Source organism: Tyto alba, unplaced genomic scaffold, assembly GCF_018691265.1.
Source record: "Tyto alba isolate M040663 unplaced genomic scaffold, T.alba_DEE_v4.0 Super-Scaffold_30, whole genome shotgun sequence".
NCBI classification, from domain to species: Eukaryota; Metazoa; Chordata; class Aves; order Strigiformes; family Tytonidae; genus Tyto; species Tyto alba.
In genome coordinates, this window is record NW_024881305.1 from 1,259,538 (window position 1) to 1,382,441 (window position 122,904).

A 122,904-nucleotide genomic window follows, 5' to 3' on the forward strand; every position below is an offset into this window, starting at 1 on the left:
TGCCTCCTTGCAGACTCAGGGCTTTCCAAGCATCTCTGGTGCTGGTTTACATCAGAGGGAAGCAAGGCAGATGTGCCCTGAAGAATACATCCCGTCTGCACGGGCACTGCTGTTGCACCACGGCCAGCCTGACCCAGCATGCCTGCCTGCTCACACACAACACACGCGTGAGTAAGGAGTCGGGCAGCGAGTGCTGGCCGAGCTGGGGTGATTCACACGCAAATTCACAGGAATTCACCAAATTGCGTGGGGGTCACGGGTGCAATAAAACACAGGGGCACTAACAGCGCAGGGTGATGTGTGTGTATATCGCCCTGTGCTCGAGACGGTGCCCCAGGTGTGTGCAGCACGTCACGGGGCGCCGGGGCTCGCAGCAATCGTGTCCACACGGGAGGGGATTTGTGCTATTTTTACTGACCACTTGCAGGCAGGCTGTGATTTAATACTCCCCCTCTGCTGCTGGGCCCCGGCAGTGTGCGGCTCTCCCGAGGCCAGGCATCACCTCCCTCCTGCACAGCCCCAAGGTAAGGTGCTGCCCTGGGTGTCCCCCCACCCGTGACTCCCCACGCAAGCGTGAGACCGCCGGTACTTGCATGTGGCAGCGTGGCAGAGAGGAGCCCCCGGCACATGAATTTGTCTGTGTTTCTCCCCCTGCCTGAGGTTGCTCAGACATTTTCTCTGCTCTTGGTGAAAGGATTGGTGAGACTGCAATGGGGAGAAATACTGCTAAAATACCCAGCTGGGCTTTGGAGCTGAGATTTGGGCGATTTTTCTGAAAGTTGGTAAACAGGACTGTTTTGGGGAAGCCTGTGTGTCCTAGCCTGCCTGCTCATGGTCACTTGCGTGACCAGGGAAGTGAGGTTCAAGGGTGTGAGCTGTGTGTGTGGCATCGTGGTAGCTGGGCAGGTGTTCCTGGTATGTCTCCAGCCCCCTGGTATGGGGGAGGGTGTCAAGGTTGACTGTGTTTGGATTTATGGGGTTATTTCTTTTAAGGATTTATGTGATCTAATGGTTTAATAAGATCTTTGAGATTTTCACGGATGGGGGGCATGAAAACAGTGCAGAACTAGCTTGTCCAGATCCTGTTGACCCCATCAGAGATCAAAGTTTCTTGTGGATGCCCCAGATCCAGCTGGAGCCCAAAAGTCCCTTCATGAGATTGCTGGGGATGTCTTACCAGCACAGCTGAGTCCTAGCTGTCCTCTAGAAGCCAATTTAGAACTATCTGGACCTAAAAACTGAGTGACCTTGGTAGAGGTCGTTAGCCTGAGGTGCCGTGTGGGTCCCACCTTCTAGGGACGCTGGGCTTCACTCCGACAGGGAATGCTGGAGGCGCTGAGAGGCTTTGCCCAGCCCTTGCTTACCTTCAGAGAGCCAAAGGATTTTCTGCCTCCCCTGAAACAATTTTGGGGGAGCAGCTGGGACCTGGCCTGCTCAATGCACCAGTGTTAGGCAAGAGGAGACACCTTCACTGCATGTCCTGCGGGATGTTTGTTTTATCACCAAAAACTTCCAAAAAAGGCATAAAAGTGGCGGCTCCGGCTGCATCTGACTGATGTGGCTTTTGGAAGAAAAAAGTTCCCGTTCTTGGGATTTTTCCTTGTAACTCCAGGGATCCAGCAGGCTCTGGAGGAGGTGATTCCTGCTGGGATTTAATGGCATTTCCCCCACAAACTCCATTCCTTCAGGCCACAGCTCTGGCCAGGCAGTGGAGAGCACAGGGAGGAGACAGGGATAAGTGGACGGAGCAGGGAGCTGCACTGAGATTTGTTTGGCACAGGCTCCATGCACGCCTGGAAGCAGCTGTTTGAGACCAGAATTGCTCCTTTTTCTTTCCCCCAACAGGAATCATTAGGGTTTAAAACAGTTTCCAAAATTAGGGAGAGGCAAAGAGATCAAGGCAAAAACCCCTAGCTTTGCCATTTCATTTCTAAGGAAGAGAACTAAACCCACCACTGTAAAACTCGGTTTCTTTCTGAAATATGGCATCAGTTTATTACTCCTTGTTGGAAAGAGAAAAAAAATTAATTGATTGTCATTTTCCCACACATTTTTCTATGACTCAGGTTTACATGGTGCCCCGGCTTCTTGGCAAAAGAGGGAAGTGTTAGAGGCAGTGCCAGGGAAGCTAGCAAGGCAATGCATTTTGAAACAGCTGCCAGGGCATAGGATTACCAAGTAAATTTAAAATATGAAACTGTGGGTATTTAACCAGGGACGCGGCTGCTGAAGGAATCTGCTTGGCTGCTTGGCCGTGACTTGTCCCTTGCTCTGTCACTCCCGAGATGGGTTTTGGCTTCACCATCCTTGTGGTTGCCTGCGGGGAGCTGCGGGATGGGGCTCCCTGAGCCGACACAGTGCGGGGGGCCCCGAGGCACCCCGCTCCTCCCGAGTTTTCCAGCCGTGCTCACCTCCGTCCCCCCACCCCTCATTGGGGCGGGGGGGGATGCAGCCGGCGGGGAAGCAGCTCGGTGCTTGGGAAAACCCTCAAGGAGCAGCAGACCGAGTCCTGCAGGGCCGTCTGGAGGCAGGTTGGAGCTTGCCTGAGAGAAGGTTTCCTCAGAGCTGGGTGGGTCGTCTTGGCGTTTCACGGCGGGACGGTGAGACTGCAGAGTCGCTTCCCTCGGCCGACAGCACGGGGCAGCACCCGACCTCAGGAGCATCCCTTCGCTGCTTTCTGGGTTTGGGTAGATTTGGGATTTGCTCCTTTGTTGCAGCTTCTTTCCCTATTGTTTTATTTTTGCAGGTGAACGGCGCACCGCCGCAATGCCAGAGCCGTAAGTAGCTCAGTAGCACGTTTCCCTTGGATTTCACTAAATCCTTGCGCGGCCTCGGAACTGCTTGTGCTGGCTGAGCTTGTCTGGTTTTGAAGGGGTTCAGCTGGAAGACCAGTCTGTGCTCAAGACCTCTGTGCCATTCCCCTTGCAAAACCTACCTTTAAGTAAAAGTTGTTAGAGATTGCAATGTCCCAATTCTGACCTTGGAGCTTTCCTAGATCCTGAAATAGGGATTCAAGGTGGGCAGCACCACTCACTTTCCCGTGAGGCTCTTCACAGCCCCTCGTACAAATCCAACATATTCCCTGGTGTGAACAGAAGGGAGAAACCACCCTGCAAGGCTTTCATCGAGCAATGACACAGAGATGCCCCAGCTCAGCAAACCTGAACAGGATCCAAGCCCCCTGCGTGCCAGCCCCAGGCTGCACGGGGGGTGCGTGAATGAGGGTGTCGTGGCCCAAGCCGCAGGGACTGAGCTGGGGCTGGCACAGTGTGCACCGTGACAACTCTTGTACCATGTTTGAGTGGCATTTTGGCTTTCTGAGCAGTGACCCTGAGCGCTCACTGCATTTTCAGAGATCGCCGTTATTTCAGAGTTGGCTCACTTGCAGGTGGCAACTGTTAGATACAGAAATAAGGAGACCAACTGCAATCACATGAGATGCTTTTCTTGACTGTCATCTCTTTTTGACTCTTATTCACTGATGCCCTGTTCTCTTCTTTTGTTCCTTATTGCTCCTTCCCGAACTCACACTTACCTGCAGGGAGGTAAGTGCCTTTCCTTTCGTGACCTATCTTGATTCTACTCTGCATTTGTTGTGAGTTTGTTTTCAAAGGTGTTTTGTTGTTTTGTTTTGTTTTGTTTTCCCTCCCCTTTCCCCTAGAGAAAATCCAAGATCACAGCCTCACGCAAGCTCTTATTGAAGGTAAGTCCTGAGGGTTGGAAACTCCCTGGGGTTTGTCTTGATGGGGAAAAGGAGCTGGAGTTGAAGTGCGTGGTCGGTGGGACAGCGATGAGGTATGGCAGAAGTATGGGCCTTGGGGAGCAGCTGCCGTTCCCACCTCTTGTCTTAAAAATCCTCACTCATGTGGGCTTTGTGGTCTATGCACCAAACAAACCTCCCCTCCCCTTCACTTTACTAAGGTGGGGAAAGTCTCTGATGCCTTCAGCTCTAAAGCCACAGACCTTGTGTTTGTGCACCAGCAGCTCTGCAGCACAAGCTTGGGAGCTCCCTGGGTTCTGGTTTGGGAAAATAACTTACTGCCACAGCAGAGCAAACCGATGCAAAGAAAATGCTGACATCAGCATCCGTCGGGACCACCGTCACTGCAGCCCCATGGTACCTCTGGCCATGCTGCTCCCCCTCCCTTGAGGGTCACCACAGAAAAGGTGTAGGGGTTATTTGATGTGTGTTGCAGCAGCACAGTGATTTTGGGAGGACAGTTACAGCAGGGAGGAGGTTTGGGAGGCAGACAGGGCTGTCCCATCCTAGAGCTGTTGTACAAGGAGGCTTAGGGGGAGCCGAGAAGCCTGTCTGTTCACACTTCTGCCATTTACTTGTGCTTGTAGAGTTTGATGCTGGCAAAAGCAAAGGAGGAGTGGGATCAGGAGATCGTGGACAAGCAGTCAGAGAAGGAAAGATACCTGTCTGAGCGGATCACACCACTGCGTACCAGTGGGCTTTCCTTGAGCCAGCTCCAGGTATTTCTCAGGTCTGAGGGTAGAGCGAGCTCCTTGAGAGCGTGGAGGGGCATCGCTCACTGCTCTCCCATTGTGCTTGGCCCCCAGGACCTGTGCCGGGAGCTGCATGAGAAGGTTGAAATTGTGGATGAAGAGAGATATGACATTGAGGCAAAATGCAACCATAACACTCGGGAGGTAGGAGGCAGGATGGACTGTTTGCTTCTACGTTAACTCCCGCCCAGATAGTACCTTGGGATTTGATGGGGGGCTGACATGAACTGGGCTGAGCTCAGATGTGGGACACGCACCAGGGTTGGTGCAAAGGATCACTGGGCACGAGGTTCGTCCCTGCCTCAGGGAACTCAGACTGTCCACTGGGTTCACAGGCAACCTCCTCACTCCCCCAGCCACCCCAGGTGGGTCTGAGAGCTCTTTGTCGTGGTACGGCTGCTGTCTGATCAGGCTGGGCCAAGGCACTGACAACAGCTCTGTGCTCGGGTGGGCAGGCCCTTGGGGAAGGTGGTCCTCATGGCTTCAGGAGAGGCACAGACCCCCCCCGGGGCTCAGTGTCAGCAGAAACTCCTGCTTCACACAGGAGCTTTTTGTGCAAGGCAGCCACGTGACGACGTCCCACTCCTCCTCCTTTCCTCAACCTACAGATTAAAGATCTGAAAATCAAAGTGCTTGATCTCCGAGGGAAGTTCAAGCGACCCCCCCTGCGGCGAGTCCGTGTCTCTGCTGATGCCATGCTGAGGGCTCTGCTGGGCTCCAAGCACAAAGTGTCCATGGATCTGAGAGCCAACCTGAAGTCTGTCAAGAAGGAGGACACGGAGAAGGTGGGTGACTCTTCTAGAGGTCAGAGATGGAGACACCTCCTATGAATGCCCTTGCCCTTCTCCAAGGTCCTCTGTGAAGCCTGCATGGGTTGTGCTCATCCCTTGTAAGCCTCAGAAATAATACGGGGCAGTCCTTGTGAGACACTGCCCACTGAGGGATGTTGTAGGAGCACAGGGGAGCAGTTTGACTGGGCCAGGTAACTGGTGGATGCTAACAAGTGAGATTTAGGGCTGTGGCCCCTTAGCATGTCTGTTGAGCTGCACGTGCAAAGAGTTTGGTCTTGGTCTTCTAGGGAATCAGAAGAGCTCCTATTCAGTGCAATCATACCCAGAAAACACCCAGGAAACTCTCAGACCCAGATTAGATAAAACAGAGCAAGCCCAGCAAGCACACTTGGCCTGAGATAAACCGCCCAGTTCACACCAGCTTTGCAGACATGAGAGAGGGGAAAGTCTCAGTACCAGAGTCAAAGAGTGATGCCCCAAACTGCCTGGGGTGTACAGACACCCCAAGGGCAAGAGTCTTGCTGCTTTCCTAGGGCATGACTCCACAGGAGTTTTATCCTTTGGTCCCAGGTCAGCAGATTGGATGAAAAATCTCAATTTTCAATTGCTTTTCCTATTTTATTTAGTTGCTAGTATAGCACATTTTCAGTCCTTTGCATAGAAAACTGTGTTTACAGTCCTCAACGCCAGGTGGTGAACAGATCTGAGTTTATTTTAGATGTCATGAGATGATACTGGGGCATGGCTCGTAATCTATGAATGCTTGTGGGTTAGCAGAGCAACCACCTGGCCATGCTCCCAGAGCTGCCGTCATCTCTCCTTTCTTCTCTGGAAGCGGCTGCCAGGCTCTCACTGTCACACCAGCAATCCCAGTGCCCTGAAAAAGCTCAGAGAAGGTGGAGATGGGGTTTATGTGGGCTGGGAGGTCTAGGCAGAAAGTGGTTTTGCTTGCATTTGCCCTGGTGTAGGGGTGTAAATCTGAAGTCCTATGTGCTGTTTTTTTCCTCCTAAAGAAAATTTTGTGGGATTTTTGTGCCTTCTAGTGCATTAATGTAACTTAGCCAGGCTTTAGGGGGTGTATCCACTGGAATCCAGACCTCCCTGTGGAGACCAGAGCGCTGTTTGCCACCTTCCCAGTCAGCTCCATGAGCAGGGACACCCGGCAGAGCTGGGTCCGAGGGAGAGGATGTTTGCAACAGGGCAGCTGCCTTCCCCGTGCTGCTGGCGTGCTGGGGCCGAGGGCTCTGTGCGGGGGGTGGGACAGCGTGGGGCTGCTGGCCACCCCATCATGGCCACTGCGACCTCCCTTCCCCCTCCCTCCCGGCAGGAACGCCCTGTGGAAGTGGGTGACTGGCGCAAGAACGTGGAGGCCATGTCAGGGATGGAGGGGAGAAAGAAGATGTTCGATGCTGCCAAGTCCCCCACGGGCCAGTGAGAGGTAGGGGACTGGTCCTCCTTCCCCTGCGATGGCCCGTGCTCCCTGCAGCATCCCTGACCTGCACTTGTGGCTGAGCAAATGCAGAAACCGCTCCCACTCATTACAGAAAAAGGCCTCGTATGCCCCATCTCCCCCCCCACACTTGGGGAGGGTGTCTGGCACACACGTCCCTGCCATGGAGCCCCTGCCAGCAGCATGTCCTCCTCTCCCAGCTTGTCCTCCCCAGCTCTCTGGGGTCTGCTGCCCATGCCACGTTCATCCTGCACAGCATGGGCATCGCTGACACCAACTTCAGCTTAAAACTCTTCTGCCCCACTGCTCTGCTCTGTTTCTTTCCCACAGGAGCATTGGGAAGAGGAGCCTCCCCACCTCTGCTGCCTGCCTCCCTTTCCCTTGCTGCCCCTCCATGCTCTTTACGCCCTTTACGCTGAATTCACCACTGAGCTGAAACACGTGGACAACTGTGTGAGAAGGACATCTGAGCTTCTTTCTTTCAGCACTGCCACCAGCCCTGCTTCCACACAGCCCCGGCATAGTGGCTCCCTGGTATCACCTGCATGGGCCATGTTGTCTTTAAGGGGCCACTGGCCACCCCTCCCCTCCCACCACTACAGAGAGGCCCTGGGGACAGCTGATGGTCCCCCCACTCCCCCATCCTCCGGTGGGTGCAGCCTGAGATGTACCTGTGTGGCTGCACGTGTATTAAAGGAGGGTCTCCCAGGCACAGCGCCGTGTGGGCTCGTCACTGTGGGCACACTGGCCAGGGGCAGGTGCTGGTCCACAGCCCAATGGGGAAGATGCCCTGCTCCTTTCCTGCCACCCTGCCCTGTCCCTGTGCCGGGGCTCAGCCCAGCAGCACGCCCTGGGATCAGATTTGGTTTGGATTCATCTCTTCCAGCCCCCCAGGCTGCTCCCTGGTGTTCCTGGTGCCCCACCAGCCCTGCTGAGATGCCCTGGCCCCGTGTATGGGCCACCCCTCTCCCCTGCCGTGCACCCCAGCCCTCGCCGGACTCCAACGATGCACCAGCTTCCCAAGCAGCAAGGCTTGGGTCTCAGTGCGGAGACAGCTGGCTGCCAGCTCCCCCCAACCCATCTTGTCCTACAGTTTTGGAAAAGCCTTTAGAGCTTGCTCACCCAGGCACCAGCTCTCCCACCGGCTGCCCCATCCCAGGCACCGCAGCTGTGGGAATTGGGGCAGCCCCATTTCAAGGCTTAATTCGAGCAGTGTTTCAGGCCAGCATGAGATGAATCCATCCTTCAGGCCAGACAGTTCATGCTTCCCCACTAGTCTTATCATTTTCTATATCACAACCCCCCAAACTGCAGCTGGTTGAGTGCAAGCAGCTGGGAATGTGCCAGCTCATGCCCAGAGCAGGGCTGGAGGTGAGAATCGGTGAGAATTTGCACCAAACTGGATCTTCTGCCTGACTGCACTGCAGGAGATGCTGAAGCTCAGCCCCATGGGGTGCTCTTGATGGTTGTAGCAGTGCCTTGTCCATATCCCCAAGGTATCCAGAGGAATCACAGCATCTGTGGTTTCAAACTTGTGCCACGCCGTGGGTGTTTCGCAGCACATCCTTGTCCCTGGGTAGTGAGCTTGTAAAGTACAGAAAATGCAATAAACTCTGAGTAAAGCGCAGGTTCTCAGACAGGCACCAGGGCTGGAAGGAAACAGCATCAGAAAGTATGAGGTCTCTAGCAGAGCTCAATCTTCCCAGAAAAAAATTGCTTTTCTTTAGGGATAGAAAAAGGTGGCCCCATGCAGTTGGCTCTTGCAGGACTCTGCAGCAGGCTCGGGTAGCTCAGTGGCCAGCAGTGGCCAGCAGTGGGGGAGAGCCATTGTAGGGATGTGGGTTTGGGTTTGGGCTCCAAACCAGTAGGACAGGTGGTTTGCTCTGGGAATTACCTCTCCTTTGGCTAATTCAGGGATACTGAGACCAACTGCTCACGTTTGTGCCTGGGCAAAGAGGGTTAGGGCAGATGGCGACTGGTAGGAACACTTATTTCTAACATGATCATTAGCACTTGGGCTGCCCCAACACCCAGCAGCTCCTTCACAGAGAATTTAAGACTCAATATGAAAACTCTTCCCCAAATTAGGCTTAGATTAGAGGTGGCTGTCAGCTGGAAAATAGACATTCTCTCCCTTAGCAAGAAGAGGTGCTCAGTCTTTGTCTTTCCACCCGACCCTCCATCCCCATCAGCTAGCCCCCTCATCCCCCTGCTAACTGGGGCCAGGACCACCCCCTGCATGACTGTAGCAGTTACACAGCACGCAGAGCCTTTTCCACCCATTTTTTTTTCCTTTCCAAGCTTAATCAGATGGAGCAGCTGCAGCCTAGCACAGCGCCAGGACTCCCTCACCACTTGGCCTCACCCCCCGCACCTCGGGCCGGACTCCCAGGCACAGCCCGAGCAAGGGGGGTCTCTGTCTTGGCCAGCCCAAGGAACCCTGCGCTCGGAGGTGATCAGAGATCGCGTGTGGTGAGATCCCAGGATGCTGCCATGGTCCAACCTGCCCCACCACTGGAGGCAGAAGGTTTTGGCTACAGTCTCGCCCCTCCGAGCCTGCTGCCTGAGTGGGATCTGTGCTGAGGCAGTGTCCTGGGATCTCGCCATGCACGCTATCCCCAGAGGGAACTCACACACTCGGCAGCGATCCTGGCAGAGGAAGAAAGATGTGCAGGGAGAGGTAATAACTGTTACCTGACCAACTGGTATAGCTGGAAAATGCAAGTGAGGTTTCACGGAAACAAAGCCTTCTTCAGACCTGGAATATAAGTAGAAAATTGCAAGACAAGTCCGGGTCAATGCAGTTCTGAGCTTAGTGTAATTATGCTAATTTGGTAATTAAAAAAAAAAAAAAAAAAAAAGAGGCAGACGTTTGTGGGATGGGGAGGGATGGTAGTTAGATGAAAGGCAATATGGGCGATAGGTGCGGTGGGACCAGGCCCTGGTCGATGTTCGGCAGCCAGCCCGTGCCTGTGCCCAGCTCATCATCAGACCCTGTACGCCAAGACACCCAAAACTGCTGCAGAGCAAAACCTCAGGGCTCACCACCACATCTCTGCAGCTACAGTAAGAGCCAGCCACAGTGCACTCAGCAAGGTCCCAGAGCCCACATGCACTCAGCGTAGGCTATACCTGACTTTGTATGGCTGCCTTGTGTCTTAGATTGAGGGAAGGAGAGAAAACCCAACCCTAAAAGTCTTTGCTCTACAGGCTCCCCTACTTTTTCAAAGTACAATGCTTCCCAGTCACCATGTCCCACTTTCATCCTTCTCTGGTGGAAAACCACATTGATAAGTCATGGGAAAAGAAGAGTTTTATGTATTCCAGTTTTATTAGAAACATGGAAACACCCCATCTCTCTACAGGGATTGAATCTCGAGGGGAAAATGCAGCTGCCCGCGCTGAGCATGAGGCTCTCCTGGTGGCATCGGGGAGACTGGGAGCCAAGTCTTCTCCTCCACCTCTGGAGCTGCCTCTGTGGCTCTGGGCCAGCTGGGAGCCCAGCTCTCCCCTTGGTAAAGGGGTCGGTTGAGCCTTTCATCGCAGGATGCGCCTGGCTTCCCTTGCACCAGGCCAGCCCCACAGTCCCACTGTTGCTTCACTCCTAGGTGACAATAATCTCAATTTCTTCTCTCTGAAGCGGAAGGGAACCTTATTACTGAATATTCAGCCCAAATGGGGGATTTGAAAGGCTCTTCTTGGGGAGAGAATCTGATGCTGGAGCAATCCCTAACAAAATTGTGTTTATTTCCAGAAGGATTGCATAAGTCAGTTCTGCCTCTGTGAACTGAGCAGAGCTCTGTCCCTGCTGTCCTCCAGGTTGCTCCATTGCAGCCAAGAGCCCCCAAAGCAAAGCAAAGCAAAAAACAAAGCAAAGCAAAGCAAAATGCTGGGAGCTTGAAATTGGTGAAATTACAAATTAAATTGAATAGTAGAAAAAAGTATTAATCAACCCAATGATTTTCTACTGGAAAGGCTTTGTTTTCAAAACTGCAATGAGGGAGATGCAAAGCGCTTGTCCTGATGTGGCCTTTCAAAAATATCCCTGTTACTTGGTTGTAAAATAGTCCCTTCCTTTCCTAGGATATTCTGTGACCTCCTTGCCAATCAGTCATGCCTAGAAACTTCTGAACTGTGCCCAGGTATTTCCCTGAGCATATTTGCAGCTCAGCTGGTGGCTGGACCTGCAAAGGCAAGAAGCACAAGAGGATTAGTGGTGATGAACAACCCCAGGGTGGGAAGGGGTAAAGTTTATTCCATGGCCTCTGAAAACCACTGCATCACCCTGCCCTGCACAGGGGTTAACTGCAGGCTGCAGTCCTGCTGGTAAAGGTTAAATATTACCCCCCATGGCTCCCCGTTGCCTCTGTGGTGCTGCTGGTGCAGGACCAAACCCCGCGGCTGCAGCTGCGCGGGAGGCAACCCCGGGAGTTGTCACTGTGGATCCTGTGTGTCCCCTGCAGGATAAAATGGGAAGAAATGCGTTTCTTCATCCCCGTTTTCCCCTGCAGCCCTGGGGAGGAACAGGGCTGCGTTGGGGTGTAGCCCTTGATGTGAGTGGGGTACGTCGTCGTGCCTACCTGCCTTTGCTGCGGCCTGAGCCCTCTCACTCACTGCTCCTATCAGAGGGGATTTCTCACTAACTGCAACTAATTTCATGTGCTATGAGGGTTGCAGTCTGCCATACAGCTGCTGGCAATGAGTCACACTTATTCTATCTGTGGTCTGAAAAGTTTCCATTGACATAATTTTTGGGGGGATGTCCATAGTTCTTCACTGTTAGACCTGTGGCATCACAGAAGATGGCATCTAATGAGGAGGCCAATCTGCAGAGGAGAATGGGAACCTGAAGGACACTATAGGAGTGCCACAGTGGCATTTCTGAACCAAGATTTGTCTAGAATTTTTTATTTATTTTTAAAATTAAATTATAAATGAAAAAAAGCCCTTTTGCTAGCTGGGTGCAAGGCAGTTTGGACAATGGTTATTCATTTCCTACAGAAAACAGAAGTCTGTGGTTGAGTTCTGTTCAGTTTCTAAGCAAACACACCAACCTCAGACACTTTTTAGCTTTCTTTGCACAGTGGAAGTTTCTCTGTACTACCCAGTTTCTGGTGCATCACACACATCTTTCTAAAATATGCAGGAATTGTGGCCCTGGGCCATCCCAGCACCTGCAGAGCAGCGGCGCAGGGATGCAGGGAGAGCTCCGTGTGCAGGGGGGCAGAGCTTGTTAAAACATTTGCTGGTGGGACCTTTGTGAGCTGTTGCACCACCGCAGTGATGGGATGGCAGCTGAGCAGGGGTGAAAAACCCCTTTTCCTGGCCATCAAGCCCCATGCCTCGACCTGCTGGGGAAGCCCGGACAGACCTGCTGACTCCATTCCACAATTTGGCAGGGATGAGCCTGGGCAACCAAGGGAGGAGCCGAGCCCTGGCCGATGCTGGGGGACAGGCACAGGCAAAATGGGTGGAGGTGGAGGGCTCACTGCTGGGCCCTGGGGCAAGGCTGAGGAATGCCCTAATTACAGCACAGTTATGGAAGCTGGAAGCTCTCCACTGCCCTGTAGCCAAAGAAACAGGCTCTGCATGGGGATGAGACACAGGACACTGTTCCCAAGGGAAAAAAAATGCTGCTAATACTGATCTAGCGCCTTAGTGGGTATAAATGGGTGTCTTCTGCTGATCTGCATCAGATGAAGATCCTGCCTCCCTGAGCTGTTGCAGGTCTGCCGGCAGAACCCTCCCGTGAAGCAGCTGGAAATCCACTCCTGGGCAAAGTGGGTACCCGGGGAGCGGTGCAGTTTTACACCAGAGCCTTGCCTGCACACTGCAGAGTCCTGTGGCACAACTCCCTTGGCCAAGAGCAGATGGCTTTCCTCTTCTGGCTGTAGATCCAGGACAGCAGATATGACAGCCTCGTGCATAGAGCAAATCTGGATAAATATCAAACTGTTTCCCCTGAGCATCCTTTCCCCGCATGGACTCGTGCCCCTGCCTAATTTCATCATTCATTTCATTCCTTTGAGCTCAGGGTGGCCAAAATAGCTTTTGCGAAGGGAAGTCTGGTCCCACAGCGTGATTGGTGTTTGCTCAAGGCATCAGTGAGCTTGTGGATAAGGGCAGCCTGGTAGATAAGAGTTTTCCTGGATTTCCAGAAGCAAAGATCTTTAGGTCAGCCGCAGCTAAGAGGGAAAGTCCAATCAGCAGATAGGAAATGATGGTGTGATAAAAAACTGCTGATAATTCTGGCATATTTGACATAACAAAGTTGAAGGCTGATGATGCAGACATTCAGAAGGATATTGCAGGGCTTGGGGTTTGGGGATAAAATGACATGGGATGTTTGGGGAGTATAAAGTGACATACAGGGGAAAATTCAGCATGACTTCATATATAAAGTAATGGGCTCTGGGTTGGCTGTTGCCTACTTGGGAGCGATAGCCTGTGGTTATGATGAACATCAGGGAAAACATGAGCTAAATGGTTGGTAGAAGAAAAATTCTCAAACCATGAGAGATCAATGCTTTGTAGTGCCAAACAGCTCAGCAGGACCTCATCCAAATTAAAGGAGTGGCAGAAGCTTTTACAGCAGCTGGGAATAGACCTGGGGAACTCCTTGCTGAATGTTTTTTATACTAACAGTTTTCCTGGGTTTAAGGGTAATCCAACAAATCCATGGAGGAGAAACCCACTGAGGGGTCTTAAGTAAAGAGGAAATCACGTTCAGCTCAAAAGGACTCTGAGATGAAAATAAAGACGGGGGGAATGTGAGGGGTGAGTGTCATCGTGTCTCATCCTCTGCATAATCCCTGGTTGATAAATGCCTGTTGAGATTTTGTTCATCTTAATAATAAGAGGAATCACAAACTGTGAGGTTTTATATTCCTTTGCCGTGTAGATCCTAGCTGAGGATGTTCTTTCACTACATTCGGTCTAATCCTTTTTAAAAACCTGTTAAGCCCTATGCTTCAGTGATATCCTTTGGCAATGAGTTTTGCAAGTAAAGTGCTCACTATGTCTTAATCAGAAAGGTTTATTGCTTTATAGTAGCTTGCTGATGCTGGACTGCTCTATATAGTTTGCCAGCAATTAAGGATGCTTGCAAGGTTATTAAGTAATTTTTTTAATTTATGCCATAATTTGCTAAATTTTCTGTATGTATGAAAGCACTCAAAAGACAGCTGGTGATTGCAGGAAGAAAGAAAACCGGAGAATGAGCCCTGCTTGGAGCAGACGGCTCATTTGACAGGACTATCTTTTAGAAATGGGATTTTAATCAGGAACCTTTGATTAAAATAGTTCCTTTGGTTGCTCATGTCCCAGGCACAGCCCTGTGGGCTGGAGGCATGCATGGCAAGTCCTGCCTTACAACCAGTTCCTCGGGCTGACAAAGAGAGGGATCTCACTAGGATCAGAGACTGTGTTTATACTCAAGGGGTCCCAGGTGACTTTTTCCACAGGCACCCGCTGTGATAGCTGCTCAGCTGCCCCCAGCAGTGGGAGCACTGGGGTCCTGGCCACGCTGCACACCAGCTTTGCTCCCAGGTAAAAACCAGGCTTGGACCCAGCTCTGCTGTGTCTGGGTGCCCCCATCACCCCAATATGACAGTCCCTCCCATTGCCTTCATACCTGTCCTTTGAAGGAGAGTGTTGCCCTGTGTAAGCATGGGGTTATGGGGTCTCAGGACCAACCCAGGGGACACAGTAGATTTGATGGACTGGGTCCAGGCGTGGGATGAGCTGAGCACACAGCTCCACTCTGGCACAGGGCTTTGACACCCAAAAATTGGACATCCCTCTGCTTCAGCCTCTTCCTCTGAGACTTCGTGAGTGCTCTCTACTTCAACAAAGCTCATAACAACAGGGAGGCCGTGACAGCTCAATCCAAGATGTCCAGAAAAGACTGAAAGGAGCAGGGCACCCTCCCATGCTCTTTGGAAAGGGCTGGACTGCACCCAGACGGAGGTGTTTTAATGACTGTTTTGGATCCCTGGGAGCCAGCCTCCTCCCACTCAGCCCAAGGTAATTCACCTCCTCCACCAGTGTTGGAGGAGTTGTTGACTGGTGGAGAGTGGCTGGTAAAACAGGTTCTCTGCAGGGAGTTGTCTCCGAAACCCTGGGAGACCTGGATGGATCGAGCCCCGAGCGCGGGTCTCTGCTCGAGCCCTGGCACAGCAGGCAGCACGGAGTGATTTGCTTTTGCGTGGCACTGCTGGGCAGGGCGTCTTTTGCACGGCGCTGCTAGTAGACAAATTACAGCCTTGCCTCTGTCAAGGTAGATAAGGAACCATGTGATATAGCATGGTGGTAAATGGGTTGCAGGCAGGGTAAAGGTGCACAGGGAAATAACCTTGCAGGGCGTTCCTCCCTCCTCGGGGAGCAGAGTCTCTGGGCAGCGCAGATCCCCGTGGGTCCGACAGCACCTCGGCCTTAATGCCTGCACAAGTTTTGGGGGCTCTCTGAAACCCACAGAAAGCAGGAATGTCTTTTAGCAGAAGGAACTGGTCTCATCTCTCCAGGTAGGTGCTGTGGTTTAATGCTTAACCCTTTCCACTGGCGGGAGGGAGGGGGGGAGGGTGGGCTGCTGGCACAGGGAGCCTTGGCCGAGGTGTGCTGGGGAGGGTGGGAGGAGGGGGCAGCTGCTGTGGGGGGTGTTTTTTGCTGAGGTGGTGTCAGCCCTGTTGAGAGCTTGGCGCTGCTGGAATTTCTTGTGGGTGGGCAAGATCAGAGGCATTTTTGTTTCTGCTGCCTGGGGAAGCTAGGCACTGCATAGGAAAATGGCTCTGGAAACGGATCCTTGCCCCACGTTAGGTATATTTTTGGTCTGGTTTGTCTTTCTTTGGGGTACCGTCTGGCTGGGCTGTGCCTCCAGCCTTGGTCCCGGGGCAGCTGTGGGGTTTTGCACTCGCCCTGTCTCCATACAGCCCCTGGGTGCAGGTCCTGGCTCTGCTGAGCAGAGGTTGCAGCCTTTGCCCATCCGGCGCTGAGCAAGCCCTGATTCATCGGCAGTCACTGAACGATCCTCACAGCCCCGCGGCATTCGCCGCTCCGCTCAGTCTTTCCTAAAAAGTGATTTTGGCTCTGATGTGAACCGGGGCAGGTGAGGCTCCTGGGCATTGCAAGGTGTCAGGGGCTCACACGAAGTCTGGGTGATGTGGGGATCGTTCCCGATCTCCTGCAGACCCAGGGGCAAGCACTGCCAACCTCAGCTGCACAGACGGCATGATGGGCACTCAACTACAGCCAGCCTCTGCCACAAGAAGTAGGAGAAGTCTTAGTTTAAGGTGTTGCAATGGCTCCAACACTTAATTGTAAATCTCAGTACTTTGGGTAAGACACCTACCATGGCCAGCCCAGAAAAGGGGATTGAGACCCCATTGCTCGGAGGCTGCCAGCTCACACCCTGCCTCCGTCACGGATGGGATGGATCCAGAGGGCATCCCAGTCCCATCCAGATCCACCGCCTCTGAGCCGAGGACCTGCCCAAACACAAACCCAGTGGGGTCCTGCACCCAGGTTGTTTCACAATCCAGGAAGGCAGTTTCTCCTCTCTCATTAGATGAGACAGCATTCACTGAAACAGCGTAAGTGTCAGATATCTCAGCACTAATGATTAACAGAGCAGGAGAAGACAAGGCGGGGGAAAACTTGCCAATCTTTTTTTATTCATCTCTTTGAGGTTAAAGAAAAGTAAGACAGTGAAAAATTAATCTCTGTTTGAAAAGAGGAGGGAAATATTGGCAAAGCAAATCTGTAGCCTAATGGGTGGATTACTTAATTACAAATAACGAGAAACTGCATGTTGATCATGCCGGGTTATGTGCTACCTCTGAAGGAGTCAAGCAAATTCAAGGCAGGAAAATCTCATTTTCATTTTGAAGGACCCTGTGCATGCAAAACCAAAGAAGTAACTGGCTCTCACATGGGTTTAAACCGGCGTTAGTGCTCCACAGTGTCACTGTTTGAGGGACAAGAGTGCTTAGCAGAGGCACCTGTGTGTGTACGTCCCCACACACGTGCTAACCTTGCCGGGTGGGAATGTGTGTGTGATCACACTGGGAGATCACACTGTGCGGTGCAAATAAAGCTGTGCTGCCTTCCCAGTGCAAGCTAAGCTGTGTACAAATATTTACAGGTCAGGCCCGTGGAGGCGAGTACAGCTGCAAGGAGCTGAACGGGGGAAGCGTCCTCCGGCTGGGGATGCTCACGGGCTCCCTGGGGCAGCTCCCAGCCTTCTCCATCCCCACCTCTCCCGATGCCAAGCGGGGTATTGGGGACCACGGGGAGCCCCCCAGCAGTGGGTGTGCCGTTGGGGGTGTTCAGGCTGCTTGGGGGTGCAAGGGGCGATGGGGATGGAGGCAGCGGGAGGGAAGGGCAGCACACCCCCTGGCATCGCCCTGAGCTCCCAGCCAGGACCATCCCCCCTTTGCTCTCCGTTCTGCTCTGCTGACCCTTCCGCGCTCCCCTGCCTCCCTTCACCAGGAAGAACAGAAGCTGCAAATAGTTGCGGGGGGTAATGTGGTTTAATTTATGACCCAGCTTTCATTACACAGTAACTTGTAAACCATGCTGCGAGTCACCGTGTCCGCAACGACGTTAGCGATACCGCAGGCCCGGACCTGCTCTGACTTTCATGTTCTTAAAAGTCAAATTCAAAGTAAACCCTGAATCTGGATGAAACTGGAGTGCCAGCTACAGAGCTGGGATGCTGCGATGGGACAGATCCTGTGCAGGGAGGTCTCTGCCCTGTCGGGCTGTTGGGGGTGCTAGGAGCTCTGCTGGGACCCCTGCATGTGTTTGCAGTTGATTGAGGACTGGTGCTGTAGGTAAATGAACACTGTTGTTAAAAGCTCAATCCAGCCAATAAAAATATTTTCCAACACAGTTCATGCACTGGCAGAGAGGGTGGACAGGTTTTGCACAGAGAAAGGAACAGAAAGCTCGTGTTTCCCAAACAACTTGTTATTCAGGGTGACATTTTATCAAAAAAAAAAATTACACATTTGGCTTGTGCAAAATAGAATCTTTAAAGATGACTCGTTAAAGATGGCTACATACCTTGTCATTTTGGTACAATCTGTGATTATAAACAATTCCCGGTCCCAGCCACATAGCAATCCCTGTCTAGGGAGTAAGAAGAGCTCTTGCTGTCCCTGTTTCCAGGCAGAGCTTGTTAGCAGTTGCCTCAGCCTCTGATGCTTTTACGTCTGTGGCTTTTTTGCTCAATAAAAATTAAAATGCCAATGCCACAACTTGCGTTGGGGATAAAATCTTCTGCCACTAGTGGTTACCCTTCTAGTTTATGTGGTTGAGATCTATGTGGTGACTCTAGGGTCCTGGTCTTGCTGAGTTACAGGCTAAATATCCTTGCCCAGGAAGGTTTGCTTAATGTAAGAATTCCTTTTAAATGAGTGTTCCCTCCAACAGGCGAAATTAGGAGTTGTAAAGTCAAGTGATTGTGTTGGGAAATGCCTGCATCAGGTGGGTGGAGCAACAGTGCTTTGCGACACCTGGCTCACCTTGGCATCCCTCCCCTCCAGCCCTGTGCAGCAGATGGGGAAGGCAACCTCCATCAGCCCCTTGGCCCTTGCCCAAGGGTGTTCCAGTCTCCTTTCTTGTTCGGCATCAGGGCTGCAAGATCCCCACGCAGGACGAAGCCTCACCATGCCCTTATGTTTTGTCCCAAACAGCCTGGCCAGGCAGAGGACCCTTGAGGATGAAGAAGAGCAGCAAAGAGAGCGCCGGCGAAGGCACCGGAGCCTGCTGTCCTCCACATCAACAGATGAAGGACCTCCTAGCCCTGTGAAAGACACCAGTCCAGCTTCCAGCAGGTGTGTGGGGTCCTGCTAGCACCCAGCTTACTCATGATGCTGGTGGCTGGACAGCTTGCTGCCTTGTTTTTCTCAACCCTGTGCCAAAGCTGCTGCAGTTGGTGGGATTCTCTTCTGGATAAGAGCGGGCTGAACTGTAGGAAGAGCAGGGGTCCAGCGGGCCTTTGGGCAGAGGGATGGGCTTCACAGGAGTACAAGAAGAGGGGTGTATCTAAGTGGGCTTAATCATGGGCTTCAGCATGTCCTGTGGCACAGGGCGCTGGTGTGCCAGGGTGGGGGCTGGTGCTGAGGTTGAGCTTGGACGGGTGCTGGGATCTTGAGCAGGTAAGAGCAGACAGGCACCCGTCTCTGCAAGGCGGGTGAGCTGAGCATGCAGAACCTGGCTGGCCCTCTTCCTCCTCCTCTGAACCTTGCAGTGATGTTGTGTTTCCTTTGCTGAAGTGGGGAGGTGACCCAAGGGCTTCCCAGGGCTCCCAAAGTCCTTTACTGCAGGGAGCTGGGATTTGGAGGTGCCCTGAGGTCAGGCTGCCCTTACACAACATAACCACTCTCTAAATTGATCCCAGAAATGTTCAATATTAAGACAGTTTTTGCCCACAGTGAGACTCATGTTCTAGAAGTGTTTCTGTTTCAGACAGGATAGAGTTAGGATTCTTGGGCTGGATATGGGTTGAATAGGGGCTGGACATGACTAATATGAACAAGCTCGGTAGGACAAGTCCCCCTTCTCTGATGCTAGTACAGGCTGGCCATGTGGTAATTGCAATTCAGGAGAACAAATACTATCCCATCTCCTTCCCAAGCCTTGGAGACTGTATAGATACAGTCTGCATGGCCCTGGACAAATGTCCTAATTGCCCCTTCCCAAACCTGGTGCCTCTTTGACTGTGGGAAGGAGGGGAAATGACTGCTTCACAGAATGTGTTGGGACTGTGGTTGAACCCTGCCATTGCAGATTGACTTACAAACAACACTTTAAATTTACAAAGAGTGATATTTTTTCTAGTCCAGTGAAAAGCCACAGACACATAACTCATCCAGCAGCAGATCCAGCATGCTGCTTCGAGCCCACAGCTCCTTGGCACAGGACTTGGTGGATGTTGATGTGCTGGGATGAGGCTGCAGAAATGCTTTATCTCTGGCACAGGAAAGAAAAAAGGACTTTTAATCCAAACTTGTCCTTGGACAGCCTAGCTGGGGTGGTGGGGATGAGTGTGGATGCAAGTCCTGGTCTGCAAGGATGACTCCAGGATGTTGGTGGGCTTTATATGCCACCCCCCACCCCCCCGAGCCTTTGACCTGGGTTAACCTCACCTGCAACATAAAAACCAGCCCTCTGGGGTGCTGAAGTTTGCTCCCCATTTTGTCTCTGTCTCTAGACCGCAATCCCTGGTGAAGCTGGTGCCTCCGGAGGACAGGGAAGACCATAAGCTCTCGGAGGTGCTGAAGACACAAGAAAGGAAATGGACAAGGTCCCCGATGGCCATCTCTGAAAAGTTGAGGCAGGAGAAGGAGCAGCAGGAGCCAGGGGTGGGAACAAGCCGGGTGGAGTCAGGGACACAGCTACGCAGGGGACAGGAGAACATCCAGTCTGGAGAGAGGGATCAGGATGTGACCAAGGGCAGAGGGGACCCACCAGGAGACCAGCACCCAGAGCCGACCTCAGAGAGGAAGGTGGTGGTGAGGGGACGGCTCCAGGACAAAGAGGGACAAGGTGTGGGGACGCCTCGGGGAGAGCAGAGGAAGGAGGTGGGGGAGCCGCAGCAACGGGCATCACCGGAGCTCGGGGGCTGCCGGCTCCGCGAAGTGAAGATCCTGACCAGACAGGGAAGCCGCAGCATGGAGGAGAAGACAGCCTTGGTGGTGACCTCGTCTCCGGACCAGCAGGTGAGCAGGAATGGACAAGACACCAACCCTTGGGGTGTGGGGTCCTGGGTGTTGGGAGGACAACAGAGAGAGGGAGAGCCCAAAAGTGCCAGGAGTGAAATGAGACCCGTAGGTTTTTGGGGAAGGTTTTGCTGAGAGCTGCAAACCATGAGGTGGTGGACGAGGTCCCACCAGCTCCTCTCCTTCCCTTGCATGTATTATTCTGATCATCTTCTCCAGCAAGCCCCTACTGATTGCCATCATGGTTTCACTGAAGAGGTGTCTGGGGCTTTGCACATCCAAGTGAGACAATCAAGGTTTGGAGGATTTTGATCTCAGACTTCTGCCTCCAAACCGCTTCCCACCCTGGCTGCTCTGCTCCCTGCATTTCAACCTTCTCTGAAAACTCTGCAGGGATGCATCAGATGTCTGTTTTTTCCTCAGCAACCATCCAGGAATCCCTCAAAGGAGGTAATACAGCTGCCTCCCACCCAAGATGAACCTGCAGAGAAGTCAGATACTTCTCCAACTCACATCACCTACAGCAGCTCCATCAGACGAACCAGCCCAAGAACTGTCTCCTTTCGGGTAAGAGATAAAGCAAGTGGGAGAAAGACCCCCATTTAGGCAGTGGAGGATGTGGGGAAGAAAGGGTTGCTTTGGTCTCCAGGTTTGCTGGTAGAGCCTGTTTTCAAAAGTGTGTTCAAAGTCCACCCTTGATCTGGGCATTGCAGTTCTGCTTCAGTCTTTCTTCTATTTTCCTTCTCCATGTCTGACCGAAGGCCTGTGATGATGAACATGCCCATGTTCATATGCTTTATGCCGGCACGGAATCTTGTGGCAAGTGATGAGAAAACAGGGAGCTCATTGTCCTAAGGTTTTCCAAAGATTCAGAAATGACCATCCACTCGCTGGCATTTCTAGTCTTCTCTGAGAGCACAGGATAAAAATAAAATCCATCCTCCTTTTTGTCCCTTGTTACATCGCTGAGAGTATCTTCAATTCTAGCCCCCACGAAAAGATCTCTGGAATAAGTGCTTGGAGAGGCTGGGAAAATCAAGAGCTATTGAGATCCTCCCTGCTGTGATTCAGGGTTGGCTGGCTAGGCTTCATTGACTTTCATGGTGCTTTATTGGGAATAAAACTGTTAGCACTACAAAGTGTCTTCAGTCTGGAGAACTTTGAGATATTGGATAAACTCTGGTGTGGGTGAAAATGGAGCTTGCTTGAAAACAGGGGAGATGAATCTGAGACAGTTTGATAGCCAAAGATGGCTCCAGTATCTCCTCTCTTTGTGTCTTCCAGGTGATCTCAAGAAAACAGAAAGAAGAAAGCCAAAGCCCTCTCACAAGGAGGTCAGCACATCTCTTCATGTTACTTTAGTCTTGATGAATTGTCACCCTTTGTTTTCCAAGGGAGGAGGAGGAGGTGATGGGACCTGGTACCAGCTAGTGAGTGCTCTGGCACAGGTCTGCTGAACGTTGGTTCGTGGGGTTCCTGTCTGCCCGGGCAGTGATGCTCAGCAGAGAACAGGACGATGTCCAACTCACCGCTTGCATCTGTACAAGATCTCCCCAGCTAGCCCCTGTTGTCTCTTGGTTGATGCAGTTTCTCATTGGTTCTTGTGTCTGCACAGGAGTGGTTAAGTGTTGAGTGGTGCAGCACCACAACAGGTTTCCATCCTTGGAGATACCAAAACCCATTATACAGGTCCATGAGCAACCTGATATGGCTTTGGTGGCCAGATCAAGTCATCCTCCACATCTCAATGGCAAGGTTTGGACAGGTAGCTTCAAAACTCTTGAGGAACCAGAGGCTCAGGTCTTGATGCAGGGAGTCAATAGGGTGCCCTCTCCCACCTCGGAATGCAGGGCAGGGTGTGGGACTTTGTGGGCACCTGGGATTGCACATATGCAATCATACGCAATCCACATAGGCAAACTCATACTGATATTGGTGAAGGTGCAATTCAGACCAGGCAGTGGTGAAGACAGGGTAAACTGAGGAGCTCAGAGCTATTTTTCAATGTACAGTGTGGCCCTAGTAAGATGGTGAGACCCAGAGATCTCAGTCACCAGCAGGGAATAAGCTGCCTCAGTTCACTTGGCAGATGGACACAGGAGTGCCTGGGGTCTTCTCCTGCCAAGTGGAATCCCCCAGGACTATGGGCTGAGTCCCAGGAGGTCCTGAGGGGGCTGTGTCCAACTGTCTCCCCTCTTCTTCACCAGTGCAAGTCTGAGGATCCCAGGTAGCAGCACCACCATTGGGGAGAAGCTGGAAAAGTACACCTCAGCCGTGCAGGTACTGAAAATCCTTGGCATAGCTGGACTGGCATGGGAGGGATGTGTGGGGTGAGGGAGGGGGGTGGCTTGGAGCTGAGTGGGAAAGGGAGAGAGGGACTGAGCTGCATCAAACAACCATGCTAATGGGGTTGAAGAAGGTGGTCTCAGTCAAAAAAAAGGGATTGGCCTCGGGGTTTTAGGAGCAGGGAAGGGTTATCCCTTGGAGAGAGTCATGGGGATGCTGCATGGCCCTGCTGTGGGGAAATCCCATGAACTGGTGATGAGCAGGGAGGGAGCAGACCCCAACGGGCTCAGGACATGAGCCAGAAGCAGGACTTTGCTTTTACTGGTTGGGGTGCAGCTCGGCCCTCACTGACGCCCCTCTCTCCTCCCAGCGCTCGGAGGTGGTGAAATCGTCCCTGGCGGTTCAGAAGAGCCTCTTGCTGTCCTCAGAGGGGGTGGCCAGCAAGCGCAACTTCTTTGAGGCGAGTGCTCCCAGCAAGTCTGAACCACTGGCTGTCAGAAAGGTAAGGGCAGGAGCTGGCCCGAGCAAAGACCTGCCAGCAGGGTCCTGCGCTGGGGACAGGCACCAGATTTTTAGATAAATCTCCCTCTGCTTGGATACCAATGCATAGGCCAGCAGGCTGCTGCCTGGGTGCAGTTTGGTGGGAGTTTGGTGCTGGCTGAGTGATGCTGGGCAGGGCTGGGCTCAGGCACCGGCTGCCACACAAACTGCGCTCTGGCAGTGTGTGGGTTTGTGCCGATGTGCTGGTATTTGAGGAGCTGGGATGGGGCCAAGGCGTAGGCTGGTCTCTGCCTGTTGCAGGTTTGCTCAGTCTCCCTGTGCCCTGAGGACTGTCCCGGGTTATATTTGTGAAGTGGGAGAGCTGGTGCTGTAACCCTGCTGTCCCTCTCTGTGCCACAGGACAATCTGAAGATCCCAGGATCGGTGACATCTCGCATTAATCTGTGGATCAGCCGAACTCAGGAACCTGCCAAGGAGGAAAAGAGCAAGGTACCAGCTTGTTCCAACACCTTGGGCTAGAGCCCTGAGACCAGGCAGCCTGGTGGGACACGTCCCTGCACCTGGGGTGGTGCGTCTTGAAGGGTTGCTGAACCCTTGGTTGAACCCATTAAAGGGTTTGAGAGGATCTTAGCCAGAGTTGGAGGTTCGGGTGCTTCAGGGCCATCATGGCAAGATGTTGGGGCTCGTTGCTGTGCTGTGATCCTGATCCCAAAGTACCCAAGGCAGCTGCTCCCAGCCCTTGGTGGGGTGAGGAGGGAGAAGGCACCAGCTGGGTGCGTGTCCCAGAGGTTATGCAGAGGGTTCTCACCCTGCCAACAGTGAGAGGGAACACCCCAGCATGAGCCCATCATTACCAGTGTCTGGAGGACTAGCTCTGACCTGGAGGTCACTGGGGGATGAGCCGTATGCTTGGTCTTTCAGCACTGGGCCCAGCGGGGCTTGGAGAACTGTGTGTGCACCAAGAGTTCCTGCTGCATGTGGGATCTGGAGCGGTCTGCATCCCTGAGCGTACCCCAGCCCCCAAAAGTAGGGTGCCTTGTAGCTGTGGGGTCAAAGTGCCCAGCTAAGGGGACTCAGAGGTCAGCACTCTGCCACTGCATCTGCTCGAGGGACATCGATGCGAGAGGGGACAGACAGGAGACCCTTTGGCCTATGGGTAGTTTACTGTACTTGAAAAGGAGAGGTTCAGCAAGTCCTGGGGTGGTATCACTGTTTACAGTAATAAGGTGTTTTGCCACTGCTCATAGCAGAGTCTCCTGCAGCCACCTGGGTACAGGACCAGGAGGGGCAGCTCCAGCCCAGCCCCGCAGCCCGGGCAGGCAAGCCTGGGCACCCCCAGTGCTGAGCTGCAGAGATTTGCACTGCCCAGACATGTCTGCACTGTGAGGCTGTGCTGGTTCTGTGTCTGCCAGGAAAAGGTTTGCTCCTGGGGTCGCTCTTGGGTAAAGCTTGCAGCTCCTTTATCAGATTTTCCTATAATAATGCCTGCTGCCATCTGTCTCTGTGGACTGGAGCTGCACTTGGTTTTGAGGGTTTACCAGGTGCAGGATCTTGAAGCTGGCTGGTTTTACCTGGAGCATGTATGCTGCAAGGTTTTGTTAGAGTCAGACCAAGGCAACACTGCACATGATGCATGGAGAAAAACTTCTCATGCCACTTATGACTCTCCTGTTTTCAGGACATCAGGAAAATAAACAGCCTGCCAAACCGTGATGTCTGGGTAAAGCAGCCTGGAGACACCCCTGGAGACACCAAGGTAGACATGCAGCTACTTTGGAAACTGGTGCATCCTCTGAACTAGGGGCAGAGCTGGGACCTACTCACCAGTGCATCACCCACAGGGCAGATGTGGGAGAACCAGGCTGTGGGGGGAGGAGGGGTCGTGCGGGACATCCAGGATCCCATGAGTTGGGGGAGCCAGCAGCAAGGGCCAGCTGGAGGCAGCTGTAAGGGTGAGAAGGGGTCTGCTCTGGGAGAGGAAGGAAACTAGCAAGTGGTGGGATTTAGGGGATATCTGCCTGCCCCATCCCCTGTTGGGGACAAGTATGGTCCTGGATAAAGTAGCTGCCTATGGGGGTTTGTAGCTTCAGGCCCAGTCTCACTGTTTCTCACTTTCTTTTCCAGTCGTAATAATATTGTAATAATATCAGATGATCTGGGAAAAACTGTTTTGCTCTGAAGATCAAAGCCAGCCCTACCCAACCGTCCAGCAGTCCACTGCCATGAGAGTCTCCTGTGCCATGTGTAGGTGCACCCCAGGTTGCTGGGGTCTTCTGCTTGTGGGACAGGAAGGAAGAAGACTGGAGGATTATCCCTGCACCCCCAGTCCTCATTCACTGCCTGCCTGAGAGTGCCCAGGCCTGGAGGCTCCTTGCAAATGCTGAAGGCAGACTCTTGCCTCATTTCCCCAAAATGTGTCTTTGTTTTGCTCCTAATCTCTGGCTGTGCCCCATAGCTGCTTGCAAAGAGGATCAGCCTATATGTCTCCTTTGCAGCTGGATCATGTTGGTGGGGCTAGAAGCTGCCTGGCCAAGGGAGTTTCAGCTGCACGTCCATGGACCATGTCCATCCCTGCTGCCTGGCCCGTGTGGGGTGAGGTAGGGTAGGCAGATGTCACCCCCTCTCCTAGGCTGTCACTGCTGGGGGGACCCAACCAAAAGCACATGGTGTTTGCAAAGTCACACGGGGGCTGGTGTAACGGAGATGCCTCACTGAAGAAGGGTGGACCTGACGGCCCTGGTGCTTCCCTCCAGCACGCAGCCGAGCCAGAGCCAAATACTTGGCCTTCTCCACCCTCCTTTACTCTCCCCTGCCCCCTACAAGCAGCAACCCCTTTCACTTAGTGATACAGGAAGGGTGGGCTAGCCATGGCCCTATTTTTGGGGTTGCATGGAGCTGAGTGCCCTGTGCTGGGCTCCTTCTGCAAACCCCATTTCCCTCTCGCTCTTCTTCCTGAGCCCTTTGCTTGTAGCTGTGAAAACCCTTGGTCTTGCACTTCCCAGGCTGCTGAGCCCACCCAGAAGGGAAGTGGGGTGCTGTCTCGAGGCCAGCTTTAGGGTGCCATGGGCAGCACATAAAAAAGTGCTCAAATCCTTGTGCTGGAGCCATTCAATGGGCTAGGGCTGTGCCTTAAGCAACCATTGTGGGTGTCCAAATTCAGTGTGGGACTCTACTGCTGCTACTGGATCTGATCTTGCTTGCTGGGCTGTGGAAAGGACTTTGTTTCTCTGTGCCTTTTTTTTCTAATAAAAGTTGCTCTTTCTAAGATGCTCACGGTTCACCTGCTTCTGGGCTGGGGCTGGAAACAGTTCGCTTCCCTTCTGTCAAGAGGAGAAAAGGCAAAAACCTGAGACAAATGTGTGCTGGGTGGGGAGAGGGGGTGGGTAAAAGCAGCGTGAGACTCTTCCCTTCTCATTACAGCATCTTGGACCCGGTGCAGCGGCTGAGAGAGTCCGGGTCGGGGGCTGTGATGGGGGGTCTTGTCCTCCGCTTGCGGCAGCGCTGCCTTATCAGCGTCCCTGGCCCTAGAAAGTGACAGCTGGCTGGCTTGTGTCAGCCCCTTGGGCACTCGCGTATCTCAGTTCAGAGGGTTTAAAATAGCAAATCTCTGAGGCCACACAATAGCTTGGGCTTATATGGGCTCCTGGGGGGAAAGGGGAGCGGTGGAGGGGGCCAGGGCCGTGGCTGCCAAAATAGCAGCTCACAAGTGGTGCATTCCTCGCTGGGCGCCGGGCGCATTCCTCCTGGCGCTGCCCGCCCCGGGGTGGGTGCTGGAGCCCCCTTAAAGCCTCCTGCCCCCAAAGAGCACTTCCCAGACGCCCGCCGGCTTCCCCTCGGCTCCCTGGGATCTCACCGGTGCCCGGCGGCAGAGGTAAGGTTGGGGTGGCAGGGTACCTGCTTATGGCGTAGGATGCTCAGTGGAAGGGCAGTTGTTAAAGACCCAGAAGAGCTTTGGCTCACGGTTAATGATCCTCCCCAGCCGCTTGCACTGGGATGTATTTTTGCTGTGGAGGCATTCCCACGGATAAAGCATCGGGATCCTCTCCAGGGGGTTGTGTTTGCAACTTGCCCAATGCCTTTTGAACCACTCCGATGTGTGCCAAGGCGGCTGGGAAGGATTTTGGCTGCCCTGGTTCCAGGGAAATCTCATAGATCCCTATTCCCTGTGTCTCTGGAGGGGACAGAAAGGATGCGATGCCTGTGGGAGAGCCGGGTCAGCCCGGGTGGGTTGGAGGCGGGATGCTCCTGCGCACGGTCTGACCCTGCCAAGCAGGAAGGGAGCAACGGCGTGACCCACACCAGAGCAAACGCTGGGAAATGAGAGCTCCATGTCTGGGTAGCCTGGAGGAAAGCAGAGATTGCGAGCTGTGAAGGATTAACTCAGCCCCAGAGGTGTGACCAGATAGGCCCGAGCTAATGGAGTGGGGGTTTATAAGGACTGGGAGAGATATCTGAAGTATTTAATTCACAGAAAATGATGGGAGTTTTTATTTTTCAGTCAACAATATGTGGAATGTTTCCTCTTTAACTCTGTAACATGTCTACTGAATTATCTTAATTCTTTCAAAACAAGATTTCAAAGCTTTAATTGAAAGGTTTATCTGTTTCTGTGCAGAGGATGGATAAGTATTTCCTAAAGCCATTTTCTGGTGCAACATTAGTTTTTCTTGTGCACCCCCTTAACAGTCCTGGTTTTGTTGTTGTTCCTCAGCAAATGGTCATAGAATCTAGTGATGTAAGAGAGAGGAGATGAAAGGAAATTTAGAAATAAGCTTTCACAAATGAGTGTTTCCACTGCCATGTCCAGGAGGGAGTCACCGCTCTCGTGTCAAGAGAGGACCTGATGAAGTCTTGGGTGCTCAGAGGCCACATAAATGATTTGGCCAAACTCTGAGGGTAGCAGGACCGTGTTGAGCCTGGGGGAAAAGTAGGGCCAGAAATTAATGTTCAACAGGGAACAAAGATCAGACGGATGGTGCTGGAGGCACCGGTGTGCTTGCGGCCAAGCCCCAGATGCATCAGAGGGAAGTGAACAATGATGGCAGAAGCAGGCGGTGAACCCGAGGCAGATGGGGCTGAGTTCTGACTTCATTTGTCTCCAAAAAGCACCTTCTGAGTCACTGCTCAGAATTGAGATTTGACAACCCCCTCAGGAGCCACGGGTATGCAGAGGCACCCCTCCTGTAATGCATCTGTCCCGTGCTTGAGGATTCTAGTCCTGGATTCAGCATCTTGAATAAGTGATCGTGAAGCCTGTCCTACCCTTCCTGGGTAATAAATGCTCAACAGATGTAGCCAGGACCAGTTGTTCCCAGCCACCCGGCAGAAGTGAAGCTGCGCTGCTCTGGGAACAGGTGGTTTAGCACATGGAAGCTATTTCTAGAGCTGCCTTTTGCTGTCCTGCTGCATCTCAGCTTTGCTGAGGTCTGGCACGAACGCAAAGCGGTGGACAGGCTGTGCAGGGGCTTGGGGCGATGCTCAGACCTGCTCTGGGATGCCCAGGGCTGGGCTGGATCACGGGGCCGATCTGTGCAGACCTCACAGAGGAGCACTGGGTGGGCACGAAATGAGATGAGATGAATAAAGTCCTCCTGGCCATGGCTGTGAGGGAGACGAGTGTGCTGGGAAGATGGTGGTGGCCGTCTCTGCAGAGTTATTAGCCATATTGCTAAACCAGGCTGTGAACTGTTCCTTTCAGCCAACCTCAGCCTCAGAGCCAGGACCAGGGGGATAAATGCTCCTGTTGAGTCCAGATTGCACCTTTCCAGAGCGCGCTCTGCACTCGGAGGGCTGTGCTGGGAGGCCTCACCAAGGGCTCGTGCTGTGGCTTGTGCAGGACTGTAAATCCGCGATAACAGGACATCCCTGCAAGTTCCTATATCCCAACCGAGCTAAGAATAGTCAAGAAGCAAAACAAGATGAACATTATAATTGGGTTATTTTCCCATGCCCTGAGCAAACACAGCACCCTGAGAGGGCTGCGGCGAGGGGAGCTGCGTGTCCTGGACACAGCTTCTGACAGCAGTTATCAGTGCTGCATGAGGCAGTGCCTAATCTCCTGCCTCCTATTTGGGGCAAGCTGTGATCCTGGGACGGGGGGTGGGAGGGGGAGCCTTATCTCTGCTGAGATAACACTGTCACAGCCTGGCTGGGGACAGCTCAAAGCTCCAAGTGCTTTAGAGAGACACAGTATCTCTGTGCCCATGTCTCGGGTGCTGGAGGACAGGCTGTGCTTGTCCTTATCTCAGCTCCTAATCCTTGCTTTTTCCAATCTGACTTCAATTCTGCTAGATAACCAGGCATGTCGGACTCTGAAGAGGTTGTTGAAGAATATGAGCAGTAAGTGGTGTGCTTTTAAACACCCTTTCTTTCTCCTTATTCCTGCCTTCCTGCAGGGTCACAGCACTGCTTAGGGGTGTTGTTTTTTTTTTTTTTTTTGGGTGGGGGGCAGGCACCAGCTCTCATCATCACCCCAGCACCCAGCGTGAAAGGGCCTTGGGATTCCCCCACCCTGTGCCCACCTGCACCGCTGCTGTGGTAGTGCCAAGACCCTCAGCAATGGGGAGTTTTGCATCAGGAGCTGTATCAGCACATACATGGCAGGGGACAGTCCCTGCATTAAAACTGCTGCAGTCCAAATTAGTGAGATAGAGCTGGGAAAAGCTGACATCAGCAGTCTGCTGCTGCTGGAGTCCTGCTGCCACATCCAGAGCATTGCTCCCCAAGGCCCAAACTTGAGGTCAAATTTTGCTGGTGAGGGCTGCTGGACCATGAGGCGTGCACTGGAGAGAAGGGGTTCAATATCCAAGCTATGTGGTTCTAGGGATCATTCCAAACACAGCTCCTACTTCTCATCCACCAGCAGAAAATGTAGATCTGAATCCTTCTCTTACATTTAAACGCCACAACAGACTCGCACTGTCTCAGCAATCAGTCTGACCCCCGTGCCCAGCGTCCCCTGGATACACCTGAGGACAGATTGCATCTCTCCCAAGGTCAGGAAAGGATTTAGGGGTAGAGATGGGATGTGAGATGCCCATTTCTAGGATTACAGGCCATGGTCACTCAATCTTCTCAAGCTGCAAAACTATGTTGTGTTCTGACCACTGTTGAAGTGTCAGTTGAGCATTTCAGCTCCTGTGATCTGCAGAATGCAGGGTGACCAAGGTCTTGTCCCATCCCCACTGTCACCTTACAGCATGCCACACAGCAGCCGGGCCCAGCAGTCACTGCCCCTTTCTAGGAAGAACGTGAGCCAGCCTTGAGGAAATTTCAAATTCCCCTTTGGTCTCACTGATGGACATGATGCCCTGTTGCAGCAGATCACTGTAACTCTGCAAATTTGTGTTGTGCTTTGTAGGGAGCAGGAAGGTAAGAGGACATGGAGCATCTGCACCTGCCCCAAGGCTGAAGCTAAGAAATGATCAGAGCAGCTTCAATAACCTGCATCTTTTTCCCTTCCCTCTCTCCCATCTGTATGTGTGCTCTGTGAAGAGGAGTACGTGGAAGAAGGTAGGTGTTTCACTGGTGATTGCAAGGACCCAGAGACAAGTGCTGTTCAGTATTTTGCTTGGGTGGGTTGTGGTGGTAAGCTCCTTGGCTGCAGTGAGCAAATCATGACCAGGAAAGGGAGGTGAGACCATGTTCTAGATTTCTCCATCTGAAACATCAGTGGGATCAAACCCAGCCTGAGTTTTCTTAGGATCTCTTTTGTCAGAGTGATCCTTGACTCAAAACAGGGGTGGAAATGCTGGACTTAGATGTTGGCAGGGATGTGAGCTCAATAACTCAATGGGAGCTGGAGCCTCAGCTGAATGTATTTTAATGATGCTCAAGCACAAACCTCCAGCCGCCTCAGTCTGATGAAGAAGCAAACCCCATGGTGCACGCAGCTGCCCTGGGACACAGCTGGGCTGTGCATTTGGGGCTGAGTTGGGAGCTGGGTTTTGCTGAGCCTCTTGCTGCTTCAGAGCACTGACAGGCAGCCCGGGCTGCTGCATGGTAAAACATTCTGAATGTTAAAAGCAGAGAGAGGCACAAGGAGGAAACCACTGAAGTGCTGGAGTCCTCATCTCATGCACGCCATAGCTACACCCCACAGCTTTGTGGCGTCTGACTAACCTCTGCACTTATTCCTTTCCCTCCTTCCTGGCTCAGAAGAGGAAGAATGGATAGAGGAAGAAGACGGTAGTTATTGCACCTTTCTTTATTTCATCTCTCCACTGCTGCTGTGAATATGTTGTGGGTTGGTGTGTCTTTTGCCTCTCCCTGGTTGGGAAATGGTTTTCTTTCATTCTTCCACTTCTCTCGCTTCTTGCACTCCCTCCTTCCTGCCCTGCTGTGCTGTGTGTATCTGCTCCTGTGTCTGTGGCTTCTCTCTTACATCTATCAACCAAATGCACTTGTGGTTTGCTATCTTCCTTTTCTTTCCTTTTCTCTTGCTGTGGGACCACAAGTCTTCCCAGGACGTGTGGGCCCCAGCATTGCTCTGACTCCAGTGGAGGATTCTTGTGGGGATACTGCTCCCTCCAGTGGAAAAATGCTCCAACAATGTCACAAATAAGATCATGAAGGTGCTGAAGGCATGTTTTCTAATGCTAGCCAATCTTGTACTTTGCTGGCTAGAGGAGAGCAATAGAAATCACGCCCCCAAATCCTGGGGTGTAAGGGCATGATAGCATGAGAGGGAATGAGAGACAAACCAGGAAGTGGCTATAAATCCTTTAATTTTTTTTTTTTTTTCCCCTGTCCAAGCACAGAGAGCAGCCCTTGGGTAAAGGTTAGAGCAAAGCCTTTTGCTTTCTGAGCCACTGCTTCTTCCTCCTGCGGCTCCCCCAGGTCTCTCTCTCGACTGGCTCCGTGCCGCAGTTGTTCTGACACCAGGGTCCATAGGGATCCAGCGGGAGCGGCGGCTGTTGGACTCACCCTGCCCATTATTCCACAGGTCAGGAAGAAGAGGTAGACGAGGGGGATGAGGAGACCGAAGAAACCAAGGCAGAAGGTATGTGGTGGCTCCCCGGGCTTGGCTGGAGCCATGCTCTGCTTTGGTGGGGTGCTGGGCAGGGTCTGTGATGTCCCAGCATGGCCTGTCACAGAGGGCCAGCAGCGCAGAGGGGCAGCTCTCTCCCGTATCTGTGGTTTCCAGAAAGGAGATGTCAAAGCCGAGCTGCCTTTTCCTGATCCATTGAGTACCCTGGCCCTGCAAGCATGAGGATAAAGGTGTTTTCTGCTGGTTGCTGATCAAAGAGTTTGTGTCCAGCACTCTGAAATAATGCCAAAAATGAGTTAAGCCTGTTCCACCAAGAGGTCCCCGTAGTCTTAGAGGGGGGATTTCCAGAACTGGGGTCATGCTCTGATGTGTCCTACCATCCAAAGAGAACTGGATGTCATGAGACCTCTTTGGAGCAGATGGGGTTGCCTGTTTGTGTCCCCGTGCTGTCACGGCTGGTGGGGCAGGCTCAGATTGTAGCCATGCTCCCTGAGTTAGGGTGCTGGGACCCCTCTGTGCTGGGGGATGTGACTGCCCTCACCCACAGATGCTCATATTCTCCCCATTGCTTTTGAAACAGAACAAGAAGATGAAACGAAAGCACCAGGAGAAGGTAAAGCAGGAGTGGAAGAGAGATGGTTTTGGCCATTTCAGTCCTGATCCCAGTCCCCTAAGGCACTGGGCCCTTGTAACAGGGTTTTCAGTATTGAATGAAATTGCTGCTGGAGAGACAATCTGCGGTATATGGGGCAGAGCTGCCCTGGCCCCATCCTCTGCCATGGCTGGGGCGGCAGGAGGCCTGCAGGAGTGATGGCTTTGTGCTGCCTAGGTAAGAAATTCACCCAAAATATGGAAGGAGAGGGTAGTACTACTGCTTTCCCACCCCGAGTTCTTGCTAAGCTCGTCTGGGCTCCTCCTGGAGAGGACCTGGGACTCTCTTGGTCTGTCTGAGGGAGGGATGTCCATGAGGGACCTGCTCTCTCCCCGTTCATGCTGGAGGGATGGAGCTGGGTTTTGCAGGGTGGATAAGCACAGGGCAGAGAGAACAGCCTGCCTGAACCACCCCACTGTGTCCGTGGGTAGGGTGCACAGCAGGGCTGGCCTCTGGGAGCCAAAGCACTATGTTTTCCACAGGTGGAGAGGGGGACCGAGACCAGGAGCCTGGGGAAGGTGAAGTATCTATCCTTGTTCCTCTCTGGGGTGGGAGGGACTGTCCCTTCACCTGTGTAAGGAGGTACCAAACATCTTTCTGCTCAGCCAGGAGCATCAACGTGTGTGTCGGGTTTTGGTACACAGATGGACACCTCACTGTGTGCCTCTCTGCTGGAGGATGATCCACAGTGCAGCCTGTGCTGCTGGGAGAGAGCAGTAGCTTGGCTCAGTGTTGTGGGGTTTGGGTCAAATTGTGAAAGCAATTACCTCTGTGACACTAACACTGTCTTTCTCTCCTGCTCCGGGGGACCCACAGGTGAATTGAAGCCAAAGCCCAAGTAAGTGTTGGTGCATTTTCTCTGGTGCAAGGTTTGAACAAGGAGCTGTGCCAGGTCAGAGGCTCCATGTGAATGGGCTTAGCACCACGATCCACAAAGGGCATGGGACAGTGAGGTCTCAAAAGCATGGAAGCAGGGTAGGGACTAGGACATGTAAAGAAAAAGGGAGAGAAACAGGTAGATAAACCAAATATGAAGAGGATCCTGAGAATGAGGTCTTAAGGCATTTTGTGTGCTGCTTGGAGAAGGCCAAGCTGCTCTGTAGCCCTGCAGCTGGAAAAAAAAAAAATCTGTGTGCACCCCAGCCTGGGGTACATGGTCCACGGCACAACTAGGGTCTTGTTTCTCCAGTATGCTCCTGGCCATGGCTGACATGAGGCAGGCATTTGCATGAGTGCCAGCATCCCCAGGACAGGAGCACCTGCCTGAAGGAGGGAGACCACGAACCATTGCCAGGAACCTGCAGGTCCTCGTGGACCTCTGGGATGCTGTGGTCTGGGAGGCAGATCTGTCCTCAGCCACGATCTCTTCATCCCTTTGTATCTTTCTGTGCCCCTGCTCAGCATCTCCTGCCATCCCTCAAGCCCACGGAGGACAAGAGGATGGTTTCCAGCTCCCTGTGCCAGGTCGCATTGGAGCACACAGTTCCTCTGTGCTCTTTTGGGTGAGCAGTGGGGTGGCTGCCAGCCCCAGGGTGCCTGGCAAAGGGTCACGGCCAAGTTGCCTGCAGCTTGCAGAGTTATTCCAGCCACGCAGGCGCCTTGGAGTGCTTCCCGGGAATGCCAGACGTCTTCCTCTGAGGCTGTCCAGCTGGCAACCTCCAGCAAGCAGCATTACACTTCCCTGTCCTCAAAATGTGTTCACGCTGCACCCCTGGGCACTGCGAGGTTGAGAGAGAAGGGCTGGGTAGATCAGTGCAGGGATGAAAGGCACCATCCTGTCCCAGGTATCTGCTGCAGGCTCACCATCCTCCTGCTCACCTTGGATTGCAGGGTCTTCATGCCAAACCTGGTGCCTCCCAAAATCCCAGATGGCGAGAGACTGGACTTTGATGTAAGTAGTTCACTCAGTGTCGACCCCCGCAAGGTGATCCCCTCGCATGGCTCCCCCACACTGTGCCCAGCAGCTCTGCAGCCCCTGGGGGGGCTTCCCTTGTGGGAGTGTAGTCATCGTCGCTGTTTCTACCCGGTGCAGGACATCCACCGCAAGCGCATGGAGAAGGACCTGAATGAACTGCAGGCTCTCATCGAAGCCCACTTTGAGAGCAGGAAGAAGGAGGAAGAGGAGCTTATGTCCCTCAAGGACAGGATTGTATGTCTGCAGCCTGCCCTCTCCATTGCCGTTGCCATCCTCTACCCTAGGGGCACACAGCCGTGACCCTTTCCCTGCAGGAAGACCTGAGACATCCCATATCCCCGCAAGACAGAGCCTGAGATTTGAGCCAAACTTTGTCCCCCAGTGCCTGGGAAGCCTCTGGACTGACCGCTCAGTTGCTGTAGTGCCTAACAGAGATGCACATTCCCCCATGGTCACTGATCCACGTGCTCCCTTGGGAGACGGGGGAGCAACAGATCTGCCCTTGGGCTCTCGGGGCTTTTTTGGGTCAGGGATGTGTCCCTAGGGACAGAGAGGATGCAGATTCCCTGCGGCGTCGGAGCCAACATCTTCTCCTTCTGCAGGAGCAGCGGCGAGCGGAGCGGGCAGAGCAGCAGCGGATTCGCAGTGAGAGGGAGAAGGAGCGCCAAGCCCGCATGGCCGTGAGTCTCGCTCTGGGAACGGGAGGCTCGGGCTGGTCTTGGGTAGCACAAGCCTGGCTGTGAGGCCTCTGTCTGTCCGCTCCTGACCCACTTCTGACCCTGGCAGGAAGAAAGAGCTCGCAAAGAGGAAGAGGAAGCACGGAAGAAGGCTGAGGAGGAAGCGCGGAAGAAGAAAGCTTTCTCCAACATGCTGCATTTTGGAGGCTACATGCAGAAGGTGTGATCCTACCCTGGGCGGTTGCAATGAAGCCGCTGGTGCTCCTGGGAAGCGCTCGACCATGGCCTGGCCTCACAGCACTGTGCATGTTCTCAGTGCTGTAGACTGTGGTTTCTACAAGTAGAAGATGACAGGCCACCGCTGTTGGGTCACAGCAGCGGTTGGATGGCCAAAGTGAGCTGAGAGTTCTGCTTTGCAGATGCTGGCCAGGGCGGGTCCAGTCTCATCTCAGGGACAGGGACAGGGGCAGGGAGGGTGTCTTGTCCATTATTGCCAAAATTTCCCTGAGGAACTCATGTGCTTCTGGAGTCCCAAAAGCTGAGAGTGTTGGGGGCAGAACTGGGGGCAGGGGTAGAGCAAAGGCTGGGCAGATTTCCTTCCCTCCAATGGACTGATGGCTTCCTCAGTCAGAGAAAAAAGGTGGGAAGAAGCAAACAGAGCGGGAAAAGAAGAAGAAGATCCTTAGTGAACGGCGGAAGCCCCTGAACATCGACCACCTCAACGAAGACAAGCTGAGGTGAGCACGGGCTGCAGGAGGGATGTCCAGGACAGGGGGGGCTCTGCTTTGGGTCCCATCTCCTGGGGCAGGATCCTGGGCCGGGGTGGGCTGCCTGGGCCACGCATCCCGGACAAGAGGGTGATGGCACAGCTGGGAGACGGGCTGTGACACGCCACGGGGGACCCGGGCTCGGTGGCTCTGCTGGGCCACCGCGGCCAGGCTGCTGCTGCCAGTGCTGGCCATGAGAGGGAGCCACGCTCACGTGCGTGGGACACGCGTGTCCTCAACGTCCCCACCTCACCCACGGCTCTCGTGGGACTGGCATCGCTGCCTGGTTAACACATCCCTGTCCGGGCATGGAGCCTGCAGAAACCCGTCCTGGGGGAGCAGGTGGGATGGTGGCATCACTACCCTGTCCTCTGCAGTGAGCTCCCTGTGAGCCACCTCCCTTTCCTGCACGTACACCAGCTGGCTCTTCCCACAGGGACAAGGCCAAAGAGCTGTGGCAAACCATCCGTGATCTGGAGGCTGAGAAATTTGACCTGCAGGAAAAGTTCAAGCGGCAGAAATACGAGGTGAGCTGCAGGGTCCTCTGTGAGCTTTCCCTCTGTGTGTCTGTCTGCTCCCCATCTGGGAGGTGAGGTGGGTTGTCTGACTGACGGTGCTGTCACAGGAAAGCTGGCTGCATCAGCCAGCCCCCCTTGTGCATGGGGTGACAAAACCCAAGAGGCTCTGCACCACTGAAAGCAAAGACACGTCTGTCTCCTTTTTGGAGATGAGCCAAGATCAAACCAATCCTTCCAGTGATTTCCAGCCACCTTGGCAAGGCTGAGCACACAGCTATGAAATGCTGGAGGAGGTGGCAGCTGGTGAAAGGGGCTGTGTGGTGGTCCTGTGACCTCCCAGCTCCTGGGGATGTGTGCTTTGCACCACAACAGGCTTCCCGCTGTGCTGCACGCCACAGCCCCATGCTAAACTCCGCGCAAGAACTGCTGGGGAAGAGAGAGCAGTGATGCATCTTCACCCCGACCCTCATCCCTGGCTGAATGTGAGACATCTTGCCAGGCCTCACCATCTGCCTGTGTTTCTCTTGCAGATCAACGTCCTCCGAAACCGTGTTAGTGACCACCAGAAAGTGTAAGTCCCTGAGCAAGCTGAGCACCCTTCCTCAATGCTTCCCGCCCTTCCAGCTGCCTGCTCCCCTGACCCCAATTCTCTCCCTCTGTATCTCCTGGCTCTCCCACACCCTCGCAGATTCACCTCCTGTCCTTCCCACTCCTGCCTCTGGTCCCACTGGCACCCAGTGTTCACGGACCTGCAGGTCTGGCCCAGGGACCCCAGTCCATGCTGCTCCGCTTCCATTGTCAGTCCCCCATTGCCTCTCACCTCCACCAGCTTCCCCCTGCCCCAGAGAACCCAGCTGGGGATGGACCCCAGGGAGACCCCACCTCTGCACGTGGAGCCTTGCGTCCTGCGGGGTCCTGCAAGCCTTCAGCTGCCCCCATCCCTCCACTGGCTCTGCCCAGCATCTCTGGGAAGGTGATGGAGATCCCAGCTTGTGTAGGAGGGGAAATCATCCCAGGCTGTGGGAGCTGTGCAGCCCCGCAAGGTCAGGGGAGCCTGTCCCCATGTCTATGTTCCCTGCACAGGACTGGGGGACCCTTCATAGGAGGGTGGAAGTGGGTGTTTAACCCCTACCCTTGGGAGCACCATGTTGCTCTCTCATCCCTATCCCACCCTGCCGTCTCACACGAGAGGTGCTCAGCCTGCCCCATGTGTCAGGTAGCAAGCAACATCTCCCACCTGCTTACACCAAATCTCTCTTCTCTTCTGCCCCAACGTGGCCCGTTACTGCAGCAAAGGGTGAGTACAGGCATTTCCCCAGTGCTGTGTGTCTCTCACTGCACGTGTGCTGCATGGACACCGGGCCTGACATCAGGCTCGCAGTAGGGCTGAGGGAGGAGGGAATGCCAAGGACTTCCAGCCAAAGCTGCACTGGAGACTCTCAGGCTGACATGCTAGAAATGACCTTCACTGTCCACCCGAGCCTCCTCCTCCTCTCTGCTGACCCATACCCATCTGTTCCCCTGATGCTGGTTAAGGAGAGCCATGTGGTGGGTCCTGGCTAACAACTTCACGGCTTCTGGTTCTTGGGAGAAGGTCTCTGCAGCTGTTATCCCTTCTTCTCTGAATTGATTCTTCTCTGAAGGATCCTTGAGAGGGCGAAACATGGGAAGGGAATTGGGGGTCATTTGAAACACCTGGTAAAATGCATGAGCTTGTTCCCATAGAGTCCCAAAACACATGGACAGACTCAGGTCCCAAGGTTTTACCTGGGTCCGCTGAAGACCATCTTCATCACAGGACACTGATCATCAGCTGGAGACAGCTCAGTTCTCTTTGCAGGACTGCTGATGGCACCCACCTTGTCCCTCCTTTTACAGTCACTAATGCCTTTTTGCATGTACTTTTCTGCTTTCCTTCCAGGTCAAAGGCTGCCCGTGGGAAGACCATGGTGGGTGGCCGGTGGAAATAGATGACTCGGAAGGAAAAGGAGGCTCAGCCATGGAGAGGTGTTTTGCCTTTTGGTCAACCAGCTGGCTTCCCCATGTCACGGAGCCTGCACCACACACCCACCTGCCTTCCCACTGCACAGAGCTTGCAAAGACCTTGCTGCAGGCCCAGTGCTGTCTGGGTGGGCAGATGCTTCGTGAGGGGCCATTTCTCATCTCTACACCCCCAGCTGATGTTGTGTCTGTAAATAAAGAGAACGGTGAGGGGGTGCGGGTGTTGTCTCCCATCCTGAAGCTGTGATCCCAGAGGAAACAGGCACAGGACAGTCTCATCAGAGCTCGGCTGGGCAAGTGCAGTTGCACACCCGCTCCCTGGGGTGCAAGAGGATGCAGCAACCATCCAGGATCTCCTGAATAACATGTCCCCTTGCCTCATAGCATCTCACACCTGCAGTTCTTGGGAGGTTTTGTAACAGACCTCAGTGGTCTGACCTGCTTTTCCTGCTGAAGTTTGAGGCAATCCTAGTTATGGCCACTTTAGCTCCTGTTTTTGCTGTACCAGAGACCCCTTTGCTCCCCTCTGTGTCAGAGTTGGCCCTGTGGGACAGCATGGAAAGGGGTACTGCTTCCAAGCCTCTTGGTCCCTGGATCAGTCACAAATCCTGCTACCAGGCCATTTTCATTCCTATTTCCACCTCTTCCTAAAGGGCCCAGGCCAACTGTGTTTGTCTCCTCTGCATGTTTCTAACAGCATGCAATGAGGACTTGAGATAAGTCAGTGTGGAGAGACCATTTATCTGTCCTTTCAGGGGGGCAGATCTCTTACATCTATCTGTAGGCATCTCTGCAGCATGCTCCCACATGCAATGCCCACGAGGGCACATCCGCTGCATAATCCCGAGTGTTCCTTGTGCATGGATCTGGACTGTCAGCCAGAAGACACTAGGCTTGCATGACCGTTTCCTGGGGCAAGCTCTCTCATGTTGTTGTTAAACAGTACCCGTGAGACATCTCCCAGAGCAGTGGGGAAGGGATGGATGCACAGGTTAGTGGATCTTCAAAGGTTTCTTGTCCCTTGGCAAGACATTTTGTCTCCCCTCTTGCTGTGGGGACCCAGTGATGTGGGGGGCATCCTGCAGGTTGTGCTGCCTGTTGGATGACAACTTATTTTGCCTACTTCAACAGATTTTGGGGAACAAAGCTCTGGGAAGCTTCAGCTTCAGTGAGGCAGCAAGTGGAAGACAACCAGCCCCCTCTCACCTGCCTCCTCAAAATAGAGGTGTGGGGGGATGAACGTGATCCCTTACTGGGACAAAAGGGGAGAGCTGGGGAGGGTGGCAGTGCTGGGACATGAAATACCTGGAGGGCGGTTGAGTGAAGGTCGGGCAAGTGACATTTCCACCCTGCCTGATGCATGGCCCCAGCAGAGAGGAGCACTCGTGGCAGAAAGATACTTCTGGCTTTGGAAAAACATCCCCTTTTCCCAGGCTCTGAAGGTCCACCCTCAAAACCTTTCTGGCAGGCAAAGGCAGAGCCCTGCCAGTGCTGGTGCCTGGCGCTGCACAGAGGCACTGCAGCCGCTCTGCCCGTCCCTGCGGGGCTGGCAGCGCCCAGGGTGGGGGTACAGGGGCACTCCCTGCTTCCCACAGCGCTGCCTGTCTTGGCAGCGCGCTGGCCCCCCGCCAGCCCGGCTCCCTGCGCGCCGGGGCCGAAACCTGCGCTCTCCCTCCCCGCCCAGCACCTCCCTCCCTGCGCCCGGTGCTCGGTGGCACAGCCCGTGCCAGAACCGCTGAGTCAGCGCCCAGCCCTGCCACCGACCCTCCCCTGCTCCCTCTCCCACTGGTGTCTGTGGCTTTGCACTGTGAGTGGGCTGCTGCCGAGCTCGGGCACGGCAGAGTGCCGTGCAGGATGCAGAAATCCTCTGGGAGATGGCAGAGCGCTCTGGGGTCTTCTCTGGGGTCTTGCAGGGTGCTGGCATCACCTCAAGTGTTGCAGGGGCAGCATTTCAGCTTCAAGAGCTGCCGCTCCATTTTCCCACAGGACACACAACGGCACAGCACGTTGTGTCGAGGTTTGCCGGAGCACAGCGCGGGGTGCCGGGCGCTGGTGAGCAGCTCTGATGTGCAGGCGTGTTGTCCCCATCCTGCTATGCATACCGTGCGTTTTGCAAGGGGATGAGTCTTAGGTTAGCACAGCAGGCCAGGGACTGGCCACGCTGCTGCGCATTGCAGAGTGAGGGACCCCGGCAGTGGCATTTGGAGGTGTTGTGGAGGGTGCTAACAACCTCACAATGCCATGTTGTTGTAGGGATGTGCAGTGTACTAGTGCCCTGCAGCACTGCTGTGTGGTCTCAATGTCCCCATGGGCAGAAGGACCTCTGGATGCCAGATCAAAGCACCAGCGTCCTCTGGAGCATGGTATGAGGGGTAGAGAGCTCTGCCCTTCCCTATCAGGGCATCTTCCCGGGAGCTATGAGGTGTGGCATCCTCCAGCACACTGCAGAGGAACGGCATCTTCTGCCATAGCATGCAAACAGCCTCCTTGCTGTGGCCCTTTGAGGAGCAGTCCCTTGTGCAGCACCACTCGAGCACAGCACGTGGAAACAGTGTCTGCCCAAGCGCAGTTCTGCCAGTGCACCGGGCAGGGATCAGGCCCTGTCCCTGTCTTGGTTTGGGCTGAAATAGAGTTAATATTCCCTTCCAGGGACTAGATGAGTGCTGTGTTTTGGATTTAGCTTTGGGTTTGGTATGGGAAGAATGCTGATAGCACACTGATGCCCAAACCAAGACAGTCCCACACAGTCTGTGCAGTCAGGGTGCCGGCATCCTCTTGGCTCTGCAGCAGGTGCCGCAGTGAGGCGTGTGTGCTGCTGGGTGCAATGCAGGGCTTGTGTCCTACAGCCCAATCCGACACAGGAGGCCTCTGGCCCTCCCCAAAGTGGTGCCAGTGTCCTGGCGAGAGTTCAAAGCTCCAGAGGCTGTTTCCAGCGTCCTCCTCCAGCGTTCAGCATGAGTGTCCCAGCACTACTGCATGAGCCCAGACCTCAGCAGTCCTGTGCCCAGGTCTCACAAAGACGTGCACCTCATGGTCTGTTGATGCAAATCCATGCCAAAGTGCTCTTTTTTTTTCCCAGAAAGTGCTGGCAAAATGTTGACCTGATGTTTTGGGCTGTGACTGTGCTAACACAGAGCTGTGTGTAAAGCACACTCAAAACCCAGGACTACTCTCAGAGTCAAAGCCAGGCTGAAATACAGATATTGAAGAGCTTGGTCCTGCCGCTAATGTTGCAGATACAAAGAGCCTGCTTATGTCTTTGATCAGGTCACGTTAACCAAGGATGCTCTGGGCAGCACAGGAGATTCTGTGATAGTTGTCCTGGGGCCACCTGGCCAATGTACATCCCAAGGAGCCAGGGTGATGCATGTGCCCAGGCTACCAGCATTCTGATCCATGATGTAGCTGCAGTGGTCTTGCGGGACAACGGAGCGGCAGCTCTTGAAGCTGAAATGCTGCCGGGGCCCAGGGAGTCTCACCAGACGGGGCTGTGGAGCCTCTCGCTGGCACCATCCAGCGAGGCACATGGTGAAGGATCACCTCACCCCGGCCTTGGAGATGTTGGAATGTTGCTTCCCCCATCAGGCACAACTCGGGGCGGGGGGGACTGGCCCTGTGGACTGAGTGTGAGCAAGAACAGAGTGTGGAGGAGAAAGGGGGGGCCAGGGCAGGGGCTGTGGGGGTGTGTGCCAGGAGGACGGAGCCTGCCCAAGGCGCCGGGCAAGTACAGTGTGTGTGGGCTGCTCTGCACCTCCTGCTTTGCTCCCTTGGGAGCCAGTGCCCGTGTTTCCAGGGGCAGGATGAGGCACTTGAGTCCTCTGGGGCTGGGGAGGGGGTGGCAGCACCCGCAGGGTAACATACACACCAACTCCCGTGTCAGCAGCAGATCCTGGCTGGCCCACTGTCTTGGTTTGGGCTGAAATAGAGTTAATATTCCTTTTCAGGGACTAGATGAGTGCTGTGTTTTGGCTTTAGCTTTGGGTTTGGTATGAGAAGGATGCTGACAGCACACTGATGTTTTCAGCTGCTACCGAGACTTCAAGGACTCTCCGACTCCCCATGTCCTGCCCGTGCGCAAGGGCACAGGGAGCAGGGAGGGAGCACGGACAGAGCACCAGACCCAAACTGGCCAGTGAAATATTCCATATCATGGCACGTCATGCTCACTATATAGAGGAGGGGTGGTGGGGAAGGAGCTCTGTCTCTCGCTTCCAGGATTGCGATTGTGGGCTCTTGGTATCTCGGGGTCGCTGGCCGGGAACGGGCTGGATATTGGTCAGCGGGTGGGGAGCAATTACGCTGTACATCGCCTGTTTATATATTTCTTCTTTTTTCCCCATCATCGTCATTGTTCTCATTTTATTGCCATTATTAAACTGTTCCTATCTCAGCCTGCGAGTCTCCCTTCCCCCCTCTAATTCCCTCCCCCCATTCCCAGGTGGGGAGGGGGAAGGGAGGGTGACCCCCTGCGGGGGTTGGCTCCCAACCAGGCCCAAACCACGACACACACAGAGCCCCCACTGCCCTGGCACAGCCCACCCTGGGGTAAGTTTTTCGAGTGACGTCCAGGGTGTTGACGGGCAGCACAGCTCTGTGGAGCACGAAGCAGATGGTAGTGGATGCTGTTGCTCCAGGGCGCGGGCATTGCCCGTCCCTCAGAGCATGGTGTGGGGTTCACCGCTTTCACCAGCCGTGAACCTCGGACTCGGGCACAGCGCGGCCACGTCGCGCTTGATCCATGGTGCCCCTGTCCCCAGGTGAAGTACAGGGGTGTCCAGCCTCAAGCTCAAACCAAGGCCAAATGGCAACAAAAAACTGCAGAAGTGAAGCAGTATAACATCTGATTTTTTTTTGCAGGTCAGGTCTAACAACAGGCTGTATTTTAAAAGAGAGAAAAAGGATGTAAATGTCAAATTTGAAACACCTTCCAGACCTGGAGCTCTCATCTTCAGAGTCCCAAGCCATCATATCGCTGTGCCGTGACCCTCCTCGGCACACTCTCCTGCAGGGCAGGTCCATTTGTTCATGCAAGCATCTGATGTTTGCAAGTTTTTTATGATTATTTTTAAATGCCTTATAAAACCTTAAGTTTCATTTAATGTCTCAGCCCTGTAAATCACTGCCTATAGCAGCTAATTCATAGGTATCAATTAATCGCCTTTAACTGGTTAAAGTCACCCATGGTTTATGCTGATTCCACAGATGTGTTAAATCATCAATGAAGTCTTTAATGCACCGCAGGCACAGTTTAGCATCTACGCAATGACCCGTGTTCATGAGACAAGTCCTGCTGACAAAGCAGGCAACAATGCTCTGGAATGGAAAGGAAGAGGCTTTAGCTGTTGTCTGGAAGCAGCGTTTTATTGGTGCTTAGTGGAAGGAAAATAAGCTTCCTGCTGATGTCTGAATCATTACTTTTGCATGTGCTCTCATGCCCAGGTTTCAGCTGAAGTCCTACGTGTAAACTATGAGCTTCTTCAGTGCAGGGCAGCAACCACTGGCAGGAGCACTGAGGTGCTGAGAACTAATGGGAGCTGGGATCAGCCTTTTGACCATCAGCAGATCCATAAGGTCCATGATTGGCAAAGGTGGTTCTGCACCATATGCCCTGACCTGAAGTGGTGCTGAGCACCAAAGCTGCTGCGACGGTTTGCAGCAACCCCTGCAGAGGCGGCTCTGGCAGCCATGAGCAGTGCCCGGGTCAGGGGATGGCATGGATCTCAAGGAGGTTTGGAGCACTGGAGGGAATTGTTCCCACTCCTGCACGTCTCCATCGGCCTCAGCTGCACAGATCCTGACCCATCTCCCCTCCCAAAGGGCACAGGGAGACCAAACTCACCCATACTTAGCTGGTGCACAAAGCTCTGCAGCAAACAGCAAGCTGTGAGACAAAAGCCAAAGGCTTTAGCAGTGTCCCCCATAGTATCATCTCTGGGTAAACCCATAGCAGGTAGATCTTAGAGCCCCATGTCTGCAGCTTTGAGACTGGGAGTCTTCAGAATATTTTGTCTCTGCTACTCTCCTGCAGCCTTTCTATCTGCAGAGGAAGGGGATTGTGTGCTCCAGGGCATACAAACACACACACATATGCACACGCAGAGTCCCAGACACGTGTGCACATGCACACATGCACACACATGCAGACACAGTCACGGGTACTTGTATGCATACGCACACACAAAGCTTGCTGTGCTGGATCCTGCAACGCATCTCCAGAGGAAGGTGAAACAGCAGCAACAGGTGCAGAGGAATTGTGCCCGGGGCACCCCCTCCCCGTGGCATTGCTGGTGGATGGGCTGCACCAGGACGTGGGCACCCAACAGCAGATGATGTATTTTAGGGTATCATTCATTTACAGCCACCTGAGTCAGTGCTGCAGCAGAGGAAGGAGAGGGCTCAGGAGCTGCGCTGGCAGCAGGGAGCTGGACCAGAGGAGCCTGAGTGCACCCGACCAGCCTCACTGGGGGAGCAGGTGGGGTGGTCTGAAGGAGATATGGATGCAATGCTGAGCTTTAGTTTTATTCTCTCAGGCGGCAGCGCTCAGGTCCTAAGCCTGTTGATGGTCAAAGACCCAGTTGTGAGCACCTGTAATGAGGAATGTGATTCTGTTCACAAAGCACTGTCACCTTTTCCAAGAGCAAGGCCCTGCACCCCCTACTCTCACTGCGTGAACCCAGCACACGGTATGCGTCCTGTTCCTGAGAAGCTCCAATTTGGGCCTGTTGGAAATTGAAAGAGATGGAAATACCCGCTGAAGTGTGAATTTGCAGTCTTTGCCTTCAGACCTGGCACGACCTGTGCCTGGGAAAATCCTCATTACACAGCAATTCTCTCTGTATGTCTTCCTGTGTGAAATAAATATGCAAAAAGCTGGTGTGCTGCAGATTATTTAAGTGCACCACCAGATCCAGGAGTGCCTGGGGATGCCTGGTCCCTACCCCAAGATGCCACCATGCCTGCCTAATCCCTGCCTGCTACTTGCTACCAGCCTGCTCACTGCAGCTGCTGGACTTCATGCTGATGAAGCCTGATGCTGCTGAGTAGCTCGGCACCTGCACAAAGCAGATGGGTTTTTGACCAGCTTGCCTCTGAGGCTGAGCCTTAAACAAAAGACACAGAGGAGGGAGGAAGAGCATCAGAGGAAGGCAATATATCCCTTATCTAACAGCTCAGAGATTACAGCACTTGCTGGGGAGGTGGAAGATTCAATAGCCTCCCTCCTCAGTTTGATAGGAGCATTGCTTTGAGTTCTGGCTTTCAACCCCAGCTGAGCTGCAGCATTCAGTACTCTATGACGTTGGTTTGTTATTCCAGTGCTACACACTACAGCTGATGTGTTAGATTGTGGCACAGTGCAATACTGAAATTACTCTATTGATGGTGCTCTCCTGGTTTTGGAAGCATTGTGAGCTGCTCATGCCTTTTATCTGCACCTGTAAACAAACACAGTTGTGCCTTTGCAGAGCAATAAATCTAACTTTGATATCATGACAAAGATGGAACACTTTGATCCAGGGCAACACTTTGATCTTTCACTGTGAACCAGATGCTGTTGATTAGCTGTAAAAATAGAGCAATTATTGTAACTTTTCAGGTGGTGTTGCAGTGCTATACTATGACCTGTCAGTGTATTAACTGTGTGCCATGCCACACCTTAAAATATGAATGTGAAATTCAGCCAAGTTCTGCAATTCTCAAATTCTGCTGATTTTTTGGACCAACATATTTTGGAAAAGGAACATTTTGCTTTGGGAGGTATTCCATCTCAGAGATTTTGTCCAGGCCAGTGTTTCATACGCTCTGAAATAATTACAAGCAGAATCATCCTGGCAAAGACGAAGAAGCATTTCTGGGTGCTGGAAGAGGCCCCCAAGGGCCCCAGCAGGAGCACAGGTCTCCCCCCTTAGGCTGAGCATCTCATGGAGGTCCCCAGCACCGGCCTTGCTGCCCAGAGCACATCCTCTATGGCTGCCAAGTTGGGTTGCTTGTACTAAGGGCTCCACGGGGGAGCAGCCAGAGTGTGGAGGAGATCTCAGCATTGCTTGGCTCCAGATGCATCTGTAGGATCCCTGGAGACCGTCAGCTCCAGCCAGGTCTTAACCTTCTGCTCCTCTAGCCACACGGAGTAAATTAGGCACCGCAGGTCCAGATTCATCCCAGCTCACAGCAACACTTAACAGATGTTCTCATGGCCTGATTTCAATTCCAGGTCTCTCCTGGCAGTGGACAGAGATAGGTATCTCCAGAGGGTGATTCAGTGTTGTGTGACCTGGCAGGGCAAAGCCAAGGAGACAGGGTCCTGGCTGGAAGAAGCACACTGCAGCAGGATGGGAACCAGCTCCTGGTTATTTGCTTAATGGGGCAATTAGCCCCATAAGTTCCTGAGCCCTGTGATTAACTACAGCCGTCCAAACATCATCATTGTGAAGGAAGAATAACTAAAGGATTCTGGAAATTGTTGGCATTTCTTGGCAGCTGCAGAAAAATTGCAGCTTGGAGGCCCTTGGGTAAGGGCAGGACAAACTACTGGCACATAAGCTGATAAAATACTCAGAAGGAAGAATTTCTCGTTTGAGAAGAAGGAAAAGCGATGAAAAAGTCCCCAAAGCTTCTGCCCATGAACCAGGTGAGGAACAAAGGGAGAGAAATCACTGTCTGCTATGAGCCCCAGCTGTGGGTGGCTCCACGCAGATGGGGTACAGCATAAAGAGCAACCCTGGATATTTCACGAAGACACAGGCTCTCATAGGCACAAAACTCCACTGTGGATTTTTTTTTTTTTCCCAGATCTCAGTGTCCCAAGACAGATATTTTGGAAATCAGGCCACATGCTCTGTGGAAAAGCATTTGTCCCTCCAGAACTGCCTCACAGATGTGGGGTTTACAGCTGCAGAAAGGTTTCTCTAAGGCACCTGAATCTTTTATCGGAAGTTTCAGTTCTGAATCAGGGTTTCTAATGCCTTAGACAAGGCAAGGGGGCAGCAAGTACCTCATAGCACTGTCCTCAGCAGCCTGCACACTGGGTGGGATGGATGCTCACGCTACAGCCGGGGGGTTGTTCGTTGAAATCTCAGCATCCCTGGGACGGAGGTCTTGTGAGATGGTGGCTGGCATCCCTGAAGTGTGTCCTGGGATTTGGTGTATCCCTTGGAAAGGCACCTACCTTTTAATAAGCCCCACAGTTACATTTTTGCCCCAGCAGTCTGCCACAACCTGTGGACTGAATTTTGCTGAGGATCTGGGGAAACTGGGTTTAATTTGGTCTGTCATTTAGAGGTTCTGCCTCAGAGGCAGACCAGGGATGTTTCCTGGTGGAAATATACACATCTAGGTAGGAGTTTCCAAGACAAAATTCTTGGCCTGAAATGTCTAAATTCTTTTGTAGGGCTGGGTTCCTGAATTCACATTTCCCAAAAGCCAAGGACCTGCAAGAGAAGTCACATTCTTGCGGAAGCTTAATAATTTGCCCAAAGCAAGGAATAAGAGAGCTGGGACTTCAAGACAGCTCCTCAAGCTGGAGACACAGCTCCAAGACCAGGTTCGTAGCGCCCAAGGTTACATTAAGGAAAGCTAATTCTCCACTGGCAGACCCCGGTACGGTGTGTTCTTTCTGAATTAAGGTATTGGAAAAAGGCTGTTTGCAAAGAAAGTCTTCCCATGCGGAGCAAGATGCACCCTCATTTCGTGGAGGTTTGCAGAGGGACTGTTAGCTCAGCAGTTTCAACTCGCACTGAGTGTGTGTGCAAATTAAAAGGAGGAAGCCACATGGTTGGTTTTGGGGCATTCCTGTCGAGGTGTTGCTCTTTTGAAGTTGGTGGGGCTTCTCCTGGGCTGGGTCTGTCCGCCCCGCTCACACCCCTGGAATGTGGCCGGGGATTGGTGTGACCAGTCAGGTCAGTAAACAGACCTTCCTCCAAAATGAGTTTTTACTGAAATCTGCAAAGAGCTGTTGCAAGTGGATTGACTCACATGGTTTCTCAGCTCTTAGTCATGAGCTTCTGCTCTGGACAGTTAATTAGTTTGTTCTTGTGGAGCACTTTGAAGACGCAAAGCAGGCTGGGAAAGTGAAGTGTTATTAGCTCATTATCTGCAATCTTTTTTTTTGTGACAGAGCAATGAAGTCCAGGCTCACCTAAGATGCTTAACAGCACTAAAATACGAATTGTCCACACGCCCAGTTCTGTCCTTATTTCAGTACAGCTATTTGCCAGAGCTCAGTTCCTCATTAGACTAAAGCTCCTTAACACCAGCCAGGCGGAATAGGGTGTTTTAGCATCACTACACGGGTAATTGGCAGTGACTCTAAGATTTAGCTTTACCCTGACAGAACACCTGGAAATTTGGAATTCGGACCATTAATTTCAATCTTCTTCCTACTAGTTTCCATTTGGATTTGAAAGGGGAGGATGAGACCAGTGGACTTTTTGATAATTTATACCCTGATGTGGGTGTATTAGGGGTCAAGTTCAGCATCTGAGAACTGGAAATCTTTATAGAGAGGACTAAAATTAAATAGCCCAGAAGGTTGTGAATGAGATGAATTAGCATCTGTCTGCACAAAACAGCTCATGTGTGTCTGGTTACGTTCAAAGAGAAGTAGTGATATTAAAAGTATTATTTCTGTGTCTGAAAAGGACGTGCTGGCCAGACAGCTGCCATGCCCTGTGGAGTATAGTGGATATAACAGCTCTGTCTACATAGCTGCTCACTAGTTGTGTATCTGGCAATTTGGGGATCTTGCCAGAGGCATTTCAAAAGCTGGTGTGTGCAGTGATGTGGCCTGCTGCAAGGGAATGTGCCTTATAATTGAGTGCTTGAACTCTTTTGGCCCTGTGGCCCCATTGCAATGGCCTCACATGCAAAACTGAGCCTCTTATTGAATTCAGGACCATCTCTGAGCATAAATATTCATCTGTTTCTTAGTGAAAGATTACATGTGGGCTGCCCTGATTGCCTTTCAGACCTCCAGCCTGAGTGTCCAGCTCAACGTGAATGTGGTCCAACAATATCACAAGCTCTAGGTCTGTGGGAAAGGGCCAGACTGAGAAATGAGCCTCATCCCTCAAGCACGTGTGTGTGCCTGCACACACAAAAACGCACACGTGAGAGATCTTCCATGACACAAATGTAAATTAAATACCTAACTGCTTTCACTGGGCACTCGCTTCCTAACTTCAGGTTTCACCTGATAGCATCTCCCCTTGCTGAGCAGCCAGACTTCCAGCACTCACCTTAGTAAAAGTCCATGATCTGAGTCTTGTTTCCTTGTGTTGCTGGACACAAATGATGAATTAATGTCATCCCCATTTGGGGAATAAGATGTCCCATTTTCATTGCCTTTGCAGGCTACTGACACCAGTTATACAATTTCCAGCTCTCACTTCACTGTTGGGTCAGAGCACGACCAGAAAAGGCAAGGCTGGGCAATCAGATAAGGCTTGCTTTGTCACCCAGCCTTTCTTTGCATTGCCTTATGTCCAACAAGATACTGTGAAAAGCAGATACAAATTGCAAAGGAAATCCAGTTAGAAGGGTTTCCATCCAAGAATGAGTAAACTGAACCAAGCTGTGAACATGAGCCATAGAGCCCAGCTATTTACAGTGAAATCCTCTTAATCCTGACCATAAAGATGCATTACCCTCCAGCACATGGGCGGTGCTGAGCACGTCAAGCTTTTCTCTGTAGACTTTTGCTTGGAAATAAAGGAAAGTGAACGTTATAGGTAGCTTAATGACTTTGGGATATCTGGAATTTTCAGAGAAGTGGTGATGGAAAGATGAGAATTGAGAACACTGTAATTGTAGGTGCCCCATGGGTGCAGCGTGAGGTTCCAGGAATATTAAAAATCTTCTGCCTGGTTTCACCCTCTTTGTTGGTCTGACACTAGTTTCACGCTCATGTCAGAAAGACACAAGAAATGTGTTGTTTACCATCCCATCCTGCCAGAGTAGAGCTGGTCTGACATCCTAGAAGGAAAATTGTCTCTTTGCAATATAGTATTAGAGTGGGTGTTTCTGTGTATGTGCACTCACAAAAGACAAAGGGTGAGGTTCAGCCACCTAGCTATGTCTGAGCATCGCTTATCTTAATCTGGACTTCCTTAATCAGCAGTGGAAATAGAAAATTATTAATTTGCTCCTCCTTCCATCTCTGTCTGCCGATGGGGTCAACCACATGCTGGGCAGACTCTGTACAGGGAATGAGCAATAAAGGCCAGGGTGATAGGGCAAGTTTTTTAGATGTGGTTGCTTAGCTCAGTTTATGGAGAGCTGGTGTTTGGCAGCTTAAAAAAACAACAACAACAACAAAAAACAAAACAAAACAAAAACAAAGAAAAAACGCAAAATACAAGCAAGCTGTCCTGCAAGCCCTGCAAAGCCGTGCAACTGAGAAGACAGGTAGTTGTTGGCAAATAATAGCTGGCCATAGCTAGAGGGGAGGGGAAGCGATGGTAGATCCTCCCCTTCCACACTGCTGGTGGCCTCACACCGGGTGCCCCTTGCTGCATCACCACTGCTATCACTGCTGGCAAATTTGTGTTGCACAAATTACACCTGGAGACCCACAAGATGTCTTTAAAAACATGTGAGCATCTGAATCCTCTGAATTCACTCATCCTTTTTGAAAATCTCAGGGTCCAATTAAAACATTTCAGTTTTGCACCTTAGAACAGAGGATAATGCAAAATCACAGCTGGCTTTGGACAGCCCTTCCCTGGTGAGTGAAATTTAAGGCCCTGAATGTGTAGTCTGGTTTTAGTCGGTGCCAAGGTCTGCCTGAAGCCAATAGGCTGGTTGCTCTGCAGTATGCTGAAAGCAAGGGTCTGGGTTCAGACACGAAGGCTCAGATTTTGGGCTCTCTCCCACAGACACAGCACAAGCTCTGTGCTGGAGGCAGATTCCTGGTCAGTGATGTGCAACCTGGGTCAGTGATGTGCAACCTGAGTGCTGAGCCCTTCTAGCAGCCAGCAAGTATCCGGGGCTATCTCAAAGCACCTGAGGTTATGTAAGGAGTTTTGTGCCATGGTTTCTGGGAAGGAAGAGGCACGGCAAGCTCCCCAGGACTCCTGGTCTGCTGCGCCTACAGACTGCTGTGAAGCCAGCGAAGCAGCGAGGCAGGGACCACATGTTAGTGGCCTGGGACTCTCAAAATCCAGCAGAACAGACACTCAAGGGTCAAAATATGCAACTGTAAATGAGATAAACTCACCCAGCTGGGCCTAAGATGTTGAAAGAGAAAGTGAGGAGGTCCACATCCTACTCAGGATGGAGCCTTAGAGAGACAGTCATGGTGCCAGCACTGGTGTCTGCTTGTACTGAGATCCTCTGCTTTCTCTGGTCCCAAAGGAAGGTGACAGGGTGGTGACAACAGTCTGGGCAGGGGATCCTCATGTTCCCGATCATTCTGGGAAGGAGGAGAAGCCCAGTGGCACGTCTGTCAGCATGGATAGAAAGAACCACAGTGCTCTTACACAGGGATTGCCCCTGCAGCATCTTGACAAATGAAACCTGAAGACACCACCTATTTTGGCCTGGCTCCTCCGCAGGGTTTGGCCTCAAGTTGTGCCACACAGGTGCTGCTGTGGGGAGCAGTCCGGCTTTGCACTGGTGGTCACGGAGGTGCTGCCCTTGAACCACTCCCAGGAAGGCTGCATTCCCCTTTGGAGAGTTTATGGAAGATTCCTGCAGCACTGCTGCTGCTGGATCACACTCACAACCCTGTCCTCAGCACAGTCATGGGGCTGCATGGCATTGCACGTGTCCCCCCACCATGACTCCTGTGCCCCCGGCTCAGGGTGGAGGTCAAAATGGTCCATCCCTCTGCCAGACATTGGGAGAGTTGTGTGGATCAAAGCCCCAGCCTTGGATTCTGGGGATTGCATAGCCTGTTCATGCTGGCACTTCCCCCTGCAGGGATGTGGTCCGTGGCAGGAGGGCAGTGGCAAGGACACGGCTTAGAGCAGATATCTTCATTGAGAAGATATTTCCACATACCATGGTCTCGGCTCTTTCAGCACTGGGCTCTGACCCTTCCCAAGGCAAAGCTGAGCAGTTAGCTACCTGCCCATGAGTAATGGTGACGGCTCATCCCGTTCCCTTCTTGCCTGCTGGAGACCTGCCAGTCATTGTCAGTCTTTCCCTGGTACGCTTCAGTCTCTGGAGGAAAAACTCCTCCATCTATTCTTGTCATCCCACCGGCTGCCACGCTGGTTAATTCAGCACACGGCTTCATCCCTGTTTTCCTTGCAGCTTTACAGGCTGCAGTGCCCGGGAGTGGGGATGGATTCCTGGGGGCCCCCGTGGGTACGAACCACCCTCTCGTGCTCTGCCTTTTTGTGAGTGCCTCTCCGCGGGCTCTGCTTCCTCCTGTTCAAAGCAAGGTGGGGCTCTGACTCACCTGCATCTGGGTCTCGCCACGCGGCAGGACTTGCCGTGGCTCCGCTGACTTTCCCACGGTGGCTGAGCCCTGCAGTGATGTTGCTGCTTCACCCAGGAGCTTGCAGCAGGCAGGCTCCAGGGGCAGAAAGGCAATGGGTGTGGATTTTACTCCATGTACCAAGGAGTCATCTCTTCAAATAGCATAAACACTCACCTGAGCCATCTCCTCTTTTTCCACTTTCTTTTGGCACTTTAGCTCTCTTCTCCACATCCTGCAGGAAATAATTTCTATGTTGCTTCTGGGTTACCCTTGGGAAAAAAAAAAAGCATTTGGGATAGGCACAGCCAATTTGTCATTGCACAGACAAAAACGACAGAAACCTTTGAAGAGATGTGCTGCTGCCTGGGAAATCTAGTCTCACTGTGATCCTGCCAATGGCCCCGCTCTGATACCAAACCAGCACCTTTCCCCTCCCAGCTGAAAGGAAACAAGAATCTGTTTTCATCATGGGTAGAACATGCCAAAGAAAAGTTCAGGGTGGAACTCAAAGGCACTCCGATAATCTCCAAATTTTTTCTTTTACATTTTTTGAGCATTTATTTCATCCCTGCTGACAAGAGACTGATTTTCCTGTTCTGCCAGGAGAGATCCTTGTTGGCTGAAGCAGGAATTACCTGTACTGTGAGATAAAGAGGCTTCCTGGGGAAAGAATAGAAAACATAAGGAAGAAAACAATAAGATGCACAAAGCAAATCTCTGTTGCGCTTCATTGTACAGCACCCAGTCTGGGTCATCGTTCAGACTGAAACTTGGCCTCAGGACCTAGAAGCAGCTACAGTTATTGCCTGAGCTCAAATCTGTTAGGTAAGATCCTGCGGTGCACTCGTAAGGCATTTTGCAGAGAGAAGCACCAGGGAAAGGCGGGAGGAACACTGGTTCTCTGGGAAAGTATTTGGGTTTTGCAGTGCCAGAAGCTTCCAATAGCTTTATCACTTTTGAAAATTTCTACCTGCTTTTTTTTCCCATTGCATTGCCCTGGGGAGCCAGGCACACATGTGCAATGAGGGGGCTGTTCACTACTGCACAGGCTGGGGATATTTCAGCTGTGCAACGTAGGGGCGACTTGCTGCTGTGCTGGCTGGGGATGTTTTAACTGCTTTGTTCTGCATTTGCAGAAATGCGGACAACTCCACTGGCAGGAGATCAAGGGAGAAACCAGGCTCAAGAAGGTCTTCTGCAAGCTCTGTGCATGGGTACAGCAGTGTTGTGCTTTGGAGCCACTGCAGAAGCACTGTTCAGATCTGGTCATCTCTCAGCTTTGGGACATCTGAGATCTCATCCAAGACCTGGAATATTGATCTAAGTGTTAATTGGGACCAGATCTGCTACCTAAAAATTACTGCTAGCATTTCCACTTTCCCAATGCAATCCCCTCATACCCTGCGAAGATTCCTGCTGTGCTCTTCCTCATTCCAAAATGCTCTCTTGCTCATCATCAGCTGCAGGGGTGAAGAGGCTGGGAGCACCAAGGCTCTAATTTCTGCCACCAAGTGCAGCACATTCAGCACAGAGCGAGGTCACAGGAGGGTGATAGCAAGTAGGTAATTACCCTCTCATCAAAGCCTTTCCTGCATGAGATTATCAAGTTGTAGAGGGCTGCAATGGGATCCGGAGCTAGAAAAGCATTGTTGGGGCTCAGTCAGATGGATGACGCTCAGCGTGAGGCTCCAGGAGTAGATGCTATATCCTGACAAACTGCACACAGAATTTCCTTAATCCAGGAAATATTGCTCTGGATGTTGCTACTCCACCCACCCTGATGGAGAAGAAGATGCTGTAAAGGCTCAGGTAGAGCTGCAATGTTTTCCTGCATCCCAGCAGTGCAAAGGAGAAACTCCCTGGTGTAAGATGAGAGAAAGGGATATGACCATGTGTTTGGGATGCCACATAGGAGTCCTTCAAAAAGCTTTCCTGAGACAAGGAAAAGATTAGAAAACACCAAGAAATGGGCCAAGTGCAATCTTGGATAGGTAACAACTTCCATGCTCAGCAAGATTAAATCTGCAAGGACACATAACTGTGGGGAAGATACAAATCAGGGTTATACAATAGAGGAGCACAAATTCATGCATGTTACGGGGAAGGTAACTAGGGAAGGAGTCACTGTGCCTCACATGGGACTTGTGCTTTCTCCTGACCCAGGCCCCTGGCTCCTGTGGTGGAGGTGCCCTGGGGTGTGGGTGCACAAGCACTTTGGGGGCTATGGGCTGTGGGTGCCATGCATATGCTGAAACTCTTCTGCATACGCCTTGTTCTTACGGGGCAGGGTTTTCTGGGGTGGGCTGCCACGTGTCCTCCAGCAGTGTGCCGTGTGGGACCGTGGCACTCCTGAGGTGTCAGACCGTGGGGCCAGCATGCCACAGCAGTGCCTCTGCTTGGGGTGAGCTCACCCAGCATGTGGGAAACTGGGATAGAGGAACTTTGTTGAGCGAGTATGCCCCAGCAGGAGATGTTGGTGCTGTGGGGTTGTTGGCCCTGCTGCGGTGTGTGGCTTGGACTTGGTGGTTCCTAGGGATGCCCTACGCGGTGCAGTGTGGTCTCTGTGCTGTGGAACTGGGAACTGCTCTTGGCTAGGAAGTGATGGTCCTCTGGGGTGCGGCCTGGGGAAGTCAGGTATTTCTGGGCATGCCTGGGATCTGCGGGGAAGCTATCCCATGGAGCTGAAAACAGAGAGTGGGGTCTGCTCTGAAAGCATAAATGACTCAAAAGTTGCACTGTGGGGTAGGAGAGGGGGCTATATTGAGGGCTGCTCTGCTGGTGGGATAAGGCTTTTCTGGTTGAGTCCCATACATTATCTGAGATTCCATGAGCTGTAGGACCTGTAAGGTTTCCAAGGACTTAGTACTTGCTCTGTTTTAGAGGAGTGTTCTGTGGGTACTCTGCACCCTGCAGCACCCATTTTATTTTCTCGAATCCTCCTGCAGTACCAATGAATTTGAGCTAAATCAGTGCATCCATGACTATCATGACTATCTGCCCCCACAGAATTCTCTGGTCTCTGACCCAGACTCTAGACAGGATGCATTTTTTACCACATCTAAATGACATGAGGTACACCTCAGTTGTCTTTTTCTTGCAAACTGCCCTGTGGTTTTGTGTGTGCCTACAGACTGCCCTGTTAAAAAATGGGTTTTTCTTATGTGTTCATACATAGGATACAGGTCCCATAATAAAAAGACATATTAGTTTCTTGTTATTCATTTTACATGCTGCAAGTGGATATAGAGAGATCCAAGCACGTAGTTGTGTATTAGCTCCATTGCTGAGCAGCTCCAAATTGGAGGCATGTGCTGAGCTAAGATGACATGTCTTGCCCTTCTTCAGTGTCCAGAGAGCCTGCTCAAGAATACAGAGGTGGGGCTCATCTTCATCAGTATTAGACACTCCACATCTGTGTTAGACTCAGTAAGAGACAATTTGCTCTTCTAGCCTATAATTTATGTGACCTTTCTTAGATGTGCCTTCAGATGTGATTTGTGCCTGAAGAAGCTGTAGAATGGACATCACCAGTGTGTGTGTGATATCAATATTTAATCCTCCCAAGGAGTTCTGGATACACTGCTCCTTAATGGACTTTTATAAGACAATTACTTTGGTACTACGTTCAAAACCAATTGCAAATATGTCTGCTGCACTGTGACCTAGAAGCAGCTTAAGTGAGGAATGATCACGGTCATCAGTGCAATTTAGGTTTTGAAGTACTGCTGTATAAGTTCTACCTAAAATTTCTTAAGGTGTTTGGATTTGGGTGCTTTGCCCTTGTTTTTAATCCTTTAGTGCTTGCCCACCTTTCAAAAACCTCAGCGGAGCAGCAGAGGGTGCTCCTGGAAAGGAGCTCTGAGCAACATGACATGGGGTGACGCCTGTCCCTTTTCCCATGCATGGATTCACAGGCTGTGCCAAGCCTGTCTGATAGGCTGTGAATCCTCTTCTCAAAAGATACTTGTCCATGGTAAGGATTATTCCTCAGCCTTGCCTTGAGTAAATGAACTAAACACACCTTGTAGCTGAGATCACATGCCCCTTTGCCAGCTTTCTTCTTTGAAGAGCCTGCTTCTGAAGGAGATCAAGAAGCTGCTGTTTCCTTATTTCTTTTGTAAGGCTGCCTCCAGTGTTTATACACTCCAGTGTTCCCCAGTGCTGGAAGTACAAAGTCTTTTGTACATCCTGCACTTTAGCTATCCCCATGTAGACTGGGCTTAAGTTACTGCAGGATGTGATGCAGAGACCAAATTGTTAGATGCTGTCAACAACAGTTTCATGGAGCAGGCTGGGAAGTCTCCAAATCAGATGCAGCCTTAAATTTGGTCCCGATTAGAATGAAAAGTCTGGCCTCACATCTTACCTTTATAAAGCTGCCCCGTACCATCAATATCTGGATCAACAAGAAAGATGCTCTGGGAAGAACATCTTCAGTCATAGGCTTGTCAGGCTGGTGAAGAGGTCTTTAAACTGCAGTTGTTGTTGATGAGGAATCTCAATCCATCCCAGTCCTTCCAGTTTGATGCCAGTCCCAGCAATAGGTGCCCAGAGCAGGATCACAGGTCATCAGGAAAGCACCTGAAGAGCAGCAAAAAGGGAGTTCCAGTCACTCCAGCCAGTAAGTCAGCTTCATCAGTGGCACAGCTTAGATGCCTCTATGCAAATGCACATAGCATGGGGAATAAACAAGAGGAGCTAGAGACTGGGCACACCTGCAGGGCTGCAATCTTATTGGCATCACAGAGACATGGTGGGATGGCTGCTATGACTGGAGTGCTGGGATAGAAGGGAATGGGCTTTGTAAGAAGGACAAGCAGGGGAGACAAGGAGGGGGGTTGTCCTCTATGTCGATGACCATCTGGAGTGCATGGAGCTCCACCTGGGAATGGGTGAGGATCCAACCAAGAACTTATGGGCCAGGATTAAAGGGATGGCAGGGACAGGAGACGTTATAGTGTGGGTCTGATACAGGCCACCTGACCAGGAAGACTGAGTAGATGAGGCCCTCTATATACAGATAGGAGCAGCGTCATGTTCACAAGCCTTGGTCCTCATGAGGGACTTCAACCACCCCAATATCTGTTGGAAGGACAACACAGTGGAGCAAAAGCAATCCAGGAGGTTCCTGGAATGTATTGCTGATAACTTCCTTCTTCAAGTGGTAGAAGAGCCAACAAGCAGAGGTGCTGTGCTGGACCTTGTTCTCACCAACAAGGAAGGGCTGGTGGGAAGCTCAAGGGCAGCCTTGGCTGCAGTGACCATGAAACGGTGGAGTTCAAGATCCTTAGGGCAGCGAGGAGGGTGCACAGCAAGCTTGTTACACTGGACTTCAGGAGAGCAGCCTTTGGCCTCTTCAGGGCTCTGCTTGGCAGAGAAGCATGGGATAAATCCCTGGAGGGAAGAGGGACCCAAGTAAGCTGGTTAATGTTCGAGGATCGCCTCTCCATGCTCAGGGGGGATGCATCCCAACAAAGAGGAAGCCAGGCAAAAATTCCAGGAGACCTGTATGGATGAACAAAAAGTTCCTAGACAAGCTCAAACATGAAAAGGAAGCCTACAGAGGGTAGAAGCAAGGACAGGTAGCCTGGGAGGGATACAGAGAAATTGTCCAAGCAGTCAGGGATCAAGTTAAGAAGTCCAAATCCCTGATAGAATTAAATCTGTCCAGGGCCATCACGGGCAACAAAAAAAGCTTCTGTAGGTATGTGGTAGTAAAAGGAAGACCAGGGAAAATGTGGGCCCTGTCTAGAAGGAAGCAGGAGACCTGGTCACCTGGAACAGGGAGAAGGCTGAGGTACCCAATGGCTTTTTTGTCTTAGTCTTCAACATCAGGTGCTCCAGCCACATTGGCCAAGTTGCAGAAGGGAAAGGTGGGGACTGGGAGAATGAAGAACCTCCCACTGTAAGATGAGATCAGATTCAAGAACATCTAAGGAACCTGAAGGTACACAAGTCCATGGAACCTGATGAGATGCATCTGCAGGTCCTGAGGGAACTGGAAGATGAAGTGGTCAGCCACTGTCCTTTATACTGGAGAAGTCGTGACAGCCCAGTGAAGTTTCTGCTGACTGGAAAACATAACCCCAATTTTTAAAAAGGGAAAAAAGGAAGACGCAAGGAACTACAGACCAGTCAGTCTCACCTCTGTGCCTGGCAAGATCGTGTGGAGTGTCCTCCCAGAATCTATGCTGGGGCACATGGAAAATAAGGAGGTGACTGGTGACAGCCAACGTGGATTCACTAAGGGTAAATTGTGCCTGACAAATTTGGTGGTCTTCTGCAATGGGGTTACAGCACTGGTGGGTAAGGGAAGAGCAACTGATGTTGTTTACCTGGACTTGTGTAAAGTATGTGACACTGTCCCGCACAATATCCTTGACTCTACATTGGGGAGACATGGGTTTGATGGATGGACCACTCGTTGGATAAGGAATTGGCTGAATGGTCTAACTCAAAGTGTCATGGTCAATGGCTCAATGTCCAACTGGAGAGCAGTGATGAGTGGTGTTCCTCGGGGGTCAGTGTTGGTATTGACATTGGTATTGAACCACATGAAGTTCAACAAAACCAAGTACAAGTTCCTGCCCATGGGTCAGGGCAATCCCCAGCACAAATCCAGGCTGGGCGAGGAGCGGCTGGAGGGCAGCCCCAAGGAGAGGGACTGGGGGGGTTGGTCAGGGGAAAACTGCCCGTGAGGCAGCCCCGTGCACTCGCAGCCCAGAACCCACCCGTGCCCCGGGCTGCAGCCAGAGCAGGGGGGGCAGCAGGGCCAGGGAGGGGATTCTCCCCCTCTGCTCCGCTCTGGGGAGACCCCCCTGCAGTGCTGGGGCCAGCTCGGGGGCCCCCAACAACAGAAGGACACGGAGCTGCTCGAGTGGGGCCAGAGGAGGCCACGAATATGCTGGGGGGGCTGGAGCAGCTCCCCTGGGGGGCCGGGCTGAGAGAGTTGGGGGGTTCAGCCTGGAGAAGAGAAGGCTCCGGGGAGCCCTTCGAGCGGCCTCCCAGGGCTTAAAGGGGGGACAGGGAAGGGGGGGAGGGACTCTGGATCAGGGGGTGGGGATGGGACGAGGGGTAACAGCTTTAAACTGTCAGAGAGTAGATTTAGATGAGATATAAGGAAGAAATGCTTCCCTAAGAGGGTGGTGAGGTGCTGGCCCAGGGTGCCCAGAGCAGCCGTGGCTGCCCCCTCCCTGGAAGGGTTCAAGGCCAGGTTGGACGGGGCTGGGAGCCCCCTGGGCTGGGGGAAGGGGGCCCTGCCTGGGGCGGGGTGTGGGACTGGATAGGCTTTAAGGTCCCTTCCAACCCAAACCATTCTATGATTCAATGATTCTAACAAAAGCCTAAATACCACTGCTGTGTACTCATCTTTCGAAATGGGAACTTAAATGATATCTGTTAAGGGAAAACTGAAGGGATAATTAAACTTTACAGGTAATGTGGACTGTGCTTATCATATTGAGGCACAATCCCAATACTTCCCACCAGTTAAGAAACCCTTGAGTAAAGGCAAAAGGAAGCCGGCCTGTTTAGGCAGCAGGAGAGGGAGGTTATCAGGAGGTGTCTTTCAAATAGCTGAAGACAAAATTAGGAAAATCTTGATAGCCTGCACCAAGTTCAACATAAACCGTACTAAATATGCCCAAAAGAAGTCGAAGGAACAACTAGCTGAACTCAGGAGAATAAGCCATAAATAGTAAGAGCATCTTCAAGTATATGAGGGTCTGCCATGGAGACTGGAGGGCCAGTATCAGGGGTGAAAGGCGTACTCAGGAAGGAGAACAAGGAGAACAGGAAAGATCGTGTATTTACTTTTTCTGATTTGTGATGCCTGTGATAAATTGGGAAGATTTCTACAACATCCTATACCTGATACGGGGAAACCCACATCATTGCATACCTGAGGACTTCATGTGTGTACATAAAATTTTGGGGAACTATAAACAAGTAAGGAAAGGGTGATAAATAACAGATAACAGCATAGACAAATGTTAAGTGATACACATGGGGTGAAATAATTTCATCTTCACATGTAAATGATGGGCTTGGAGATGACCATGACCACTTGGAGGGAACTTTATGATGGACAGCCCATTCCAGTGACAGCTCAACACACAACAGAGCTGCAAAAACCAAGGTGAATGTCAGGAATCATTAGAGAAGGAGCAAAGAACAGAAAGGAGGCTGTGATGTCCCTACATGAACCCATAGCTTACTCACCCTTTGCTTACAGTATGCTGGTCTGGTCTCCTCATCTCAGAAAGGAAATAGTTTAATTGGGAAAGGCTCAGAGAAGGTTGTTGCATGCGACAAGCTGATGAGTCTGCCTGAATAACTGGTCTGTGACCTGGGACTTTCCATCCTGGACCAAAGAGAAACTGGGGAGGATCAGCTCATCACACTTTTAAAATATAAGACCTAGGGATCTTCAAACACAGATCATATGAATCAGGTTCAGAACAAACTCAGGTGTGGGTTTTTTCCCTAAAACAATTTTGGATCCATACAGCAGTGACACAAATGCTGTTATTGATAATTAAAATTTTCAGGGTTTGAAGTGGCGACTGTAAAAGCTCATGGAAGAGAAACCTACCGGGGCTTGCCAAGGGTGTAATGGTGGAGAAAATGGGATTTACAGCTTCATATCTTGTATTGGCAATGAGGCAGATCAGCCCAGACTGACCACTGGTACGGGTAACAGACTTTCATAAACCTTTCAAAAAGATGCTTTATACTTCGCTAACATTGGCAAGACAACCAAAATAAAACCATCCAACATGGGAAGCTTGAAGAAATTCCAGCAATTTTTATTGATTTCAGCTTTTCCAATGAAGCAAATACATAAAATACAGCCAAAACAAAACTCTGATACATTATTCTCACATACCTATATCTTACAGAATACACTGTATAGCTATGGACTGGTAGGCTAAGTTGGTCTCAAACTGATGTGTGGTCAGAGAGGAATAAAACTGCCTACTGCCTTCTACTCGTCCATGAGGCTTCTGAAATGCTGGGGTGGGTTGGATTGTACATACACAAAACAAACAAAGCATTTATGAGAAAATAGACCAAAAAGCTCTGCTAGGCCCAGGACAAACAAGTATGGTATTTATTTACATGGTTGTGTGTCCTGCGCACAAATCAGGCCCCAACTGCTCTTATTTCTGCTGCCAGCAGAGCTAAAGGTGCTGCTAACTATGGTCCTTCTCTCCTCAGTAATTCTCCATCACTACGATCCAGGGCATGTGCTACATGCTGTAGACCTGCCCTTGTCCCTATCATTGGGAGTACACCTTACCTTGGCTCCCAAAGAAGCCAGAAACAGGAAACCAGCTCATCAAAGAGGATGTCGCAGTCAAAAACATGTCTTTAAGAAACAGTGCCTCCATAGAATGAAAAAAAAATTGTATTGGAGGTGAAAACAGCATCCATTTATAACGGAGGGAACCTCACTGAGCTCCTGAAACTGCTGGTTAAGAGCAACACCAGTTACTCTGATAAGTCTGGTTTTCCTTTCTCTTTTCACAACTGGACATCAGTGTCACTTCACTGACTTGGATGGAGTCTGTAGTCCAGATTTTAAAAAGAGAGACTGAGAGGAAAATAAGAGTTGAGTGTCAGAGAATTTTCTGGGGAAGAAATAGCTGCAAAATAGCCCTGGGATGGCAGAGTGGTTACAATTTGCACAGCCCTCTGCTCTCTGAGTTAGCTATATTTTGAGGTATGAAAGCAGTAACATACAGCATCATAAAAAAAAAAAAAAAAATTAGATTGGAAGAAACCTCTCTGCTCTGTCCTGCTCAAAGCAGGGATAACGTCAAAGCCAGATGAGATTTCTCAGGGCCACGCCCAGTCATGTTTTGAAGATCTCTAAGGATGGAGACAGATTTTATTTTTATCATTTTATTAGCTTTGGAAAACCAACCTTGCTGTATTTAATAAAATTTATGTGGATGCTGTATCTATCTCTTTGAGTCTAATACTTACTGATGAAATATCCAGTACTTGTAAATTTAATTGTGAGATAATGATCATATAGCTACAGCTCTCTGTGTCTTCTACAGTGATTCAGTAAACTGCATTACTGGTGAAAGCAGCAGCAGTGTTTTAAAATAAAGCCCAAATAACAGCCAATTAGAATGAATTTCCTCAATATTCCATCATTACATTTTGTAGTTAGGTTTCCCCAATTAATTTTACAGAGAAAAACATTAGCTCCCAGGACTTCTGTCTAACATGTAATTACAGGAACAAATCTGAATGCAAAATTGCACGCAACATACTTTCACACCAAAACTGTAACAATACTGCCTGTGGATGCTGCAACCGTTTTGGACAACCATAGTCTTGGGTCCTGCTGAAAACATTTTGAACCATACATCTGAGAATATACACCCAGCTAGGGAACAGCTGGCAGGTATGGCAAGGGTATGCCCAGGGCTGGGGCTCCTTTGCTGCTCTTTAAATGCTCCTGAAACTGTCCTACCGGATTCTCCTGGTTCTAGCTCTCCACTTCAAAGGTGCTTTTTTTTCTCCCTCATTTGGCTGGGAGCTCAGCACAGAAAGCTCTCGACTTAACGTGGGTGAAGGCAAGCAAATAGCTGCTGCTCATTAAAGTGCACAAGATTAAGCCACCCTTTGTAGTCCAAGAGAAAAACCAGCTGGAAAATGATCTCCCTCTGTGGACACGTGTTCCCTATGGTCTAAATGGGGGATGAACAAGCGCCACCTCATTTCTTAGCTCTAGAGATGTGTTAGGGCAAATCTGAACTTCATGGACGGTTCTTTAGTGGGCACGGATCACCCCATTTCTGTCAAGTGAATGGGGACATGCTGGTTTCCACCGAGGCGTCTGACACTTGCAAAAAATGAGACTGTTTTTTTCCCTTTCCAAGCTCATAATTCATCCTTCCCAAGCACCTCCTGCACCCCTGGTATTTGTAAAATGGGGTCCTGTGCCCCTGCACTGTTTGACGAAGCAATAACTGTGCGTGGGGGACAGCCAGCAAATGCATCCCCCAGCTGGTCCTTTCCCTGTGGGTCTGAGCCGCGTCCCCTCTGGGGACAGGTAGAGGATATTTTTCATCTGGAGAGGGGAAGATCAGCCTCTTTCATCACATGGTTACTGTCATAAGAAGTGGGTTGTCCTAAAATGAGCTCAGCAGTTCCCTATCACAGCCTTAGCATCACAGGTTGATTCATGTAATTAAAGACCCCAAGAAATAAAATATTTCCAAACCTGACTTCACACAAGTGCTTACATTCCCTTGCATATTAATACTATTTCTTTACATTGATCAATAAAAACAAAATGTGATTAAAAAGGTCACATCCCTCACTTTTTCAGTCCTGTGTGGCAGTCAGTGATCCCAGGGGAAAAACACTTTGCCTGTCTCCAGCTCAGCTTCTCAAATGCCACATTTGTCCAGGTACAGTCACGAGATTGAGTTGTTCTGGTGCTCAAAATTGTTCAGGACCTGGTAATATTCATGCTCTGCAGATGTGTTGCAATTGTCCCCTCACATATAGCTTCACAGAAGGGTTACTGAGACTCAGGAGAGAGTTTGCAGACGTCCATTTGCTTCTTGAGATAAAGAGTTCGTGTGACAGGAAAGAAAATACTAATAACTATAAAAGCTCACTGGAGAAAAAATCATAAGCAGAAAAGAAGCTCGTGTTTATAAATTTTAGGAATAACCAGCCTTTGTAAAGAAGAGTATTGTTGTGTGTATCTGTTTATAATGGCCATATGCAGTGGGGGGACTCAACATATAATTGGCAATTTCTATATGTGTGGGTAAAAATAGGTCGTGACAAGTTTTAAGTGTGGCAGTATCTGGTGCATAGATCAGGTGGAATCGGACAAAACTCTGCAAGGGGGTTAAACTGCACAACTCACACCATTTTTGGTGGAAAACAGGGGACTAAGCCTGTAGGAAGATCCTACTCACCACGTGTGCACATGTATGTTGCCTGCATGCACACATACACAGCGACACATACATAGTTACACAGACACACTCTTTGCAAAAAAAAAATAATTATTGACATCAAGAATGTATAACCTCAGTAAAAGTCCCTTCTCCCCCTAAAAAGAAGAAAATGCTTAAAAATATCAGTATCATCCACATGAAATCCATATGTTTAGTTTGCTTTACAGTTGAGTTAAACTCAGAAACACTCTACATCTTTAACATCCTAAGTAACTGTGAAAGGGTTGTCTTCCTGGACATGAATCAGTTCCAAATTCTGAAATGGAGAAAAAAAAAGAAAAACCAAAACCCCAGGTAATTAAAGCATTCAAGAAATCTTTTCATTACATTCAAACCTAACTTTTAATCTTTTTTCTTGGCCTGTACCCGTTTTCTGTATTGCCCATAGCTTTTTCCCTTAGACTTCCATGCTCCTCTGAATCTCAGTGGAAACATCCCAACAGAGCAAGAAGTCAAATCTGTACCTGGGCAGAGGAAAGAAATGGACTTTTGCACTATTTTCTGTAACCTAAGGACTGTGCTTAGTTTGATTACAAAGAGCATGTGGGGAAGGTGAACAAATTATTCATTCTGGATAATCTCAATTCCCGTCATAGAGACATCTGATATTTGAACAGTGCTTAAAGCTTTTCCCTTCATTAGGAATTATGAATTAAAAGTACCTTACAGAGTCAATCCTCGTTTCATACTGAATAAAAAACCACAACGATGCCCTGAAAATTCTGCCCATGATCTATCTAACCTGGTTTCTCTATTGGGATTTTTCAGATGACAGCATGTAGTTCTAAATTTTGACATGAGGCTTACAGATGGATTGTTAAGTGTTCAAAAAATCCCTAAGGGTGATGGTTATTGCCATAGCATGTTCTGGAATTAATTGTGTATTACTGACAGTTATCTGGATAATATTATTCAAAATTCAGGAGTGAAATTAGTCAGAGAGCTTCCTGTGAAAAGCCCCACCTGAGTGAATTTGTCAAAATACAATTAATCAGTTATTGTTTGGCAAAGTAAGTAAGAAAGACACACGAGCTGTAGTCAAGTCCAGCAGTTTTGCCTGTCCTATGCACAGCTGTGCAGCGTGGGCAACCTCTGCACTAAACCCGGGAACCGCACAGCTTGTGACCTTTCATCAAAACAAATGCTTTGCATTTTGGGCTGATAAGATTTGTGATGAAAATCTCATAAAGCCTCTTTAGGAGAGATTAAAAATAGCAAAAGCTCATGGGGTTCACACACTGCTCCTTTGCCCTCAAAACCACCCCTTCCCCACACATAAGGGCCCCGTTCCTACCTGCAGCCTGAACGTGCATGGAGAGGCTCCTAAAATCTGGATGAGAGGGTCCTGAAGGTCGTTCCAGCTAAAGATCCCATCATGTTCTTATCAAATCCTTGCTGAAAAAGCAGATGTATATAAAATGCAGTGAGTGCTTATCCGTTTCAAAACCAATACCTATCTATTGCCACGAGAGAGCCTCCTGCCCCACTGGAACAGCTGTCCTCCACTTAAAAAATGTGCTTCATTCTCAGCCAACCTCCTCTGTCCTCCCTCTGTGTGACTTCGATACATCACCCTTATTGATGGACTTCATCTTATTTGCATTGCTTTCCATCCGCCAAGAGCTGGACTTCTCCAGCTTTACCGGAGGAAACCTCTACTTAATCCCTCAGTGAATATTATTTCATCTTATTCCTCATCCTGGAAAAAACAGCAAAGATATATATATGATGCATATATCCTTGCAGACTCCCAACGTTCTTGTCTGATGTATACGCATGCAATGAACATCTATGTGAACACAGGAGTGACTCAGTCACTTCAAAATGAGTTGGCACAGGCTCCTGAGCAGAACCTGGCACAAAGCTACACAGGCTGCTATAGAGAAAGTCCCTAACTGTTAATATGAGAACAATATTTAGGTACTCTCTACCTTCCTGCCCCCAGGGTACTCCCCTTTGTGGATGTTACTCCTTCTCTTTAATTTGGCCCTTTACTCTCTGCAGGTGCTGCTGCTGTTGAGTTGGAAAAACCCAGCTTGTTCAAAGAAAGCCACTGGGAGCTGGAAGCTGGCTCGGCGCCTCGTCTGGCTCTGCACTTTCACAGTTTCTGTTGCAGGGAGCAAAACAAATCCTAAATACTCCTCTTCTTGGTTTAAAAGCTTACCCTGACTGTAGGGGTGATGTAACCACAGGGTAGGGTTATGGACACAGAAGAAAATGGGGGGAAAGAGAGGAGGAACCTTGCCAGGGATTTGTTGGGACATGCTGGTCCTACATGGTGGACTTCAACGAAGGGAATCTCCCAAGCTAGTGTGAAACATCCAGGTCTGTTCCCAGCACAGAGCAGTGCTGTGCACACATGACAGCATCGACCCCAGGGGCAAGGTGACTGCGTCATGAAAGAGCCCACCTAAATTAGCATCATCCTCAGGGCGCAAATGGCCCAACACAGACATGCCACCATCCGCTTAGTCCCTAAAGTCAGTCCCAGCAGCTGTGGTTGTGACTTGCTGCCTCTTGCTCAGACCTTAGGCGGGTGCCCATGTGCTGGACAGCATCGTGGTCCTCCCAGTGCCCCGGGCCTCTCACAGCCGCTGCCCGTACTCACTGCTGAATCGTGGCCTTTGCAAATTCACCAGCTTCAGCGAGTGAGTCAAGACCAGGGTTGTTCTTGTCAGCCGAAAAACAGAAGCGTTTTCCTTACCTGCTTGAGCACACTCTGGAGCTCCCTGTTCGACCAAAGATCTGTCAGGAGGAGGCGAGCAGCTTCGGCCGCTTTTGGACAGGAGCTGGGAAGATGAAAGCAGCCCTGGTGAATTATGGCAGGCCACAGAGCAGCATCTCACATGCATTACCGACAGCCTTAAATAAGCCCATATCCAGCTGGGAGGCTGGCTAGACTTGATGGAGGACTGTCACTAAAACCTTCCTTGCTCTCTCAGCAATGTCATGTCTCAGCCTCTGGGATCAGAACAGGACAAATGAAAAAAAGGGGAGGATTTGTGTGGAAAACTGAGTTGAAGGAGTGTTTCTGGAGTGTACAATTTGGGATAGTGAAAGAGAAAGCAAATGGTGCCAGCCCTTCCCTGAAGTCTCTAGGAACAGTGTGGGCAAACCTCTTGGGAGGGCAGCAGAGGAACGGGCTCCGTACTGCCTGGTGAAGACGGAGGAGATGGGAGCATTCGTAATAACAACATCTGCAGCCATAAGTCCTTACTCAGCACAAGTTAATAGATACTTGCTCACGTAACAGCTCCGAAACCGTGAGTCATAGTACCTTTTATAATTTTGGAACATTTCATATAACAGCCTAGATATAAACCTCCTTGATGGTTCTTGTTGCTGCTCCTGATCTTCTGGACCTCGTCCTGTCTGGGAGACTCCTGACCTCCCAGCCTGTCTCAGCTAGGGTGATAGAGAGGTATGAGACCAGACTCAGGACCTTCCCTGTATGATAGAGCTTCACAAAACACTGTGTCCTCAAAATAGTCCTCATCCGATTATGAGAAATGGGCCTGACAGTGGTCATCAGGAACCTGGGACTTGCAGGCACCGTCCTCTGAGTGTGAAAGTCAGGAATGTAATCACACTGGGTAAATTTTGGGACATTTCTCTAACATACACAGTAGTTGTTACTAAAGGAATTATAAAATTTAAATTGGTCATAAACTCCAAAGGAATTGTGCACCTTGTACACGTTGGTGTTGAGTGGAAGACTGGGGGAGCTGCAGACAATCAGGAATTCCTGAGCAATGTTTTGGGATGGAAGAACTAGGTTTTATTGCAAAATCACTTCTCTGGTTATAACCACCCTGTGCCCTGTCACCACAATGACTATGTTTAAAATAAAATTTTGTAGCTAAGATATTGCTTATGGCTGAAAAGCCATTAAAAAACAATAAATCCAAAAATATCTATGATTAGATGGTCAGGGCATGTCCTGGACACTCTCTTTCAAGGATATGTTGTTTTATGATGTTTCTCTCTTTCTAAGCTAGAGTAATTTTTTTTTTTTTTTTTTATCATTTTCTTCTAATGGTGCCAAATACATAATTTTTGCCATCATGTCTTCATCATTTGAGCACACCTCAAAAGATTTTTTCTTTCCAAACCAAAATTACCAGCATCTGGTATCTGAGACATTTACAAATTCAGACAAGAGAATTTCTCCACTCTTAATTTGAAGGATTGATACTGACTCTGTTTCGTACAGTATCTACTACTACTATTTAGGCATAAAAAGATTAAGCATGAGCTGATGGAGCTGTAGTGACAACTTCAATATGTAAAGTAGGATATCCTATGTGAAAGTGCTGGGAATAATGTGTCACTATAGCAGTGTATAACATGGATTAAAGTATCAAAGACAGATGATTTGGGGAAAAATTTTCTTAAAATCAAGTTTCCTGAAAATCAAAATTGATTTTAAGGACAGTCTGTTTTTTACAAATAGAAGTATTTTTTAAAAACTGTGGAAAGACAAGGAATATGTCTACTGGTGGCAGTGGCAGCAGTCATCCAAAAAACTATTTATTCAACAAAACACAAAAAATAACCTAATCAGAAGGGGATGGTGGGGCAGGACGGGAAGCATGAGGTCAGCAAAAAAGACAAGGATTTTGTACATGCATGTCAAATAATGGGGGAAAATAATGTTTCTTCAAATGAAAAAGATATCAAGAATCTTATGTATGTCACGGAACATGCCAAGGAATTCCTGGAAGAAGGATTTCTTCAGGATGGGACAAGTTTACAAAACTGATATCAAGCTGCAGTCTTCAGAAGAAATGGGAAATTCGAAGTGTGTGGATGAGAAGAACTCTCTTCCAGAGAAAAAAATCAAGAAAAGACCTGAGTTTCTTGAAAGATTAATTTTGGTAAAATGTTATGGTAGAATTAAACTGCAAAATTAAATTGTACAATAGAAAAGTTGTGTAAAATGAATGAACAAAGAGAAACTGAAACAAATCAGTAATAAAGGAATTGTGAGATGAATTGCAAATCTGATGCTCTAAAGTACAGAAAGAGATTTTGAAGAAAAGTTTTTAGTGAAGCCAGTAGAAATATTGAGAAAAAAATATAATTTTACTAGTGAAATAATATTGCTGGAAAATGAGCAAAAGAATATTTTTCAGACAGTTGGAGAAGAAAGATGAAAAGGACATCAGACATCACAATAAATCAGTAACAGTAGCCTGATTTACAGAAACACCACCAGAAAAAGAAGGTAATACTCAATATTTTTGCAATTTGGATTAAAAATAAAGAAGTGTTGATGAACATTATCATCAATCACAATGATGCCTGTGTCATAGATGAGGATATATGCAGGAGACAAAGACAACTGTTTAATTGGGATGCTCCAGGAAGAAGAGGCCATAGCTATCAGATAAACTGCTGAACCATTTATACCTTTCACTCAGACTACAGTTAAAAGAAACATCAAGAAAAAGACACCTCAGCTTTGAGGAGTGCTGGTTGGCTTTTGAGAAGAACATGGGTAAGGAAAAGATCCATTACTTACTTGTCTATAACTTGGAAGCTCTTTCTAAAATATGAATACAAAATTGTTTGAGCACGTTAAACTGGTGATTTACAGCTTGAAACACAATGAGAGACAAGTTCAGAAATATAGGTAAAGATTTGTTGAGTGGCAGAAGAAACTTGTGCTAGGGAGGCACTGTGCAGTCACACCAACCAAACCAACACCAATGATGGAGGTGAGGGATGTGTGTCCACAGGGAAACTGGAGCAGATTAACAGAGAAACCTCTGCAAAATACTAACAAGGTGCTGTATGGCACAGTGTTCTCTGTGGTGATTTGGTCACCAGTGAGACCTCCTATGTTCTCTATTTCTGCTGGCTGTGGTGCTGGGAAGGAGGAGGTGGATAGCGTGGGACTCACCACGATCAGCATCAGTGTGGGGAGCATGGGATCTGCATCCAGCCTAGGCAACAGTAAAAGTGCTGAATCTAGTTATTATCATCAGGGAGTGGGTGAGGCTCTTCCTGACATAGGACTGGAAAAATCCCACCCTAAAATTTCTTTTTTATCTTCACAGACTATACAGGAAAGTGGTAAAAGTTAGCTAATTTGTGAACTAGCAAGTGTCCAGTTCACTAGAGGGGAGATCTCTTTAACATCTGCTCTGTGGGAACAGTCTGAAATTATATGGCTCGAATAAGTAAGATTAGTCCTATGTGTAAATTGTCATGTTTTCATAAGAATTGAACAGCATAAAAATCTTTGGGGACAGAAATGCATAATAGAGGAAAAGGAACAATTTGGACATTGTAAGAACTGAGGAGTTTCTCAGAAAGAATTTGTGATACAGACAGGAGGAACAAACTGAAGATGTCTTCGGAGTTTAGTAACTCCTTGCAGTTTAGTGAGTCATTGCAAACAAAGCTCATCACACAAAGCAGTCAAGACAATTAAGGTACGCACAACCCCAGTTGTGCAACACTGCTGAAGTAGTAAATTAGCTGACGACCAGTCTGAGGGATCCAAAGTGGGACTTTAGGCAGAAGTAAATACCATTCAAAACAATGAAGAGGGCTGGGTTTCATGTTAATTGGGCTTGTTGTAGAATGGAAGCATGTAGAATCATCAAACTGACCGATGCTCATTAGCTGAGGTCCAAACTAAACAAGGAGGCCACTTCTAATGACTGAGAGTCTCTCTGCTGCCATGAAACAAGTGGTAGATTGTAAATGGCTTATCAAAGAATGATGAAGAAGGCATGAGAATGTCTTTTCACAACAAAAAAAAAATAGGTTACTTGTATAAGGCATTTTAAAACAAAGACAGGTGTCAGGAATGATTAAAGTCTAGGAAGGAGAATACTAGTCAAAGATCATGCAAATTCAGCACCAGTTTGGCCAGAAATGAAAAAATAGTATGGCAAGGGTTGACAAGGTTTTTCACAGGGCTGTGGGGAGTATGGATAACAAACAGGACAGAATTACTACCACCAAATCTCAAACCAAGTCCTAAAAGAAAAAGTGGTAAAATACGGTGAGATTGCTCAATTGTTGTAAAATATATGTGAGTAGAGCAGGGGAGGTACTTATATTATTTTTTTATATATATATATATATATATATATATATATATATATATATGTATCATCACAGCTGCATCTTTGCCACTTAAGGTGGATGTTTCAACAGAAAGATGAACAAGTCTGAACATTAAAGCTAAGCACAATCCCAGTATATCAGCGGTGTTTGAATGTCAGACCTGACCTTCATGGTAAGCTTTGCAGGAAGCTGTGAGTGGGAAGCCCAAGTGCTAGGGAGTCAGGCTGGGTACTGATATCCCCTGCTTTGAGGGCTGGAATTTTGTAAAGGGTTTAAGATGTTAGTGCTCCAGTTCTTTTCCGAATCTCTTAAAATTCAACCTGCAAATTTCCTGAGACCCCTTTACAAATCCCACCCTGGATGGCTCATGTTTCCAAGAAACCACCTCTGAGGATTTCTGACTACCAACATGCTTGAATATTTTTGGCTCTCAATTTGCAAGCACAGGGAAATAATAATTCTCTACTATGGCTCTGAAGGGTGCTGGGAAGGCTCTGGGGTTAATCTGGCTTTGCACAGAGCGTATGGGCATAAAAATGTCTGCTCATGACCCTCTCCATGCCTTCTGCCCCAAACTCACCCATTTCGGCACAAGCTTACTACATTATTTAGCATGTTGCTTGTCAAGTAAGATTTTCCCAGGTGTGGGTTGGACATGATGAGGTTCCTTAGAGTGTAACAAGCTGATGTCATGATCTCGCCATAGCTGTTGGTATTTCCAGACTGGAATGACAGGAGACGTGATACATCTGGGAGCACCTGGTGAGCTAAAAAGGTGGAATGTTCCAATCAACATTTCAATAAAACCTAGAACAAGTGAATGATACTATTTGTGTTAGCACTATTCAATGAAAGGATGCAGTGTTATCTCTGGAAGGAGGCATTAATAATGTTGGACTGTAATGGCATAAAAGTCATCACTTGATTTTCAGAGACAAAACGAGTGCTGCAGGCCTCTGGGAGGGCAATGATATTGGTCACAGGTAGTCAGTTCCAACTCAGTTCCCAAACACTATTATCCTCATGATCCTGCAGCTTTGTCATTGTCTATAAAGCATACCATATGCTTGCAGAGAATTTGAGATAGCACACATTTCATTAATTGAGCCTGAAGATATCACCCGCAATTGTCCTTTTGGCCAGAAGAAACTACATTGCTTTGCCAAATTTCACAGCTTGTTTAAGTCCTATTATGGGGTTTACAAAACACAATAAGAAGATATTAGAGAGTTAGAAACTAGACATTGTTCTGGAATTCACTGTGGTGGAAGTTACCTACCCATGGTTTTGTGGAGAACAGGATGTCGGGACATGTTGCTCAGCAAAGAAGCCCCAGACCGGACAACTTCAGAGCTGTTGGACTGCAGGAGCCGTGCTATGCGAGGCAAACCTTTTTCCTTCAAACCAATCAATTGACTCATTGCGTTGGACATCTAGGAGACAGAAGAAAGATGTCTCATGACTTCTAATGCCAGGAGGACACAACTGGAATGATACATGGGGCCAGACAAACATGACTAAACTATAAAATAAGCATCTGTATAATACCTTCTTCTGCTACCATAATCCCACTTACTTTGTGATTTACCCCTCTTCTCCACAGACATTTGCAAAGCCAGCCTCTCATCTTCTGTGATATGACTGGTACATCTATCCCTGAAGACCAAAAATACTTGTGTTTGCTTATGTAAATCTAGAAGATCTCAGGAGGTATCCAATGCAGATGAGTGTTCATGGACATTGAAGCACGCACCCTTAATAAATGCCCTCTTAAGGACAGAGTTTAAACTGAACTTCTCAGCTACTGCCCCACCAAAAAGGCTGCTGGAGATTGTTGTGCCACCAGTAACACATGCCCATCAACAGTGACATGGGAATGGAGGGAACAGGCTGGAAGGCAACCCTCTTCCAGTGGGCTGAGACCGAATTTCCCTCCCATGCTCCAAGAGGCACACATGCCACATTACAGTCACACCAGCAGGACTAGTATGTGTAAAGCAGAGGCTGAGAAGAGCCTTGGAACCATCCTCTATAAGCTAAAGGATTATAGTTAGCTTTGTAAGATTGTCCTCAGTTTCCGTTTCCTTCAGGTGACAGCAAACCCAGCAACCCATCCCAACTCCAGCTCTTAGCTGGAATAAGACCCTTGAAAGGAGAAGCCACTTCTGCACATCCAGGAAGATTCCAGCCATTCCATTCCAGACAGCTGAAATAAGTTGCCTCAACACTGTCAGAGCTGGTTCTTGTTTGTTTGTTTGTTTTCTTTCCCCCTGCCCAAAAGACATTCTTGTGTAATGATGTTGATTGCTGAAAGGCTTTTCATTTCCATGAAGCACATGAGGCCCCATTTCTCTGATCAGCTCTACCCATACTGTGACAGCCTCTCTCCACCTTGTTGTTAGTGGCACTGCTTAGTTAACTGATAGAAAAAGAAGTTCCCAAAGTATTTCACATTGAAAGACTTGTAACAGAAGCTCCCAGGAGATCAGAGCTGGCAGGCTAATGCTGTCCTAGCAGCGAAAGCTCCTTGCGTGAGTCACTCCGTGTTTCTGGGTGGAACGCTTCACACACGTGACACACCTCTCCTACGTATGAAATAATTATCTCTTTATCTCCTTAGCCATCTTATTTAAATTGGAATTGATGAAGTTCGACACAAACAGACAAGTTGAGGTTTGTTCACGTGAACACAGCCTGCAAGGACATGCCCATGGTAGTGATATTGGGCACAGCAGAGCTGCTGTCGTGACGTGTCCCTCGCTGTGCCCTAGCTCCTGCAATACCCATGGTGTCACACAGCCTATGTCACCTCCACGCTGCCATACCTATGGGCTAGGACATCTGTCAGAGCAATTTTACAAGCAGCTCTGATGTGAGGACAAGCCACAATCCACAGCACAACCCACCCTGTTATTAGAGCCACCTCCCACTTAAAAAACACACACAGGTGGTGGTGCACGCACAACCTTTCTCTCTCCTTTAATGACATCTGTCCACATGTGCACATCTGGACACACCATCACTGGTGTCCTGGGGGAAGGGTGCCAATGCCAGTAGGTGATGGTAGTATGACCAACAGACTGGAGAAACCTGGAAACCCAGTTTATGGATCTGGGATAGACCACTGGGATACTGATTATAGCCCTCCCATGAGACCCTGTTTTTGGCATTAATAATACCTCAGCTGAAGCATCCACTGTGGAAAGGCTTGTAGTAGTGCCCTGAGGTTTAAAGGAGGATGTTTTCCTTTCTGATTACCATAAAGTGCTGGCACGTTTGGCTGCGTGTGTGCAGGAGAGAGGAGCACTTACCAGCCCTCGGCTCGCAGTGAGGTTCTGCAGAGCTCCAGCACAAGCTTCCAGGGTGGCATCCTTCTTGCTCTGATCCATCAGGGACAGGTAGGTGCGGATGGCATCAGAGTGATAGAGCCAGCTGGGTCCTTTGGGTTTAAAATCCTCCTCAGGAAGGGGGACACCGTACTCATCATTCTACAAAGAGATGAGAAACTGGAAGCTCAGATCCTGCTCTTTGCTTGCAGCCCCTGCCTGGGGCTGAATATCACATTTTCAAGCCATCTGTGAGGCATCTTACCTCCATTTTACCGCTCCTGCTGTTGAAACAGCCTGTGAGAGTTTTGTCCATATAAACACTGCGGGCCATGTGGTTGAGCTGGGTGTATTTGTTTGGAACTTCGGCATCCAGGCGGTAGGAGAGGTTGTGAAGGATACAGATGCAATTCTCCACAGACTGAAATCACCCCCAGAATACAAATGCAAGCATCACATTAGGCAGAAAAATATGGATCAGTATCTGCTATAGCTATAGAAAGGACACATACCATGCCATAATCAGATTTTTTAGCAGTTACACTACATAAGCTCCTGACCCTGCTTGAGGTAGCAATGGATGGGAAGGAAGAAGGAGGTAGATTAGACTGAAGGTCACATAGCCCAAATGCCATCTTGCAGATCTCAGTGAGCTGATGGACTCAGTGAACTTTGTTAGGTCCCACTGCCACAGACAAGTTAAGCAGGAAAAAAGGGTGCAGAGAGTGGTTATATCAAACTACTCGCTATGAAATGCCAAATCTTGAAAGTCTTCCTCTTGCCATAGTCAACTTTCAGTGACTTTATCCAAGTCACAGCTACAGATTAGGGGACACTTTTTACCACAAACAGGCTTTTAAACCTCTTTTACCTGAATGCCAGTGTCCAACATAAAGAGCGAGGGAGAATTTTCACTAGATAGACATCTGTAACCAACACCAAAATATGTGGTTGCATTTCCAAAGAGCTATGTTCAGTATTTGTTGCTGAAACTGGTCTTCTCACAAAAACTGCCCCCAAAAGAGGATTTGCTCAATCCTGAGCTCATTTGAAATAATTTTGGTACTTTGATGGTGTTGAAGACTTTAGGGTGTCTGGCTAGTATCGCAGGTGTTGAACTCCTGAAAATGTGGCTATAAACACTATTTTGTCCAAGGTCAATGCTGTTTACACATAACAATCAGAGTCACGGTTAGGGGACTGGGAGAAAGATGCCAGCTCCTTGCTTTCTTGCTGAATGTCATGCCAATCTGGGGCTTATACACTTGCGTCCTGCTGGATGAAGAGATGTGGTGGTGGGAAGAGCAAGAGATGGAGGTTAAGATGCTGAAACGATCCCAAGGTGGGTGGGGGAGGGAGGAAAACATATTAGGGGCTCAGGACTCAATATATTTTGCTGTGTCTCTGTGTTTGGTAAGGGAAATTGTAAAACCCACCTCTACTTCAGACCCAGAACCCATAGGAATTGCAATCATACAACAGATCACACTGGGATTTGGAAGAACAAGAGTAGCTACAGCGTCCATTCCCATCTTGTGTTTGTTTGAAAGGGATTTTGAGATATTCCCAAAGTTGCAATTATTAACTATGGGGCTGAACTCTAGCAAACAGCTTGGGGTGAGCATCTGGTACCTTATCATCAGGTCGGTTAGAAGCCACGCAGTTCTGGGCATAAGTCATGACTGAATCAATCAAGCCAGGGTAATTCCTCATGGTCTGGCGCCCCATGTCTGCAGAACTCAAGTTTCTGAAGAAAGCCATCACAGAGCATGTCAGGAGAGAAGGAGGAGAGAGGATTAGCTGGGTTCACTTACTTGTCTCTATTCTAGCTATGACTGTCTTTGAATTTAAGGATATTTTTGTAGATTCAGCAAGGCTCTCATTTTGGAAGCCTTCTGTAGGACTGCACTGGTGGTGCTCTCTTGTTGATCCTTAGGATTGATTTCATCTAAGAAAATGCCCTGTTAAGGAGATCTGCATAGAAGACATTCTCCTAGTGAGAGTAACTATTGGCAGTATTTTGCCTTACAGGCTATGCATGTGACATTACACAGACTCATCGCCTCCTTGGAGTTGTTTCCAAAGAGATGACTGAATAAAGACCATTTGGGATTATTGTGAAAATTAGGAAGGTGCATCTGGTTGTAAGCACGGAGCTACGCAGGCTCAACAGCAATATTTGTGTGCGAAACGGGCAGAGAGGCTGAAGAGCAGCAATTGCTCTAACCAGAGGGATTGACCAGTTTGTAATGTTGTAACATATCCTGAGCACCAGTGTCTGCCAGGACAGAGGAGTTTTTCCAGTAACAGGAAATGTTTTTTGTTGTTTTGTTGGGTTTTTTCTTCCCTGTTTTATTGCCTTGTAGCTTGCAAATGAAAAACAAAGAGAGGTTGGCAGTCATTGTGAGATATTCACTCCAGGCATTCCAGAACTGGATTTGATGTTCACTGTGATTTGCAGCCTCCTCATTAACATGAATTCATCTGCAATCCAGAAATGCTTGAGCAGCAATGGCTCAAGCCCAGGGCAAACCCAAGGCTGTTCTCATCTCTGCGTTATGATGTGGCAGGGCAGTGAGTCAGAGCTATCCCAGCTCACCCCTTGGAGCAGGGGCTCTGGACCCAATCACTTGCTTTCCTTACTTGGTTTTCTCCCCAGTCCTGCTCCCACAAGCCTTTTGAGCTCCCTCACTGACCTGCATCTGGCAGTCTTCGCTGGGGATGTTGGATATTACTGCCACAGACTACGGTAAGTCTCAGAAGACAGAGCCTGCCTTGAGTTAAGCTCCACAAAGAGGTCCTTTTACATTCTTTCACAAATCACCATACTCCTTCCCTCATTTTAATAGGATATTTTGTGGCATTGGTAGATTGACATGGCCTTAAAAGTGGAGTACCCCATATGCAATGTACACCACACATCCTGATGTGCAATTGTACGGGGAAGGTGCCTTCTGAGACAGGGAAGGGAGCAACACTCACTATCTTTCAGACGTGGTTCCCAGCCACAGAAGAAGATAGTATCATGTCTCAAAAGGCCCCTACCATATTCACCCATTTCGTTTCATAAGTAGATACAGTTCCTACTAGCTGCATGTCTGGTAAGGGTGTGGTTGGTGCTGTGCTCCCTCGGGGAGAGCTTCAGTTGATGAAAGTACCTAATTATACAGGGTTTTTTTGTTTTGTTTTGTTTTGTTTTTTTCCCACTTGTTCTCAGTAAGACAAGGAGCTCGCATCCAAGTGGAGGAGGGTGGTAGGAGAAACAGCAAGTCAGGGCGAAGATCCTCTACAAAAGGGCTCTGGCTTTCCCATGAAAAAAATAAACTACTCTGGGTTCAATCTGCACCTCCTGTTTTGTAGCTGACCCACCTGATGAAATGAGCCAGGAAAAGTCCAAGGCAATGGGACTGCTCTGTACTAAAACAATTATTAAAATGATTGTTTTCCCCACATATAAAATTCTGTCTTTTCGCCACCTAAAACCCAAACCAGTTTGTTTTCTAGTAACTAAAATTTTCTCTGGAAGCCTCAAAAAATCTAAGGGTAAAAAGTGTCAAGTTCCCTGGTCTGAGATGAACACTGTCAGGTTTCAGTATTGCAGCTCTCCTGTGACAAAGCAGCTTATTTGGGCAAAGACTTAGCAAGAACAGACATATTTGAAAAAAAAAAAAATCCTACTAGGAAAAATATTTTAGATGTAATTTTTTCTGCACCTTCTCTTAGCCAGAAAAGCTTTCTCAAGCAGAACATTTTATTAATACAGTTGCAATAATCATGTCTTTAACTTACTGTAAGAGGATTTAGACAGCTTCAGCTTTTGACAACAGGCACAAGCTACAGTAAGTCCCTGCTTGATGACTCACCTCAAACATCCTGTAGCATTAAAGAATACTTCTGGGTCAATAATTTCTCTTGTCCTATTGCAGCTGCCATCAGACCAGCCAGAGAAAGGGATGATAACACAGTCTGTCAAGACAGGGAGGGCCTCCTGTATCAATTCTTCTTTTAATTCATCAGTGGAGGAGAGGTTCCAGAGCAGTCCTAGGAAAGAGGTGAGAGACAAGTCAAGCAGAGAGTCACCATACATTAGAAAGTTTCTTTAGGACAGGGTGAACTCCAGCAACAAAGTACTTCTTCACTCCATCGCTCTTTAACTAAGGGTGTAGGGGCTGCCCTAAACCCTAGTCTCCATCCATGTCTATGGGAGACAGGCAGGATGGGCACCAGGAACATGGTATCATGCAGAGGCGGGCATTTAAGCATCCTCCCTCCTCCCAGAATTGGTGTTTATTGCCATCAGGTTGCAGGGAGAAGGCATCTCTCCAGGGATCCTTTGCACAGAAGACCTCAGTCACAGCTGAGGGTGACCTGCACCAACTAACTCACATCAATTCTTCAGGAAACGGCGGGACACCAATGAGATAACCTGCACAGCCATATGGGGGTTGCCAGCACCCTTGACCTTCCCTGGGAACAGCATGGGGGTCAGGGGTGCAGGAAGGCATGAGAATGGCAGGGTGACCACAGCTGTGGGGAGAAACCTGAGACAGGTGCTCCCCCAGTGGGCAATTCTGATGTGAGGAACCCTTATGGGGCATTGAAGGTCCAGGACCTCTGCCTTCCATTTTAGTTTGCCATTCGCTGTGACAGGAGCATTAAACATCATCTCTGTGGTATGGCAGCACCATGGCTACTGGGCCTTTACGTGCTGGAGCAACATGGACCACAAGCAGGGCAGAGCATGCTCCTTGCTGAAGGCTGAGCAGTCTGCCGCGTACCTGTTAGTTGTTTTTGAATTTCAGTGTTCCCTGTCCTCCGTAGGAGGCTCACACACTCCCTTATCCCATTCTGCCGCCGGGTTTCTATCTTGTTGGTTGGATTCTTGAAGACCAAATTTCGGAGGGCTCCAGCTGCCGCCCGCTGTACGTTCTGGTTCGTGCTGCGGAGGAGCTCGACAAGCTTGGCGATTCCCCCCAGCCGATAGACCTGTTCCAGGAAAGACATGCTGCCATCAGCACGGTGGGTGAGCAGAGCATCGCTGGGACGGGGACAACCAGAACTGTCTTGGCAATGCATGGAGTCAATGTGGCACATACTCAAGGGAGCTGGAAAAGCAGACCTAGCAGTGAAGGACGTCTAGAACTTGCAGAAGGCATGTCTGGTTCAGGCCATAGATACCATGAGCACAAAGGTGCTGGCCTCGAGGTTGGAGCTTAAACTCTAGAAGTGGATGTCTATGAGTAATGGCCATGGACCGAACCCTTTGCTGATGTAAATGTGCTTGCTCCCACAGACTTTCACCTACCTCCATCAGTTTGCATCAGGTGAAAATGTTGCTCTGCCTATCTGTAGAGGCCATTTATAGCAAAACAATGAGATAATGTGGTAATTTATCTGCATCCTGAAATCACAGGCTGAGCTTAGAGGGATGGTCAAGGCACAGTGTAAACACCCTTGAGGTCAGCCAGAAGCAATACCGGGCCATACTCCAGTACTCAACAGGGGCAGAATTGAAAAAGGGTGTGAACCCTGACCTGCAGGACACCACACACATGCCAGGGAGGTTTGAAGGCAAACTCCTCCAGCTGAGCTCTCCAAAATGATGAGGGCTCCCGCTGTAGGATGTCCTCTGTACCAGGTCTCCTGGGGACATGATCCCGCATGGAGCCCCTTCCTGGCGCAAACCAACCCATCGGCTGCAGATTTGCTGACAATAGAAAATGAATGAGCACCTTTTAGAAAGGAAAGAAAACAAGGGTGCGCTCAGATGACTCACATACCTGCTCTGACACATCTTTCTGGGAAGTGATGGGACAGTACTCACAGAGTGTTTTCAACGGTAATGAAGGGTGTGGCCACCTCACAATTAGCGACTGTAAATTGGGCTGGGGTACCTGGGTTCAGCCCCAGCAAGGGCACAGAGGTACATCCCCACACCGTGCTAGTATGTCCAGCTCCACTACTGTGGCCAGGAGATGGAAAGCCACCTCTATAGGGATGACACCTTGATAAACCCATGTTTACATGACTGCAAACGTGCCAGAGTGGGGATGAACTTTTGTGACAGTTTTGCTACAGTAAATCCATCCTTGAGACTGCCTTCTTTGCTGCACATTGGCATAAATTTAGTAATTGGAGAGTAAGAGCATAAGAAAAATAAGATGCATTATAAGAAGGGCTTCTGTTTGATCAGATATCTTTGTACATGATCACTAATTACCCCACTGGCTTAGATGGCTGAAAATGGCTGAAATGTGACTGAGGAATGGACAATGAAGATCAGGGCAATTTTGTGTGTCTCTGACACTGCAGCTCTGAGATAGCAAAAGATTCTTGTGTAATGGGGTGCAGTTGCATCCAGAAGAGGATCCTGCATCTGGATGGCTGCTCCTGTGTGACCAAAACCCACTAATCTGTGTCACAGCATCTTACACAGTCCCCTCTGCTGCGTGGTAACTATTCCCCTGTGTTAAAATCTTGACTGACTGCTATTAAGAGAAAGTGGCCACTAATAGTTGGAAAATCTACTTAATTAATTCCTGAGTGTGACTAATGGGGTATAAGGCTCCATCATGAAAATCAAGGGTACCTATGAATCTTTGGTACTGAGGAAAACCAGTTTCATCCCCATCATGTGCCATCACATCCAGTGTGACAGCAGAGCTCTGAAGGAGTTTGCTCACCTCTTGCTTGGCAGACTCATCCTGGAAGCAGGTATGCTGGAGGTAATAAGCACCCATGGCCTGGTATTTGTCGTCAGAGGAGCACAGGAGTTGTATAGCTTTCTGGATGGTCATTGTACCGCCGTCTATCTCATCACCACATATTCTGTGTTAAAGAGAAATGCAGCATTGTTGACTGCTCAGCCAAAAGGGCTATGTCAGTATTGGGACTTATTAGGAAGGAATCAATTACAGAATGTAAAATGTTATCACATCGCTGCTTAAACCACAACCTAGTGGAAATGCAACCCTAGTGCATTTCTCTGACTCAAAAAAAGAGATAAAAGTGGAAAGTAGACAGTGGAGGACACTAAGACTAATAAATTATGGATCCAGTCTATCCAGAAACAAGAGACAGAAAATAAAAGCTCAGCTGAGGTGCTAGATGGCTAATCATGTCTAAAGTGGAAGGTTTAATGAACACAGAACCAGTATTCACTGTTCCTCAAATAAAAGAATTAGTAGACAAGAGTGAAACTATACATCAGGTTGTTAGGACAATCTAAAGTAAGCAGATGCTTTTCCCACAACATGTGATCCTTTGAAGTGAGATGTAGTGGAAGCAAAATTGTGAGAGCAGTTGATGGTCTTGGGAGGCTGGAGCATATCCTTTAGAAAAAAGGCAACAAGCATGTCTGTAGTGATGGGGTGGACAAAAATTGAGTTTATGAAATGCTATTAATAGCACTGAGACATCCTGCTCGCATGGTATGTTTACACTTTTAGTCTCCAAGCTCTTCATAAAAGTTGGTCACTGTCATCATCCCCTGTTATAGGTAAAGAATGTGCCTACAGACTCCAGAGGAAGGACATGAATACCCCTGGCTTGGAGCAGGACTGAAATCTTGGGAAAAATACAAACACTTGAAGATTTGTCCACTTTTTTAGAAATATGAAGGTCCATCTCTCTTTAGTTTGTACCTATTTAGAATCATCTGTGATGTTTTAATCACATAAAACTAGAAAAGAGTATAAACTTTCAGAATGACGAAGGGGCTCTGAACTGCAAATCTTGTCTGTGTTTCCAATTATATCAGTTAGTCTAATAAAAGTTACTACCTCTTCTTAACATCCTTGCACCTTAGGCCTGCATCTGGCTGCAGCAGCACCTCTGCATGGCAGCAGTGTCTGCACTGATTTGCATCAATGACCACACAAAGTTCAGGACTGAGAAGAGTCAAAACCCAAACTCCTGTTCGGTTATTACCGTTTCAGCAGTGACGGGATACAAACGGGAAATGTTTTGTTAACAGTGGATGAAATCAAAAAGTGTGGGGGCTTTGCTAGGACAACTAGGTCATCGTTGTGTCTGACTGTTGTTATTCCCTGTTCAAGATCCAGTTGTGACTGATGGGAAGTTTTACCTGAAGATCAGGGAGATCAGTTCCTGTTTGAACCACATTAATTTGTAGACAAGCACTTACTCCATGTCATATTAGTGAGTGACTACGTAGTGGAGCTGATCATCTTCAGACAATCCAATAGACTAACAAAACAGAGTGATTATTAATAAGTTCTTTAAATGAACCTATTACATTTGAAGTATTAAATATTACTATGAGAGAGTGGCTTCTTCTAGGCAGAGGATATGAAGACTTACTTTGTGTCAAAGAAATGTTAAGAATAAAGGTCTAGAAAAGACACCCAAGCGTGGTCACCACCACCAGCAGCTTACGATAAGATAAATTATTTTGTCCTTGAGCATCCAAAGGTTCACCTCCACACAACAAGGGCCAGTGAATAAGATCCACAATTCTATGGCAAATTTCATACAAAATTTCAAAAGCCAACAATTATGCTGTGACACTGGAAGACACCATGAAAGACTGGTTTGTCTCCCCTACCCTCACTGGTATAAAGTTGCACTCAGTTTAAATTACTCATTTTAGCATCCGTGTAGTCAATAGAGAGAAATAGTTGCTTCCAAAGAACAGTTTGCCTTTGTGTCTTAGACGTTCTTCCTAAGACAGACAGATCCCCCCTCTGGAGATACCTCTGCCTCTGTTGGTATACAAGAATGACAGACAACAGTCTTCGATTGGACCTTAATCATTCAAAGTCTAAGGTTAGATGAATCTCATTCCACTTTTATTTCTACACTAGCAATAAACCATCACTTCATCATATGATTTTTCATCAGTTTGAACCTCTCAGAACTTGTCTCCAAGAAACTTCCATTACACTTGCAACAAGGAAACACAAAACTGGAAAGACAAAATTTAAACTAGAAACTATGGAACCTCAGAAATCTTTGATTTGGATCCAGGATGCTGTGATTTTCTCTTAGCCTTTTTCATGCTCCTGAGACACACAATAGAGCTGAGACAGCAATGGATCCAACATGAGTAGTGTCAGAGGGGCTTCTCTGAGAATTCATACCTGGGCTGGCAGTGTGGGGTGGGAGGTGTGTTAATAAAAATACCAGGTCAGTGGTGATGAAGCATATATAATCATGGTGATTTTTTTTTTTTTGTTTAATTTACCAAATTGAGAAAATCACTAAATCGGATGCAGTTTTTATGAGAAAGTAGGATGTCTACTTGGTAGACAATTTTCTACACATCCACTCCATAAGAGGGCCAAACCCTCCTTCAGCAGAGAAAAACTAGGCACCCAAGTCCAGTTCTGTGTGGGAAAAGATGGGGAAGGTTCCATTTCCCCTGCTGGCTCACCAACAGGAGAAGTTCACAGAGAGTGAGCAGCTGGACTCAGCCATGCCACCCCAGAAGAAGCAGTGATTTGTCCTAGCTGAGAATATAATCACCCTGGCAAAGCCCATGCTAATGGGAGATTGTTCATCAGCCAGTCAGGGATATTCCTAACCAGATCTACACTACGGGAACAACAGCCTGCTCCAAGACAAAATCTTGGACTGTGGCCATCCCCAACCTGGGCCAATGTGCCTGGTAGGAAGAGCTCCAAAGGTTGTTCTTCTTCCACAAGAAAGAAGCAATCAGAATAGGGAGAGACCTCAATTAGAAATGATTCAACAGGAGACAAATTAGATGATCAGATTCAGGTGTGGAAGGGAAACAAATACTTAAGAGGATCAGTATCACAAGAAGGCAAATTCCCTCACTTGATACTAATGCCTTTCATTCATCTTGTTTGTGTTAATCAGATCTAAGTCTCCATCCTTGTTGTTGGGGCTACAAGTCCCAGGAGAGAAGGAACCCAGAAAATTCTAACAGATTCCATTGTTTCTTAATAAAATCAGAGTGGAGACACTCAAAACAGAGTATCTAGCATATTCAAGCCTTCTAGAGTCAGGCCACACTGGAGCAAACCGAATAGTGATGCTCCATGCCAGGCAGCCATGTCCACCTCTGGGACATGGTACCAAAGTTTTGATGCCACTGAAAGCTCAGCTGGAGCTTCCCCTCAGGATTTGCTTGAGGGGTTGATACTGGGGAAGATGAGCACAGATTGACACTGAGCCAAGGATGAGGGGATCCTCACCATGTGCAAGGATATGAACCCTGCCAGGACACCGTCATGCGCAGCTTCACAGCAATTGCTTTGGGTGCTGATGCACAGTGCAGACAAGTTCACATCACAAGGAGCCAGCACTGTGAAACAGTAATTTTTACAGCCAGTTTATCCCAAATAAGAACAAACCAAAATGAAGGTGCCTATCGTTGTACTTGGTTCTGCTTTCATTGTGTGGCACAGCCCTGGAGAATTTATGTTTTGATACTGATCACCTTTCTTTATACCAAAAGAGAGAAAACACCCTCAGTACCTGTTATGACTTTTCCAATAATCTTTACATGTTTTCACTGTTTATAGTATTTCCAGAGAGTCTGAGCTCCTGCATAGGAATGAAGGCTTACAGAATACACACTTACTGTCCCTGAACTTTAGCCACAGCTCAAAGAGGCTGCTACAGCTTGTCTGGGGCCAAGTCAGCATCACCATAGACAAATAAGACCATATGGAAAATTCAGAGGGTTGCCCCAGCCTTTACTGCCTCCTCCATAGCTGCCAGACAGGGTATTTAGGCCTTTAACAGAGTAGCATCAAGATATTACATATTTCCCAGTGCCTTCAGAGACACATGCTTTCACATGATCTCTAATGACGTGTTTTAGTCTTTTTCTCCCATATTCAGAGAACACCAAAGGGAAATGCATCCACATCTATCTTATAATGAGGCCAAAGATGCATGTGGTATTATGGAAGACAACGCATATTGTAGGTCTCCGTTATTGGCTCCTGATCTATATCAGCCACCCTTAAGCTGGCGAATGTCTGCAGACACCCCAGCTCACCTCTTCATCTTCACAAATGAGAATCCTTCACAAGGGGTGAGATTTGGCTGGCCTCTCAATAATGTCTCCAGCTAAGGCACCTGGGTTTCCCCTGAAGTCACCCAAGAGGCACTCACTGACCTACCTCAGATTTAAGCTCCGTCGGGCACTGACTGCATCTCTGCCAGGGCAACAGGGGCACCCATCTCAGATGCAGGCATCTCCTAAAGAAGTGGTATATGCACAAAACCAGGTGACTACTGCACAGACTGTTGCAGAGCCACAGCCACCACGTGTCACAATCTGGCCTGGCCTGGGCTGTCAGTCCCCTGAGCATGTGGCATCTGAAGCACTACGTGCAGCACATGTGCAAGCAGAACTAATACAATGTCAGCCGGTGGTAACCACAGTTTTCTCATAGCTCAAGTTTCAGCTGAGCGGGACAAAAACTCAGAATTCTCTAGGCCGAGTTAAACATCACATTCTTTATTACTGCTTTTCATTATCGCTACCTGATGACCAAGGAGGATGTAGCAACTTTTTTCCTGACTGGGGGTGAATTGCAACATGCTATTTAGCTAAAATCTGGCTAGCTCAAGAATGACACACTGTCACTTGGAGAATGTTGCAGGTACCACTCATCAGAGGAAATGGTTAAAAGCAGGCAAATATGCAGAGTCTTCAGCTACTGAAACCACTGTTGCTGCCAGTTTCCAGGACGAAAGGCTGCAGATCTGCAGCATGTCACAAGAGCCCAAAAAGGAGAAGGGTTCCAGGGAGAAGGAGTCCTGGACACCAAGAAGACTCCCTCCCAGCTCTATTGGGTAGAAGGACTCACTCCAGAGATCTGTATTGTGGTGAAATGTGAGTGCTGCTCATTGAGAACTGACTTTGGGCTGGAGCCACCAGAATAACCCATGAACCTCTGAGCCCAGGACAGAGACACTGAGCTTGAAAATATTCTTCCAGATATGACATAATGCTTACACTTACAAAGGATTAAGCCTCTGAGTGGCTACAGGCAAGTATGTCTGGAAGGGACATCAGAAAGTCCCTCTCTGCTCACTGAGGCAGGATCATAAAAATGGGGGTGGTGGAAGAGTATATACTTCAGGAGGAGGTTTCTCAAAGCAAGTCAGTATTGTTTAACCTCCTGATCTGAATAAACAGTGCAAAACTCAGAGTTCATCACCAGAACCCATACTGCAGGCTGAATAAACCCCTACATCATGGTTTAGTTTGTCATAGAATGACACTGTCCACAGTCACTGCATTACAGAGCAGTTTTGTATCACAGACAGACCCAGTGGATCACAGGTCCTACTGTCATCGCTCTCATAGCAATGGAAATCACCCCACTGGGTCACCTCTGAAAGCATGGAAACTATTTAGCCCTTCCCTTGCTCATAGAGACAGTTTGCTAATCTGCAGACAAGATATCCACCTACACAGGAGGTTTGCAGCATGAAAACTGAACACATTATCCTTGTTATAAAGGCAAAAACTCCACCTGAAGAACTACTAGAATAGGAAGAACAGCCCCAAACAGGGAACTATCAGCAGCTATTAAACAGCTAAGCCCTCTTCCTGCATGTGGTGGTTAATAAGGGGATGCCTACAAGCAAACCTCTCCCTACTCAAAGATCAGGCTACCCAAATAAAGACGGAACTCTCCAGGTGCAGAATCCTCCAAACAGAAACAGTCCTAAATAGCAAAGAGAGCCCATATATAGTCCTAATCCGTCTCTGAAGGCCCCTTCCCAACAAAAGCACACCACAGACCAAGGCTAACAGTGACATGCCAGATACTCTGTAAGGTCTAATGGCCTGCCAAACAAGTAATTTTTTTCAAAGAGGACAACTCCTTGGTATGTTTCCAAAACTTTAAGGACAACTGCTGCCAACCTCATCTCTTTTGAGACAAGAGCAGAAGTGCTTGTACAAACTTTCTTCTGAACTAATCCAGCTCTGCAGTGAGTTTCACGGGAAGCAAGGGGGTGTGCCCCAGCCAAATCAGATTTACTCAGGGGACACAGCCCCAACTGAGCCTACGACTTGAAGACCGACGTTTCCACACCAGAACCAGTTCTGCCAGACGAGTCATGCCCCAAGCCAGGACAAATGTATAAATGCAGCCACTCCCTAACCAAAGGGCATCCAGTGCTGCAGAGTATTCCTCTCACAATAGCAGTTCTTTTCAGAAAATGCCATTATTCTTTGAGTGACCTTCCCAAAGCAATGACCAAGCCTACAACCATGAGTGCCAGTGCAATGTAGAGCAGGGCTTGCTTTGGAGAGAGCCTGCCTGCCTGCAACTAACTTCTTAAAAGCAGCATTTTCCCTAGGCAGAATCCAGATGCAGTCTCATGTTTAATCATTCTGCCATCCCTCCCACCATACTTTTAAGCTCTTTAGTCAGAAATTCCCTAGAACAAGCTACTTCCAGTTTACGTAATGTCTCTGTTTCCTATTTCAGAATAATTAAAAAACTTCTGAGAGTGGCAAGCCAATGCCACCAGTGCTCTAGGCTGTCCAGGGCTAATTTTGCATGTGTTAAACATGAAGTAACTAGACACATAGGAAACTAAGGTTTCATGACAACATGCTAACAGGCAAGTGGCATTTCTTGGCATATACACTCTGGGGCATACTTCTCCTACTCAATACAAAATAAGAGAGGTTGAGCGCAGAATTATCCAGAGAAATCTGGAAATCAACATTCTGATGTGAAAAAGGACATGATTTGGCTCACATTTCTGACTGTGAGGGGGATTTTCCCAGTGTCTACATCAGTCCTTGGGTCAACAGCTCTACAACCTCAGGCCTTTGGTGAGAGATACAACAAAGGCAATGAGCCCTGTTATTTAGTCTCACACTTATGCTGCAGCGTGCAAATTCTCTTTTGGATGAGGGATTGCCAGGAATGAGCTTGGAAACTTCTACAGTTTGTGTGACAAGTTTCCACATCTGTATGGGAGTTGTGATAACTCATGGGTTGGTGCAAAGCAGGCTTTGTATGACAGTGATGCAGCAATGGTAGCACAGTAGCCCAGTGGAATGCTTGTGGAAAATGCAGACACTTCTCCAGCCCAATAAAACATTGCAACCCTGAACTGCAAGACTATGGTTTGTGCAGATCAAGTGTCTTCCAAGGCTATGGCAGAATATGGTTGGTGCTTTAGAGCTGGGCAGCGTAGCCATCAGCATCCGGGAAGCTTTGAATCAACATCACTGTAGTGCCATCAAAACCCTATGAGGTGTTTTTTGTTTGGTTGTTTTTTTTTTTTTTTTTTAAGTGAGAGCTCTGCTGCATTGCACGGATATATCAACTTGGGAGTGTCTGAGCTCACTGGTGTGTTTTACATGCCCTATTGTTGTAGGCAACATTCAGAAGAAGGGACCTGGTGTTAAGCAAGACATGAAGGACCATCCTCCACTCCTGCATAATTTCTAACCCCAATGGGACTGGATGCTCTGGGCAGGAAAGAATTGAACATCTTCCATCCCCTCCTCTTTCCTGGCTAGGTAAATTAATCCAATTAGGCTATTTATTTCAATTTCTACCTCAATGGTTTGTGGAACCCAAATCAGACCTTTTGGACAAATGAAGCAAGGGCTGGGTGGAAAGTCAGAGCAGTAAATACAACTGCTCATCAGGTTCTCAGCTCTGCTCTGAGTCAGACTCTCACAAACCAACTCCTTCAAAGTTAGTTGATTTTTTAGGTTTGTTTTCTGCCAAATCAAAGCAGTGCAACAGCCAGGAGAGGCCTCCAAACTGTACACCAGGCTTTCTGCTCTTCACCTCCCCACCCTCATCTTACAAAGGAGCTGTCAGCTAATACCACCACAGGGGCTGGGAGATCATCATGCCCAGCACCACGGACACAGCAGAGACGTACACATCGAGCCAGTCATATTGGTCTCCCTCCATAGCCCATGGAAAGAAATAAGCCCTTTAAGAGTGTGACTCATCTGACCCACTTTAGACTCTACTGCAAGATGCAATTAAGCCCGGTGTGCACGGGTGAGCAGATCTCCAGTGGTTATGAAGCAGCTCTGATGGAGAGACCTCCACAGCAGATGTCTACATTTACTCAGATTCAGCCCTCTGCGGCAGACTTACTTGGAGCTGGACTGAGCCTGTCCATAAACCACGTCCTGCTTGCAGCTCATGATGGGCTGGGCATAGACCACGTCGGGCTTGTTGCTTGAGGGGCAGGAGAGGGCCCGTGCTGGCATTTTTTTACTTGTCCTGGTAGTTCCTTGCTGGGTGCTACAGCTGCTGTAGATGCTCTGGCGGTTCAAGGTTGCCTTGTGCTCTGCCCGGCCTCCCACCTGGCTTTTCCTCAGCGTGCCCCGGGGCGGTTCGCAGTAGAGGTCTGGCTCACTCCGGCTGCTCTTGATGTTCTGCACAAAGCAGTAGTCGCTGCCGGCCCTGGCAGGGCTGCAGACAGCCTTGCTGTAGTGCTTGCTGCCCCAGCCCTCCATCTGGCTGTACGAGCTGTAGCGCCTGTTCTCCACGTCCCGCTTCAGTGTCCCATTGTACAGCTGGTCAATGAGAAAACAGGAGACAAAAAAATTAGGAAGAGGTTGAGCTACAGAGAAACGTTGCCAAGCCCACTCCTGCATGGGCGTAATGGCTACCAAATTCCTATGTCTCTGGTATTTTTGCGGCCCCAGATTTGCACGAGGTTAGCCCGCCTGCAGCCCTGATAAAGGAGCCAAACTGTCCCTTGAAATTTGGGGACACTTAGTGATCAGGACATGGCATCCAGGAACCCGATAGCAGAATTGAAAGCTCAAACATGATCCTGGTATTAGAGAAAATGCCTTATTTCCAATACACAGTGTCTAACTCAACCTGTAATTAGAGGAGCTCACATTACATCTCTTGCCATCACAGAAGATGATGCCCCATTCTGCCTGCATTTATTTTTAATTTCCTTATGCTACTTTTTTTTTCCCTTACATCTATAAGTTCCTTAGGGAGAGAGTAGAGGCAGTGGAAAATAAGTAAGAAGGGCTTCTTGAATCTCACTGTGCCAAGAAACAAGTGGAGACAATGAATATCTGCTTATGAGCTACAAGGTGTGTAGTGTCAGATCATATAATGGGATGTTTTGAGAACAATGAGGGATATACAGTAAGAATTGAGATGACTAAGTCAGGAAGAAAAAAAAAAAAGACATTAAAAAATCTAACTACAATTAATCAAATGAAAAAATGGTTTTAGCTGTCCAGCTGTCAGTTCAAAATGTCTTCATCACTTCACCAAAAGCCCTCCAGATTTACCTCAAGTACACCAGGATTGAATCCAATATTCTTTTGCAATATTAAACTTTATGGATGTCAATGCTGGCACCTGGAAGCCTACAGTGTAGCATCCAAGTGAGAGACAATTCACCAAGGTGTGTGCTCCAGAAAGGAAAATAAATAAAACTATTTTAGTACTGTTTGCCCCATGATATTGATTTTTTTTTTTTTCCACTGCATCTCCCCCAGCACACTGGCAAGTAGATCTCCAGGACATACAAGCAAACAGGCACAAAAAGAACTAATGAATAAAACTGCCTGCCTCATCCCCCTTTGGTTTATCTTGGGAAAGCTCATCCGTGCTCTCTTGTTGGGCCAAGTTTTTTTTTCTCACCTAATTTTAAACAGCAGTACTTTGGATACCTCTTTCTGCAAAAGCCACCTTTGGGCTGGGAGAGAAAAGTCAATACTGACACCTTATTATTTCCATGGAGGTTCAAGGCACAAGGTGTGAAAAGACTGTGCCTGGTGCAATAGTTCATGCCATTAAAAAATCTGTATTTCCTAACCTAGAAACACCACATGACAGAGAAATTGGTATCCTCTGCAGGCTCGCCCCAAGTCCCGCTGCTCTGCCCCAACTTCATCCCAGCCCTGAGCACACTCAGAATCATTCCTGTCTCCAACACGCTGCAGAATTGTCATTATGTTAATTAATTAAGCCAAATATTGCCATTAACAAACTGATCTTCAGGAATGCAGTGAATCCTCTCTGCTGAGAGTTGCACAGGTAATGGCTGAAAACTTTTAAAAGGGGTTACCTAGCAGGCATGGCATCTGGATAAGAAGAAACCCTGTAGTCCAGCTATGCCAATACCCAGACTGCTGTGTCATTTGAGCACCAGTCTGAAGTAGTTTTCATACTTTCATTCTGCAAGTTTGCATCTAAACAAGTGAATTGCTGGAAGGGGAGAAAAGAGGAGCAAATTCTCATTGTGTTTACTCCAGCGGACACAGAAAAAACCTGTTAGTACTGCAGCACAGCGGGTAACAGGTTTGGTGCATACTGCAGAGCTCCCAGGGATTTGGAAGAAAAATTTGCATGCGATAAGAAAAGCAAGGATGAGGCACATGGTTAAGTGTGATGAGTCTTGGGGGCTCCCCTGGCAGTGGGGCAAGCCCACTGAAATTTCCAGGATGGCCATGTACAGAGGTTCTCTCCATCCTGGTTTTGCTTTGGATGCTGCAGTCACGCAGCAATGGCAAAGTGACCTTTTGTGAAGCCATGATCTACCCCACTGCAGGCGAGTATGTCCTTCTAAGGCTGATATCATCCTATTTTTTTATTAATTTTCCTGGGTTCAGAAACCCTCAGGACAGTGAGGGATAGGACAGGGCTGTGGCACAAAGGTGCAGGGTGGACTTTGCTGCTCAGTGGAACGGGGAACCCACTCCCAGGGCTCACCACTGGCAGCAGCTGGCTGGAGGACAGAGCAGCAGCTTGTTAGCTGTGAGCCTTGTCGTTTTTCTTTATGAGTCAGTATAAGCTTGGATTATTTTGCAGGGCTGTCAAAAGCTTGGCTGAGCCATGGAGCCCCTAGGCATTTGCTGAAACCAATTCAGCTAACCATGGAGGAGCTAACTTGTTATTTATCTAAAGCTATTGTTTGCTCTCCAGTGTACTCACAGGGGCTCTCTGCCAAAAGAACAGGCAAGGGAAAGTGTGAGTGTGTCTGTGTTTATAGATATAGAATTATCAATTCTGTATTTCATGATGTGTTTTATAGTGGCATATAGCATTGTCCTCTTTCTTGCCAGCCTTGAGATGAGTGAAGCAAAACGACCGCCTGTTTGGAAAGACACCTTCTGCAACACAGGGAGCCCTGGGCGGCAAGTCAGTGCAGGTCCTGGCAGGGCGGGGAAGCCTTTTGCAAACTCATGGGAAAATAGTTCCCGTGTGATGTGAAGCTCATTACCAAAGTCAGTGCATGACTTTTATTGCTGATTCTACCAGATGCTTGGCTGAGCCCATTTTAATCTCTTTCAAGTGGCACGGACCTAATTGGTATCTTAGAATTTCTCTTTGCAGCAGGAGCCGGATCCAAAGCCTCCAAATCGATGAGGAGTCTCCTGCCAGCTTCAGCGGATTTCAGACCTGCTTGCCAAATAGCCTCTGTGAATTCTTGCACAGACATAGCTGACCTGCTCACTTCTTGGTCTCAGCAAAGTGTCACGTCTCTGCCTTAAGAGCAGATTTCTCAGATGAAAACCTACATCCCCAATTCAGAAGCCCACCAGGCTAAGCAGAGACCTTCACTTCCAACACTGGAGCAAACGTGGCCACATGTTGTTATGTCTTTGCCGGATGCAGCGCTCAGTGAGATAGGATGCACAGCAAGGTAGAAGCAGGGCACTGCTGTCTGGAGAAGAGATGACATCTCTGAAGGTGAAGGTGATGCTATTACATAGTCTGTGGCTTAACGAGCCACCTGACAACAATCTCATAACTTTTGCTGATGGCATTACGTGTGTAGAGTGAGCTCTCCCTATGCAGAATAACATTAGTGAAAGGAAATAATCAATCTCTCGCCTTCAAACCTCATAAGCCACCCAGATTTCCTAACACCCCAAATTGCATCTGCCCACTGCTTGTGGGTGTTTGCATGGGGGAGGTTGGCCAGGTCCACACCTCCTCCCTTTATGAGTGCAGAGAAGTGCTGAAAAAGACAAGGAAGTCCCTCAAAGTGGGGTGGAGGCAAAAAGCAGTGACTCCCTCTGCACTGCAAGATCTGGAAACCATTTTAGAAGAGAACAGGCTGTCACCAAGACTTCTCCTCGTGGGACCTGAGAAGTTGGGGCAGCTTGGTAGGTCTCTCCTTTCAGCCAGGCACCATCACGCACTGGCAGTCCGTAGGATGCAGGAGGATGCTCACATGCAACGCCAACATACTGAATTTTAGCCTGAACTTCTCCTCTGTACTGTGAAATGAGCCTGTATGTTTGAGGCCAAGCCTTGGAAGCCATTCATTCATATTAAAACAAGGAGGGGAGGCACGGGGACGAAAGGCAGTGAAGATGAGCACTGATAGTGTGCAGGTGCTCTTATCAGGCCCAAGGAGTAAGTGCTTTCTTTCACTGGAAGCAGCCAAGACCTGCCTTTAAATTAATAAGCATTTATGGATCACCAGTTCTCAGCCTGCAATATACGACCATTTTAGGAACGTCAATTGGAATACCCAACAGTCACACAAGATGGGTAAATAAATGTCTTTAACCTTTTATTTCAACTGGAATAAAACTGGTGCTAGAGAGAAAGTCAAAATGGCATTATCCCAGTCATTGATCATGAGTTCTTTTCTGTCCTTTTTCTTCCATAAACCCCTCTAATTAACAGGAAAAGCCTCTCTCCTCTTCCCGCTTTCCAGAGAAGCAGAAGCATAGAGCAAGGCTCACCAGCCCCTGGAATTGCGCTCGGATCTCAGTGCTGCCTTTCCACGTCGGAGGCCCTCTCAGATAACTGGGTGTTTCTGACTTCTGCATCTAAGGACGCGATCAGTTCATTACCTAGCTCTAGTTTTTTCCTTTGCAATTTGTTTGTTTCTAGAGCAGCAGACAGAGAGAAGTAAAGGACTCCGTATAAACACGTCAGGAGCAGGTTTCTCCCAGGCTGGAGGGCAAAGCACAGGCAATGCAACATGACAGAGTCCCACCCTGAGTGGTGGGTGGGGAAAACTCTTGATGCTACTTGCGAAATGCTTTAGCTGCTACCTGCTACACACTCCATTGCAGGGAGAAAAATTGCAAAACCAGCAAATAAATTGTTTATCTATTTCTGAAATGTTCTTTCCCACCTCTCCTGGGTGCTGCCTTTCTGTACACTTTTTCATCTGGTTCTTTATGCAGCTGAGATTTGATGGCTCAGTTTGTTCTGGCCAGGGAAGGTAATGTCCAACTTGCTTTTTGAAAGCATAAAGCCTCTTGCAAAACCTCACAGGGATACCAGGGTCTGACCTAGCAATGATGTGCAACAACTATAAATCTTTGTTTTCTTTGATAAGAGTGCCCAAACCACTCTATTTTGGGGGTTCTTTTAAACTTGAATGTGTCATCACAGCAAATGACAAATTTTGTCCTGAAATCCTTATGGAACAAAGCTCCCACTGATGATGAAAGATCTTTGTTCACAGAGGCAAAGCCAGCCAGGAATAGCAGGGAGTGTTCCTGTCTCGTGGCGAGCACCTCTCATGCAGATAATGCATTTGGGAGAGAAAGCTCTGCAACTTTCTCCCACAGAGAACATTTGTTTAAGAATCTACATACAGTCTCTAGTGCAGAGGGATCACCAAAGTGCATGTTTCTCATTAGTGCCATAACGGACATAATTGCTACAGAAACCAAGCTGGGTGGGCCAGTGCAGCACAGAGCCTGAGGCCCCAGCAGCAGTGCCTGAGGAAAGCAGTGGTGAGAACTGGTGGCCCAGTAGCCACTGGTCCCCACTGCTATGTGCCAGGATCCAGCTCAGTTAACTGTTTTAGTTGGAGCAGCATCAGACATGTCAAATATTCCTTGGTCTGGGAGCAGGGCTGCTATCACAAACGTTACTCACTACAAGCCCCAGGTTGTGGTCAGCTCTGTGATCATGATGATCTCCTCACCTTTTTTCAAGACAGAGCACCCTAACATCCAAGATGCACCTCCTCCCTTCCCTCCCCAGCACACCGGGGGCTTGCTTGCCCCTTGTTTGGGGCAGTGCCGGGGGGGCATGCTGCAGTTTACACCTGCATCATACTGGTGTAGTTCCTTCTTGTGAGACAGCAGCACAGGGACATTGGGCGTGCTTCTGTACCTTGTCTTGCTACTGCATCATCTTGACAGTGCCAAAACAGACATGGGGTCTGGGAACCCTCCCCAAATCTCTAGCAGGGATAGACCTGCCAACCCAGCAGAGCCAGGCAAGACCAGTATTGCTGCAGGTGGGAATTAAACCTCAGAGGGTCTTTGCTGACAGCATGCACCCTGGCTCCACGTGCTGCCTGCCCTTGGTGTTCAGGATTTGGCTTTTCATCTCCAAAGCTGTGCCTGCGGTTGGGGTGAACAGCACACTCACTTCAAACCATGGGCCACCAGACTGTGACGGCAGCTTTGAGCCCAGTGCTGAACAGATCCCATTTCTGGGCTGGTATTGAGGTGTCAGAGTCAAGGGTGCAGGGTGCAGTTCATGCTGAGACTCCTCCTGCCATGACTGCACTGCTCTGTGTCCAGTTTAGCTTACTTAAACCTCCCTCAGGTTTGTCTGTGTAAATTGTGGTCAGCACTGTACTTCTGTGGGACCTCGGGCCTTATTTCAGGACCCGGCTTAGCCAACTCCTACAGTCGGATGGCTTTGGGAACTGGTGGGCACTCATAACTCATATTGTCAGTAGGGTGACAAATGTCTCTAACGGTCTTTTGGGCTCAACAGCACCTGGATTGAAAGATCACTTAACACAGAGAAGTTTGCAGTCACTAAAGCACCCATTACTGCATCCCACCGTGGTCACCGTGCCAATGGAACTGGGGACTTCAGCCCTGAAGGCTGATCCAACCCCTGACACGTGAGCCAAGGAATCGCCGCAGCCAAGTGCAAGACTGCTGCCCACAGAGTGCCTTTGGAGTGGTCCCACGGATTCCAGAGTTACCTACACTGATAATGAGTAGGTACTAATTGCAATGTTAGTTACAGTGATGCTACAAACAAGAGGAGTGCTACACCACAAGAGGAATGATGAGAAAATAAATAAGGGGTAAATCAAAGGTTTTAGTCAAAAGTGTCGACGGATCCAGAGAGAGTTCTTCCTCCAGATCTATCATTTCTTTTGCTTTAATATCAACATCAGTATCATAAGGTTGGGAAGAAAACTCAGAAGCAGAAAGCTTGAGATTTCTAAGACACAAAACAAGACAAAAGGAGGAAATCAGGAATAATAGTTTTTAAGAGCTGTGGGTGAGACAGAATACCTCCTGTCATTTAGAGTCACCATCTAAGGCAATGCCTTAGACTAAGGCAATCTAAGAGCGGTGTGTGTTTCAGGTGCTGTGGAGCAGCAACATGGACATGGATTGCCTGATACACCTTTTTAACTCCAGAAGTATTAAGAGTAAGTAATTTTAATGAATAATATACTGGCTCGTTTCCCTGAAATATCCGAATTTGACTGTGTAGCTCAAAGGACTTTGCAACTTCTCAGAAACATTCACAGCACCAGCTCCAGCTGGAATGAAGTCCAGCAATTTTGTCTTCAAAACCAGATTTGCTTTATCTTAGTTTTCATGTCTTACAACCCAAGAATTACAAATAGGAAACATTTTTTAGAATGCCTAGAACCTCCACAGACTTCAAACAGGTCTGTAGACAAAAGTTATATTTAACCCAAGCTGGAGGGTGGTTGTGGATGTGTGTAAACCTTTAATACTTTCCTGGATGAAACAAAATGGAGGAGGTTCCTCCGTGTGGTTGGGGAGTATGATGTCTGTTAAGCTTGTTAAGCAGAATTAGGCTTGAGGTTATATGTTCCAATGTGCCAATGGCACTTGGGACTCATTGCCCCTAACTGCAGTCATTTACCTGTTAGGTGACTGCTCCGATCCAGCTGCCAGTGGAAGGAGATAGGCATCCAGAGGGGCTGATTCATCCTGACCTGACAGATCTCCAAGATAGAGGAGATGAATCACCTCTCTCTTTGTTGGCTATGGGAGGAGTCTAGACGACTTGTTAATACTAAATGGCTGATTTTCAGATAGACACAGTTAGGTAAGACAAATTTTACTGTGAATCCTTCACAAGTCCCTTTTTCTAATGTAGCTCAGGTCCTGAAGATCTTTACCAAAAATTTCTGAATGAAAGGTGTGTAAGACACTTAGGATTGAAGAAAGGCTTTCCCTCATCAATAAATGCAGAAGAGCCCTCTAGAGAAAAGTCATGAGCTGCATAAGTCCATGGTGAACCAGAAGTGACCGAACTGCTGTGTCCACAGTACTTTGTGGTGTCTAATGGAGGCTCTGATCATCATAATCATCTTGCAAGCTATTCACCAGAACGCCAACATTGCTGGACTGAAATCCACAGCAGCCAGTGGCATTTCTAACTACTTAGCATTTGTCCAGCTGTCGTAATGGTTGGGAAGATCAGGAATGAGCAAAATTAAACAATAATCCTCACACCAGCAACACTAGCTGCAGTACCACCTTGCCAACATGAGTGTGAGATGGAGGGGCAACTACAGAGCTGGGGTTAGCTTCCCCTCTCTTTCACAAAAGAAACAGCTAGAAACTACTGGAATGGCTGGAACAGAGCAGTTTTGCTTAGACAAAACATAACAAACCCCATTCAGAAATCACACTACACAAAAAGAAATATATCATCAAAACAAAACATCACAATCATTTGATTTATGAAACTCAGAAATTCCACCTCCGTCACAGAATGTCTCTCATTTGCAAATTTCTGGTGGTCACAAAAACACTCTGGGATGCATCACTGCCTGATTACCATGCTTAGACCCTTCTGCAGGGGCCCATCACTGCCTTAGTGATGGTGGCAGAACATTTGGCTGGATGGACCTCTGCTCTGACCCATCATAGTCACCCTTCTGATCTTAGACCAAGGAGAAACACCACTGTGTGGGATATAATCAGCTCAGCAAAGGACATTGAAACAAGTCAACATAGTCGGTAAATAAAAATTTCAAAGACATGCCAGTGCTCCGAGTCCTTCCTACTGAACACGTAGTAGGCAGCAAATCCAGTGATGCAAACTTAGCAAGTGACATTGCTGCCTTGAAGCAAGCACACTACACCAAGGCCATTAAGAAAGACACCAGATAAATCTTTCTGAAGTGGAGGAATGCTGATGCTATGAGCGGGTAGAGGATCTGAAAGCTTTAACTCTCTGCCTGTGTGCTTGAAGCCAACATAAGTACCTTTCCTGGTTTAGCCCTTCGATGGTTGACAAGGATTGGTTTAGAGCCCCTGAGTTGCTGAAGGGAGCTCTTTTGTTTTCCCATATTCAAATCCCAGATCTCAGAATTGCTTCTTTCTACTTTATAGCTCATGAAAACCAAGGAAGAACAGACTACTGGTCTGAGATGGAGGGGTGACACAAGCACAAGTTGTCCCAGTAGATGATGGAGTGGTTTGGAGTGATGCCCAAGAGTCTGTCACCAAGGACAAGACCAGAACTTCTGTGGGATGTGTAAACTCAGACTGCACAAAGTACTATCTCACCTGTGCTTTTTCTGGCAATCTGTAATATTTTCTTTGGAAATCACTATGGGAGAAGTGGACGACCTCTTTTCTAAGATCAGAGAATATCTGAAAAAGGTCTGCACTAGCATTATGATTGGGAATAGCAACACAGTTATAATGCAAATCCCCTGATCATCACCATTCAATCACATTAATGTAGTTCACAGAGAAGTTTTGGTACGTGGAAACAAAAACAGAAACTGTTCCAGGTGTGCTCCAAACCTGAACTGAGTTGTCAGAGTCTGAACCCATGACCGATCCTTCAGACCTCTTGTGCCGTGTGGATATTAATCCACAAAACCAAACTAAATCTTGTCCACACTAAAATCCCCAACCACATACAACATAGATATATTGTCCTTGATCATTCTCTTCCATTACACTGAATTACTTTCTAAGATAGCCATAGGTATGCATAATTTCTCTTGGGCAAATTTCTGAAGTGCTATGACCTTGCTACATGACTGCTCCTGCTAGAGGGTGCTTTCTTTACAAGTTACCTCAAGAGTATGCCACAGTTCCCAGATAAAAGAGTATCTTACCGGATATCCCCAGTTGCTGTTTCCTGTTTGGGTTTTGGCGTAATAGCTGCCTCGGGATGTCCCATAACCATAACCATCAGCTAAACCATCATACATGGACCCTGTAAATGGAAAAAAAACAGTCAGCAGGAGAAAGCAGTTCCAGCAGGCACCCCTTTGGAGCAGCACACTCCTTTTTCCAGTGAGTTTAGCTACTGAAGAGTAACAGTTAGAAACCTTAGTGGGAACATCGGAAAGACAGGGAGTAAGTTGAGTCCTTGCCATTGCAGGCAACTCGTAGAAGGTGCTCATTTCAGAAGAGCTCTTGGAAACTCCAGCCCTCAGACCACAAGCAACAGCCTAAGGTTTTCAGCACAAAAGTCCAAGTGCCATAAAATCTACAGTGGACAAGAGCAGGCAGGGTCAGAAGCCAGGCCAATGTCTTAGGTCTTTGCTATAAGAGAGGAACTGGGTGATATTTTGTGCTACATATCCTGGACAGTCTGAACATGGAAAATACTTCCCTTATTCTGACTTGGAGGTAAATCAAATTTGCCTCATCTCTGAAGGCAAAACCAAACTCTGACCCTTTTGCCAGTCTGGCTTTCCTGGTCTGAATAGTAACAATCACATCAACACAAGCAACCTGAGCAAGTCTTGCTAAATTCAATAAATAGTAAATAACAAACATATTGGGTAAATGATGATCAAGTCTATTTAATACCTGGGGATCTGAAATAGTCTAAAACCCATAATAGTACTGCCCTAAATTTCAATCTCCAGTCTCTAAAAGATCACTCTGTCTATTTGTACTTTCTTTTCCTGAAAATGTTTTATGCTCCATTGTTTTTGGGGCTCTGGGAAGATGCGTGAGACTGGATCTCAGGCATGTTTTATAAAGATGCAAATATCTTGGATCAGGAGGAACCCATCAGCCATTTCTACTATTTCATAGTGCTTTATTCAGAGTTTTTGGCTTTACCTATCCTAGCCCATATATCTCTCACCAGTAGTCCTTGTCAGTGCAATCTTTGGATCCCTCCTAAAAGTATTTTACTCAATGCTACATTCATCCCTACATTAAAAAATTAAGCGAGTCATTCTCTTTCCACACTAGAATTCCCTCAACCCTCTTCAGATGGTCCAAAAGAGTTTAAGGTAGTTTGTTTCATTTTCAAAAGTGCTCAATATTTGTGGCATCAAAAGTCCCGTTATGAGGAAGTCCAAACCCTACACTTCAATTAACTTCCAGGGGAAGCTCTGAATGTCTAACGAAGTACAAAATCAGGACTTACCTGTCTTAAGTCATGCACCTAAACTGGTGGGTAATGTCAGAAATATCCTAATCTCTCTGATTGTTTGATAAGACTCATCTCTTAGATAAACTGGATAAGCTTGACCACAAAGGCCCTGAAGACACTCAGGTCTTCTATAGCCACTGATCCTTGGAATAAATCTAGTTTATTGCCTTGCCTAAGGCATCCAGAACCTGTTATGGTGATCTGGTTCGTGGCTAAAAATTCTTGCATTTTCTCAGGAAGATGATTCCCGTAGATGCAGTATAAATAATGAGATTTGCTTTCTATTGTCAACAAGAGAGGAGCAAGACCGCGTGGATGGCAGCATCCAAAGAACGTCACTGAATGCAGAATAAGCAACAGCAGAGCAGCTTCACAGACATACACTTGTGCAGAAAACCACAGGATATAATTTTCCATAGTCCAGAGACTTGGTGGGCATTGTTCCCTATTAATATCTCTTCAACTCTGTTTCATATACAGTAAGATGCACAGAACTTGCTGATAAGGCAAGGAAATGGCTATTGGCATGCAACGGGAGAGACAATTCAGCTGTGCCCTTAGCCTTGCGCTTGCCTCCCCACCCGGAGATTTCCCAGAAAAAGAAGGGACCCAGGAAACAGATCAGAACATCAGTGTTGGGCTTCAGCAGAAGCAAAACAAGGCTTGAAATGATAAGTTTGAGTCAGGTGATTCACCTGGGGACAGAGTTGACTAATAACGGAAGTTCTGAGCACAAAGGTAAAACAATCCCATGGTAACAGTTTCCTGAAAATTCCTTCTTACAATCAACCACTTATTCTGTGCAAACTTCGTGCAACTGTGACTGGGAGGACCTGGGAGCATTTTCTCGACACTGTGAGTGAGCAGTTGGAAGAAAGGGTTTCTGGGCATGACTCACAGGTTAATATGACCAGTCCTCCCTGGAGATGTTTTTCCTTTCAGGATCTATTCTTGCCATGCACTGCACTAAAGACTTTGGGGTTGAGCAAGGAGACACCAGAAATAAGCCGGTTTAGGCACATCTCTAATTGTCTTTTATAAATTCACCACTACATGGCCAAATTCAAGAGATCAGGCAGTTCCTGCAAGTTTATGTTCTTCAGCTATTGAAGAGTTGCCTTCACCTCCAAGAACTTGTATATAAGGGCTTATAAATATATAATTATATATAACCTCAAATGTTCAAGGCATTTTGAAGCCGCCTTGCTGGTTGGAGAAGGTGCTTCTCCTGCCACTATGCAACTGAAATTTATTGCTTGGAGAGCTCAGTCTGAAGTCCAGGAAGAACCTGGGGATTTTCTGATGAAGGTGGATAAAGAAAACATAATCTTTGTTTAGTCCTGCAAGTTTAGACACTTCTCTGCCTGGTTCATCTTGAGACCCAGTTTGGAGGTGTATCACCAGCCCTCAGGGAGAGGAAGGATATTCTTTTCAGCCACCTCAAGGGTAATTACCATACAAGCTGGTCAGAGGTCCTGAGAATCTCAGATAAAAACAGACTATATCTCCTGAAAAAAGCATTCTGACAGAGGGTGGAAATTCTCCTTGAGGAAGCTACCTCCCTGGTGCTTTTTCTAGCTATGTCCATATGACTGTGTCCCATTTGTTGTCATCAAGCAGCTGTTTAAGTCTCTGAAGTGACCACTTGAACTTGGATAAACACAGAAGTAGTCAAAACCATTGTATTCATAGTAGATAACAGATGGGACAGAGGCAGAAAAGACATGGATGAGAGTCACAGATGAAGGACAGCCTCGCAGTGACCGTGGTTGTGGGCAGAAAATACCCCTGAGGGCTGCTCAGGCACTGCTGGGCTATTGTAGGGACCCCTCTCTATCACCCCCAAATGTTATTGCCCCAAGGTATTTCCTTCAAAACTTCGTCAATCTAAAATATCATTTAACTGCAGTTCGCAGGGGAAACACTAACTACAACAGGAAAGGACTGCAAGATCTTACACTTAATCACTGTGAGCCCCGCTCACCTTGCCCTCATCCTCCTCTTTATAGCTGTTATTGATCATTACAGAGAAAACGGAATCTTCCATCTAACCAAATATGCCTGTGCTTGATGAGTCATTTACTTTCTTCAAAGGCAGCTTTACACCCCTTGAAGCTAAGAGACTGATGGCAAGGAGAAGAATTGTGTTAAAAGGGCCATTTTTCAAACACAACAGTGAAAGACTTCAGCCGGACACATAAAGCTAACAGGGAGCATTGTGGAAATGAATGCATGCTAACAAATATTAATCTGTAGCAGGGAAAGGCAAGACAAGAACCAGTCACTGGTAGTGCAGGCTAGACAAGTTAAATAATAAACTATGCATGGCTTTAAAACAATAAGGATAATTAAACATAGGAAAAACGTAGTAAGAGAAGAGGGTCTGTTGGAGGCACAAAGCAAAGCCTGTATGCCTCTTAGGAGAGCGGTGTTAGTGAAATCCCAGAAGCTGAGATTCTTACAGGAATGGCCAAACTTCACTGCTGCCTTCTGGCCTATGAACTAAAGGATTTTGATATTTTTTCTATACCAGTAAGCTAAGGTTTGTGGAAGAGTAGATGGCTTTCACTGAATCATCTCATGCTGGGGGAAGGTTACAGCAGTCTTCAAAAGACTTACTATCCCCCAAATCTCCTCTTCCCTTCACATCAGAGTAATGATCCCCCTTAGAGCTAGGTGGGATCCCATTAGAGCTTGATGGGGTTTCTCCCCTTTCAGCCACAGCAGCACAGCAAACCTCTAAATCACAGCTCAGCCACGAGTCAGTTGGATACGACACTCCTTGGTTCGGTTTCCTCAGATCTTTGCTCCCTGCTATATCCTGCCAGCCAGTGACGAATCACTGGCAAAACTTTTCTTTAGCCAGAGGACTTTGCAGACTAGCGCTGTTGGCTATGAGGAGCTGGTTCAGCTTGGCCTGGCCTTTTCTCCTGCCATGTCATTGAAATTAATTTTCCCTGGAAATTTACATTACTCTCAAATTCAGAGGGAGCCATCCAGTTAGCTATTCCCATGGTAGGGAGAGTAGATATGCCCTTGGGCAGACCCCACAGACCCAAAACCCAAGGAGGGCAGACTCCACAGACCCAAAATTCTGCAGCCATCCTTGTCAACACCCATAGCTGCCGTGCTGAGAAAAAGGCCCCACGGTGGGTGCAGAATTATGCTGCTTGCAACTGGTTTCTGCTCACTGTCTTACCCCAGTGCACAGCAGTTTGAGCCCAGATGGATTACCTTGCCCTGCTGTGGCTTGTGCACATATTGGGTGACACCAGATCTGCAGAGAGTGGCCACCACACCTTGATCTGCTGGGCTTCAAACAACCAACTAATTTTATGTATCCATCAATTAGCAGGACACTGGGGGAACGTCTGTTGACCCTCTAAAGAAACTCCAGTTATGGGATACAACAATGCCTATCCTTGCTACATGCAAGAGTGGTCCATGTCCATTCTCCCTGTCCTACATACAGGGACACAAGCATTCCTGAAGCTGAGGGAAGCTCTGTACTATGTTTTAACTTCTGCTCAAATCATGGATTGAAATGCAGCAACAGACGGCTGGACCTGGACCAGCACCTAACCAGACACACGTAGGAAACCGTCTGGGTGCAAAGGGAACTAAGCACTGGGGCTTTGTCAAGGGGCTTTGTGAATTACCCAGTTTGTGCTGCCTTTGAGGAGCATCTCTGAGAAATCATGGGGGGGATGCAGGTAGCTGATGTTGGAGGAGTATTTGAACAGGCAGACGTCCACACCTGACAGACCCACATAGCCTGTTTGTAGGAAACATTAATGTTCCTCATAAGGTCTGCTCAGCTAACCTTTCAACCAACAGCAATAAAAATCAATACTTGAAAGTTTAGCCTGACCCTCTCAGGCTTCAACCCAACAGAAAACCCTGAGAATAAATGGCAACTTCTTGCCCTTCTGGGATTCCATCCAGAAATGCCCCAAGAGAGCAGCTGCCAGGGTGAATCAGCCATCAGGACCTTCCTGCTGGCCAGCCTCCCTGTGGTGGGAATGGGATGGCCTCAGCCCTGTGTTTGGAGGTAGCTCCTGGGAGCTGGATGTGACTCAGCTTCCCTGGGACACAGAAACCAGAGCTGCACATTTCCACGCAATTCCTATTCCCAGACATTTCTGAATGTGTCTGGAGGAGGGGTTTAGCTTCAGCCTGTAGAGTTGAGATGGGCAGCTTGGGAACTTGTTTGTTTTTTTTTTTTTTTCTTTTCCCAGAGGTTTCACCTGAGCTCCTCTCCAAATGGAATAATTCCTCTCTGCCTCCCTTCCTTCCTGTCTATGGGCAGCAGTTGGAGACATCTCCCTCCCCACCTGCCCTTGAAATACCCCTCAGTGGAAAGGGAGGCTGGCAGTGCCCCAATCCCCATCCAGAACCTCTCATCTCATTCTGGTTTGTATTTTCTTTTGTCAGGTCTGACGCCAGAACACCTTAAGCAATAAACCCTCTTGAAATAGGAGGAGATCTGCATCTTCCATTTTAGTGGCAGAAGAAAGCTCTCCTTGCCCTGTCCCCCACCCACCCCTTGGAGTCTATGTGCATAAACGCAGAAAAAAAAGAGAAAGCAGAGATTTGTTATTGGCCGTGCCCATCATGGGTCACTGCACACATGCCATCCACTGTGAAGCTGATCTGTTCCCTCTGTCGCAGCACTTGCAATGCACACAGCCAGGATGGCTCTGGTGGGAGCATCTCTTCCACTCTTCACCCGGCAGCCTAGTGCCACCTGGCTTCCCTTGGTAAACCAGCCCAAAATGTATGTCTGGACCATGACACCTCAACAGTATTGGATTCAGCCTAGTGATCCAGCTTGGAAAAGCTGCCACGCAAGCCATAGTCCCCAAAAGAGGTGGCAGAGACTGGTCCAGCTCACCCAGTTTTCCAGCAAACATGCCTATACATGCAGGGACGCAGCTGAACGGCTCAGTCCCAGCCCCAGCATCCCCCTTTCCCCCAAAGCCTCAGGCTTTCCTCTTCCCCTTGAACTCAGCCAGGCCAGTGAGCTTGCTGCAGCTGCTGGTGAAAGCACCTCCAAGAGCCAGGAGGTTTTATGCTGTGGCTGTCACAACCCTCTGCGTTTGCAGCTCCCAGCAGGGGTTTACCTTCAAATCAGCTTTCTCCAGATGCAAGGATGGTGAAGGAAACCATTTGACAAATGGGCACCCAAAGAGGAAGGTATTCCAGTAGGAAACTGGGCTCCAGGACTCAGCTGAATGCTTTCTGCCTATGGCACAGACTCAGTGCATGGAGGGGAACTGGCTGCCCGGACCCCTGTACCCCTTTATACCCATCTGCATAATGGAAGGGGCTGAGCATCCCCACTGAACACACATGGTAAGCAAAGGACATCTCTCCTCTGAACTCATCTCCTTCCTACCACTCACACTGGCTGTCCTGGAGGGTCCCACACTTCTCAGCCTGCAAATGGGAGAAATGTTGGGAGCTTCACAGGTGAATCCCGAGCTCAGGTTTATGTCCTGTGTGTAGGCAGATCTGCCTGCTCTCCACCTAGCACAGTGCTCAGGAGACAGCCGAGCCCCAGCTCGTGGCCAGCTCTGGCCCCGTGGCACAGTGGAAGAGCTAACGCTGTCAGCTTTGCCCATCTGCAGGAGGGGACAGGGCTAGCAGAGGATTCCAACCGTGGGGGCACTCACAGAGGAAGGATTTGCAGAGGTTAGTCAGCTACTCCAGCTTTAGAGTCAGGGAACAAATAGTTAATAACACCACACTGAAGCGTCCAAGTGCCTCAGGGATGTAGAGCAGTGTAGCACTCCCCGGAGAGTTCAGCTCCACCTAGGAGACAATCCATGCATCCAGCTCCATGTCTTGTCCTAACTCTTCCACCCAGTGCAAGAGAACTCAGCATGCTCTGCCCAGGGTAACCCGTGAGACATGCGAACCCGTTTGTCCCCCGCAAACAAAACCCCACAAAAGCACCCCATAACATCTGCTCTGTCCCCAGAGGAGACCCCCTTGCTGTCCACAGCACAGTGGAATTTTACCTCGGTTGGAGTGGCCCATGCTCGACGACACAGATGACTTTTGCTTCTGCCGCTTCACTGTCATCATCACTTGCTCTTGGACCCGCTGTTTTCCTGTGCCCTTAGTTTTCAGCTTGTGGTCCGAGGGCAGAGCCAGAGTGGAGCTGGCCTGGTCTTGGAAGCACTCATATGCCAACGCTGTTTTCAGTGGAGAGTGAAGCATGGCTGCAAGCAGACCGTGGGGCTGGGGGGAGAGGGGACTGCACTTCACCTGACCGCGCACGACACAAGGCGACAACAAACGCGTCTTGTGCTGGGGTTAATCTCCCAAACCCCTCCTTGCCATACGTCCCCCAACCGAGGGTGTCTCAGGGCTCCTGCTCCCGGCTCAGCTCCCCGGCGTGTGAGCAGGCACACCCTCTGCCAGACTGGATATACAGCCCTGCCTGCACACACCCACGCGCTCCCCGCCGCGGCTCGCTCGCAGCCCCCGCGCCGCCGCTGCAGGGCACGCGGCTCCCCGCTGCCCTCGCCCCAAATCTGCCTCCCCCAGCCTGTGCTGAATGGGACAGGTCAAGGTGGGGGGCATGTGGGTACCAATGGGGAGCAGGCAAGGCTGGGAGGCATGAGGGTTGGGGATGGACATCACCGTCCCCTTCGCTGTGAAGGGCTCACGGGTGAGGCTTTGTAGGTCTGGGTAGGAAGCGGTGCTCTTCAGCAGCCGGAGGGCTGAAGGATCTCCCAAACAGCCTGCTCGTCTTGTATTTTATTATTTCCCTTAGTATAAACTGGATCAAAATGGTCTCTCAGTGCCAAGAGCCTGGGGACGCCCCTGTCACTAAGAGGCAGCATTGTACACGCCATGGGTCAGAGGAGCAACGCTGCCCTCCGTGCCCGTTCCTGCCTGGGGGTCCAGGCTCCATCTTGCCAAGATGCTCCCAGGTCAATGTGTGCAGCTCCCCATTTGCAAAAAGCTTCCTCTGCCTGCACAGGTTGCAAAGACATGCCGCTGAGCCCAGGGCTGCAGGGTTGCCTACAGAGCACCTAAAGTAAGGGTCATGGAGGGTCTCGCTGACTGCAGGGTGCTGTTGTGTTCATGGGGGTGAGACCTCTTCCCAAAGGGGGTCCCACTTTTTGCAGGGACAGCCCTATTGGGAAATCAGGGTAGCTGCTAGGCAAAGAGTTGGGGCCATCTTTGCAAGTAATTTTGGGTAGCACAGAGAAAAATAGGACTTTTAGCAAGCAAAATAGAAGATAAAATGTCTGTACAAGAAATAACATGCCAGGTTATGAATTTGAGCAGAGAATTTTCCCTCTGCCAAGCCACACTGCAGCGATTCATTGCAGAGAACCAAACACCTCCGTGCTGGTGTGACCAGTTTCAGGTCACAGCAAGCGCTGACAAAGCTCCTGCCAAGCCACAAGAGGCTGATACAGGAGAAGCGGCACAAACCCCACCAGGAGGGAGGCCGAGGGGAGGGTGCTCCGGGCAGAGCCTTCCTGGGCCCCCCAAGCCCGGGTCAGCACACAGCCTGGAGAAGGGTCAGGAGGAGCTGCCGGATGGAGGGCGCTGTAGGGGGAGAGGACTCGTGGGGTTTGTCTCTGGTGGGAGTCATCAGTGCTCAGGGTCTGGCTGCTGGCAGGCCAGGTGCTTTCAGCTCCCAGATGCTGGGTCCCTCCATGAAAGCAGTGGGAAAGCACTTTATTGCATTCCTGTTCATCGGATCTCATGTTTCCCTGGTGGCTTGTGAACACGCAGGTGCTGTGTTTCGTAGGAACAAGACCAGTATTAAAAAGCACAAGACATGCTCCTGGGGAGGATGAACATTGTGATGCTCTTCTTCTGATGCTCCAGAATGTTCCTCCAGTGAAACCCAACAGCAGAAACCCAAGCTTTGCCAATGAGAAGTGGGACTAGAGCAACTAGAGGGTAATTATCTTTGGTCCCCTTCTCCCCACGTTTCCTGACACCTCCCCCAAGGGATGCAGTGGCTTCACTCTGCTCCATCACCCAACCAGCCCGGACATTTAGACCATGCCCAAGCAAGACCAGCCAGGATGAGGGGTGAGTGCTGCCCAAGACTGGGTGACTGATGCCCAGTGAGGTGGAGGATTTTCTGCTGCTCCTGTGCATTTCACAGAGTGGGGATAAGTCTGTGCACTTCCAGTCCAGGTAGGGAACAGCGAAGCAATACTTGGCTGTTGTTTTCCTCTGTCCTACTTGTTTCTCCTGAAAGCTTGTTATCGATGCCAAGCGATGTTTTCGCAAATCAATGACAGGCTGTCAGCGTCAGATGGCTTCTGCACAACAAAGTGCCCAGCTCTTGCAAACCTGTAATGTCATTTCCCCCACGGCAAGGAACAGCCCTCACCCTGTCCCTGCACGGGAGAGCCAAGTGTTTATCACATCCCATCATTTGCTGGCAGATAATACAAATGCTACGCTCTGGCATCTGCCCTGTTTCATAACTCACCCAAAATGCTGAGCTGGGCTGTGGAGCTGGGGACAGGAGCTTACAGAGGCTTTCAAGAAACAACAGTTTCTTCAGGTGAGTTTGCATGGTCTAGCCCAAGGGAGGGAATCTCCCGGGTTTTTGCAACAGACTCCAAACTCATCTCTAAAAGAGCAAAAGGTACTTAAATCAAGGAGTTTATTGCACCTCGGTGCAAACTGCTGTTTCTGCTCTGAATCACGGGCTGGGGATGCTTACTGAGCAGGGCATGGTGAGTGTCAGCCCCAGCAAGCCCAGCGCAGCACCGGCGCAGCGGCAGAGCTTGCATCTACCAGTGCCTGAAGCAAATTCCCTGTCTGCCTTTCTGTCTGGAGCTCGCAGGCAGCAGCGGGGGAAGGCTGAAAGGGAAACAAACCCTTTGCCGAATTGAGAGCTCAATCGGCAAAAGATTGGAGAGCTAAAAAAACCAAAAAAACAAAAAAACCTAAAATAAATAGGCAACTGGTGATTTGAGGGATACAGGGGCCTTCACTGCGGTCTGACGGCTGCATGTGCGCACCAAGCATCGCATGGCGATGCCGTGAATCACCGCTCCGCACCCCACACGGGGACACACCTTGTGCATCTGGCCTCTTCAAAGCATTTTTGTATGAGTTCCTGGGATTCCTGCCAACTTGCTGATTGCAATCAAAGGGCTCTCTGGCCCAATACTGCTCCCAGAGCCATGCAGGGTTTGCTGTTCAAACTTGTCAGGCTCTCCTGAGCTCAAAGTGCCTATGGATTGCTGCAAAATCTGCTGGGGGAAAAGAGCTGGCCCCCAAAATTGGTGACAGGGTGTCCTGCTGTTTTTTTTTTTTTTTTAGCACCTAGTGTTGCTTCTACCTCAGGGTGGGTGGTCACCAGGAGGGAGAGAGGTAAGGATGCTGGGAATTTCTTTAATTTCCCAGGATAATGCCATTTTCTGAGCAGTGACTCAGCCTCACCTCAGCACAGCTGAGACTTACCAGAACCTGGCAAGGTTTCTCCAGGAGGAAACCTGCTCTTCAGATTTGCAAAGTCTTAGTTTAGCTCTGCCTCTCATGAAAGGCTCTCTTTCTTCTACGGGACCAGAAAGCATCACAGGAACAGGGCAGATGGAGAGCTCAGATCCAACAGGGTAACCAGGTGAGCATGGAGCTGCCAAATTGGGTAAAACCATGCAGAAGCCTGCTGAGACATGCAGACAGGCTGTTCTTAAGCAAAACCTTCCCTCTGCTCCTTGCACACATGTGGCACTGAAATGTTTTTGGGGTGCTGCTGTGGGAAGACAAGAAGGTGACAGTGTCAGGCAGATCATGAGCTGGCCCCTGACAAAGTGGGTAGACTTCACCAAGCCCCAGAGATCTTCCACTGTGGATGGGAGCTTAGGTGAGGAAAGTAAGGAAATCCCTGATCTGTCCACAAAAAGGGAGGATGGCTCATGTAGAGCAGCTGTGAGGCTACATGCAGCAAGATGAAAGCCTTGCGTAATGGAGATAAAGTACCTGGGAACAAAGTTAATGCATCATTAAGGTGTGCCCTAACAGAAACATGGAATAATTTAGATAGGAAGGGACTGACCCTCTGCCCAAAGCAGGGCCAGCTTTGCTGAACTGGGTCGGGACACAGTTGCTACAGATCTTGTCCAATTGAAGTTTGATGGAGATCCCACGGCCTCTCTGGCCTCTCCCCCAGTATTTGACTACCCTCATGGTGAATTTTTTTTCTACGTATCTAAGAGGAATTTCCCACATCCCAGCTTGCTCCAGTTGCCTCTCTTCCTCTATCCATGCACCTCAGAAGATCTGGCTTCATCTTCTCTGCATCCTCCAGCTAATTAGCTGCAGAGAGCTGTAAGATCCCTCCAAACTTTCCTATCTTCAATCTGAACCAGCCCAGCTGTCCCAGCCTTTCCTTGTGTGTCCTGTGATCCACTCCTGACCATCTTGGGGCTGGAGAGCAGGCCAAGCCCTTGCCCTTGTCATCTGGACTTCCATGAGCTCAGGTTCCTGGTTCCCTGCTTTTGCTGCCCCTGTTTGTGGAAGATGGCACATGGAATGCACACAAGGGGACACAGAGCAGGGCAGGACATCTGTGGGCTGGAGACCACCCTGTGCAGAAACCTGCAGGTGCCTGACAGCAGGGCCAGACTCAATATTATCAAGGCTGAAGATACAGGTTGTCCTTTGTGCCCTACCCTACACTTGGACATCCTCGCCAACCGTCACATCCCAGGTCCCACCTTTGATGAGCAACAACATCACAACTCTCAACTGCTTACAGCTCAGAGGGCTGTGCAGGCTTGTCAGCAGCTAAAAAGGGACATGCCTTGGTCAGCAGGTCACTCTGGAAACAAGCATCAGGAGTGGCCATGCAGCTGCCAGGGAAGGGCAGACCCCAGGGAGGTGCCTTGGGAGGGGAGGATGGTGATGGAGAAGGAAGGACCTCTGCTTCCCCTCCAGAAGAAGGCCATCAAGTTGGTCAGTCCACCCAGTTTTCATCTCCTTGTGTCCCCATCTCACTTGAGAAGCCTTTACAAAACCAGTCAAGTAGATTCTGATCTCCTCTTATCTCTTCACAGTACTCTCTGCCAGGGAAATGTCCAGTTCAGGGTGAGCTCAGCCTGCAGTGGTCTCTTCTCCCACCTCTGTGAAGGAGATGTACTGCAGGGGAGATGCTTCACACCAAGACCTATCACGTGGGATCTTGCTGGCAAAGCCCCTCTTTGGTATAGTCCTTGCTCAGCAGCCCAAGTGCAAAGTTTGCAACAGCATTTGAATGAGTCTGGAATAACAAATTCATTTGCACACTCAGCTCAGGATCTCTGGGTCTGGCCCTCTCCCAAGGACTTCCCCGGTGCTGGTGCACATCACTGGCAGGTTGTTTCATCTGTAGGATGTGGGAGGGCGTGGGTGCAATGAGGGACTTCTTGTGCTCATGGTACTTACCTTTGGTGGTGTTGCAGCCTCTTCTCGGGGACCAATTACCTGGGTTTGCTGCGAGTGGCTTCCCTTGAAGGTAGGCAGTGCTGTTGAAATAAGCGTGGATAGTCGGTCTACATGTCTGTGTCACGCTACTGCCCACCACGTCCAGCTGTGTGCGCTCAGGGCTGGGGTCTCATTCCTGTGAGGACATGTCAGTCCCTCAGCAAGGTTCTCTACTACTACAGGCTGCCAAGTGACAGGGAATCCTGCATGACCATGCCCAGAAGACCTGACAGGCCTCTGTGGTAGACATCTTCTCGCTAGCTTCAACTACTTGCTCTGTTTTTCTAGGTCTTGAGGACCACCCAAGGACCTGACCAGTTCTTCTCTTGCTACTAGATGTTTCCTGGGTTGAATAATCCCCCCTCTCCATGCCATCCCATGTCTGGCAAGTGCAGAGGGAGCTGGCTGGCAGTTTTTGAGGATGGATGGGTTTGGAATAACCACACTCAGATGGGGGAGAAGAGCCCACGCAGCCATGAAAGACTCCAGAGATACACCCCAGTGTGTTTCGGAGGCCCCATGGGGTGCATGAGCATTACCTGGGTGGTGCCCTGTAAATGCAGTTGTCAGATTCTGTCAGGTGCTTCTGCTGCTTCCAGGAGCGGTCAGAAGGAGGGCAGGAGTGCAGGGCACCATTTCCAGAGGTGATGCTGCCAGGCCCAGGAGCACTGCGCAATGAAGCGTGCACTGCACAAAAAGTCAAGGAGAGGACTTGAACCCACGCTCACCATAAGTCAAGACACAGTCCAGGGAGATGACTCCAACCAAACACATGTGAATGGTCTCCCACACCTGGGGACCCAGGTGGAGAAAAGTAGGTAGACAGACACCTCAACCAGGATGGTACCTGGACACCTTGCCTTCCCGTGCCTATCGCAGTCTGGACCAGCTCAGAAACGCTGCAGGGAAGGGAGAGCTTGTTCCCATCGTGAAAGGCGCAGAGGTGACAGGACAAAATTTAGAAAGGCAGCAAGTGTGTAAATGGTGCGAGGATGCCCTTGATTCCATGGTGTTGTGAAATCCCCAGCACAGCTGGTGGGGGAGGAACCAGCTTATGTAATGATTTAGCAACATATCCTAGTGTGACCTGACTCGTTAAAGCAGCCTCTGGTGAGGGGAGCGAGGAGAGGGAGGTGATCACGCCACAGTCCCCTAGGACAGATGGGGAACATGGGGTGTGACCAGGAGCGGAGGAGGGCTGCGAGCGCCGCATGGCCCACGAGCCACGCCACAGCAAATGCCGACTGCTCCACCGGGTTACGCGTGGCCACGTGCCCACACCGTGGCTGGCAGCACCGTCGCTCCATCACCACGTGCTCCGCAGCAAGGTGCAGATGCCCCTGGCATCAGTGGAGCCTTTTGCCTTCCCTCCAGAGTATTGCTTCAGTGCAGGGCTTTGGGAAGGGTTTTTATTTTTCCCCACAGCCTGCGACAGGGACACCCATCAGAGTTTCATCCTAGTTTAAACACAAAGATACTGTTTGACAATGACGCGATTCCCTCTCCTGGGGAGGATCAGAGCTGCCGGAGCACTGGGATCACCAGTATGCAGTGACGCCATCTCACTACCTGTCCTCCAGGCCTGGCCTCTTGCCTACCTGAATTCCAGGAGGGTTTGTCTACACCTGCCAACATAGGCGAGTCCCCTCTGGATTAAAACACTGTGCTGACCCCATGCACACAGTGTCCTGCAGCATTAATCACTTCTGTGTCTGACACCAGCACCACTCAGCACTGTTGCCCACTGGGATCCGTGATGGGTGATGATGTCCTCTGTCAGTCACACTGAAGCCATGTTCATCCCCTCTTTTGGAAAAACATTTGCCAGAGGACTTTTGCCTCCCCATTTTCCTTGCTGTTCTGCATGTGAGAAGGCTCTGATGTCTGCTCAGCACCTAATTTCTCCCTGGTGTGAGATGCACAGTGTCATGCTGATGGAGACACTCCTCCACCTATGTGCCATTCCTTCTGCAATCCCTGGAGGACCCTCAGCTGCTACAAGGATCCCTGGCCAGGGAGGAGAAGAGAAGTTGATTGAGAAGAGGACACAGACTCCAAAGTTATTCCCAAGACCAAGTGAGCACCATCAGGCTCCCATCAGGGAAGGCTCTGGGATGCCACGAACTGTGGTAGCACATCTCCCCACCCAGACACTTACCGGGGCAGGGCTGACACATGGGGACCCCAACTCGGGGAACGAATAACCACCCACTGTAGGAGAAGATCAGGTTCAAGAACATCTAAGAAACTTGAAGGTGCACAGGTCCTTGGAACCTGGTGAGGTGCATCCGCAGGTCCTGAGGAAACTGGAAGATGAAGTGGCTAAGACACGACTGATCATATTGGAGAAGTTGTGGCAGCCCGGTGAAGTTCCAGCTGACTGGAAAAGGGGAAACATTTTTAAGAAGGGAAAAAAGGAAGATGCAAGGAACTACAGACCAGTCAGTCTCACCTCTGTGCCTGGCAAGGTCATGGGGAGAATCCTCCTGGAATCTATGCTGGGGCACATGGAAAATAAGGAGGTGACTGGTGACAGCCAACACAGCTTCACTAAGGGTAAATCGTGCCTGACAAATCTAGTGGCCTCCTACGATGGGGTTACAGCGCTGGTGGGTAAGGGAAGAACAACTGATGTTGTTTACCTGGACTTGTGTAAAGCATGTGACACTGTCCCGCACAATATCCTTGACTCTACATTGGGGAGTGTCTTAGTTTGGGCTGAAATAGAGTTAATATTCCTTTTCAGGGACTAGATGAGTGCTGTGTTTTGGCTTTAGCTTTGGGTTTGGTATGAGAAGGATGCTGATAGCACACTGATGTTTTCAGCTGCTACCGAGACTTCAAGGACTCTCCGACTCCTCATGTCCTGCCCGTGCACAAGGGCACAGGGAGCAGGGAGGGAGCACGGACAGAGCAGCAGACCCAAACTGGCCAGTGAAATATTCCACATCATGGCACGTCATGCTCACTATATAGAGGAGGGGTGGTAGGGAAGGAGCTCTGTCTCTCGCTTCCAGGATTGCGATTGTGGGCTCTTGGTATCTCGGGGTCACTGGCCGGGAACGGGCTGGATATTGGTCAGCGGGTGGGGAGCAATTATGCTGTACATTGCCTGTTTATATATTTCTTCTTTTTTCCCCATCATCGTCATTGTTCTCATTTTATTGCCATTATTAAACTGTTCCTATCTCAGCCTGCGAGTCTCCCTTCACCCCTCTGATCCCCTCCCCCATTCCCAGGTGGGAAGGGGGAAGGGAGGGTGATTAGCTGCGGGGGTTGGTGGCCGATCAGGCCCAAACCACAACAGGGAGGCATGGGTTTGATGGATGAACCACTCATTGGATAAGGAATTGGCTGGATGGTCTAACTCGAAGTGTCATGGTCAACGGCTCAATGTCCAAGTGGAGAGCAGTGACGAGTGGTGTTCCTTGGGGGTTGGAATTGGGTCCGGCACGGTTTAACAGGGACCAAGTGCACCCTCAGCAACTTCCCCAGTGACCCCGGGCTGTGTGGTGCAGTGACACCCTGAGGGCAGGGATGGCATCCCGAGGGACCTGGGCAGGCTGGAGAGGTGGGGCTGTGTGAACCTCATGGAGTGCAACAAGGCCAAGGGCAAGGTCCTGCCCGGGGGTCGGGGCAATCCCCAGCACAAACCCAGCCTGGGCGAGGAGTGGATTGAGAGCAGAGAGTCCTGCAGAGAAGGACTTAGGGGTGTTAGTGGATGGAAAGCTGACCGTAAAAGCCAGCAACGTGCACTTAAAGCCCAGAAAGCCAACTGTGTCCTGATCTGCATCAGGAGAAGAGGGGGAAGCAGAGCCAGGGAGGGGATTCTCCCCCTCTGCTCCGCTCTGGGGAGACCCCCCTGCAGTGCTGGGGCCAGCTCGGGGGCCCCCAACAGCAGAAGGACACGGAGCTGCTCGAGCGGGGCCAGAGGAGGCCACGGAGATGCTGGGGGGGCTGGAGCAGCTCCCCTGGGAGGCCGGGCTGAGAGAGTTGGGGGGGTCACCCTGGAGAAGAGAAGGCTCCGGGGGGACCCTGAGAGTGGCCTCCCAGGGCTTAAAGGGGGGACAGGAGAGGTGGGGGGGGACTCTGGGTCAGGGGGTGGGGGTAGGACAAGGAGACAAAGTGGTGTGGGGGGATGAAGAGGGCACATGGACATCAAACATCAGGCAGAGATGGTCCTCGCAGGACTTTATTTACTCACCTGGCATCCACTGTGGTGTGCGGTGAGGGACTTTGATGATAACAGTAATCTCAGTCACAAAGGATAAACCAGATAACTTAGAAGCTCATTCTCTTTTCTGAATAAATTATAAAATACTGTTAAATAAAAACTACGATGAACCAATCCATAGATTTACGTGAGTCGCACTGCTAACATTATTTCTGAAGGATATTGTTTATTTTAATAGTGAAATCTAACACTAACGATTAGAGATAATATTTGAGGCTAATCTGCATGTGTCATGCATGGGTTATGTTTCATTTGTGTCTGCTTTCCAGGAAGAGTACGTCCTGAGTTGGGTTTTCAAGGTGGACAAGTATTCACATGTTCACCTTCAGACTAAACAGAGAAAAACAGATTTTCAAATCTAATTTATGGCTGGGCATGTGAACCATCTTCAGTTAACAGTGCTAGAGGAGGCAAGGAGCTTCCCTGACATCCATGAGGATGTTTAACCACCCAAGTCATACCTGCACACTCAGTGCTGATCCTTGCATGGCCTCTGAGTCTCTTTTGCCACATCTCTTCTTGCAAAATCCCCTCTCTAAATTTTTGCAGTCTTATCTATGCATGGAGGGGGGAAGCTGGGCTGCCCCGGGAAGGATGGCGCTGCCTGTCCAGCCTCTCTCCCTGCAGCCCCGTGCACTGGGGAGCGAACACGGCTGCCCCACCGCCGGGACGGCCTGACCTGGCTCCAACATCCAGCTCAAAGAGCTCGGGGCAGAGGAGGTGTGCACCTCCCCTCGGCCTTGGTTTAAGGATGCAATTTATTCCGCCTCCCAGCTAGTTGGCTGGGCTCCTGCTCCGCATCACAGAGGCCCCAGGCACCACGGAGGGACTTGGCAACACTGGCTGGCAAGTCCAAAGTGGAGTTGGGGGCAGAAATGGTGCTAGACCCTCAGTTGGGGTCTGATGTCTTAACCACAACACAAAACCAAGGAGGACAACAGGAGGTTTGTCCTCCAAAGTGTATCCCTCACCTCCTGCCATGCTGCTGGAGGACAGCACACACCCATCCCTCTTTTACAGTGGAAACAACTAACCAAGTCATCCGTGCAGGAATGTCCTACACATGACATGCCCTGGTGCAGAGAAAACAGGCTGTGGTTTTTGCATCAGCTCCACCTACCATTTTCTAGGCTGCCAAAGCACAAGTGAGATATGTTGTTGTCAAGGGCCATCTCCCTTTTTCAAATCTTCTGTAAGATGCAATAAGCTATTATGTGTGTCTGTGTGTCACTGTCCTTCACTAGGGGAAAATCATGGAAAGATATAGTTTGGAAGGCTCTTTGAGAGGTCCTGAGTCCAACGTCATGTTCAAATAGGGCTCACTGCAAAGCCAGCTCAGATTGCTCTAGTCCTTGCACAGCTGAGTTTTGAATATCCTCAATAAAAGATTCCATCCCAGGGCTGCACCTCTCTCATGGGAAAAAGCTTTTTCCTTATGGACAGTTGAAATTGTTCCTGTTGCAGCTTCTGCATGGTGTCACTTGTCCTTTCTCAACGCACCTTGGCGAAGGACCTGGTCCTTCCCCCTGCAGGGGAGGAAGGCTGCTGGGAAACCTCTGCTTCTCCAGGCTGAAGGCATCACCTCCTTCAGCCTCCCCATAGGTGGTGTGCCCCAGCTGCCTTCCCTGGCAAGGGCAAAATGGGATTTTAAGCAAGCTGACGAGCAACTTCATGGACTTGCAGAGAGCTTTGGTGCACAGGTCAGGGATGATCACTGTGCAACCAAACTGGCCAAATACAGCAAGTTTTAACTACAAAGTCATTCATAACATCTGGGGGACTGCAAACAAACATCCCTGTGGAAGGATAGGAGTGAGTAGCCTGGCAGCAAAAACGTGGCTGATGCTGGGGTTTACCGTGTTTGTCATTTCTGCAAAACTCAAGGCTAATGATCTGCAGTGTGAACATTCAGTGTGAAGGTTCCAGAGTATGTTCACCACTTCTGTGGCACCAGAAAGCAATTTATTTTCTTTAAAGACACAGTAACTACTGAGGCTGAAATACATACATAATTTCATTAAAATTAAATCATTAAGGACTGCTCTACTGCTTAGGAACGACTGAAAAGAAAATCTTACCTTCTTTCTGTAGATCAAAGCACCTTGTCTTCCTCTTGTAATAAAAACAGTCTGACATTTTGTACACGTTTGATCTAGAAAACCAGAAAGGATGTTTCAGTAATTATTAACCCTGAAAAAAATTTAATCTCCAATTTAAGTTGATTTGACAAAACACAGTAAAATTAAGAGCCTTCTGGATAGAAATGGGTCTTAATACAGATTTTCTAGACAGTTCTACTCCATATTCCACTTGAGGCCTCATGTCCTGGAAATTTCCTGCCCTCACGGGCAACTGAATGGGAGAGGAAAGGGCACCATGATGTAGCCCAGCAGGAGATTTGAAGGAGCGGGACCTCCTTGGGAAGGGAAACTTCTTGTCCTTGGCACAGCACATGGCATTCAAAGCATTTACACTGGCTGGGGGAAGGAAAAGAGGACAAATTTGCAACTAGGACACTTTTCCAGCTTCGGGCAGTACAATGGCTAGGACACAGAATTGTTGGCCAAGGGGACTCCCACCCTTGGATGTCCCAAGGGTCTTCTCTGCTCAGCGACATTGGCAGTGTCATCACAGCTAATGTGAGAGGGACAGAGACCAATCCCTGGTGCTGAGGCAGGTAGCATGGACGGGCTCCCAGCCACCCTGCTTTGGGACATTCCCCTTCAGAGCAGGCTACATCTACAGATCATGCTCTTCAGACCCACGTGGTGGCCTACGACATAATTATTATTCTCACTGAGGTTATTTTTCTGTCTGGCTCAAACAGCAGAAATAATTGGAGGGCAGAGGTAGGGTGGGGTTTTTATAGCATGAAACCCAGGCTTTGTGCTGGGGAAAGCTGGGTGGAATAACTCAAAGCTGAAGAGTGAGATAGCGATGGAGGAGCCTGGGTCAGGCTTGGAGCTGCTCCCTGGCCCGCCCTCCTTGGCAGCACACATAGGCAGGTAGATCACTGTGTCTCCATGTCGGGACACAGACACATGGGGGGAACCAGAAGATGATCCATGTGTGGTCCAGTTTTCTCCAGGGCCCCCAGCAACCTAAACAATTAAATACCCCCAACACAGCTGCTGGAACGGCCTCTGCAGCATCACAGCGTTTTCCTTCAGTGCCTGCTCTTTTCCACACAGGAAACGGGAGTGTCCTAAAGGCTCAGGGTTGTCCCAGGGTTTCACAGCTGATGTTACTCCAGGGGACAGGAGGTTATACCCAAACTCTCACCTATCCTAGCTGCTGGGGGCAGTTAAGGGGGAGAATAGTTCCTGGACTCTTCTTACCAGCAGACTGAAAAAGGGTTCTTTACGGGGATAAAAAGAAGCTGCTAGTGATGTGGGACAAGTGCCTTGCACTCCAGTAACACATGGAACCTACAGCACTGGAAGTCTTTAAGGAGAAGACAGACACCCCTTTTGAGCAAGGATCAGTCACACTGTCTTACCCTGGAGAAGGACCAGGCAACTTTCTGAGCTTCCTTTCAACTCTGTAATGTGAAAATCCTGTCCTTCCTTGAGAACCACAAGACTCCCTCCACAGCAGAGGGCCAGCAGCCAGGACAGTGGCATCTCACAGCAGAGACATCAGGGACAAGCAGTGACAGGGATGTTCTGGGCATCTGCCAGATGACCAGCTTGGAAGAAGCAAGCCATGCTCCCAGGGTGTGTGGTCCACACCAGCACACGCTCCTGGCACACTGTCCTGGGCGCTGCCCTGGACCCCAGCAGTGCCCGGCTTGCGCAGCAGGAGGGCTGCTGCAGCGGCTGGTCGTTGCCGTCTGCCTGATTGAGCGAAGGGTCTCACGCACCCAACTCACAGCCAGGCTGTCCGAGCGGCCGGAGGTAACTGTGCAGTCAGCACGCATCCCCACTGGGTGTGTCGGCACCAAATTCCTGCTGCCCAGAGATTTCAGGGTCATTGGCATGAAGCTTCCTCACATTGGAGAAGGAATTGGCTGGAGAGTGGCACTCAGAGAGTTGCGGTCAGAGGATCGATGTCCAAGTGGAGAGCAGTGACGGGTGACATTCATCAGGGGTCGGTGTTGGGACCAGCACTGTGTAACATCTTTGTTGGTGATATGAACAGTGGGATCGATGTATTCTCAGCAAGTTCACTGATGACCCCGAGCTGTGTGGTGCAGTGACACGCTGAGGGCAGGGATGGCATCCCGAGGGACCTGGGCAGGCTGGAGAGGTGGGGCTGTGTGAACCTCATGGAGTGCAACAAGGCCAAGGGCAAGGTCCTGCCCGTTGGTCAGGGCAATCCCCAGCACAAATCCAGGCTGGGTAAAGAGTGGATTGAGAGCAGAGAGTCCTGCAGAGAAGGACTTAGGGATGTTAGTGGATGGAAAGCTGACCGTAAAAGCCAGCAACGTGCACTTAAAGCCCAGAAAGCCAACTGTGTCCTGATCTGCATCAGGAGAAGAGGGGGAAGCAGAGCCAGGGAGGGGATTCTCCCCCTCTGCTCCGCTCTGGGGAGACCCCCCTGCAGTGCTGGGGCCAGCTCGGGGGCCCCCAACAGCAGAAGGACACGGAGCTGCTCGAGCGGGGCCAGAGGAGGCCACGGAGATGCTGGGGGGGCTGGAGCAGCTCCCCTGGGGGGCCGGGCTGAGAGAGTTGGGGGGGTTCAGCCTGGAGAAGAGAAGGCTCCGGGGAGCCCTTCGAGCGGCCTCCCAGGGCTTAAAGGGGGGACAGGAGAGGTGGGGGGGGACTCTGGGTCAGGGGGTGGGGGTAGGACGAGGGGTAACAGCTTTAAACTGTCAGAGAGTAGATTTAGATGAGATATAAGGAAGAAATGCTTCCCTAAGAGGGTGGTGAGGTGCTGGCCCAGGGTGCCCAGAGCAGCTGTGGCTGCCCCCTCCCTGGAAGGGTTCAAGGCCAGGTTGGACGGGGCTGGGAGCCCCCTGGGCTGGGGGAAGGGGGCCCTGCCTGGGGCAGAGGGTGGAACTAGATGAGATTTAAGGTCCCTTCCAACCCAAACTAATCTACGATTCTATGAGATTTGGTTGTACTAAAGGCAACGAGCTCCTGTCTGGGACATTTTTCTAGAAGGGTGGAAAGAAGAAGTGGTGCAGCCCTGTTCAGGCATGTGCACAGGCACTGTCCTGGAGCCTTGCTGCCCTTTGGACCAAGGCTCCTGAAGCTATGATTTGCCTTGCCAGACAAGTTTTCAAAAGCCAGCTATCAGCTCCTTGCTCCCAAACACGTGTCCCTGTAATAGAG

At 49.5% G+C, this 122,904-nt stretch overlaps 4 protein-coding genes across 5 annotated transcripts; 3 read left to right on the forward strand and 1 right to left on the reverse strand.

Moving 5' to 3' along the window:
- Positions 1 to 426: 426 nt before the first annotated feature.
- TNNI1 (troponin I1, slow skeletal type) lies at positions 427 to 7,456 on the forward strand. Of its 2 annotated transcripts, none has more exons than XM_042800064.1 (8): positions 427 to 524; positions 2,747 to 2,777; positions 3,662 to 3,703; positions 4,348 to 4,479; positions 4,567 to 4,656; positions 5,121 to 5,297; positions 6,631 to 6,741; positions 7,084 to 7,456. In XM_042800064.1, the coding sequence occupies exons 4-7, from the start codon at positions 4,354 to 4,356 to the stop codon at positions 6,736 to 6,738; spliced, it is 501 nt and encodes a 166-aa protein (XP_042655998.1). In that variant the 5' UTR covers positions 427 to 524; positions 2,747 to 2,777; positions 3,662 to 3,703; positions 4,348 to 4,353; the 3' UTR covers positions 6,739 to 6,741; positions 7,084 to 7,456. The 2 variants fall into 2 exon arrangements, with proteins under 2 accessions (XP_042655998.1, XP_042655997.1); XM_042800063.1 differs by having other exon boundaries at positions 428 to 524; positions 2,747 to 2,781.
- Positions 7,457 to 15,040: 7,584 nt separating this feature from the next.
- Positions 15,041 to 26,528, forward strand: LAD1 (ladinin 1). Its single transcript, XM_033001985.2, has 10 exons — positions 15,041 to 15,275; positions 18,447 to 18,587; positions 19,967 to 20,474; positions 20,898 to 21,041; positions 21,759 to 21,808; positions 22,682 to 22,754; positions 23,131 to 23,262; positions 23,661 to 23,750; positions 24,940 to 25,017; positions 25,386 to 26,528. Exons 1-10 carry the CDS (start codon positions 15,238 to 15,240, stop codon positions 25,389 to 25,391), a joined length of 1,260 nt encoding a protein of 419 aa, XP_032857876.2. The 5' UTR covers positions 15,041 to 15,237; the 3' UTR covers positions 25,392 to 26,528.
- TNNT2 (troponin T2, cardiac type) lies at positions 25,445 to 38,880 on the forward strand. Its single transcript, XM_033001986.2, has 18 exons — positions 25,445 to 25,505; positions 29,553 to 29,600; positions 30,622 to 30,632; positions 30,756 to 30,773; positions 31,419 to 31,448; positions 32,206 to 32,262; positions 32,831 to 32,863; positions 33,385 to 33,420; positions 33,719 to 33,740; positions 34,733 to 34,793; positions 34,935 to 35,051; positions 35,420 to 35,497; positions 35,604 to 35,714; positions 36,122 to 36,231; positions 36,698 to 36,788; positions 37,310 to 37,350; positions 38,071 to 38,076; positions 38,701 to 38,880. The coding sequence occupies exons 2-18, from the start codon at positions 29,563 to 29,565 to the stop codon at positions 38,747 to 38,749; spliced, it is 909 nt and encodes a 302-aa protein (XP_032857877.1). The 5' UTR covers positions 25,445 to 25,505; positions 29,553 to 29,562; the 3' UTR covers positions 38,750 to 38,880.
- Positions 38,881 to 61,990: 23,110 nt separating this feature from the next.
- PKP1 (plakophilin 1) lies at positions 61,991 to 108,343 on the reverse strand. The gene is made up of 14 exons (XM_009972894.3): positions 107,958 to 108,343; positions 100,655 to 100,755; positions 90,700 to 91,124; positions 82,288 to 82,432; positions 80,383 to 80,590; positions 79,468 to 79,645; positions 77,237 to 77,351; positions 75,870 to 76,025; positions 75,590 to 75,766; positions 73,558 to 73,711; positions 72,859 to 73,045; positions 67,900 to 67,984; positions 66,490 to 66,590; positions 61,991 to 65,451 (listed from the first exon to the last, which is right to left on the reverse strand). Exons 1-13 carry the CDS (start codon positions 108,157 to 108,159, stop codon positions 66,519 to 66,521), a joined length of 2,205 nt encoding a protein of 734 aa, XP_009971196.3. The 5' UTR covers positions 108,160 to 108,343; the 3' UTR covers positions 61,991 to 65,451; positions 66,490 to 66,518.
- Between the last annotated feature and the right edge of the window lie 14,561 nt (positions 108,344 to 122,904).

Bases quoted from the DNA above. Each gene is read 5' to 3' on its own strand.
- TNNI1 (XM_042800064.1), top strand. From the start codon at position 4,354: ATGCTGGCAAAAGCAAAGGAGGAGTGGGATCAGGAGATCGTGGACAAG. The intron at 4,657-5,120 runs GTAGGAGGCAGG...CTCAACCTACAG, and splicing joins GCAACCATAACACTCGGGAG to ATTAAAGATCTGAAAATCAA. The intron at 5,298-6,630 runs GTGGGTGACTCT...CCCTCCCGGCAG, and splicing joins AGAAGGAGGACACGGAGAAG to GAACGCCCTGTGGAAGTGGG.
- LAD1 (XM_033001985.2), top strand. From the start codon at position 15,238: ATGTCTTTTAGCAGAAGGAACTGGTCTCATCTCTCCAG. The intron at 20,475-20,897 runs GTGAGCAGGAAT...TTTTTTCCTCAG, and splicing joins CCTCGTCTCCGGACCAGCAG to CAACCATCCAGGAATCCCTC. The intron at 21,809-22,681 runs GTCAGCACATCT...CTTCTTCACCAG, and splicing joins CAAAGCCCTCTCACAAGGAG to TGCAAGTCTGAGGATCCCAG.
- TNNT2 (XM_033001986.2), top strand. From the start codon at position 29,563: ATGTCGGACTCTGAAGAGGTTGTTGAAGAATATGAGCA. The intron at 33,421-33,718 runs GTGAAGTATCTA...GGGGACCCACAG, and splicing joins AGACCAGGAGCCTGGGGAAG to GTGAATTGAAGCCAAAGCCC. The intron at 35,498-35,603 runs GTGAGTCTCGCT...TGACCCTGGCAG, and splicing joins AGCGCCAAGCCCGCATGGCC to GAAGAAAGAGCTCGCAAAGA.
- PKP1 (XM_009972894.3), bottom strand. From the start codon at position 108,159: ATGCTTCACTCTCCACTGAAAACAGCGTTGGCATATGAGTGCTTCCAA. The intron at 91,125-100,654 runs GTAAGATACTCT...CTCATTGACCAG, and splicing joins ACAGCAACTGGGGATATCCG to CTGTACAATGGGACACTGAA. The intron at 77,352-79,467 runs GTGAGTCATCAA...GGCTTTCTTCAG, and splicing joins AATGCTACAGGATGTTTGAG to AAACTTGAGTTCTGCAGACA.